The sequence below is a fragment of the Protopterus annectens genome, chromosome 6.part1, assembly GCF_019279795.1.
Source record: "Protopterus annectens isolate FY-2018-M chromosome 6.part1, PAN1.0, whole genome shotgun sequence".
NCBI classification, from domain to species: domain Eukaryota; kingdom Metazoa; phylum Chordata; order Ceratodontiformes; family Protopteridae; genus Protopterus; species Protopterus annectens.
This window is the reverse complement of record NC_056738.1, coordinates 308,384,131-308,528,309: the sequence shown is the minus strand read 5'-3', so window position 1 is coordinate 308,528,309 and position 144,179 is coordinate 308,384,131.

The following is a 144,179-nucleotide window of genomic DNA, read 5'->3' as shown; positions in this document are numbered from 1 at the left end:
ACATCTAGGGAGCATATCACCATACAAGTGGTGTGTGTGTGTGTGTGTGTGTGTGTGTGTGTGTGTGTGTGTGTGTGTGTGTGTGTGTGTGTGTGTGTGTGTTTTATGCTAGACCTGGATGGTCAGGAGCAGTGTCAGTGTGTGTATACCACCAGTTTTATCTGTGGATACACACTATTGGCAAGCACATATATAATTCTTATGGTCAGCGGTAAAAACAGTTAAAATAATTATCCTTCAAAAATAAGGCAGAAAAGGCATTACAGAGCTGCTAGGCCTTTAAATCTGGGGACCCCCATACCTCCTGCTAAGAGGATTTTGATAAAGACTTAGTATGGGGGCCTCATCATCAACCTCTGCTCCAAGCATCAGATAGTCTAAAACCATCCCTGCAAGAAGGTGTGCACAGGTTGCTATAGTTTATATGGGGGCTATGGACAGCTTGGTCACCATTTCTTTAACTTTCCTCACAATCAGACCTCAGAAGTTTGCAGGGAATGCCACTAGAGCTTTTCAGGTGGCAGTGTACTGTCTACAAGCAATATGACGGATTACATTACTGTGATCAGTATATTTTTTTCACTTTACTTGCATTCAGACCTCAGACTGTCTTTTGTTAATACGGGAAAGGAGGCATACTGTGCATATACATCTGACAGCATCAGGTTTAAATATGCTGATCAAGCATTTTGTTTATTCACTTTCAACTCAGTCTGACTTTACAGGGGTACACAGAAGTTGTCTGTCTTTTAGAGATAACATTGAGGAGGGATGGTGTGTACATGTATGACAGCAACAACTTGAACTACATAATTTTAATAATTTGTCCTTTTATTTTAATCTCAATCTAATACCAGACGGGTGCAAGGGAAATTCAGTGTAATTTTTGGGGAGTACAGAGGCAGCCACTATTTCCATGAGTGCTTTATTTATCTTTGTAAACATATGTCTTCTCAGTTTACTGGGAAATACTATTTCTTTCAACTTTCAACATTCAGCCTTGGACACAACTTATTTCTTCAGTGAAAGAAAATAATCTTGAATTTCTTCCTCAGTTAAGATCTTTGTTTAAACCATCATAGGTTTAAAGAGTTTTGGGGGATACTTCAAAATGTACCTCAGAATATCTAGAACCTCCTGGCATAGGGCTCTAGACCCCCAGCTTGTTATATAAAAACACTCTTTGTCATTGTCTTACTGTTCAGCTTAAGTCAAGGTATAGAGCTACAAGAAAAAAGTAATCTTGAAGTTGTGGAGAAGCTGACGAGGGGAGGAAGACAAGCAAGAATTACTACTCTGGGAAAATATAATTGTATTATGGAGTCCTCTTATGCCTTTAACGTCCTTGTTTACTTGTTATCTGCAGTGCAGTTTTTACAATTTTATGTGTACAGTTCTAAGTATGCAGAACATGAAACGCAAATGAAGGGCAATTTTACCAAGAAGTGGGACTATCTAGTTCTGAATAAGTATTTTTTTTTTAATTCGCGCTAATTTCCCCTTTCCTACTTTCCTAAACTACATTTATACATCTTATCTTATCTGCTATGCCTTCTTATTCTTAACTAATCTCTCACTATAATATTCTCATACACCTTATTTGATATCTATGACATTAACCTCCCTACCTAATCCCTCTCCTTAAAATGTTCCTGTACCTCGTAGAATATCTATTCACATTAACCTCCCTGTCATTACTTCAGCTCTCTCGATTATCTCCCATTTCTACTATCTTTATAAAATCACACTCTCTTCCCTATATCCTACCCTTACTGAACTTGTATCCGTATATATACATACATAGCAAAACTGCTATATTATATCTTTCTATGACCTAATCTGCTCTGATAGCACTGTACAACTCTAACTAGAACCTACTATAAACTGTCATCTAGCCACAAGAAAAAAAATTTTAATGTGTAAAAATGCATGTATGCTTAGATATAACTGTAAAATCTATGCATATCTTTAATTTGTTCTAGAAATGTATGCATTGCTTAGTCATAACTGTAAAATGTTTTATGTCTGTATCTCACTTGGGGCTTTTCTCCCCAGGCCTCCGCTGAAAACAGTTCATGACCCAGTCAGACTTTCCTGGTCACTAAATGCCAATAAATAAATAAATAAATAAATAAATATTCATGGTCAGCAGTAGCTCACCCATATCTGTCACTGGTTTCAGTTATGATGTTAGGTGTCGTTAAGGGAAATACAGCACTTCACATCCCCTTCAAATGGATAGTCAGATCATTTCAGATCAAATCAGATGTTTTCTCACAGATCTTTATCCCATTATCACTGTCTGTTGGGATAACTATTATATGCATAAATATGACAGGTGTGTGTGTGTGTGTGTGTGTGTGTGTGTGTGTGTGTGTGTGTGTGTGTGTGTGTGTGTGTGTGTGTGTGTGTGTGTGTTTGTATGGCGCATAATAAGTCTATATCAACATTTATACAAACACACACATTTTATATATATATATATATATATATATATATATATATATATATATATATATATATATATATATATATATATATATATATATATATATATATATATATATATATATATATATATATATATATATATATATATATATATCCCTGACAGGTTGGGCATAGGGAACAAAACAAGCTATAAAAATAAGAGGGGACATCATTCTTTTACAGGAAACCAAGTGAAAATTTAGACATGGTAAAAAATATTAAGCAATGAATTCCTGAAGGACAGAATGGCTGTAAGGCAAGACACGGAAAAGAAGGGTAAAAGAAGGGTAGCAAAAGTATTTTGAAGGGGCCTCCAAGCAACTATGACGAATGTGGTTAAGAGTGAAAGCATCATATGTCAAAATAGCTTATAAGATACACAACAGACAATAAGAATTATAGCCCCAAACAGGGGCATGGAAGTATTTTTCAGTAACTTCTTCTCCATATGGTAAGACTAAAAGAAAGTGGAGGCCATGTGGGGTACTACAACATCAGTATAGAGCCAGGTAAGGACAGATTGTATGAAACATAGGACTTTAATGAATAAATGAAGCAGGAACAAATCATATATATATTTATAGATTTACTATCAAAATGTGGAACGGCACTTACACAAAATTGGGATGGTCGAATGCATGTTTTCCAGTTTCTGTAATGCCATTCTGAAAATGTTTGAATGCACATTAGGAATGTTACTGTATATTTGCTAATGAGATTGACATTCTGATTGGAGATCACACTACAATGGGGATCGGGAAGTTTACTCTTTTCCTCACTGTAGTGCAATCTTGGAGTTGGAATATATAGTTTGCAGGACATGAGGAGTACAGGGGGGCTTGAAATGTAAAAAAATGTATATGTTTGCAACATTAACTTCACCAGAATAGCCTGAGGGTCTGATGACACCTTGTCATAGGTGAAGATATTTCAAATTATTTCGAATGTAGACCTTCACAGTGGTGATTTCCAACATGTTGAACTATCTGCATGTACAAATTTGGCACAACGATTTGACCACGTGAGTAAAAATTGTTGTACCTTTCAGCATTTTGATAGTAAACCAGATATATATATATGTATAAGCGCTACAGAATCCTGAAAGCCCAAAATCCTGAAGCCCAAAATCCTGAGAACAAAGTCTCGAAAGTTCAAAATACTGAAAACACAAAATACTGAAAACCCACAGGATACCAACATTTACTATATTCCTGCACAAGTACATACAGAAACATACTACCGTTCAACTATACGCAGGGGGGCAAGCCTCCCTGTACCCCCCCATGTGGGGGGCTGCACCCCACACACGCCCTGCTACTTAAATATATCAACTTTTAGATTGTACTTCACTACACTAAGTGCAGTCTTGAAGTTGATATATTTAAGTAGCAGGGGGTGGATGGGGGTTGCAGGGGGGCTTGCCCCCCTGCTTATACTTTGAGAAGAGTAATATTGTTTGTCTTTTATTTGTTTCTGTATGTATTTGTGCTGAAATACAGTAAGTGCTGGTATCCTGTGTGTTTTCAGTATTTTGAGTTTTCAGTATTTTGAACTTTTGGGATTTTGGTCTCAGGATTTTGTTCTTCAGGATTTTGGGCTTTCAGGATCCAGTAGCGCTTCCATATATATATATGTATCTCTCTCTCTCTCTATATATATATATATATATATATACACACACACACACACACACACACACACACACACACACACACACACACACACACACACACACACACACACACACACACACACACACACACACACACACACACACACACACACACTACATTTTAGTACAAGCCAGCAGACCACAAAGGTTCATAGGGAGAAGCAAGGTGACAGAAATGTTGAAAGTTGTCAGGACACAATAAAGATTTATCCTGGGTCATGTGGTGGGAAGTCTGAGCCTTAGACTACTACAGCAGGAGCAAGCTCAAGGAGGATGGAACTATAAATGGAAGGAGAAGTAAGACAAAAGAGAGCTTCTCCAGAGCAGCGCCGGTGCTAGGTTATTTTGCACCTTAGGCAAAACTTATTAGTGCACCCCTTGTTTTACAAATAAAGTTACTTTCTTTTATACTTGTCATATTTGTTCCTCAAACTGTTTCTCTTAAGCTCCAGGATCTGTCCATGCCAGGACCCTACCCAACCAATTTCCATCCGTTTCAACCTCACCTCATTGTTTTCATCTCATCTCTCTATCTCTACTATCAACTTCACAACCCATCTTTCTCTTTCTCATACTCCCTTCATATAGTTGCCTTCTCTACTCAGGTTATCTCACTTCTCAGTATCCACTGCAGATACTTCTTCCAAAACAGTGTAATAGGTGTAGGTTTGCATCTGAATTCTTTGCACTGTAGCATATTTTTTATTATCATCACTGAGATATGTATGCTGCTGTCATAATCAATTTTGTCACTACCTTTCAGCTGTTAAACTTGTTGCTCATGTAAATATTCATCGTTGTACTACTGCACACTAATTACTTTGTATATAGTCTCTCTTACTGTGAATTTTGTGTAATTACATTGGGGCTTTTCTCCTCGGGTCTCCACTGAAAATGGGTTTCTAGCTCAGTTGGACTAACCCGGTTAACAAATGTCAGATAAATAAATAATTGAAATTAAAATTATAGAAAAAGGAAACAATGATTCAAACTGCCATATTTATTGACATATTTATCACACAAAAAATTCGACATAGATTACATAATCAAAATGTAATTTTTCAGCAACAAAAAGACAACACTGTCATTAATTAAATATATATTTTTTTTCACACAAACAATACTTAAGAGTTCAGAGCTTGTGGTCAATCATACTTCACTAAAATGCACATTACTCTTGCAAAGTAAGATAGAACTGCAGTCATTTATTTGCACATAGGCATTGTCCCCATTCCAACTGCCTACCCAGAGAATATGCTTTGAGCCTACAATATTTAAAGTAATGAAATAAAAGGCCACGGTTACATTACTGTATTTCTTTCACATCACATAGCCAAGAACTTGCACGTGATCTTACTTCAGTTCACCAATACACACTGTACTCATGCCAAGAGTACAGCTTGTTTCAACAACAACACATTGACAAACAGTCCTGTTTATCTTGACTACCCCTACAAAATGATATTAGGTTAGAAAAACATGTCATCCTTAAATGGCTCCCTAGAACCCTGCTAGGTTATTAAATAAAAAAAAAAAATATATATATATATATATATATATATATAATAACAATAATAATAATAGTAAAGAAAGTCATCAACAGCCCCCAATCTGGTTGACCATGCCAGACAGTGTATTACAGTATAAAAAAATACACAACAGTCCTCAAAAAAACTGCATCGCCAGTATCTGGTCAACCTTGCCAGCATAGTATAGAAACAGAAAGTCATCAACAGCTCCCAAAACACAGAGACCTCTAGTATCTGGTTGACTATGCCAGTGTATTACAAAAAAAAAAATCAACAGTCCCTACAACACATTGCATCCTTAATATCTGGTCAAACCTGCCAGGATCATTTATTAAAAAAAAAAGAAAGTCATCAACAGCCCCCAAAACACACACTGTACCTAACCTTACCTACTACTAGTATCGGTTTGACCACGCCAGGAAAGTTAGAAAATCACAGACTGTCCCCAAAACAGCCAGCCCACTGCAGATTTCTTCTTCTACTATGATCTGGTTGACCTTGCCAAACTCTAGGCCCAGGATGTTAGAAACAATGAACAAATATGTTACCAGTCCACCTTTTCATTTTAAAACAGTATCTGGTCAATCCTGCCAAAAATAATAAATAATTAAATACATAACTTATATGGTTGACCCTCCCAGGAAAAAAAAATACAGAAAATATCTGGTTGACCCTGCCAGGAAAAAAATGCAATATGTAGCATCTGAATGGCCCTGCGAGGAAAAAAAATGCAATATGTATATCTGGTTGGCCCTAAAAAAAAAAAAAAAAAAAAACAGAAGAACCCATTATTTTTTTTCACATTTACCTGAAATAAAACTATCTGCCTGTCACTGTGGATTAGGTTTCAATTAGTAGTAATAAAATTCATGCTTGCTTAGGAAGAAGACTCCATTGCTGCACTCTCACTCTTGCTCATTGCTTTACCCAATGCAAACATCAGGAAGAGAGCAAAAGAGCAATAGGACTAATCAGCAGCCACATCACATACTTGGCTGCAGACTAAACAGTCCAATTGGAGTAGGATCCCTGCAATCTCTCTAGTTAATCCAGACTGTAAGCTGTGTTTGTTTGTTGTTGTTGTTAAAGCGGAACTCGAGCATGCATGCGCGCTGCTCCGAGTTCTGCGAATACTCACTACACTAAATTAGAGAGGTATTATGGGCTGCCTGGCTGAGCCCATTCATGATCTGCGCCCTTGCGAATGCCTAATTCACCTTAATGGTGGGGCCGGCCCTGCTCCAGAGGATGGCAAAGGAGACACTTTGGAATTACCAGATGGCTCAGACAGGATGGGGTAAACCTGATGGGACAGAATTAAAGCCATAATGAGGTCAAATCTGATGTTGACAGAAGGAAGGAAAAATGGTGGATAGTAAGTAGATTCAGGAACTGGAGAGAAGACTGGGAAATTGTAGAGACAGGTAGGGAGGAAATGAGGGAAAGGGCAGGAGCTGCACAGAAGAAATAAAGTACTAAGCCTAGAATTGGAGGGTAGGATCACAACAGAGCAGGAAATTAGGCAGTGGTACTGGAGAGACTGTTGATAGACAGCAGGAGAGACACTTGGAAAACAGCTGACAAAAAGTGCAAGAGGAGATGAGTTTAAAAGGGAAAGAAAAATAAAAAGGGAGGGTGCAAAGTGCATAGAGGAAGTCAAGGAAATCAGACTAACATTTAGGGAACATTGTTGGGAAATTACCAATCAGAAAGGAAGTAGGAAGGCCACAGAGTGGTACTGGGAAACAATGAAAAGCAAAGAAGGAGGGCAAATTCAGGCATAACAAGAGAGGAGATAAAAAGAGCAATATATAAGACAAAAGAGAGGAAACCAGGAGAACTGGATAAATTCCCCTTGGAATTCTACAAGAGAGGGGGAGAAGAGGTTTGGAAGGTACTGGAGAAAAAATATGGAAGAATAAAAAATTTGGGAAAATATTCAACAGATATGATCCCAAAAGAGGGAGGGTAGACAGAGGAAATTGGAAATTACAAGCCTATAGTGCTAATCAGTACAAATATAAACATACTAGCAAAAGTACCGACAGCAAGAACAGATGAGATCCTGCCAAAATAACAGAGGAGGCTAAATGGAATGAAAAAGGGCAGAAAAGTGGAGCAAAACTGAAGAAAATTAACGAAATCCGTGCACAGACAGGAACAGAAGAATGAAGGGAAGGGGCCATAACATTTATTGAGGTGAGAAAAGCCATTGATACAAGAAGAAGGAAAATATGAAAGTCAACAAAGATAATAAGTGAAAGTCAAAGCTAAACCTCAGACCCTAATGTGTAATGGAACAAAATTAACCACAGTGCCAACATCCCACCCTGTATGTCGCGTGCTGAGAAAATAATGTGAAAACTTCAGTGGTAATGGCGACTGCACCATCATCATCATCATTCATCTTCACAGAGCATTGCGTAATATATTGTACCATTAGTGTTGCCACTTGTTACTGTTACTACAACACATTTTGTGGTTCCTTCCCAGTTCAGCCATATATGGGATATTCTCTGCCTTTCTTTGCAGAAGCCTTTGACATGTCCTTTGCTCCTTCCTACTGATGATTTTCCATACCTCTGTTCATCTCATCATTAGCAGATTTTGTTGGTACATCTTTATGATTATAATCGAATACCTTTACCCCACAGTAGCAAGCAGACCCATTAGAAATGCATTGCTTATTGCCAGAGTCAGGATTCTGGGCATGCACCACAGTTACAAAAAACGTTATCATTGTAGTAGAATGAGATCAAGGGCAAAGCTTTTTACCCTTATACCACTCTCTGCCCTGCTGTTGTCTATCTCCTAGGACTAATGGTCCTTCTAAGGAGAGCAAATGGCTGCAGCTAGGATCTACTGCCAGCTGCAACTTATTTCATTCCCCAGTGCACTCAAGTAAGTCTTAAAATAAAATATTTGGCAGTACCACATAATTCACATAGATCAACTTCCTGAGAAGTTAGAGGTGAGTACCCTGTTACTCATGAAAACATGAGATGCACATTTCAGCTTCATATGTCCACAAGGGATGGTGTCTGCATAGCTTCTGGTTGCAAACAACTTGATTTACTTCTCAAATGATGGCTTTTGCTTCTTTTTTCGTAATTGTTTGCTTTGCTTCTACCATTTATGCTTCTAATCACAAAACAACAACTGCCATTCAATCTCAGAGTCTAAAAAGAAAAATGAATGTCTCAGGAATGAAAGGGCAACGTGTAACCATTTTTTTCTAAACACATACACAGTATTACAGAAATAATAAAACAGCAGAGAAACTTTAAAATGTAAATAACATCAACTAATAAAGAAGGAAGTAACATATATGCTTACAATCAAAATGCCTACATAAAACATCTCCATTACCTTTTATTTATATTTGACATCAAATGTAACGTTAGTGAATTATAACCATTAAAGACATGTTCCATACATGCAACCATCCTGACCTACTATCAGATATTGTAGAGAAGAGAATTGTTCTTGTCCACTCTCCAAAGATTCTCAAGGGATCACTCAAACATAAAAAAAACATGGATGTAATCACCTTTCGTTGTAATGTAAGTTAAGAACATGAGTGGTCTTTCATACAAATAACATTTTGATGTTGTATCATTCATTTTTTATGTTTCCTTTTGGTTTTGCCAGTATTAGAAAAGGTAGGGAAAATGGGCTATAAAGTCACTTTAGAGATCAAAGTTACATGGAAAAAAGATATTGTAGCTTACTTACAAATGTCAGCAACAGACAAAGAAGTTATTTCTGTAGGCATTATGAAACTGAGAGATGTGGAGCTCCCCTCTCAAGCAAATTAGCAGTTTAAATGAAAAATGTTCAGACCCCAGGGATTCCACAATAGCTTAGACTTTTGTAACATTGGTAAACAGCTGTGTTTTAGCAAGAAGTGGACAGTGTCTGTCCCTTTTTTAGCCATGACCCAGACCAGACATGCAAAACAAATATATTAAATCAGCTATGTATACATAGAATTTCATCAATCATAGGAACACATACAAATAAATTGTACATCTAAATGGTTTTGTTTAAAAGTTGCAGCTGTTATGGGGAGGCCATATCCTAGATGAGTCAGAAGGATTCCTTTCCCTAGTGCCACCCTTCTTTAGGGAGACAGGAAGTGGGATATCCTTTTTTCCTTTAATAAACGTGAGTTAATTTTAGATTTAGTTTTGTTGCTGTGCTACTGGAAGTTTACATTTTGGTCGAACCAAACACCAAGGTAACAAAGTTTGTAACCATTTCCAGGGGTTCAGAGTGTTTTCTGTACATGGACCAATTAAACAGAACAGAACAGCTGATTATTTCATTTGTGTCCCATACAGCATACTTTTTCTTAAGTTGAGCATAAGCTTCTTGAGGTCCTATCGTAAGTGTTGTAATTGTTTTTTTTTTGTTGTTTTTCTTTGATTTTTACCCCTGCAGAAACCACCACAGACCCTCTCTTCATTTATTAGCTTATTTGTTCCCATATTTGAGCAACAGCCAGTAGAGAAAGGTCATCACTGAGGCATCCATTGAGGTAGTTCAAAATGTTTTTATTATTCTTCCAGGCCCTATATGGACATGCACCTGTTAAGGTGCTAGAGACAGGCATGCAATGAATTGACTGCAGACTGCATTCCCTTACTTCTACAAGAGGTATTTTCTTCGAGCAGTCTTGCCTCTCCTCCCATGACATGACTGGTATTCTCTACAGTCACTACTGAGAAGATCGCACCATCCTGTCTGACTTCAAGAACAGGCAATCCACTAAACTCTCCACAAAATGAGAAGGCCATGCTCCCTTACTATGCCACACCCCCCCCCCAAGCTGGCTACTCCATTGCTGGACCTCCAAATAAAACCCCAGGAGTCACAGACAGGGTTCTATCCTTCTACAGTACATCACCTGTTTTACGTGTTTTCTAACAACTGACCAGACTGATTTGAGCAGCATATTGCCAAGAGATAAATCATCAGGGAGCTTGTTGATAAAAAGGAGAAAAGAATTAGGGGAAAGTACCAAACCTTGGGGGAAGACCCTTGTTGGATACAGCTAGTGATTATGTGGAAGATCCCACTTATGGGTTAAAGTTCTTGGACAAAATATTTTTAAAACAATTACTGGGGCTGTCACTAAATCCAACACTGATTAAGGATTTAAACAGGAGGTAGTGATCAACCATTTTAATTGATTTGACTCAGGGGGCCTGTACTCACATTTTGTCGAATGTGATCAGTAGGTGTAGAAAGCCATCAATGTACCTCTGCCTAATCAGAACCCACATTGGTGCCTACACTGATCAATTCATTTATGAGCTTGGGAGAACATTATTATTTTTTGAGGCTCTTTCCTACATTAAGGAGAAATTAAATGTGTCTGAAATCCATAAGCAGATTGGGGTTTGTTATTCTGGGGATGGGCATCTTAACAGCCTGTTTCTAAATGATAGCTATGATGGAGATGGTAGTGCACAAGTTGCACACAGGAAGAAGGAGTTCTGCTACATCTTCGTTACAGAGTCAAATAAACCATGGGTAGTGGCCATTATCCCTGACAAGACATATGCTGAACTTTTATCTAATAATGTTTGAAGTGCTTTTTTCCTTATAGCTCTGAAGTTATGTCTTCAAAGTACAAAGGTACAGAGAGATGGATGGAGCCCCTGGGAGTTGGGGGAATTATACAACACACCTTAGCAGTCCTTTAGCTTACTGGCTGAAGCTATGAAGTCAGTCTTGGGGCTGAACCTATAAAAGTAGTCTTAGTTGCCCCCTCATTCACTGAGGGCAACTGGACTGTAGTAGCTGATTTCTGTTCTGCATTGTCCTCCAGCACTCTTGCACTGGCACTGTTAAGTGCACCAATTTTCTTAGTCAAGTTGTCATGTTAGTCCTCAAGGTCACCACATGGCCTCTGCATATGCGATACTCATAATACCATGCAGAGGAACTTAAGCCTTCCACTTGGCAATGGTTAATAAAGTAAAACATATTTAAAATAGGTGCAAGAAATAAAATAATAAAATAATATGTTTATTACAACAGCTGCGGCTGAAGATTGAAAACTCAGATGCCATTCCTGCACCCCCTTCACAAATGGCTGGGTAGAGGAAATAAGCAGTGGTCTCTCATGAATGTCATACTGCAGGAGAATGGCTGAAGGTATACAGGAAAGAGAATAAATCCATTGCAAAATGGTCAGGATAGATGGCGGCAATAACGTTTTTGATTCAGAGTTAAGGGTCAAGGATGGATTCATGCACTGATACACTGTTTTTTGGACTGCTATTGGCAGAGGTCTGAGAACTCCACCTTCATCAAGAATGTATGTGTTCACACATAAGACAGTCCCTTTTTCTGCATATGTTTAAAGATATTTATTGCTGCCATAATGTAGCTGTAGTAGACAAGGCATATCTACATTTTCCTGGTGCATCTTCATGTGAACAACTTTTTCTCAATTTCCTTTTAACACAGTTTCTTGAAATTACAAGGTCTTGCATTGCATGACGTAGTGGTGCACTTCAGAGGGTGTTTCACTTCTCCCCACTCCCACTATGGTGCAGCCATGGTGTTGGCATATATAAGTTAGGGTATGTAGTTATTTTATGTTTTTATTGTTTTTTTTTTTAAATTGCACTTTATGAAGGAGAAAAGTTGATAAAGTGCAACTTGTTTTAGCAGTTCTTTACCAAACAAACATGGAAAATGAGGAGAATTTATAAATTTCAATCATCCACGTTTTTCTCCATGCCTTATAGGGGAATACCTAACAGATTCATGAATATTACCTATAGATCTTCATTACAGGAATCATAAATATGATTTACACTCAACCTGTTCTCTGTTAATAATCCTCAAGTATACAAATATTCATTCATACAAGAAAAAAAAAACAATCATACCTGCCTCTCAAATTTAAGTGGTGGTATAACCGTGGCTCATGTACAAAACTGAGAAAAAGAAGTTGTGGATGGATGGATAAACACACACACACACGCACGCATATATATATATATATATATATATATATATATATATATATATATATATATATATATATATATATATATATATATACATACATATACATGCACTTCATTTGGTAAAACAAAACAAATAAAGTTTAAGATGAAACTTGCAACTCTGGAAACATCTTAATTCAGGAATGAGAAACAAAGATGAAAATAAACCAAGGCCTAATTGCATGGATACATTTAAGCCAGTTGTATTATTAATTCATGAAGTTAATAAGTTATATTGATGGCTTTTTTGAATAATAATGTATAAAACTAATTCTAGTATAAGACAGAGTTGAAGTGCTCAGAATTTGGAAAAAAAAAAAACGGGGGTAATTCAATAATGCTTACACGGAACTAATCTCCATGTAAGCATAGTGGCATGGCTCGAACACGGAGTTTGGAGGCTGTGCTATCCAGGAAACAGTGCTGGGGATGTGCACGAGCCTCGCAGCACTGTTCAACCATGGAGGTGATCGCGGAATGTAAATCACCTTATTTGCTGGTGAAATCCATGCAGACAGGCATCCATGTAGGAACCATGTCTGCATTACAAATGTATGTGAGAACTGTTCTTGTACAAGACTGTAAAATAAAAAACTGAGCTATGACAATTCAAAGTAAAACATGTACTAGTAGCATCAGGCATGCCAATGAACAAAACTATGGTCATTGGCATGTAAAACTCATGCAAAATATTAAAAAATCAAAACTTAATTTTACATGCACATATGCTATGTTCAAGTGGAGTGCAGCAGAGCCCAAGAATGGGATCTGACAAAATATAAATTTAAAATATAAATAGGGGATTATTTAAGATAAAAGTAAATTCCCCATTATACTGGCCAGCATGCAGACTCATTCAATGGCAGGTAACAGTGGTTGCTAAGGACATAGGCTCTCGTGTAGTACTGTAACTATGCTATAGGTAATTAGGTGTATGCAAATGAGCTAAGTTTACTGAATAGTAAAATGGGCCACCGTGTCTGCAGGTACCTAACCGTGTAGGGGCTATAATGCGGTGGTGTAGGCGGAAGAGGCAGCTGACATGAAAAGGGGGTGTGTCATGCTTCGTGTAAACACACTGCAGCTTACAAACCCTTCAGTGTCCACGGACACTGAAAAGAGTATCTGTGAATGGAATGGAATGCAGGGGGCATATGACAGGAACTGTAAAACACCCCCTGCATTGTGAAAGTGCTGTACAACACTTTACATTAAAATTGTGTCCTCGGACACACACCTCTGAACCTCTTAGTGCAAGAAGTCTGGACAAAGGCAATGTCTGTAATGAATCTAATCCAGAAACAGATTTGCTGTATCCAGGACTGTTTGTAAGTCCCTGAGGCCCCCAAGACTTTCTATCTTGGAGGGAAGTCTGCTAGCTTATCAGTGGGAGTGGTAAGCACTAAGTAACCTATCGACTACATAAGGAGTGCTTTCTGGCCCAGAAATTATAGTTATTGGCCATTTGGGCAATTTTTCCATCTCTTCCAACTTTCTGATTTAAAAGCCCGCATTTGCACTTGTTCCTTTCCTGTAACTAGTTCAGTTCAGATACAGATTTGTAGTTTTAGCACTTGAATTTGCTTATTCGTGCTCAGCACTTGTTCAGAACTTGTTGTAAGCACTAAATAAGCTACAAATGACTACAGCACTCAACCTTCCTCATTACCTAGAGGAAAACAGTTTTTGTACTTACTTTCTTCACTTGCTTAGAGAAAAACAGCTCTTGTACTCACTTTCCTCACTTGTCTAGAAGAAAATAGTTTTTTATTCAGGCATGTCAAAGGGTCAGCCCCCAGTGTTCTCTCCTGTCTATCTGATAAATCTGGGCATCTTGGGGCAATGTAGCAATTGCTCCATGTACACAGACAACCCTCTCCTCCTACCACTCAACACTACAATCTGTGAGAGAAGTACTTATCTAGCCAAACTGGAGGTAAAGCTCCCATAAACCAAGACTGAACTTGATAGTCAAGAGGAGAAGATGAACACTTGCACCACACCACACTCATCACATAGTCCCATTAAACCTACACCACCAAAATCCACACATAGAAACACAAAAACATTTGTGGAGGCTCTCAATAATAATCTACTCAAGCAACAGAGCCCTCCAAAGGAGAAATGCAAGCAACCTCCACTCCCCCAACACAACCCAAATGACACATAGCCCACAGACTCAGTGTGCCACTCAACCACAGCCCATAAGGCAAAACAATGTACCCAACACACAAGTCATAGGTAACTCTATAGTCAGTCACATGGATGTCCCACTCACCAGGCTAAACAAGGAGAAGGTTACTGTCGGCTGCCTGTTGGTTGCCAGGATCCACCACATAACCCACACAGTCAGGTCACTCCACTAGAAGTACAAATATGACTCTGTCATTGTCCATGTTGGTGTGAATGACCTAAGATGTATCTCCCTGGACTACATGAAAAGAGACATGGAAGAGCTCTCCAGTCTTGTAGCCCAGTCAGGTATGACCATAGCCCTGAGTAGCATCCTGCCATCACCCAGAATGATACTGCAGTACAAAGACAAAATGATTGACTTCAACAATTGGCTAAGCTTCTGGTGTCATTCTAAGGGGATCCAGTATCTGTCTGCCTGGGACGACATGGTCGACAGACCACGATGCTTTGCCAGAGATGGCCTGTACCTGTCACCCCTGGGATTCCGAATACTGGCTAAGGCTCTTCCCGCCCCTAAAGTGACTTTTTTAGGCAAGATTCAAATGACAAATTCACCACTGCAACAGGAACAGGCAAGCAAAAACTGAGGGTAATCCTACTCAATGCTAGAAGTCTAAATCTCAAAATTCACTCCCTCGAGGCACTCCTTAAAATGGAGAATATCGATATCTGTGCAGTGACTGAGACCTGGCTCAAGGCTCCAGAGAGCACCCCTGCATTACCAGGCTATAACTCACACCACACTTTTTGGCCACCTAACCTGGACCGGAACACCAAAGGCAGAGGTGTGTCCATATTCATTAAGGATATCCACACCACCAGGCTAGTTGCTCAGCATAATACATCCGAGGTTATCCAAGTGCAACTAACTCAGGGCAAAACTGCAATCCAAATTGTAGCTTGCTACAGATCCCCCACCATGCCCCAGGATTCCAACTCCTCTTTTCTTGATATACTGGAAAATATTAGGGTCCAACCAAACACCCTAACAATGGGTGATTTCAACTACCTCACCATTAACTGGGAAAACTACTCATGTACCAACTCCTTCACTCAACGCTTCCTGGAATTCATAAATTTCAATGCCCTGAATCAACTTATCCACACTCCCACCAGGGGCAACAATATGCTAGACCTAGTCATTACCAACATGAGTGACTGGTGTTCCATACCTGAAGTCAGCTCCTCGTTGGTCAGATCCGACCATAAGCTAATCACCCTAGATATCCACAACCCGCCCCCACACCCCATTAAGGAAACCATGGTAAAACATTTCTCCAAAGCCAACTTCATGGTTCTTAAAACAGAAGTGGTGAACTTCATGACACCCATGCAGATGGACAATATAGTAACGACTGCTGAATCCTACATAAATGCACTCTATAAACACTTACACGAGTGCATGGCTCATGCTATCCCAAACAAAACCAAGATGCTAGCCTTCAAAAAAAGGAAGCCAATCTGGTGGTCCCCTGCCATAAACAAATTCTACAACAGAAGCAAGAAACTGTTGCAAAAGAGAGTAAAACCCCATGAGTGGAGGAGCTCCCTGGTCAGTCTCAGTAAGAAGGTGAGATCCCTTATAAAAGCTTCCAAAGCTAGCTACAAAAACAAAATTGCCACTTATTCTAGGGACAACCACAAAGCATTCTATAGCTATGTCAAGAATCTCAATGGCAACACCCAGATCTGCTCTGTGTTACAGCACAATGGCACTAAATATACAGAACCAACTGAGATTGCCAACATCTTGGCAGATAGGTTCAATGATAACTTTATTCCCTCTCACTCCCTAAAGGGCCCATCTCTATACTGGAAGAATGCAAAGTTCCTGTAATCACATCTATGCAGATAAAAGCTGCACTCTCTAAAGACAAAAACACAGCATCCATGGGACCAAACAACATCCCAGGCTGCATTTTACATGAACGTCAGAATAAACTGGCTCCCCACCTAAGCACCATGTTCAATCATAGCCTCACATCAGGCTTTGTGCCCACTGAATGGCGCACAGCAAAAGTTATCCCACTCCATAAAGGGGGAGCCACCACTGATCCCGGGAACTATCACCCTATTACCCTGATTATCCTGATTTGTAAGGCCATGGAACGTGTCATCATGGAACTCATAAACAAAGACATTGGTAACCTCCAAACTCTGGACCCCACCCAGTTCGGGTTTGTGAAAGGCAGATCATGCCTCCTGAACCTGATTGACTTCTTTGAGGCAGTCATCAAAGCCGTAGACATTGGTAAGGTGGTTCACACAGCCTATCTTGACCTTGCCAATGCTTTCGACACCATCCCCCGTTCTGGAATTATAGCTAAACTCACCAAACTAGGTATAAATCCCTACGTCACAAGATGGGTTGCCATCTGGCTCACTGACAGAACCCACACTGTAAAAGTTGCAGACTCCAAATCTGACTTCAAACCAGTAACAAGTGGAGTACCACAGGGTTCAGTCCTGGAACCTCTCCTGTTTGATATCTACTTCTCTGAAGTACAGGCCAACACCGAAGGCCTTTGGCTAATGATGTTCACAGATGACTGCAAACTAGGAGCCATAGTCAAGTCCCCAAATGATGTGGAAATCGTACAAAAGGGCCTCACTAAGACAGATGCCTGGTGTCAGAGTCATGGCCTCAAGCTCAATGCCAAAAAGTGCATTGTCATCCCCTTTGGTAAAAACTCTTTTTACCCATGAACTACCACATAGGCAGCAGTCTACTTAACACCAAATGTGTGATACGAGACCTTGGGACCCAGGTGGACAGTAGTCTCTCCTTTGATAATCACAGCGCCACAGTAGTGAGGAAATCCTTCTACATGGCACACCTCATCACAAAAGGGATCTCATCAAGGAAAAAAGAGGTAATTGTTCCCCTCTACTCAACACTCGACCCATTATAGAGTACAATGCCCCTTTTGGAATGTACCTCACAAGACATTTGCAGCAGCTGGAAAGGCCACAGAAGTACCTCACAAAGAGGATTAGTGGCCTCAAACAGATGCCCTACACTGACCATCTCAAAAAACTCCAGCTTTACTCTGTAGCATATCACCTACTCCGAGGTGATCTCTGCCTAACATATAAAGCTATGTCAAACCCAGAGCTGTTGGACATGCTACACCTAAAGAAATCCTAATCCCTCTGAGCTACACGCTCTAGGGACCTAAACCTTGTCACTACAATAAACAGGACATGCTGGAGGGATAGATTCCTGTCCCAAAGACTTCCCATACTCTGGAACAAGCTATTCATCTATGTCAAGCAAAGTTCCTCATTAGCACTCTTCAAGAAAAATCTTGATGAGTGGATGAGAAATAGGAAATACACCCCGGGGATCACTTCTGTGGCTCTGCTCGACAGGGGCATAGGAAAATAACTTTCTTGGGTGGCGTAAGCCAGGGAACCTTGTTGGCTAGGCTTACTTAGGCCCTTGGGCCAGTAGCCTAATACCTACCTATGAACCTATGAACCAGTACTAAAAGTGGAGCAAAAGGCCAGAAATAGGGACAGTTTTTAAATATTGCTCTTACAAACTTAGAAAGTTGATAGAATTACAGGTTTTTCATTACCATGGATTTCATGAAGAGTATGTGGCCTGCAACTGACATGCTAATATTTGATAAAGTGAGATATATACATATATATATATATATATATATATATATATATATATATATATATATATATATATCATCTTTCGGCTGTTCCCATTAGGGGTCGCCACAGCAGATCACCTGTTTCCATTTCTTCCTGTCCTCTGCATCTTGCTCTGTCACACCAACCACCTGCATGTCCTCTCTTACCACATCCATAAACCTTATCTTAGGCCTTCCTCTTTTCCTGTTACCTGGTAGCTTCATCCTTAGCATCTTTTTCTCAATATACTCAGCATCCCTCCTCAGCACATGTCCAAACCAACATAATCTTGCCTCTCTGGCTTTGTCTCCAAACCTTCCAACCTGGGCTGACCCACTAATATACTTATTCCTAATCCTGTCCAACCTCGTCACACCCAGTGCAAATCTTAACATCTTTAACTCTGCAACATCCAGCTCAAACTCCTGCCTTTTTGTCAATGCCACTGTCTCCAACCCATATAACATAGCTGGTCTCACTACCCTCTTGTAGACCTTCCCTTTCACTTTTACAGGTACTCGTCTGTCACAAATTACTCCTGACATTCTTCTCCACCCACTCCATCCTGCCTGTACTCTCTTCTTCACCTCTCTTCCACACTTACCGTTACTCTGAACTATTGACCCCAAGTATTTAAACTCATCCACCTCTGCCACCTCTACTCCTTGCATCCTCACCATTCCTCTATCCTCCCTCTCATTCACACACATATATTCTGTCACAGTCCTGCTGACCTTCATTCCTCTTCTCTCTAGAGCATATCTCCATCTCTCCAGGGTCTCCTCCACCTGTTCCCTACTCTCACTACAGATCACAATGTCATCTGCAAACAGCATAGTCCACGGGGGCTCCTGTCTGATCTCGTCTGTCAACCTGTCCATCACCATTGCAAATAAGAAAGGGCTCAGAGATGATCCTTGATGTAACCCCACCTCCACCTTAAACACATCCGTCACTCCCACCACAGACCTCACCACTGTCACACTACCCTCGTACATATCCTGTACCACTCTTACATACTTCTCTGACACTCCTGACTTCCTCATACAATACCACAACTCCTCTCTAGGCACCCTGTCATATGCTTTCTCTAAGTCTACAAAAACACAATGCAACTTCTTCTGACATTCTATGTACTTCTCCATCAACACTCTCAGAGCAAACATTGCATCTGTAGTGCTCTTTCCTGGCATGAAACCATACTGCTGATCACTAATCATCACGTCCCTTCTTAACCTAGCTTCCACTACTCTTTCCCATAACTTCATGCTGTAACTGATCAATTTAATCCCTCTGTAGTTACTACAGCTCTGCACATCACCCTTATTCTTAAAAATCAGTACCAAAACACTTTTTCTCCATTCCTCAGGCATCCTCTCACTTTCTAAGATCTCATTAAACAATCTGGTTAAAAACTCCACTGCCATTTCACCTAAACACCTCCATGCTTCCACAGATATGTCATCTGGGCCAACAGCCTTTCCATTCTTCATTCTCTTCATAGCTATCCTTACTTCCTCCTTGCTAATCCATTGTACTTCATGATTCACTATCCCCACATCATCGAACCTTCTCTCCCTCTCATTCTCTTCATTCATCAACCCCTCAAAGTACTCTTTCCATCTGCTCAACACACTCTCCTCGCTTGTGAGTATGTTTCCCTCATTATCCTTTATCACCTTTACCTGCTGCACATCTTTACTAGCTTGGTCCCTCTGTCTAGCCAATCGGTACAGGTCATTTTCTCCCTCCTTAGTGTCCAACCTTTCATACAACTCTTCATATGCCTTATCCTTAGCCTTCACCACCTCTCTCTTTGCCATGCACATCATACATTATTATTAAGTGTATATATTTTACTTAAGCAATAACTGATGACAGTGTGGTATGTTAAGATTTACCCAAGGTTGCTGTGGTTTAATCACAAGGGCAAAGCGCGAGTGATTAAATAAAGCCAACCGTGGGTAAATCTTAATATACCATAACCACAGGGTCGGTTATTGCTATTATACAATGACATTATTTAAGAGAAAATATTTACTTTTCTTAAATAAATTGTCTTTATATACCAGCACAGTTTTGATATACAACGTTTTTCCAGTATCCTGTGGCTTTTTCTGATGTACTGCATATGCATATGGGACTTGCTTTCCACACATACCTAGTACATCAGTGCTTTGTAATGGAAGCAATGCAGAAAAGAAGGTCTCCGTTGTTCCATTTTTGGTTCCTATTTTTTATATATATATATATATATATATATATATATATATATATATATATATATACAAAATAAATTTCGGACAGTTTAGGGGTAGGAGAGAGAGAATGGAATGGAGGAACTACATGGAAAATCAGGCACATGTCTTTAGTTTTGAATAATGTACCTGATTTTCCTAGTATTTTTTCTGTCCTGTCTCCCTGCTATGTCCAGAGTTCAGACTATGTTTGTTTTTTATTTTTGTTAAAAAAAATAAATAAAATTACAGTATATAGCAATGGAATAAAGTCAGGGCAACACTGATTTGGCTGAACAATCAGCATGCTCATTTTGGAATATCAATGACCAGTCATTGTATAATTTACATGACCTCCCCTATGTCTTTTCATTGCATTACCTTGGGGTGTGACTGCACTGTATGGGACACTTGTGTTTAAATGGGGGGGTTTCAGCTTATATCTCCACTGACATTGGGAATTTGGATCAGCTACACTGTCCTGGTTAACAAATATTAATTACTACATCATTAAATAAAATAAAAAAATATATAAAACTGCTTTCCCATGTAAAAGCTGAATGGACTGTCTTGGTATTTGAATCATGCACTTACTACATGCCAAGCCATGATTCTCTCCACTAAGCTAACTAAACTGTGCAAAATTCAGCTATACATTTGTATATAGCTTCTTGATAAGTTTAAGCACTGCTGAGCAAGGCGCCACCCCCTCCATACCCACTCAGCTATGCTTAAACTTTTAGGAAAAATAAGAAAGAAAAATTAAACATTAATTTCAATTTAAACTGTTAACCTTCACATTATTAGACAAATGTCTGGAGACACTTTTGTTTCTTGTTTTAGCCTGTAAAGCACTTTTACAATGCAGGGTGTGTGTTACAGATGCTGTGACACACCCCCTATATGATGTGACTTGGTTCCCTATTAGAACCGCGAAGGTCCACTTGCGCGAATACGGAAACGTCGACACATATTCAGCGAACCGCAAAAACACCGAACTTCCTGAAGTGCGAAATTTGAAATGTCGAATTCTCATAGTTGGCCATTCTGCGGTATAGCTCCTTAAGGTAAGTGTGCGATATAACAGACCTTAGGGTTAGGGTGCGGGTTAAGATAAGTGCATACATGGTAGTATATGCAAACTTTACTTTAGGGTTAGAAGTAGGGTTTTGTTTAGTGTATGTATGTGGTTTATTTATTTTGTTTGGGTAGGTAGTATGTAGCGGGCGGTGGGGTTGGCCAACTATGACGATTCGAGATTTTGAATTTCGCGGTTTAGGGCGTTTGGTGTTTTCGCGGTTTACGCAATGTGCGTCACTGTTTTTGTATTCAATGAAAATGACTTTCATGCTTATAATATAGACTCACGTGACTTTACATTCCTAAGCCTCTCAACTGTACAGATTTTCACATGATGTCCAGATTTGTGCCTCATATTCTTGGTTCATTTGTCCTGGGATTATGTTTCCCTGGCAAATCAGTGACAAATCATTAAAGACTGCAGTTAGAAAATATTGACGGACATTTGAGTTTTACACATCATTCTCTTTAGAAAATCCATGATAATGCAAGACCTGTCATTCTATCAACTTTATAAGTTTGTAAGGGCAATATCTAAAAACTAGTCCCTATTTTTGGGCTTTTGTCCCACTATTGGCTTTTGTATGAAGTGTCTGAGGCCACTTTCTTTATTGTAAAGTGCTGTATGGCACTTCCACAATGCAGGGGGGATGTCCCCGTACCTGTCAGACACCCACTGACCTGCATTTAGTTGCCATTCATAATTTCAGTGTCTGTGGATACTGTTTTCTAATGTAAAGTGTCATACAGAATGTTGTCAGTGCAGGGGGTGTGTTACAGATCTGCGGACACTGTAACACACTCCCTAGCACTCATTCAGTATCCATGTCTGTGGCTTTGTCTCAATAGCGCGCCTTCATTAATATGTAAAGCATGCTGCTGAAAGGGGGATGCGGACATGGACACATTCACTCGGTGTAGCTATTCCTACATGGAGTTTGTTGAATCTTGGGGACAGTCTGCATGAGACAAAGCAAAATTTTAACCTAAATAAAGGACATGTGAAATGCACATTTAGTAGCACATACTCAAACTACAGTTTGCAGACTAGATATGATTAGCATCATCAAACTGCCAAATTGATGTCATCAGGTCAGAGCTGAGAAGCTGCTTTTAGAAAACACTAGTTATTGCCAGGGACTGTGGCATGCATGTAACTATAGTCACAGCCTCTTGGGAAGTTGAACAATTGGTGAATTCATACACTTAAAACTTTAATGTAGCTCGATATATATTGACTTGTATTGATCTTAAAATTATATTATCCTTCTATACTAGAGGAAATGAATGTCTTTATGCTAACTAGTGGTGATATGGTGCATGAGTAAATGCTATAACCTAGAAGCAACAATAGCAAAACACAGCTTTTTGTTTTCTTCAAGTTAACAAAATGCTTGATTTTTTTAACTTGCTTTGTAATCAATGCTTGACTGGTAAACAACCAGTAATGGACAATTATGATCTGGCTTTAGCTTGTTTTTTTTTTTTTTTTTTGTGTGTGGTTTCTTGTTTCATCTCATTTCCCCTCAAACTTGTGCAACATGAAACTGATTTGGCACTTTATGCCCAATTCTTATGGACCTAGGTTTCGGTTCCCCGTTGTGACCCTGAATATGATAAAGAATTCCCATACGATAAACATGATAAGAATTTTAATAATATATATTAATACTGAAATCTTAATTTTAATAATATCAGAATACAATAATACTCCCTGGCCACATAAAAAAGTTAATCTCTGTCCATATTCAAGTACAAAGGAAAAAGTAATAACCCAGAAGTCAGAATTCGCAAGAAACACACTATTTTAAAACACACCTTTTAAAACTTTATTCCATTAAGCTTTTTCAGACAGAAAATATCAGCCTTCTTCAGGCATTCAAAAATCATGTGACAAACTCTTATAGCCCAACCCAACCACTTGATCTTAAAGACATAGCATTATAAAACAACAACATATTAAAATGAAATACTTTTAACAATACATTTTTTAAAACATTTTTATATAGATATAAAGAGATTTTTTTTAATTATTCCTTTCAATAGGTTTTCTACTGGAGATCTCAACATGAGCAACTTGAAGAACTCACATGAGGAGAGTGCAGTGAAGAAAGAACTACATCTTATAATAACAAACATCCAAGAACTGTCACTAAAAATGGTCAAACTTGAAAACAAAATGGATATTATCAAACAAGAATGCAGTAAACAACTGGAACTTCTAAATGGAATAGTAAAAAAACAATCTGAACAGATTCTTACCTTAGAGGAAACAGTAACTGACCTAGATACTAGAGTGACAGAAAATTAACATCACAATGAATTTCAAAACAAAACACCAGGCTGATTGAGAAACTGGAAGACCTTGAAAGTAGATCAAGCAGGAATAACATAAGAATATATGGAATTCTTGAGAAAGAAGAGGGTGCTAACATAATTCATTTCCTCAATAAGTGGTTTGCATCAGCACTAAACATGCCTGAATCCCTCTCTTATGGAACTGAGAGGGCTCATCAGTCCCTGGCAAATCCAGCTTCATCTCTGAGTTCAACTAACCCCAGGTCTATAACAGTTAGATTTCTTTCCTCATAAGACAAGGACCTAGTGTTGAAATCAGCTTAGACTAATTCCTCTATCAAGATGGGTGAAAATGTTATTTGTTTTGACAATGACTACACCTCTACAGTCATATCCAGAAGAAAGGAGTGTATTCCTCTAATTAAGTCCTTGAAAAAAGCCAATATTAAAGCTCAAATTCTTTTTCCTGCAATAATAAAAATCACCTTGCCAGAAGGAGTGGAGATCTTTGATTCCCTACAAGAAGCAGTAGAATTTATCCAAAAGAAGAAAATACTGCCAGACATAGAAGAAATGGAATGGTCATCCTAGAGTTTGAAGAGACAGGCAACAAAAAAAACGGATGGTCTGTGAAGGAAAGAGCAAACAAAACTAAGAAACTAAAGGACAGATGAATAAATTCCTTCTAATTTTAAATGTTTTGTTTTATGAATCATAATATATTTGATTCTGGAAAGTGTCTGTGCTGTAAGATAATGTGAATCATTTTTATTATCAACTTTCTCTTTTCCTTTCTATATCTGTTTCTTCTAATTACATATAGTACTAAGTATTTAAATAACATTTTCTCTCTCTCTCTCTTCTTTCTTCCTATTCTTTTTTATTACCAATGTTTCTTTTCTCTCTTCTCCCCATTATAAGTACTTTACATATGTTCCTCTTTTAAATAACTACAAATGATGGATGTCTTCTAATTCTTCAGTAATAGTATAATTTGACGTAATATCAAAGTGCATTTTTTCTAATAGGTTGGTAGTGGGGTAACAAGGTGTTTCTGATTAGTGTTTCTAACTAGATGTTTTAGACTTTTGTTTAGATACATTTAAACATTAATACAGTACATTAATGGTGTTTATAGATAATTGAATATAAGTTTCATACATATATATATATATATATATATATATGTGTGTGTGTGTGTGTGTGTGTGTGTATATACTAGGTTCTTTTTTTTCTTTTTCTTTTTTTTTTCTCTCTCTGGCCTGGTTAACTGGTGGGTAAATGACTGAAATGTTATAATATGATTTCTGATTTGAGGCAGCTGTTGTTACTTCTAAATAGCTGTTTTTATATGAAAGAGTTATTTTTTTTCATGATGGTGTTTTGTGAGGAAACTGGTGGTCTGTGTGACTGTTTTGATTGTGGAGATTCATGACATGCACTGACAAGGCAGCTTAAGTGTTTTCTCTAAACTCGAAAGCTTCAAGATCTGAATTTCCCATTTCCCACCAAAAATGTTTTTTTCTTCACTAGAGACAACTTCTGTTGTGCATGAGCCTATTTAGATACTTTTTAACATGTTTATGAAGCTGCAGCTTGAGGAAACAACAGTGTTGACATAATTTGACCTTTTGAACTTGTTAAATGGTTGTACTTAGAATTCTTTTCTCTTGAAATGTTGTTATCCTTCACTAGATACTTTAAATGGTAAATAAGTAGTTCTGATAAAAGTGTTTAACTTTTTGAAAATGCCTATGTTCTCTTATAGATGAATACATTCTGCAGAATCAATGACACTGACATATTATATATATATATATATATATATATATATATATATATATATATATAAAATGCAGTGGTGGTGCTGCGGTATCGTTGCCGCCTCACAGTAAGACATTGTCCTGCTTGATTCTCAGCTTCTTTGTCAGGGCTGGCAACTTGGCACGTAAAAATCTACTGCCAATCATTAGCAGACTGGAGTTCCACTGTGGCGACCCCTAACTGGGAAAAGCCAAAAGATAACAGTTCCTTACATGAAAAATGTTAGATAGATGACTGACAAAATGGTTAAATTATCTGATGTTTTTGGAAAAGTCTTAAAAATAATGACAATCTTCTTAACCTTCAGCTTTTAATGTTTATACATACTTTGATCTGATGTGTATTTCTGGAATATGTACGTATTAGAGGTGCTATTATCATATGTGACATATTCATATAGCTTCAGATACATTGGACACTCTCATTCTAATGTATATTTCATGGATTCAGATTTCTTTAGTTGCTTTCATAATGCTTTTCTTTTTTATTTTATACTATATTTAAGCAGAGATGGAAAATTTGTGTCATTTGGTATTGGAGAGGTGGTGGATAGATGGTTTAGTTAAGTTTTTAACTAAACCAGAAACTGTATGTTTCATTTATGTGTTTGTAAATAGTTTTGGGTTTTTGAAAGTAGTGCTTAATACACATTATGCATCCATGATAAGTAAGTTTTCAGTAGATGTCATGTCAACACGGAAGAAAAATCTTTCAGTTAGTAATAACATACACAGTATAGTCAATGGTTATAAATGTTTATCATTAAATATTAATGGTTTGAACAATAACATCAAAAGAGCTGGTTTACTTAAATATATCAAAATGCATAAAGCCCAGATCATCTTTTTACAGGAAACCCATCTAGTAAAAAAGATCTACAGAAATACTCATTTAATGGCTATACCATTCTGGCTGATTCATGTTTTCAGACTAAGAGAAGGGGCACTCTTATTCTATGGAAATATACTTATACTATGCCAAGAATTATAGATACAATTTCAGATAAAGATGGGATGCTAAGCATGGTTATTTTGGAAATCAATAGGAAGTGTTATACTTTGATTAATACATACTGGATATCAGGACTGAGTACTAAATATGTTAACAACTATCTGGACTTTATTACTTTAAATGCAAAGGGGGAAATTATAGCAACAGGTGATTTTAACTGCCTATTATCAGGCAATGATACTTCTAAAAATGGTAAAATAAAACTAACATCTCAAGCCAAAAAGTTAAATGACTTTACAAACCAGATGAACCTTATAGCTATACATGGTCTAAGACAACATTATTCCTTATTCTATACTCACTATTCATAATGGTTTGTGCACAAAGAAACACTGATAAGGTCTTTGTATCAAATAGTATATACTCTAAAATAAGTGATGTATCTATAATGACTTGTCCACTTTTGGACCATAATGCTATAAACTTTACATTAACTACACATACAGATGATTTAAGATTTCTACAGAGAATTCCTGCTTACATAACTAAGTTAAATGACGTTAAGGAATGGATAATGAAAGAAATAGACATGTTTATGGAAATAAATGATAATGGTGAAGGAGCATACTATACTATGGGACATCTTTAAAGTTTATATATATGGTAGAATAAAATCTTGGTACCTTAAAAAAGGAGAGAGTGGGACAAAGAACTTTTAGACTTACAAAAAAACATAGAAAAGATAAAAATGGATACAAAAACAAAAAGTTAAATCAAAAATACCTAGTTCTGAATCATAAGGTAGCCATAAACCTGGAAAAATTTTAAATTACAATCTTATGCTGTAAATCCCAAATATCTACATAAAATATCGATAAGATCCAAAAATATAAACAATCAAAATCTTATTAATGAGATTAAATATAAAAGTGATGGTTCAGTTAATAGTACATCTAACTTAATGGGCATATCAGAAGTGTTCACAAACTACTATAAAGATATAAATAATAACACACCACTTTTGGAGACAGATAATGTAATAAATACTTTTATTCAAGAAAATATAACTACTAAGGTGTCAATGTAACAAAATAACAAATTAAGTAAACAAATAACACTAACAGAAGTGAAAGAGCAAATAAAAATTTTAAAAGATAATAAAGCTCCAGGTCTGGATGGAATAATTCCTGAACTATTTGAGATTTTTCCTGAATATATAATAAAGAAAATGATGAGTGCCTTTACTATGGTTAAGCAAAAATGTATAACACTCCCATTGTGGAAATACTCAGTTATCTCCCTCATATTAAAACAAAGTAAGGACCCCAAATCTTGTAATTCATATAGGCCAATTTCATTACTAAACACCAATTATAAAATTTTCATGACCATATTAGTTAATAGGATAAAGGAAATATTACCTAATCTAATACATAACGATCATACAGGGTTCATTCTTCATAGAAAAGTGCAAGATAACATTATTAAATTATTATCATTAATAGACACAGCATGCAAATACAAAAAACAGCTAACTATTATCAGCCTAGACATAGAACAGGCTTTTGATTCTATTAGTTGGTCTTATCTACAAAGAATTCTGGTTGGTTTTGAATTCTCCTCAGATTTTATCAACTTATTAATGAAAATTTCTAGCGGGGCACAAGCTTATGTGAAAATTGGATCACGTCTATCCTCACCACTAGAAATCCTCAAGGGGAACTAGACAAGGTTGTCCTTTGTCACCATTATTGTTTGCTCTTTCAATGGAACCTTTTGCTACATATATGAGAAACAAGCAAAATATAAAAGGATTTCAAATTAATAAGTACTATTGTCCTAAGATACAATTATTTGCTGATGATATGTTGTTAACTTTGTGTGATATTGATGTTTCTTTGCATGATGTTATAAATACCTTAAGCAAGTTTGAAAGAATTTCTGCGCTTAAATTTAATCATAATAAATCCAAAACATTATTAATTAACAAAAACATCAACAAATACCTAAGAGAGAATAGTCTGTTTAATTGTGAGAATGATGTATTAGATAGAATATTTGGGTGTCAGTATAAAGAGTACATGGAAAGAGTCTGTTAAACTTAACTATAATAATTTAATAACCACCATTAGTGAACTAATCAAAAGATGCAATAAAATGTTCTTCACAATGGTGGATGGGCTCTCTTTAATTAAAATGATAATTTTACCTAAAATTGTGTTTTATATACAGTCATTGATACTACCCCCTCCCAAAAACTTATTAAAAAATTAGATTTTATGCTACTTAAATTTGTATGCTTCCCCTTAAAACCTATGATTCCATATAAATGGCACATTAGAGCTTGGAACAGTAATGGGACAGAAGCCTAGCTTAGATCTTTATTCCAAATCAGTTATAATTAATGTAATATTACATTGGATCACACCTATCTATATATCTGGCTGGAAAACAATACATGAGATTCATATAACTGATGTCAGAACTATAGAAAACCATTTTAAGAAACAATATGGAATAAGAAGAGTTCATTGGCTTTTGCATGAATTTTGTTTATTTAATAAGAAGTTTGATAATTTTTCTTATAGCATTAATCAAATATTTAATAACTTTAAAAATATAATTGACTGTAATTGCAACATTAAACAATTTATATTTCTTATATTCCCTATAGCATACTCCCCTGATTGCCTAGATTTTTTCAACATCAATGCAATGCAAAAATTAAAGGAAAATAACTTGATATTCTGGTCTCAGTGTATTGAAAATAAGAGCATTAAACCACTAAACTCTCTTTTGTGTAGTTTTGATAATAGTCAAGAAGGTTGTTTATACACTTATTACAGCAGTTTATAGAAAACAAAATTAGAGTATCAATCAACCTAGAGACTGAATCTATACCTAGTATTATTTAGCTTTTTATTAGGTGTCTTGAAAAGACAGATGATCAAAAATTAAGTATCTCACCTATCTATAAGATACTAAGAGAAGACACTCTAAAGTTTGACTCAGATTTTTGGAATTACCATGTAAACATTAATGGAGAACAAATATCTGATGAATCTAAAAAATTGTTATTGAATTCTATGTATGGTACCTCTTCTTTATTATATTGGAGACTGTATACATGAAAATTTATGAATAGGAGTTTCTATACGCCACATAAAATAACCCATACTCAAAAACAGCGAAAGGAAATGTTGGAAATGTGATAAATTACTAGAGGCCAACTGGGTTCACATGTTCATTGAATGTAGAAATGTTGTTCAATACTGGAAAGACTTCAGGTATTTTGTAAATGCTTTATGGTCTGATAACTGTTATATTTCTAACTCATTAATCCTATTTGATGTTCCTATACCTAATGTAATACCTAAATCTCAGATTCAGTAACTCTGGTCAATCCTTGCAATTGCCAGAAAAGTTATTACTTTGAACTGGAAAAGTAAACAAGATTTGATGTTTAAAGATTTTATTAATTTAGCAAAAGTTGTTTGTAAAAAAGAACTGCAAACCATTTGTTATATAACTCATAACATACTCCAAAAAATAGCATGGCAAAAAGTGGAAAACCTTTTGAACAAACACTAATAACGTCTCATGGATAAAATGATTGTTTATAATGGATGAATGTAAATATTGTAAATAGTTTTTTATTATTTTATTGTATTTATTATATGTACATTTGCATATGTTTATAATGAAAACAAAATAAAAATGTCTTTGAAAAAAAGTATCTATGGTATGGTTCCAATTATTCTCATTACAGGTAATATATAATTATTGACCATTAGGTCAGACCAGTTATTTTAAGCAGTAGGGCAGCTAGCCAAGAATTTACATATGACCCTATTTACCTCTAAGACGATATTGGATATGGACATTTCAGGCCAGTACTGGTGAGTATTGATTTGTTTTTAAAAATGTAAAATATACAATAAGACTGCAATAGCAAACTATCCGAGATCGCTGCATATGCACTGACTCCAGGACAACTAAAGTTAGTATCAATTTTCTAGAAACTTTTATATTTGCTAAAATTATTTGGAATACATTCTTCAAGGTGAGAAAGACATAGGTCAAAAACATTTGAAAAAGGCAATCACTGAAGTGTGTCAGCCTTTACATTCAAAATAGGGAAACCCACTTAGTTTGTCTCCTCATTGGGTCAGGAAGCCTAAATCAATGATGGGCCCAAATCGACTTGTCAGCAACCAAAAGTGTGGTGCTGCCCCTAACACTGCTGCAAATTAAATGCCACAATCCAGAGCTATTATGGACAGTGTCAGACATTATTGTTGTACTATATCATTCACTGAGAAATGCACTTTAATGAAGCAAAGAGGGGAACCAAGTAATACTTCTCAGGTTATAAACGGTATCATGACAGCAATTCTAGAATCATATATAGACTGTTTTTGGCAAAATGACAGTCTACATACATACATATATACATACATACATACATACAAATATTTCAGGCATGGGCAATAATGCCCTTCTAGCCTGCCAATATACCACACAGTCAATCCCAAAATACAACTACAAGTTCTGGGTCTATATCAGAACATCAAAGTTTTAAAACTGCGAATGTTCTAATATCGAACCGTTTTGAGTGAACGATAAAAATAGCAAAGCTGCAGAACACCGGATTCTTTCCTAGGGAAGGAATTCAGTTGGCCGGTTCTGTGGCTTCGCTATTTTCAGCGCTGTGGTGGAAATGTACGGGTCGGGTTCAGGTAAGTGTGCGATTGTGCAGTTGTTAGAATTAGGGCACGGGTTAGGTAAGTTAGGGTTAGGGCGTGGGTTAGGGGCAGGTTAAGTGAGTTAGGGTTAGGGCGCGGGTTAGGTGAGTGTGCAATAGTGATGGATCTTAGGGTTAGGGTTTGGGTTAAGTGGATAGTGTACGGTTAGTTGTAGGATTATAAGTGTATGTGTGTATATTGATGTTTTTTAGGTGTGCTTGTGTTTTGTGTATGTGTTTCGGAATAGCGAATTTTTTCCCCAAGGGAAAAATTTGCTGTTCTGAATGTTCGATATTATGTGGTTTAGATATTTTAGGTTTGATGAAATAGCATTCACTATGTTCATCTTTCGATAAAGTGATATAAATGCCAAGTTCTTCTTAAAGATGTCTAAATTAGTGTTTGCTTTAATATAATTTGATAGTGTGTTCCATGCATGAACTAGTCTCTCAGAAAAACAGTTAGTGCATTTCTCTTTCCTATATAATCTTCTACATAGATTGTTTGATGATTCTCCACTACTTTATCATAATCCCAATCATTCCCAGAAGTAATTGTCTGTAAACATCTTATATACCTGAATAAGGTCTATTCTTAAATATCTACATGACACACTGTACAAGTTTAGATATTTTAGTAATTCATAATATATTATTTCTGTCATTAAACAATTGGTTGGTATGATTAGAAAAGATGGAAAGCTAGCCCTACCCATATACCAAGATCCTTAAATGAATCTACAGTTTCAATCACTGTGTGCTATATTAAATATTTACCTTTCAATTTATGTCTCCCAAAACTCATATGACTAGAGTCATATGACGAGAGTTTGATGTCAATGTTTGATGTAAATGGTCAATTTAGTCAAGTTCTTTTTGCAGGCATGCCCTGTTTGTAACACATAATCAATATATCTATGTTCAAGTCATCTGTATATTGACTGTAGAACACCTCAGATGAAAAATATCTGAAAGATACAACCTAAACACGTATGGACCTAGGACAGATCCCTGTAGGACACCCTGAGGGTAACCTAGAATTTCACCTGTTCACTTGCTGTATGATACTTGTCATGTCCTACTTGTAAGCCATGCAGCTATCCATCTTGTGAAGATTACAATGATTAGTTGTTCTATCTATTATTTATCAGTTTTCTGTGTGTGACCCTTTCAAAGAGTGAAGTTAAGGCTATATAAATTAAATCACATCAGACGTTTTCATTTGTAGCTGTTATAGAATATCATGTTATAGGTAGAACTATATGATTGTGAGTTTATCTTATCCCCTTCCCTTAAAATAGGTTTAACAAGCACGTCTCCAATCTTAAGGAATCTCAACATAATTAACCCAGTGAATAACATATAATGATACTTTAAGTTCATGCTGAAATGTTCTCAGGTCATTATTACTAATTCTCACTCATCCATGTGTGCTGTTTGGGTTGAGTTTGCATAGTTCTTTTCCAATATAACGTAATTTAATTTCAGTATCTGAAGTTACCTAGCCATTGCTAGGACAATTAATCACCCCTTTTGTGAAGCCAGACTGTTGTGCATTATAAAAATATCTAAAATCTGGTGTGTTTGGGAATAAATTTCAGAATCTGCACAAAATTGATGAAGTTATATTCTTTACTCCTACCACGTCTTGCGCATCTAAAATGGTTTCCTATCATGCTCAAAATGTTCATATACATTTCCTTCAATTTTTTCTTGATCTTGTCTCGCACTATTTTTCATTCATATGTCCAGCTTGCTTATTTCACTTTTCAAACTTATATTTTGACCATTTCCATTTCTTATATTTTTGTCTTTCATCTTAACTCATTCACTCCAATGGAGCTCAGAAAGTTTGCACTGTAACTTCCAATGGGTGGAACCTAAACTTTTTTACAGAATCAAATTATCTCCTCACATTTCAAGAAAATATTCATATCTCTAGAACCATGAGGATTATGAAAGAAGTATAAATGGCAAACTCTTCAGCACAATTTTTATAGTGGTAGTATTCTTTAGGTTCTGGGTCTTAAAATGAATTTTATAAGACACAGTAAACACAGTGGGGAGAATTTAATAAAGCCTATATGGACTTACATGCCATGTAGGCATAGTGGCATGATGCTTACAAGGAAGTAAGCAGATATGCGATCCAGTAAATGGAGCTGAGGAACATGCATGAACTTGCGAACATGAAAGAGTCCATGTCGTGCAAATCACCTCATAAGCAGGTGAAATGCATGCAAATGAACCAGGTAGAGTGATCCAATAAGCAGATAGGCAGTCATGCAGACCCCATGTTGGTGTCAGTAATGTACATGGAAAAATTCCATGTACAGGATGTAAAAATGACACCAGGAGCTGTAAAAGTGCAGTTACAATGGCAGAAATAGTATGACGGACACAGATATGTGCAAAAGTAACCACTGTGTGTCCAAAGCTATATGGAAAATAATGTAAAATAATTTTATTTCTTTAATATCCTGGGTATGTTTGCTTGGCATGGCTCAGTGTGCAAACATGCTGTTATGGAAAAAAAATATAAAAAAGATTGTAATAACTAGAATTTGTGAGTATGTAATAGTAATGCATTATATAGGGGCTATGTCTGCAAATATTTCTGCTCATTGGAGCTCAGCAGCACCTGTTTGCACTAAGCACCACTCTGTTCAGTGGGAGGGAGGTGTCCAGTGACTGCTAAGCTTTGTTTACCTTAGAGGTGCATGTTTTAGCAGGTTTGAGCATGTTTGCATGGCATGCAGCCATGCTGAGTGTGACCTTCCATGGGGGCATGTCTGCTCACTGCTAAGCCTTGTTTATCTGTATGGTGCGGATTTGCATGGTGAGCCACAGTGCTCAGCAAGGAAGGCTGTCAAAAAAAAATTGGCTGAGAAAGCCAATGATATATTAATTACTGATGAGCCCTTTTTCACTTAAACTAGGGCCATTAAACTCCTCAATGCTGTACTTGGCAGGTGGAATGCATCATAGATAGCCAGTCACACAGGCTACACCTACAGTAGAGTACTATGCATACAACCTGCAATCTGATTTTCCCCCATACTCTGCACCACTGGAGTACACACTTGGGAATTTTAACCTAGAGAATGCTAGCAGCTGCTGCAGGTCTGCTCCATATATATGTGCTAGATGCTGAGGTCAATGTAGCTGCTGATGCTGACCACAGGCATAGAATGAAAAGGAGAAGAGTGTTCAGACCCAGGGTAACCTACCAGAAGCTACATGAGCTGGAGATTGTAGAGCCCTACAGGGTGGACAGCAACATACTACAAGAACTCACTGAGAGCTGCTGACCTCAACTCAGACCCATAGCCAACAGAGTGGAACCCATCCCAGTGGAAGCAAAGGTATGTGTAGCCCTTAGGATACTAGTTACAACTACTTTCCAAAGAACAACTGGGGACATGATGGGGGTCTCACAGGCATCTGCTTCCAGGGTATTCCACCAGTTCCTGGATGCCATGCTACCACATGCCAGTGAGGACATTTATTTTCCCCACACCCCTGAGGAGAGAGCCAGAAGTATTCGACTCTTGTACCATGTAGCACACTACCCTAAGGTACTGGGTGCCATAGACTGCACTCATGTACACATCAAGGCACTACCCGCTGAAGAAGGTAAGATCTACTTCAACCACAATGGGTACCACTCTGTCAACTGCCAGGCTGTGTGAAATGCCCAGGGCATTATCACGAATGTGTGTGCTGGCAGCCCTTGCAGATATCATGACTCCCATATCTGGCATGCATCACAGCTGTACCAGATGTTTGTGGGGGGGGGGCATCCCACATGGCCATTTACTTGGGAAAGCTTGCTACACACTGGAACCATGGATGATGACACCCATCAGAAATACACACCCACCCACCGATGAATGCCATAATGTGGCACATGCACAAACTAGGAGCATCATAGGGCATGTGTTTGGGCTGCTGAAGTCATGGTTCCAGTGCCTCAATATATCTGGTGGAGCTTTGCAGTACTTTCCAGCCACATGTGCACAGATGTCCATAGTATGTGCCATGCTGCACATACTATGATCCTGTGGAAACAGCTGCAGTAGGATCAGCAAAGGGAAGGGATACATAGCCCCCCACCAGTGCCTAGGTCACCACAAATGCACTCACAGGAGAACTCAGAGGAACCCCCTAAAGTTGTCCCTGTAGACAGAAGTAGGTGTGTCCAATATGCCTTGGCCAAGAGACAATGCCTAGCACATGCACTGACAACCTAGGGCCATAGGGGCTGACACATTACTCCAACTTGCATACATATTAGTAATAATTATGCCAGCCAGAGCACAGAATCTGTACCTCATCATGTATAGGCTGTGGACTGCGTGCATCACAGGCAGCCATTTACTACAGGTCTGCCAACTGTTATATTCGCAAGGTAAGTTACTCATCTGTACACCAATTGTAAGGGGTACTACAATATGATAGCATATGTATGGACCTGCCACATGTATGCAAGGGAATATAGTGAGCTATATATAGTGTGCTACTGGGCTACTTGCAGAGATCTATAGTGGGTTACTGGGCTACTTGTACAGATATAACAGACACTTGGGAGAACAGGTGCTCAGTTCACCAGTATGTGCCCCATAATATCCACTAGACCACATGGCAGGAAACTCCACAGCATTATTCCAGGAAGATGCCAAACAGTAGGGTCACAGGACAGTTGCACGACTGTCTATCCCAGCAGAGCATAGGCTGGTTGTCCACCACCCCAAACACATCAGTGTTCCCATACAACTGCTGTAACAGTAAGTCTGCAATGATATACCAGCAAACCAGACAATTCATCTATCTTGTTGATAGTGTAAGGAATGACACCTCTCTGTCTGGTGGCTGGTGTGGCTCGCTGGGCCAGGGACAGTAGCATGTGTGATGGTGCTGATGGTTCAAATCTGGCAGCATCCAACATCTTTTGCATGTGAGGTACTCATATGGTGGTAGTCCCACAGACTGTCATAACCCCTCAATCTGTTACTGCAAGAAATCTGGACAAAGCCAGAATGAATAGGGGCACAAAGGGCCATATCTACATACAGGCATTATACATGCTCTGAATAACCTAGCAGGTGGCTAGTATAACAGTAGACTGCAACAGGTCAGATTAGCTGCAGGATGTAAAGGCCATCACTTAAATGTGTCAGTAGGTAGATCAAGTCAGTGACCACTGTTTACAGTATAGCACTGGGAATCCACAAATGTATGAGGAACACAGCAGACATATTGGGTGGAATGAGAGGTATGCAGACTGTCACCCTGTGTGTGGTGTTTCACCATGTACTCTAGTCACATCATACCTCTTAACCTCTTAGAGCAGGAAGTCTGGCCAAATATAGAGAATAAAAGTGGGACCAAGGCCCATAAATTGGGATGGGTTTTAAATATTTGCTCCTACAAATGTACAATGTCAATAGAATAACAGGTCCTGCATTAGTGTGACTCTCCTGATGTGCATGGAGTCTGAAAGTCAGATGTCTGTCATTATTTATTTATTTCAATTTTCACTGATTTGCCATTAATTTGCCAGAAATCCACAATGTTATGTGAAACGGGCCAAAAATATGAGGCAAAAGTCTGGACAGTCTGTGAAGCTCTGTACAGTTCGGCAGTCTGAGTTACATATTAAGGTCAGCAAACAGCCAGGGAATGCCTTTGACAATATCAGGGAACTGCAGTACTGTGGTAACAGGTGCAGCAGCCAATGGCCTGCAGGACACAATAATCCCGGACTGGAGTAAATGTAGCTCTAGCCTGGAGTCACCTTGTAAGTACTGGCAATCACACTGGACATGCTCCTACACTTTGCTAACTTGAGCCCGAGTCTGTTGCCTCTACTGCCCAAAGACCTGCTATGAGGAAGTATGTCTGCACATACATACAGTTATGTATACATATCCGTCTCTCCCTATCCCCCTTATGCTTGATTAGTGTCTCTATCAGTATGTGCCACACATATATAAGATGTATATATAGTTTTATAAAGTATAATGATACATAGACTCCCTACATACATCTACAGAACACATTTACATTACTTACGTACACAACTATACTTAAGGAGACATTCGTGTTAGACATATTTATACAGATATGGGCAGGGATGTATGAATGTCTCCACATACCCCTGAATGCTGGGGTGTTCTGCACAATACACATTACAACAGCTATCTGATAGCATCTAACCAAGCCCACAACAGTACATAATCCACTCACCCACAAACCCCTGTGCCTGCAGACTGTCACCCTGTAGACAGACATAGGTATGCAGGTGGTGTAATGTACAATGGGTGCAATGCATGCCTTGGACAGGCCATATTGTCCTTGGCCACATGTCTGCCTATCAAACTACAAACAGCCACATATGGCCAGACTGGTAAATGTACACACATAGCAGGGATATTACCATGTATCCTACCTCTAGGACACTAGATACAATAACAGCACCAAGCAGTATTACTCTGCAGGCCACACATGCTGTCTAACACAAGGCCACTTTGTGTACTCCACAAGTACTGTGCCTGCATCAACATATACAACAGACCTAACATGTGGCACATGCAATTTGAACTACTGTGGGCTGTAGTGTGTAATAATAGATAGGTAGTAGAGCTAATCTCATATCATCCAACTTGATGTGTATCAATATATCCCCTCACAGCACTATGGACATGCCCATATGGGCTGTCTCTGTGCAATGATATGCATTTTATGGCCCTGTGGCTATATGTTGCCCTCTAAATTCCCTCCTCTACAAGGCCTGCAGATGTCATCCACCTTAAGAGCACTGGCTGACAATGCAATATCAGATAAACAGTGTGGTGGATGTGATAAGTACTGCAAGCTATAGTATGTATGACTTGATAGGTAGGAGTTCTAATCTGACATCATCCAACTCATCCAATGTGTGTAAGTATATCCCCATGCAGCACTTCAGACTCTATGCATTGGTTATGCAGTTTATGCCCAGTAACTAGCTGCTGGCCTCAACATTGGCATCCTTTACAAGGCCTGCTGATATCACCCACCTTAAGAACACTTGCTGACAATATAATATCATATAATTAGTGTGGAGCAAGTGCTAAGTATTGCAAGCTATAGATGGATAGGTAGGAGTTTTAATCTCACATCATCCAACTCTGTCTATGTAAATATATCCCCATGCAGCACTTCAGACAAGTCCATATGGGCTATCTCTGTGCAACGGTTATGCATTTTATGCCCTGTGACTAGCTGCTGGTCTCAACATTGGCCTCCTTTACAAGGCCTGCTAATGTCATCCACCTTAGCAGCACTGGCTGACAGTGCAATATAAGATAAACAAACAGTGTGGTGCATGTTATAAGTACTGTGAACTATAGTGTGTACTACTAGATAGGTAGGGGTTCTAATCTCACAGCATCCAATGTGTGTGTGTGTGTGTGTGTGTGTGTGTGTGTGTGTGTGTGTGTGTGTGTGTGTGTGTGTGTGTGTGTGTGTGTAAATATGTCCCCTCGCAGCACTAGATATATGCCCATGTGGCCTATCCCTGTGTATTGGTTATGCATTTTATGGCCCTGTGACTAGCTGCTGGCCCTAAATTGCCCTCCTCTACATAAGAATAATTGATGTCCCCCACCATCTAGAGTTCTATGTGCAAAATACCCAGGTGCCATGTATCAGGGGTAGTAGAGTGTGTCACAGGGTATGAAACCATGATGCTGACTGTCCCCATTGTCACTGACACACTGTTCTACACATATGCACCTAGTGAGCCATGCATGTATACTGGCATACCTTGCTGACATCATATCTCTGCTGTGCTGCCTTGCCATCCTGTGCTGCTGTATTGCTACTATGTGTCCATAGTTGAACTGCTCAGACTCCTGGGACAAAAACATAGGTCCATAACACACTTGTCATTCTGTAACACTACCACCAGTGTACCATCAGGCAACAAAGACACACAACGTTTGATGTGTAGTCATGACACATGCCAGCATACAGTACCTGTCATGGCCCACAAAAACTGACATGGCATAATAATACTGCACTAGACAAACACATGTAAAGTTGTATAGTCACACCTGTGCATCAGGCACATATATGCAGATCCCCGCACTGATGACACAGATGGCAGGGATGAGGCACAGGATGTGGTGTGGGGGGTGCCAGAGGCCTAGGCTGTGCCAAACAGTTGACAGCATGTGTCTGAGTCAGGAACGGGTGCTGGTTAGATGGGTCATGGAGAGGTGATGTGTGTGTCTGTAGGTGACCTGCATGTGACAATGGTGTTGGACTGTGTATGTGTACAAAGTCAAACCCAGTGCTAGCCCTACACTTGTGTATGGTGGACAGCTGTGGACCATATATGGCAGAGTAGACAGTTCACAAGACAAAAATGGACCAGCAAACAAGGCACATTGAAATAATGAAAAATACTTTAATAAAAGTATTAGGTTCTATTAGACTTGTCTAATAGAGCCTAATAATTTTATTAAAGTATTTTTCATTATTTCAACGTGCCTTGTTTGCTGGTCCATTTTTGTCTTGTGTACTTTCCCTTTTGGTCCCTGCAGCTGCCGTACTCACAGAGGCTGCTTCATTTTCGATTTAGAGTAGACAGTTCACCATCTCCAGCCATGAACAAGGGAACTGGCTTCACCAGGAGTAGCATGAGCAGCACCATGCCCAAGGTCAGATGTGGTTCTAGTACTGCTGTCTGTCGGGCCTGTGTCCCCCACAGAACACCAACTGCCACTTGCCTATGGCCTGTCACATCATGGTGTGGACAGCACACTTCTCTCTGTAGCACTGGAGGTACTGCCACTACAGGAGCGTGAGTGTGCATGGCCACGTGGACTTTCAGCAGATGGTGTTGCTGGCCTATGTCTACATGGCTGAAGCCCAACTCCAGCCACATGCTCCAGCACAATGTGCACTTAAAGACAGACACTGTGTCAGCCCAATGTCTGTCCACTACATCAGTGAAATGTTCCAGGGTGTCACCAATGCAGTGGAGGTAGTCATGGATGCCAGATGGTGCTGCATCCATAACCCTAAGCATCCATCTGATGTGTGCAGATCATGCCTGTGCCTTCACAACAGCCCAAAACACATGGTGAGTGACCCGGGATGTCACACCTGCAACAGGAGGTGGATTGGCAGCACTCCTCCATCAAGCACCCCTGTCAATCTGCCTGTGTGGGACCCCACCAGAGTCTACACTCACTGATGCCATAGTTCACATGCTCTCTTGTTCTATGTTGCCACCCTCTGATCGTCCAATATCTGTGGCCTCTGGTGACTAGGCATATGTGTGGGCATACTTACTGTGTGCAGGCACAATGGAGGCAGAAGAGGGATGTCAACTTCTGGGACAGATTCAGCCACCAGTGATGGTGCAACCATCAACCACACTGATGAAGGGCTGAACCTGAAAGCTCTGTGATTTTTTTTTTCCTGTTTGGAATAAATGCTGCATTTTACCTCAACATTTCCAGGCTTTGAATTTTTTTACAATTGTTTTGCATTTTGTATCATGCCTGGTTTATCTACATGCTGTCTCTGTTTCTTTGGATTACAGATTCAGCCATCAACAACCCCACTTGTGCCTCACTATGGCCACCATCATCATCAGAGTCTGATGAGACTCTGACATCAGGTTGTGAGGGGGACAAGACTCCACCTCCATTCACCTGTGAGAAGTAAGACAAAAGCAGTACATTATCACCTGCACTATTATGTATGGTAATCCATACAGCTTCATACAGATGAGAAGCCACAACAGCATTACAAGTCCCACATCTTCTCATCTCTGATCCCATGCCCAGCACACAAACTCACAAAATACACAGCAACCCAGGCCCTGTATAACATGCACGTCACCTACATCTGGGTAACACTGCCAGTACAATACACCTGTGAGGGATGCAATATGATAGTGTATGTGATAGAACTACACATAAAACTCAGTACACCTATCTTGAGAATGATATGCCAGTTGTAGTATCACTGCCTCAGGTCTGTATCCTCTCCCTACTGTGTTTGAATGGGCATCTTGGAGTAACTGCCTCATGTATAGCAGGCTGCATAGTTGCCCATAACTATAAATGCAAACATGTTAATGTTTGTAGAAATACACACCTGTAATTCCCTAGGCTATGCAGTGTAGTTAGCTGCTCTAAGATGGAACATACAACTCTTCTACTCTGGCTAAGTACAACAGTTGTGCATGAGGCAAAATTGCAGCCCTTAACTTTCATAGGGTATATATGATCTGTAAAGCAACAGTATCACACTTACCAGGTACAGGACCATGGATTATGGCCACACCTGACAGACCTATGAAAAGGTGAGAGAGAGAGGTATTGTCAGCTGCAAAAATGTTGCAGTGTTACAAGGTAATATATGTGTATATCCACATATATAGTAGCTAATGGGGTACTGGCTATATTGCTGACATTTTCAGTATGTGTGCACAACTGTGGGTAAATGCCAACCCCCCCACCCAATGCAGATAGACCTGACATCCATGTACTGGTCTGTAGAGCCTGCCACAATGACTGCTAATGTATTATACTGGTGAAAACAGTAAGCTTACCTGGCATCCACCTCCAGGATGTATGGCATGATGGATGCCTGGGAGCTGTCCGTTGATCCTAGGTTCACCAGGAATTCCACTGTGGCTGAGAGTGGTTGTTCTGTTGCAGACTCTCCATCGGTGGCAGCATGATCCCTGGCAACAGCAGCTTCCCTTTGACATATGGCATTGAATGTATATGTGGCCCGGTGTTGGACCTGCTCATAGGTCCTGTCCTGTTGGACAATCTGATTAACAGTCCTCACAAGGTTATCCCACAATGCTGCCCACTGTACATGATTGTGGCGACCCCTTGAAAGCAAGATGTGATGGTTGAGTCTGAGGGCATCCAATATAGCATCATTCTCTGCAGATGAAAATGGTGGATGTCTCCATCAGTACATCATTCCTGCAAGACAACAAGAGGGCAACACATTACAGGACCAAGTACGTGGATGCCCACTGTGTATAGACCCTACACACCCATAATGGCTTGCACTATCCACTGCTCCCTCACACATCATACCCCACAGTTTGGCAACACACTACATGTATGGCTATCACCAATATAGTAGTAATACTGGGTATTGTCCCTGTGTGCTGTGACAGATTCTGCTGTATGTCTCTACACCCATCACTGCAGTGTACTGTGGTGTGTCCCCTATGGGCATATCCCCACTAATATGTCATATGGCCACTGTCAGACAAATAGCAGTGTACTATTACAACAACTATATGGGGACAGTCCAGCAACACCAGTGTGCCACAATGACAGACAGCAATGCAAACCTGCTATAGTACATGTTCCCTGTAGGCATCATACCTCTCAACAATGTAGATGTTTGCAGAATGTCACCATGTTTGCCTCATAGATGTGATCGTTTTTGCACAATCCTATGGATATCTGACAAATGGTTGTCCAAGCATTGATGGTTGCTGTCAGAAAATTAACACAGAATCTGTCACCCATCAGACCCCTCATAAAACACTTATGCTACAGTAATATCTGTTAGTCTATTCACATTCTTACTTTGTATGGCCAATATGTATACTCTGTCACTGAGTTTGGGCCTTTGCCCCACACTAATTATGGCTTTGTCCTGATTTCTTACTGTAGGAGGTTGAGAGGTATGTTAGGCATAACTCTCAACCAGACAGGGATGAATGTCCACAAAACAGGAACTTAGCAAGAGTACATCAGGGACATTCAGGGACACTTTTACAATGTTAGTACTATTTATGTGTGACACTGACAGACTGAGATAAGGTGAATTACAGTACATCATTTGATGTTACAGGAGTGTACACCCTTACTTGGTGTCACTATGTCTAATGTGTAATTCACTATCTTTACTACAAGAGCCAACCATTGTAGGAGAGATTGACAGGGACAGAGCATAGATGGGATTCAAAGCAGGGACAGTTGAGAGGCATGCCTGTAGGTGTTGGAAAGCAGAGTATCACTGACATGTCAATATCACAGATCTAATACAAGCCTACTGTTTTAATCCCTTTATCCCATACCTCCATCCTCCCATCTGCATCCCGTTTTATGGGGAAATGTCGTACATACCTGGCAGACCGATGTATTCCTTTTTTTAAGCATTTCTCTGCAAATGCTTTGCACATACATTGTCTGTGTGAGTAATTCCCCATAAGTAGTTGCTTGCATTTTGTAGGTAATCCTCATTAACAGGTAATTGTCTCTGCACCAGTCTGTGGCTCAGAATTGCTAACTGCATCCAGAATAGCTGAACTGCACTATCATTAGCCAATAACATGGCACCACAGTGCAATATATAAGGCCTTCATGTAGGCCTTGGCCCCTTTCTTAGTTTTTGAGATGGACACTACTGAGGTGTGGAGACTACAGCATCATAGAGGGTAAGTATAAATACTGTCCATTGTAGAGAGATATATGAAGTATGTCCATAGTTTTGCCTCATATGTTTGGTCAGTGTCCCATGACAGTGTGGTCATCTGGCAGTTCACTGGCAAACTGTGGGTTGAAGTCAGTAAGGGGAGAGAGACATGAGTGTCACCCTTTTTACCCATCAGAATATGTATGCTAATGCAGTAGCTGGTATTCTATCAACTTACTATCTTTGTAAGGGTAAACTGTGAAACATGTACCTATCTCTGGGCCCTTGCCCCCCCCTTATGTATAGTTGTATCCGGATCTCTTGTTAAAGGAGGTTGGGAGGTATGGTCAGTCTGTAGCAGATACCTTAACATACAGCCATGTATGCTCCAGGGTGCAGCTGCTGCTGCAACCTAGGATACATAGGGGAGGGGGAGTGTGAACACTTTGGAGGCCAGCAAGCTGTATGTGTAACTGTGGCAGCTGTGTCATCCTTGTCATTACAGCAGAGCCAGGTTAAGGGTATCCATTACGAGTCCAATCGAGGCATGTGCTTAAGGTACATCTGTTATGCAACACTGCCAATAGCAGAGTAGTAGGTGACATATAGTTATTCTCTATGAATATGTGCAGTGTGTCCCTACCTGCAGGCCTTTGACTTGCAAAACTGGGTAGCAGATAATTCAGTACTAGTAACTTATGGGGATTAAAATTGCATGACTCAGTCATTACTTGCTGTGTTCACAACATTGTCATTGAAGTGCAACACACTGGATTCGAACCCAAGAAAGTGTGTGGCAAAATGTTCTGTATGCGAGGCATTTAACAGACTGAGCTACTAAGTCAGTGCTGGAGGAGGTGGATTTGCCAGATATATGCCCAGACATACAGGCTGTGACACACGTCTGCATCCAACAGTATGTGCATGGCTTTCAAAGCAGTTGTTCTGCAGCGGGGTCCCATTTGAACATATGTACTGTGCCACTGATGCCTTAGCAGGTGTGTTTAAAGATGTTGCAGATACAATGGAACATTTACCTGCTATCCCCAGGCCTCGTGTACTGTCATTATTATTTATTTGGCTGTCTACTGGTGTATTTTTGCATCAGAGTCCCAGGTACACTCCCATTTTCCACATTAAGTTTGATTTCAGTTGGTTAGTGGCAATCAGTATGTATTGCTGGAAACACTTGTTTTAATTAAGATCTGTGTGGCCTAGTAGGTTAGTGCAGTAGGCTGTAGTTAACAGGGGCCCAGGTTTGAAACGTGACAGGGGTGATTATTTTGTACATGTGCCTAACACTGTGAGTAACACATAAGATCATTAAAGTACATTAAAGCTAATTTAAGCAGGTTTGCATGGTGCTGCATGTTATGCCACATTGTGGTGCTTCGCTTACCTCCACACAAACCCGCTCTAAAAATTAAAAAGAAAAGAAAAAGGGGGTGGTAGGATACTGATGAAATAGGAGTAAGCAGGGGGAAAATACAGTGAAAGGCAAGTAGGGATGTGCAGGAAAGGTTCCATTTCTTGTACAGCAACAGCTGTGCATTTTGACAGATTTTTTGGATGAATTTGGACTCTCAAACCCCAGAGAGAGGGGTGAGGACAAAATAAATGGGTTGACAAGCCAAATGGACCAAATTACTTGTGTCCAGTGGACATGTGTGAAAAATGGAGAGCTATGTATGGGGAGATTTTGTTTTTGTGGGACAGGTGCCTATTTTTTTTTTTTTTTGGTAAGGACAGAGTGGAATGTTGGGGACAGGATATAGGTGCAAATAGGGAGGTAAGCTGGGTAGGAGAGGATACAATTGCAGACAGACAAGATAGACAAGACTGCAGACAGGGGTGGTGTGTGGCACATGAGGTTGTTAAACACCTTGGATGGGGATGGTGTTGTGGAATCCAAAGTGCATGTGCCCCCAGATAGCAACAGCATGACTGACATCCCCACCCATGGGCAGTCAACACTGCTCCTTCTCTGCCGCAAAGGTGGCTGTGGTGGAAGCTGGGCACCAGGGCCAGACGGCTCTACTGAGTTGTCCAGTCTGCCCTCACTCCAGTGCAAGCGATGTTCATAGCTCCTATGAACAATCCAGTGCACCATGGCTGGTAGCTGATCTGGGTGACTATCCCCCAATGCCACCGCTCCCATGGGGGGACGGGCCCTATCCCTAAGGCAGTTTCACCCGAAGGTAGTGCAGGGCTAGCAGAGGGGGGCACTACTGGCTTGGGCCCCAGATGTGCTAGGACCTGGTGCCACGGCCAGCTGAGGTAGGGTAGGCAGATCAGCAGGAACTGGCCTACACTGACATGCTGTGGTTATGGAGGTAAAGCAATACATATAGGGTAGGTCTGAACAAAACCATTGTTAGTAATAACAGCATGCCAGAATATTGGAAATAACCCCAGTACATTTCAATGCATATTATGTGAAACATAACAATAAATAACAGAACAGTCAGTTTATTAACAGCATACCAGTAACACTTATGGCATAAGGCCAACAAAATAGGTAAGTCAACAAGATATGTTAATATGCAACTATTGTAATACATAGCAATAATAAAATGCATGTCCCAAAATACAGTTTATGGAACAACGTATGTTAACAGTAAACCATAACCAATGAATAACAATAATAAATATATGAAGACAGGGGGTGGGGAGAGAGAAATACAGTCCACTGATACCATTATAGGCTAAATAGTTGACAATAGTACTGCTATCTGCTCTACAGGTCTGTCCTTTCTTTATGTGTAAAAGTGTCCTATAGCTGGTGTAGCATGTACATATCTCTCAAGCTATCTGCATGGGACAGTATAGGCCAAGCAGTAGCAACTGCAGGTACACAATTACACAGAACAATTGCACATCAGGTTGACCGAAATAACCACCAAGGTGTACTGTGGGCTGATGTGGTGTTACTCTTCTATTTACATAAACATGTCAATGATACATCTGTGACAGAGTAGCTACGCAAACAGTAATTACATTCTGTGACAAAGTGACACTTGAGAGACATGTATGTGTATAGTACAGAGAGTAAACAACTATCATGCCTTGCTTGGCAGACATGGGGATAGAACCCAATAGTAGTGACTGCAGAGGACATCTGCATCAAATGTATTAACTGACTTCAGCAACCTTTAACAGACACTCCAGGCATGCAGCCATACCAAAGTTTACACATTTTATTTCTTTTATTTTATTTTATTATTATTATTATTATTATACTTATTTTCTTTACTTTATGCTGTATTTCCACATTCCCTTGTAATAATTGTAACAGTCTGTGACATCTAAGCACACAATAATTTACTCATAATATGGGATACCTCAGCCATTTACCTGTAGTTCCTGTGCAGAGCATGTCTATAAACATAACGTGACTGATACTGTAATATTTAGATCTACATAGCACTGGATATGAACCCTGGTATGTATGTGGCAAAAATATACTTTATACAGAGCGTGCAGCAAACTGAGCTACAGAGTCACTGCTGATTACTGACTGACTGACTGACTTGATATTTGCCTAGAGCTCACCTGGCACCAAAATATGACCTTGTAATAGTGGTACAGTTTTATACTTGACTGCAGTGGCAGTTGAACACACATGCATGACAGAGATACTAAGTAAACTATACATTACTACAGAGAATGCTGGTGTACACAACACATTGTTAGTGTGTTGAAATATCTGTGAAGTCAACAAACAATATCTGATTATGGGTTATTTGCAGTCTACAACAAGTACACTGTTATACTTGACTGCAGCACCGTACCTCACAGCATGAATGCTTGTAGCTGACATGCAATGGTGAAAAACAATGCAATCCTGATGTACACAATTTACCTTGGTGTTATTGCTATTGGTCCATGTGTCATAGCAGACCAGCTGTCATAATTCATTCCTTACAAAACAACTATGAACCTACACTTATTGCACAACAGACTTTATTAGATATACCTACATGCAGGTACTGATATTATTTTGTGCTTTCATTGCAGAACAGTTGTTACAATTGATTTCTTGCAAAACAGCCCTACTTCCACAGACATTGCACAACAGACTTTATTAGAGAAATCTTCAAACAGTTACTGGTATAACTTCAAGTTTTTATTTCACAACAGCTGTCATTATGGAGGTGTTGCAATACAGCTGCAATTCCATAGTTACTGCAATACAAACTATATTGCATATACAGTACTTTACTATGGTTAATGCTTTAGTCTCCTCTGGGTATGACGCTACAGTTGGCAGTATGCACTTTTTGCAGTACAGGTGTAAGTCCACATTCATTGCAATACAATCTTTAATGTATATACCTAATCACAGTTAATGCTTTACTCTTTCTTGCTTATTTGACTACAGATAGCTAAATACATCTGTGCTCACCACACTCATGGCCCAACCTGGCCAAGTGCCTGGCATGCACCTTGATGTTGCGTGCCCTCTCCTCTGCAGCTGTTGTGAGAGAAGCACACCCTTATGCATATTAGTTTAGCAGACATTCAAGATCAGATAGTGGTGAAACACATGTAACAGTACTTACATACATGCTGGACATTGCCTGCCCAAAATTATTGGACGCAAGTGCCCAAGAGAGCCTCCTTCCATCTTTTCAGGTCATCATGGTGGTGATGACACTGCTCACCTGTGCAAGGATACTAGTTGCTCTGGTGAAGTCCCTTGCCATCCCATCCCAGGCCTACTTTTTGCACTCTGAGCCCTGGTAACCACCCTGCATCAGCCCGTCATCATGGTTATTGACAAGAAGTTTGACCATGACACTGGACTCCTGAATGCAAACTCATTACATCCGACTGACAACTCCAGGTGCATCTGCAGTTAACTCCTGCTGATGCCTCTAGGTGTCAAATATTGCTTGCTCATATTTGCATCAATAATTCCAAAACCATGCTATGTACAAGGTTTTAAAAATATTTCAGCTTAAAGCTTACACAATGGCAAACTCAACTGCATTCATATTTGATCTCTGTCTAATGCATGTAAATATATATTCACTGTTGTTTTTATGACATTAATTTATATAGATATAATTTTCACATTTTTCTAAATAGCTCACCAACCAAGTAAGACAGGTATAACTCCTTATCCTCATATGAAAGCTCAGCTAGACTAATAAAATGCTGCTTTTGAGTAAGTGTGTGACTTGAGTGGTTGCTGAGATACTGTAAGTTGTTTACTAAATATTACAAATGTAATAGTTACTGTGTTTATTGTGACTTATAAAATTTACGCCAACGATATCAAAGGGTCCAACAGTGAAGGCAATAGTCAGCACAAATGTCCCAAAGATGTAGCCACGATCCAAACAATTTTCCTTTTTAAACTGCTTTTATTACACCAAGAACAAACGCACAAAGCTGGTTAAGCGCTTTCATGTATGTCCATACACTTCATCAGAACAAAGATAAAGTCAAACAAAACCATTTAAATACTTAAAAAAACGCCAAAATTTCACCCTAATTAAATAGTTGCACCTTTGCACTTAAAGCAACAACATCATTTCTCCTAAATGTACATTTACACAAATTTTAAAACCTGTCATGAATCAATGCTTTTTACTACATCATACTCATTAAAATGTAGTTTTCTTAAAGAAAATAGTCTTTAAAAAATATATACGATATATCAGTGCATCAATAATAATAAATCATTCATCCCGTGAAACATTACATATTCAATTTCATATTTATATTCAAGTGTGAGTTGCCATTCCCTTGAATATAACTATCAAATCCTATACTTGAATATGTTAATACTCAATGTATAAATATATAAAAGTGTATGTATATAAATGTAAATATATATAAGCATAAAAAGTAGTAATGTTAAAAAATACTAAAAAATGTTAAAGTTGACAAAAAATAAAAAGTAAAAAAAGTAAAAAATACAATCAACCACATAAACCCAGTCAACTTTTTATAAGGGGCTTAGTAGGAATCATTTCGTTAAGACCCGGAGCACATGCTGCATTTAATTTAATTTGCCATTTGATTTCCCTTTCTCCCACAATACTTTTGATGTCACCACCTCTTGGAATGGGCTTCACAATTTCCAAAATAGCAAATTTAAAATTACAACAAATATTGTTACCAGTCACATGACGAAATAAAGCATTGTTCTCATCTTTTTTCTTAATGCAGTACATGTGGTCATAAATTCTGTTCTTAAACTGCCTGTCGGTTTTCCCGACATAAAAACAAGGACAAGAACAACACATGGCTAAATAAATCAAGTGTCGAGATTGACAATTGCCATTGACAAACCAAACTTTACTCTTGTTGACATTGTTTAGTGTACAACTTTCTTCCTCAAATATGTAAGAACACTGCGAACAGCGTCCACATTTCTTAGTTCCCTTTTTGTTATTATAATTTTTTAAAAATTGCCTATTAGATTTCTGTTCAATAATCTTTTTTATATTAAACCCTGTTTTGTACACAAACATAGACTTGTCACTAATATGTTTTTTAATAGCCTCGTCACTGGTAATAATGTTCCAATTAGTACTAATTATTTCTTTTACCTTACCCACGTGTTTCCCATATTTCAAAATACAAGATTTTGAATATTGTCCTTCGTTGTTGTTATTTTTATTTTTACCAAGAGAATTACTTGTCTCATTTGTATTAGTGTTCAAAAAGGATAAGGTAAATCCCTTCCCTAATAATGGTGGGTATTTTTTCCCCATTCTTGGACAACATATTGCGTTACATCCTTAATCATATGATCTGGGTACCCTTTTTCCTTAAACATTTTCCGATGAATTCCATTTCTTGTTTCATTTTCTCTTCCAAAGATGTCATCCTGGCAGCTCTAATACATTGCCCCTTCATATACTACGTTTCTGAGAATACGGATGTGTACTACTGAAATCTAAATACCCATTACTAAAAGTGTCCTTTCTATGTATATGAGATTGGAAGGACGTACTGTCATTGTAAATAAATACATCCAAATAACTAATCACCACCCTGTTCGATTGGTATACAAATTGTAGGCATGTGGTGGTGTTGTTTATATAATCAATAAAACCTTTAAGTTGCATTTCATCACCCTTCCATAGAATGAATAAATCATCCAAATATCGAACATAACAGGTAATATATTTCATCCAATCTGTATTAAATACAAACTCCTCTTCCCAATCTAGGAGTACAAGGTTTGCATAAATGGGGGCACAAGCTGCCCCCATTGCCACACCTGAAATTTGCCTGTAGTACTCACCTTCATAATAGATGAAATTATTCTCGAGTATGATATCAATGAATTCTGTTAAAAGTTGTATTTTATCCCAACTAAACCCACTATGCTTACACAAACTACTGGTAAATCTTTGAACCCCTTCCTCCTTAGGGATACAAGAAAAAATATCTTTTATATCCACTGTAGCAAAAATCATATTGGCACTCCAAAGGTCCTGGGTAAAAATACCCCAAAATTCCTATGAGTCCTTCATAATGTGTTTAGTCCCACCTGTAATATGTTTGAGCCAACAGTCAACAACTCTTCCAAAAGGAAAAGTCTTGCTGTGGCTCCCAGAAATAATAGGTCTAAAAGGTGGGTCCAATACATTTTTGTGGACCTTCAGAATTCCAAAAATAGTGGCCAGTTCCGGAAAATCAACCTTCAAAAACTTGTACAAGTCCTTATCAATTCTCTCATTGAATAAAAATTCTTCTAAATAAAGATCAATCCTATGGTGTGCTATATTAATTTGGTTAAGAGAAGAAACCTCATATTGAGTAGAATTGTTTAGTATATCAAATATTTTCGTTGTATATTCATTCTGATCATATAGCACAATACCACCCCCTTTGTCTGCTGACATAATCCTGATGTTCTGCTCACACAAGGTGTCCAGTATTTTCTCCATCTCCCTATTCTTCACATCACTTGTTTTATTATTTCTCATTTGGTTGTGTAAGGCATATAATTGCTTATTGACAACATTCTCGAAGGATACTAATGTTTTATGCATGGGTGGTGTAAAGGTGTTTCTTCTCTTAAGGGTGTTGATAGCAGTAGTTTTAAAAGAACTGTCTTGAAAAAAATATACCAAGGTTGAGTTTCCTAAGAAATAGCTTAAATTCAACCAAGGTGTCAACCAAGTCAAGGGATTTACTTGGAATGTACTTCATCCCATTAGAAAAAAGAGAAAAATGTTCTTTATTAACTGGGAAGGAGGTGTAGTTGTACACTTTCAAATCACCTTTAACATTTACTACATTATTGATTAAACCCTCTGGGTTACAATTAGAAATGTCAATGGAAACATCCCTACTTATTATTCCCTGTGTTTGTACCAATATTTCTTCGTTCCCTGTTTCATTCCTGATTCTTGCCATCTGTTGTACCTCCTTTCCTCCAGTGATAAAAAATCTACACGGTCTACATAGTTGTTAAAACCTTCACCATCTACACCCTTGTGATTATCATTGTAATTCCCTCTGTTGTTCTTATTCCATTTATATGCAGTCCCATTTTCATATTGTTTCAAATCTCTAGAGAATTTCTTGCATTTTCTCTCAAAACTCTTTTTTCCATTATTTTCAGCATATTGAAATTGCTTGACAAAAAGTTTTTCCCACTGGGGAAATAACAAATCCCTAGTAATAGATTGACTGATGTTGTCTGCCTCTTCTAACAGTACACTAAGCTTATGGTCATTACAAGTTATAAGAAACTCCATAAATTGCTTCCCAAAACTGTCAAACGATTACATTTCTTAATATTTTCAGCACTCAGTTCAATCCCAATAGGTTGCTTGAAAAACCGAAGCCCCATGGGAACTATATTACATTCTAAACATTTACGAAAATACATATTGTCCACTTGCAAGTTCTTAATTTTGTTAAGCTTGTTGCCAAAATTGAAAACCATGTCCTTCAAAGTCGGGTTAAACCTTTCGTTTTTACTGTGATCATCCTGGTCTGTATCCCCAGAACCAAAATCATAGGGTACACGTAAAAACTTATCAAAATTGGTTTTAAAATTGTAACTGTTCCCCTCCCTGGAATTGGGCAAAGGGAATTTTTGGGTATTTTTACCCAGGACCTTTGGAGTGCCAATATGATTTTTGCTACAGTGGATATAAAAGATCTTTTTTCTTGTATCCCTAAGGAGGAAGGGGTTCAAAGATTTACCAGTAGTTTGTGTAAGCATAGTGGGTTTAGTTGGGATAAAATACAACTTTTAACAGAATTCATTGATATCATACTCGAGAATAATTTCATCTATTATGAAGGTGAGTACTACAGGCAAATTTCAGGTGTGGCAATGGGGGCAGCTTGTGCCCCCATTTATGCAAACCTTGTACTCCTAGATTGGGAAGAGGAGTTTGTATTTAATACAGATTGGATGAAATATATTACCTGTTATGTTCGATATTTGGATGATTTATTCATTCTATGGAAGGGTGATGAAATGCAACTTAAAAGTTTTATTGATTATATAAACAACATCACCACATACCTACAATTTGTATACCAATCTAACAGGGTTGTGATTAGTTATTTGGATGTATTTATTTACAATGACGGTACGTCCTTCCAATCTCATATACATAGAAAGGACACTTTTAGTAATGGTTATTTAGATTTTAGTAGTACACATCCGTATTCTCAGAAACGTAGTATACTGAAGGGGCAATGTATTAGAGCTGCCAGGATGACATCTTTGGAAGAGAAAATGAAACAAGAAATGGAATTCATCGGTAAAATGTTTAAGGAAAAAGGGTACCCAGATCATATGATTAAGGATGTAACGCAATATGTTGTCGAAGATTGGGGAAAAAAATACCCACCATTATTAGGGAAGGGATTTACCTCATCCTTTTTGAACACTAATACAAATGAGACAAGTAATTCTCTTGGTAAAAATAAAAATAACAACAACGAAGGACAATATTCAAAATCTTGTATTTTGAAATATGGAAAACACGTGGGTAAGGTAAAAGAAATAATTAGTACTAATTGGAACATTATTACCAGTGACGAGGCTATTAAAAAACATATTAGTGACAAGCCTATGTTTGTGTACAAAACAGGGTTTAATATAAAAAAGATTATTTTACAGAAATCTAATAGGCAATTTTTTAAAAATTATAACAAAAAGGGAACTAAGAAATGTGGACGCTGTTCGCAGTGTTCTTACATATTTGAGGAAGAAAGTTGTACACTAAACAATGTCAACAAGAGTAAAGTTTGATTTGTCAATGGCAATTGTCAATCTCAACACTTGATTTATTTAGCCATGCGTTGTTCTTGTCCTTGTTTTTACGTCGGGAAAACCGACAGGCAGTTTAAGAACAGAATTTATGACCACATGTACTGCATTAAGAAAAAAGATGAGAACAATGCTTTATTTCGTCATGTGACTAGTAACAATATTTGTTGTAATTTTAAATTTGCTATTTTGGAAATTGTGAAGCCCAATCCAAGAGGTGGTGACATCAAAAGTATTGTGGGAGAAAGGGAAACCAAATGGCAAATTAAATTAAATGCAGCATGTGCTCCGGGTCTTAACGAAATGATTCCTACTAAGCCCCTTATAAAAAGTTGACTGGGTTTATGTGGCTGATTGTATTTTTTTACTTTTTTTACTTTTTATTTTTTGTCAACTTTAACATTTTTTAGTATTTTTTAACATTAGTACTTTTTATGCTTATATATATTTACATTTATATACATACACTTTTATATATTTATACATTGAGTATTAACATATTCAAGTATAGGATTTGATAGTTATATTCAAGGCAATGGCAACTCACACTTGAATATAAATATGAAATTGAATATGTAATGTTTCACGGGATGAATGATTTATTATTATTGATGCACTGATATATCGTATATATTTTTTAAAGACTATTTTCTTTAAGAAAACTACATTTTAATGAGTATGATGCAGTAAAAAGCATTGATTCATGACAGGTTTTAAAATTTGTGTAAATGTACACTTAGGAGAAATGATGCTGTTGCTTTAAGTGCAAAGGTGCAACTATTTAATTAGGGTGAAATTTTGGCGTTTTTTTAAGTATTTAAATGGTTTTGTTTGACTTTATCTTTGTTCTGATGAAGTGTATGGACATACATGAAAGCGCTTAACCAGCTTTGCGCGTTTGTTCTTGGCGTAATAAAAGCAGTTTAAAAAGGAAAATTGTTTGGATCGTGGCTACATCTTTGGGACATTTGTGCTGACTTGTAAAATTTGGTTTAAGACCTAGAACCTAAAGACTACTACCACTATAAAAATAATTTGTGTAAAAGAGTTTGGCATTTATACTTCTTTCATAACCCCTATGGTTCCAGTGATATGAACATTTATTTGAAATGTAAAGACATAATTTGATTCTATCAAAAGGCTTAGGATTTCCCATTGGAAGTTACAGTGCAAACTTCATGAGCTCCAATAGACTGAATGAGTTAATCATCTTGTTCTTAATGAAATACATCCTCTTGACCATGTGTGTCTAGATGCTGTTAAACATTTCTTAGATGTTTTCATTGAAACAATTTTCCATTAAAATTTTACCAAATTTCTTCAGCATTTTTTCCATTGAGTGCATCACTCCAATTAGTTTTACACAGGGACTGTTTTGCTTCCATATAGTCTGTTACTGCACAGTGAATGTAAGGACATCTGAAGTTCTGCTGTATAGAGAAATACGATGTCCTTACATTCACTGCTGCAGTAGTCCTAACATATGGGATTCCCATGGAAGCCCAACGTCCAGCCAGTCTACCAAAGTCTACTGTCGCTTTAAGGTATGTCAAATGTCACCCAAATGCTCCTCACATAGCATAAGGCATAAAGGTGACGTTCAAGCATACCATCCTCAGAATTCTTTTGTCGCCAGTTCGAATGCTTCTTCTGATCATCAGTCTGCTTGCCTACATCTGTTTTTCACCAGTTGAACACATTTTCATTCTACAGTGACCACCTATGTCTTGTTGCTGAAGTCCGAGCTGTTGCAGATAAGTACCGCATTGGGGTTTTGTTTTTTCTCATCTTTTTTGTTGCTGTTTGGGTTAATATCATCCAGAAAGGATAAATGCCAGTGCAGGAGACAGACTCCCCAAAAAGACATACATCTTGCTCAATTTGTCAATCATTCTTCCTGAAAACCCTTCATAATAGGCTTTCTTCCCTTTTCTTGCATCTTAAGAACCAGTGACTTAAGCTTCTCGCTAAAGATACAATGGAAGGAACTTCCTGCCCTGAGGGTCAGCTGTTAGAGAAAAAAGGTGAAAAAGGTAAAACTGTAATCTTCTGCTGTTCAGTCACTGCCGGGTATTTCTCCCAAGAATGTTGCAAACCTAGAGGTTTGCCTGGCTGTGTTGTCAGTTTCCTCTGCCATGACTGGGTTGGAGGCCAGCAAGGATCTGGATGGCAGCACATTTGATGAGGCTTTGCACGTTTTGGAGGTTCAGAGGGAACCATGGTTTATTATTTTTAAAGGGCCTAGGACAGTTCTGCAGATTCTAGTTAGGGAAGAAGGTCCTACTACAGTTATAGAATGCTGTCCTGGATCAGAGCCTTGTAAGTTTTATAGGGAAGACATTCCCTTAAAAAAGAAACAAAAAAACTAAACGTTTATTCTGCTCCTAGGGATCCACAAAGTGAGTGGCAGGCCTTTGCTCAGGGGCTATTTAATGCTTTAATGTCATTAAAGCCTACTTAGGGAGTGTCTGTTCCTGTTCCTCCTTGGTCCTCTACCCCCCTTAACAGGCCTAGAGAGCAGGATTCTTCAAAGAGTCAGATTCTGATGAAGACTATGTGATTTATTCTACTCAACTTCCTTCTCCTTTGGACTATGAGTCAGAAGAGAAGGAATCTAATAGTCTTGATACTCCTTTTGAAGAAATTTCCTTTGGGGACACAATCTCTAGGATGATGGAATGTTTTAAGTGGGATTGTGCTCAGGTCTCTGATATCCATTGGAGGTACTATGAGTTGTTGCAGATGGATTCCCCTAAACCTGCTGCTCTCTCTCCTGTTTTGGCTGCTTTGCCGGATGCTTTTTCCAATGTCTCTAAGGTGCCTGATTCTCTGTCCCCTGCTTCCAAGAAGCCTGATAGGTCTTATAGGGTGCCTGAGGACTTTCTGTATAAATGTCCTGCTGCTGACCCCTCTGTGGTGTCTGTAGCATCTGACAAGCCATCTCATTTGTTGCCTTAACCTAAGTTGCTGCCTTCTGACAAAGACAGCAGAACCATGGAGAAATTGGGTAATAAGTTTTATACTTTGCCTACCCTAGCTTTCAGGGGTTCCTATCAGATGACCAAAGACACATTTTGTTGAATGTGTCTTGGTCGAACTTGAAATGTTGAAAAGGAAAAATGACGAAGCAGCATATAAGCGTTCTTTCCCTGGGAAAGAAGTCGCTTGGCCGCTTCAGTCACTTTGCCATTTTCAGCACTATAGTGCGATCTCAGAGTTGGTCTATTTAAGTAGGGGGGTGTGGGGATGAAGTCCCCCACATTATGCAATGTTTTAATGTGTTTTTTTTTTGGGAACACCGATTTTCTTCCCTGGGAAAAAAAATTGCTGTCCTGGTTGTTCGATGTTTTGTGAATTCAAACTTTACAGTTTGATATAACAACGTTCGATCATTTGATCGTTCATGGTTATAATACAAACCCGTTTTTAGAGCTATTAATTAGCAGACCCATATATCTAGGTATGCATTGGCTCTCCTTTCTCAGGCCTGTCAGCGTATTTCTGCTCTTTCAGACTCTAAGAGTAAAACTTCTGCTCTTTGCTTGCTAGGGACTTCCTCGCAAGTGGTTTGTCATTCTTTCAAATATAGTTATGATGCACCAGATGGCTCTTCTAGGGCTGCTGTTTTTGATTCAGTGATGAGAAGGTATTCTTGGCTTAGGCTTCAACCTTTACCTGATGACATTAAGGCTAAGTTGTTGGATGCTCCTCTGGATAGTAAACTTTTGTTTGGAGAAGCAGCTGCTGGTTTGTTTAAGTCCCTTCAGGATAAGCGGAAGACCTTACAGGAGCTGAAACATGTGTTTCTTTCTCCTGTGTCTAAATTTCAGAGAAACTACCCCAATAAGCCAGCCTTTGTTCATAGACAATTTCGCCCTCCTACTAAAGGTAAAAGGAATGGCAAATGGGCTCTTCCTGCTAAGGCCACTCAGGCATCAGGGATTCAGAAGCCTTCCTTTCCTGACAAACCAGATACTGCATGACTATCCGTCTCTTCCCAGCTACATTTCTCTTTCTCTTCGTCTTTCTCTTCTCTTTGTGTTTGGCTTCAGATTACTCAGGATTCTTGGGTTCTATCAATCATTCAACCGGGGTACTTCATAGGGTGGAAATCCTGTCCTCCTCTTATGGGCATTCCTCAGCCTCCTCAGGAACAATTTATTTTCTTCCCAGAGGTTCTTTGAGATCTCTTGTCTCAGGGTACTAATTCAAGAGGTGCTTGTGTCCCAAAGGGGGAAGGGGTTTTTACTCAAGAATGTCTCTAGTGCCCAGAAAAGAGGGCCTTTGGAGACCAATTCTAGACCTCTTTCATCTAAACATTTTTCTGAATGTGCCTTCCTTTTGCATGTTGTCCCTTTAGACTGTTTCCTCTCTTGCTCCCTCAGGCCTACGTGGTATTGCTGGATCTTAAAGATGCTTATCTCCATATTCTGATCCATCCTCTTAGGTTTTGGGGTCTGTCTGTTACTTCCTGCCATTTTCAGTTCTCTACTTTTCCTTTTGGCCTTTCAACTGTCCCAAAGGTATTCACCAAATGTCTTGTTCTTGTGGTTTTTTGCAGGCTTCAAGGGATCCAAATATTTCCTTACTTGTTTGACCTGCTGATTCAGACATCTTCTCCAGAGATCCTTTTGCAAAATCTTCATTTTGTCATTTCCCTTCTTCAGAGCTTGGGGTTTGCAATAAACTTCAAAAAGTCTTCTCTGACTCCTTCTCAGGATCATGTCATTCTGGGTTGCAGGATTCAGATGGTGCCAATGGTAGCATCCCTGCCTCCTCCAAAGGCCTTAACTCTCATTTTTTACTTTCAAACTCTTCTTCCCTTGGCTTCCATTACAGCCAGGATGTTTATAAGACTTTTGGTTTCATGGCATCCACCATTCTAATGCTCCCTCTGGCCAAACAACACATGAGAAAGTTTCAGTGTTTCTGAAGTCAGTGTGGCTTCAACATGCACATCCTCTAGACTTTGTAGTTCCTCTTCTTCCTTGTCTCAAAAAGGAACTTCACTGGTGGATTCAGCAGTTGTCTCTAAATCCAGGACTCCCTTTTCATAACCCTCTTCTGTCTCAGGAAGTGTTCACAGATGCTTCAGATGTGGGAAGGGGAGCAACATTTGTCTCCCTAAAGGTACAAGGAGTGTGGTCGCCTCATCAGCATAAGGATCACATCAATGTCAAAGTGATGAGAGCTCTTATACTGGCTCTTCAGACCTTTCATCCTTTTTTCTCTACAGGGCCTCTCAAGTTATTCACAATAATACCACAGTGATATAGCATATCAGCCAACAGGGAAGAAGAATATCTTATCTTCTTTGTCAGTTGGCACTTCTGGTATGGGATCTTGCTGTCATGTATCAAGTGATTCTTCAGTTTATATTCCTTCTGATCAGAACATTGTGGCAGACACTCTGAGTGGGTCCTTAACTCACTCCCACAAATGGGTGTTTCACAGGGATGTGTTTCTGGACATTGTCCACCAATGAGGTACTCCTCAAGTAGATCTATTTGCTTCCCCTCTGAACAGGCAACTCCCTCTGTTTTGTGCCAGAGTCCCGGGTCCTCTGGTATGGAAGGTGGACGCCCCTCTTATTTTCTTGGAAAGGGATGTTTCTTTAAACATTCCTTCCACTTCCTCTCATTCCAAAAGTCCAGTTCAAGACTCAACAGGATGCTCCCAGACTCCTGTTGGTGACTCCCTTTCAGCTATGACAGCACTGGTTCCCTCTACTTCTGCATCTAACCAAGGGCAATCATCCACAGGGTGGATCTACTCACAAAAGACAAGGGATCTTCCATCCACCCTCACCTGTCCACACTTCAACTGACATTGTGGGTGATAGGATTTTGATTCCTCATAGACACCTTTTTTTCTGAGAACATGCTGAAGGTCCTGCAAGAGGCCAGGCAATGTACTACTAGAAAATCCTAGTTATCCAAATGAAAGAGGTTTTCTATTTGGTTTCTCTGCCGTAACCTGTACTCACTTACTGTAGGTGTTTCTTTGGTTCTCTCTTATTTGTGCTTGTTGTTCAATGCTGGTTTGGCCTATTCTTCTACTAAGGCCCACTTATCAGCTATCCCTGCTTATCTGCCTTTAACTCTTCCTTTAGCTTCTAGATTTGAGGCTAAACAATTTCTTAAAGGCATCCTTAATAATAGACCTCCCAGGAAACCTGTTCCTCCTCCCTGGAATCTTACTTTTGTTTTGGAGAACTTGACTCAGGCTCTTTTCAGCCTGCTGTTTCAGCTTCCTTGCAACATTGTTCTTGGAAGACTGTTCTTTTGTTAGCTCTTACTTCTAACAGATGGGTGTCTGAGTTGCAAGCCCTTATGGCTTGTCCTGCTTTTTTTGATGTTTCATGAGGACAAGGTGTCCTTGCGTACTAATCCTTCTTTTATGCCTAAAATGGTTAATGACTTATCACTTAGTCTATTAATTTGCCTACTTTTTTCCCCTCTCTGCAAATACAGTGAGAGGGTGCTGCATACTTTGAACTTGCATAGACAGCTCAGATTTTTATTTGGATAAGACTAAGGCTATTAGAAAATCTGATCAGTTGTTTGTTTCTTTTCATCCTAGGTCTTTATGATTAGCTGTAGCCAAACAAACTATTTCTTCTTGGATTTCAAAGGCTATTTCTTTTTATTACATTTTTCATGCAACAGCCTTCCTTCTTCTATAAAGGCTCATTCTACTAGAGCTGTGGCTTTTTCTGGTGCTTTTCTCAAGGACAGATTCTAATTCTATTCTTGAAGCAGCTACCTGGGCTTCTGTGCATACTTTTCCCAAACACTACAAGTTGGATGGTATTTCTACAGCTCGTCTGGTTTTGCTAGAGCCATTCTTCATGGCTTTTTAGAGAGCTCTTCTGTGCCTTCCTCCTCCCAGGTTACCTCTTGAGCTTTGGCACTCTCCTATATGTTAGGAATACTGCAGCAGTGAATCTAAGGACATAGTACAGTTGTGTAAAATCTTACCATAACAGTAGATGTCCTTGCCTTCACTGCTGTAGTATTCAGTTCCTCCCTCCAGCCCCCTCATCCTTTGCCTTTCTGGATGTACAGGTTACCCCTTGGAGTTCCTTAGACTCGTGTGCCTACTGGGCAATCAGTTCTGAGGATGGTACACCTGAACATCACCTTTACGGTCTACACTACGTGAGGAGTGTTTGGGTGATGTTCAGCGTACCTTCAAGCAACAGTAGGCTTTGATAGACTGACCGGACATCTGACAGCAGGAAATCCCATACGTTAGGAAGGCTGCAGCAGGGAAGGTAAGGACATCTACTGTTATGGTACGATTTTACACAACTGTACTTTATGTTGTCAGCTTCAGCCTTTCTCCTCTTTTTTTGTTGCAATAATGTTCTTCAATGCTTTTAGTTCAGTTTTGATTTCTTCATTTTAGCCTGCCCTCTAAAAGTACTGTCAATCAAGTACCAGGCTAAACTGAATGTCAGACTAACTCTAACTAGACCACGCCAATCTTGAGATAAAATGACCAGATGTGGGGTGCCTTGAATGAAATACTTGTTACATGTATACAAACTATAATAATATATAAGCTGTCATCATCATCAGTAGTGTCAAGTTCCCTGTATTACCTGACTCAGCTATTCATTAGCTTCATAATCGTTATATTGTATCAATCCAGCAAATAATTGCTGGGGGGGAGGGTAGCTCTCAACTTATCAGGGACAAATCTCAACAGAATCAGGGACAAATCAAGAAATGATCATGGAGACTTTTAAAATATTAGTACTTTTAACTTGAGACATTGACACAATAAGAGAATCTAAATTAACATAATGTTCTTAAGTAAAAGAAGTCTATAACTCTATTTATTGTCATTATTTATTAAGTGTAATTCACCACCTTTTCCCCAAAAGTTATCAGTTTTAGGAGGGATAAAGAAGGATAGAGTTAAAATCTGAGTCAAACTCAGGGCAATAGAGAGGTATGCTGGGGGGGGGGGGTGTTAGACAGGGAACCAAGCATTTTGCTATTGAGGCTTTTGCATCAACCGGTGATACAAAGTCCTAAAAAAAAAAAAAAAAGACTATACATTCTGCCGATGGAAGATGGCGGATAGGGAAGCGGCTGAACTGCACTTAATTAAATGCAGAAATAAATAAATAAATAAAATTAAGACTGGGACCACTGACTGCCTTACCCCGCTTAACATATTGAATAAATAGATACGTAGGGTTGCCACCTTTTCAAATGCTCAAAGTGGGACATTTTTGGTACAAATGTCAGATTTTGCAGGGAGAAACATACCCACGGCCAGTACAAAGGACAGAACTTCACTTTTTTGACTAAATAAAAGCTTATACTTGTACTATTTTAGTTGCTTACCACCGTGGTGGTGCTGTGGTAGCGCTGTCACCTCACAGTAAGACGCTGTCCGGTTCGAGTCGACTCTCAGCAAGAGTGTTTTCTGCGTGGAGATATGCGTGAATGGGCATACCTGAAGGTTGTGCATTAGGGCTGGCAACTCAGCATGTAAAAATCAACTGCCAATCATTAGCGGACCGGAGTTCCGCTGTGGCGACTCCTAACCGGGAAAAGCCGAAAGACGCCACAACATTTTGTTTCTTATACTATTTAGGTGTTTCAGATACAGAATAACTGTTCCATGCAGCTATTACATAAAATATAGGTAATAATTGTATCCTAAAATCTCAGGACATTTGCCATTTTTACAATTTTTTTTGCAGGACACAACTGTCCACAGAGGGACTGTCCCTCGCAAAGTGGGATGGGTGGTAACCCTATGTGAGTGTTACATTTCATTTATATGTGATAATACATTAACATTTTGTAGAGTGAGAGAGAGAAAATGCACCCTGTAACAAGGAAAAGTTTTTTAGCATGCCATTACTTGCCCCTTATGCAAAATACATTAACGATGCGCGCTTAGCATTACCTACAATCACATGAAAACAATTTAACCGAACGGGCAGTGTAACCCTCTTACTTACAGCTAGATGGTGCTGTGTAAACTCTAAGCCTGCAACTGACGTCACCAGATGCAAAGATAAATACCAATTATTGCATTAAAATTTATAACCGGGTATGGTGGCGCGTACCTGTAGTCCTAGCGCTTTGGGAGGTTATCTGCTGGTGAATTGCATTGTTCATTTCTTGTTCACGGCTCTCTTAAGGCTTGGAGAGTTATCTCCCTATGTGCAGTAGCAAGTACAATTCGACACCGGTTAAGAATTGTTCCTCTGCGTGATTACGCGCACTCTGCTCCAAACTCAAACCCCCCTTTCATAAGGGATAAAATTTGATAAGGGAGCAAAAAGTGCCATCCTGCACTGTAGTGGAGTCTCATTCACGCTTAAGGACCGGGACAGATTGAACTGCAGCGAGACCCAGCATTTTTATCTATTTAATTTTTAAGAGTAGATTAATTGTATCAGGGCGGAATGATGGGAGTCCCACTCAAGAGTACAGTGTACAAGTTTGAACTGCAGTGGAATTCAAGCTTTTGATTGTAGACTGTTAATGTAAATATTGCTAATGCTTTATATCTGAAATTAACGCCTGTTAATCGCATGAATACTAAGATATCCAAATCAACAATGATCTTCCTTCCGCAGAACTTTCTTTTAAGCCTTGGAAGTGTGAGCCGTACAGAACGACACCCCCATTTGCAGTTCCTGAGAATGTACAGATCCCTTATTAGAACATTTCGTCTGTTTATCTTGCCTGCTGTGATTATTACAGCGCTACAGGTAAAAGGATCTAGGTATGCTGATTTTGAATTGTTACTGTTCTGAGGCTAAGATGGGACTATTACTTCCCTTCTTTTGTTTAAGAATACATTTACAATTACTGGACTTTCGCATACCTCTCAGCTTCTCAGTGCAACAAATCTGAACAACAAAGCCAAAAAATGTGTGTCTGTGTGTGTGTGTGGGGGGGGGGGATGATTGTAAGTATTGCTCCTATAAACTTAGAAAGTTGAAGGAATGACAGATTTTACATTATACTTTTTTTCTGAAGGATTTGAAGTCTGAAACGCAAATGACTTCAATCCTCACTGATTTGCCAGAAAAACACAAACGGACCAAAAATGAAAAAGGCAAAAATCTGGACATTCTGCGAAAATCTGAACAGTTGAAAGGTTCGATGGGCTACTATGCACTTTATCAGTCACCCTGATGCTTTCACAACCCCCCCCCCCCCCCCCACAAGTCATTGACAGCAATTTAAAAAAGGTTAAATTAAATATTCATGCTGTTGACGTGACTGCCACCTACTGGTCTGCTTCGCAAACGTTTAAGATGTAGTAAGTTGTTCTGTGCTCAAACCAACAGGGTTTGCTGTTCTTGTAAAGTGTGCGCAAAAAAATGCCTTATTGTGCGTTTGCCAAGATCACCGAATTTACTCAAAACGTAAATGTTTACGTCTTCCACTTTTTAATCAGATATATTTATTGTTTTTTTTTTTTCTTTAACGACACAAAGACCTAATAACAATGGAATAAATAACGTTCTTCCACTTTTAACGGACGGGAGTCATTCATAACTCTCAATGGAGTCGGAGATAGATCTCAAAAGAATCAGGGGCACTTTTTAAAAAATATTAGTACTACTAACTCGAGGTATTGACAAATAAGATGTGAAGTGATGCCCCTTTCACTGTCCCCTTCCTGCGGTTGCGGGTCCCGCAGAGCTGTGGACTCCCTCCAGGTAGCTGCCCAAATCACCCCTATTATAATCCACCATTGCTTGTAATACCATAAGGTTACCACCTGTCCCACTTTGAGAGGGACAGTCCCTCTTTGGGCAGTTGTGTCCTGCAAAAAAATTGTAAAAATGGCAAATGTCCTGAGATTTTAGGGCAAAATTATTTCCTGTATTTTATGTAACAGTTACATAAAACAGTTATTCTGTATCTGAACCACATACAAGTTATACGAAACAGAATAAGCAGCTAAAATGCTACAAGAATAAGCTTTTATTTAGGCAAAAAAGGGAAATTCTGTCCTTTGTACTGGCCATGAGTATGTTTTGGCCTGCAAAATCTGACGTTTGTACCAAAAATGTCCCACTTTGGGCATTTGAAAAGGTGGCAACCCTATATACCAGTTTTAACTATAACTCTAATTATTGTTATTATTTATTCATATAAAATAAAAAAGAATGCTTAAAAACAGAATTTGTCTTTAATATTTGAAACAGTGAGAGCGTTCATCTTCAGGATGTATATAGTATTGCCAATAATTTTTCACACATGCATTGCATTCTGTTTTATTTTTTAATGTTGTCACTTGTACTTCATGATAGTCTCTGCAAGGTTGTATATACACTACGCCCATTACTAGCTTTGTAAAAAATCTTCACTGTACTCATAGCCTGAGTGTATCTTGGTGACATGTAAACCACAGGGAACTCTTCCTGCTTGTTTTCTGTATTGAAAACAAAACAGAATATCCCACTGCAGCCTATTCATTTTGATAAGTATTCCCTCTAGCTTTTTCATAATTTTATCGGAGTCTAATAAAATACGTGTAATAGTAGTCATGGTGGCATTAATTTTTTTGACATATCCAGATATGTTTGCCAGAAGTTCCACAGAGGCTTTTAAACACGGAATATTATTATGTCCCATTTCTCTAGTAACTGGAACTCATAGCCGGCCTTAGGCATAGGCCAACTAGGCGGCCGCCTAGGGCGCTGCTCTAGTAGGGGCACTTTTCTAGTATTTATTTGGTGTAGATAGACTAGGGTGGGGGCATGGGGTGGTGTGGTGGGGGGCACTGTGGAGCCCTTTTGCCTAGGGTACCAGTTGGCCTAAGGCCACTCCTGCGTTGAACTTGTAACTTCGCAACTGAATGGGCAATATCTTGTCCTGCATTACAACTTTTCAGTACTTATGAGTTCTTGCACTGATTCAGTAAACAGCATAATAGAAGTCTTTGGTTGTTTATTATTGGCATTTTGACATGTATCAACAACTTCAAGCTACATCTCGCTGCTGTAGTTAACACCAAAAAATGCACTCTTAGGACTACTCAATAGCAAAACAAACAAGGAATAATAAAATAATAAAAGAATGATTAAAATCAGACACAACAACCCCTTTTGTCTTCAGGATGTATATAGTATTGCTAATAGTAGTCTTACGGATGAAGAGACTGCAGTGGGATACTATGTTTTCTCAATATGGCCAAAAAGCAGGAAGAGATCCCTGTGGTTTACATGACACTAAGTTACTCTCGCACCATGAATATAGTGAAGATTTTTTACAGACCTGGAAATGCTTGACCCCTAAGATGGTTTAATGTATATGGAATTGTTGATAGACTATCAGGAACTACAAGTGATGGCATTAAAAAAATAAAATAGAATTCACGTGTGCAAAATTACTATTGGCTATACTACACATGTCCTAAAGACAAAAGCATTTCTGATTTTAAGTGACTTTTTTATTACACCTTGTGCCCTTTTATGCCTTTGAATATCCCTAATAGTGTGATTATTTATTAAGTGTAAACCACCACCTTTCCTTCCAAATTGCCAGTTTTAGGGGGGACAGAACAAACTTGTCAGCAAAAATTTCACAACCTTTCTCTCAGATTGCAAGTTTTGGTAGGGACAGAGTACATTTTTCAGCTAAAATCAGGGACATTTGAGAGGTATGCTGGTATTACTCAAGAATGACCCAGTCCAGATTCAAGGCATTGTGCCTGCACTGACGTAACATCTTCATTTGAGTAATCAGATAGAAATTTATTCTAGTTTCTTTTAATCTGAAACTTAAAAAAAGTATATTCAGTCCAAGCAGCATCTAACTAACAGCTTTCATGCGTCTTCTACTTTTTGTGATTTTTTAAATTGGAGTGTTACTCGTGCTGAAATCCCAACCAAAAAAACATTGCAGCTTACACCTCCCCACCCTCTTCACCCAACACCGTAATCAGCAGGCTGCCCTCTGTTTTAGGGCAGTGCTTGAGGCTCATACCTTACATAAAACATAAGGATGAGAAAATATTTTATTTTTACTGAGCCAAAGAGGGGCAAGGAGGAGTGAGGCACAAGTAAAATTGATGATGTTTTAACAAGTGCAGTTCAACCTAAAAAAAATATAAAAAAATAACATAATGATTTCACAAGCCTGTACCCTGGAGTGACTGCCCCTTTTAATGTCCCCTTCCTATAGCTGTGGGCTCCGCAGAGCTGTGGACCCCAAGTAGCTGCTCAAATCACCCCTATTATAATCCACCACTGCTTGTGATACCAGTTTTAAATAATTTGCCAAAGGAACACAGTGCAGTGCAACAATATTTATTTGTTTAGTAACATAGTGATGTTACTTTAATCATGGGTGAGCATGCATACTGGAAAGACATTAATGCTCATTTTTACAAATTATATAGACATTAAATGTCTCATGCATTTCATGTATCAAAATGTACAGTTGTTAATTTTTTGAATAATAGCATCATTTGTTGCAGGAATTCATAGAACGGCTGGGATTAGTCATTAGTAGAGGTTGGTGACCAAGTGTTGTCTTGCTAAACAGACATCCTTAGGAGTATGTGGCTGCAGTCTCATGCTTGGTCATTAAAGTAAAGGCTGTCTGTAAAGATAGCGCTGTGTTGTTTGGTGTCCAGGAAATGGCAAATAAGGTTAGTATACCAACAAGTATATTAAATAATTAGAAATAGCGATCACACTCTATCAAAACTCAAACCAACTAACGTTTTGGTGCAAAAAAATAGTGCACACAATATGTAATAAACACACATGCACAAAAGCATACATAAAAAGATATAAAATTCATTAATCTTGCATATGGTACAGCACTAACTATATACAAACCACAAAATCCAACAAATGTGCAATACCCATCTGATATTATGGTGCACAGTTTGGCACTACCTCTAGGCTTAAGTCCTGCCCTGCTGAGCTTGCAGCAAAGGATTGTGCAGATTTGTGTAACTAAACCCTTATATATCCCCTACTAGAGCTCCCAATTTTCATAGAAATACATTTTATGTTTTCTTTCAGACCAACCCAAGACATGGATACTTCTAAATCTTCAACCGCACATGGATTTCTTTCTCTGTTTAATGATTGTATTAATGGTGACTGGAACACCACCTCTGTGCAAAAAACAGGTTAATGGTTACCTATTTGTCATACTTGACCATTTCATATTGAAATGACAGAAAAAGGAGAGAGTGGTGAAAGATCATTGTAGGATCATAATCCAGTTTAGTGACTTGATACAAATGGTCTTTAGTTACTAATATTTTATCAGTCCTGGAGATGGAAACCAATGTGTACAAATGCTGGGGAAGTAATAATGCCCTATGAGCATCCTCAGTCCCAGTGTTGCTCAGAAACCTTTAAATATATTAGTTAAATGATGGGACTCAAAGAGAACTTGCTTCAGTGCTGACCTCTTCTAATTTAAATACTGTATTTCAGTCCCCTGCCCACAGTACAAATCCTTCCTGAAATACTACCCAGTTCCTCATGTCATCACAAGTATCCTACCACAATGAGGATGGAGAGAGATACAAATTTAAAATAGACATAAGGTACCTGTCAAGAAAGCCTTTAGCTCCAATATATCTCCCCTCTTTATCTACAAGTAGGTTTATTGTCTGCCAGCTGACACCCCCCTGCCTAATCAGGGAAATCACACCTCTCTGTCTTCCCCTGAGTAAGATGCATGTGCAACCAATGTAAAACCTCTTCTGCTGAGTTTCAGGTGCTGCTGGGCTGTTAAATGTGTCTCCTGTAAGAGATTGCTACTCTGGGACCAATGCTTTAACATGGCAAAGTCTTAGCTCACTTAATTGGATTTACCAGTCCATTAACATAACATTCCAAGTTAAGCAAGTATACACTGACCTATAACTTAGGAGAATAATCCTTACTAATAGCAAGTATACGTTGACCTGTAATTGAGGAGAGACTTATCCTTACTAATGCCTGCAATTTCTTATGAGGAAAGGCAGTCCTTAGGACCATTCCCATTCCTCCCCGTGCCTTACTTATTGCCGTTAATTGACATCAGTGGAATTTCTAGAGTGCCAAGCCACTGAACCTGTTTGCATCCCTTGTTATATGTAAGTCTTCCATCTGCTCCCTAGGGAAAAAAAAAACTTAAATGATTGCCCCTCTGCTTCATAAAGGGGAGACCCTCAGTCAAAATTAAAATGAAGAATGAGTTCGCACAGCCATAACAAGCCCTGTATGGATGCATTTTTTTAAATATTGCCTGTATATATGTCATCATTCCCCTCCATCTCACTCTTCCCCAGTTTGTATCTGGAGAGTTATTTATTATATTAAACAAGTCACTCTATCCTCTTGTAAGGAAAAAAGGTGAGAAGACATCTGTTTAATATGAGATTGGAAACTCCTACAAATCAAACATTTTAAAACAGGTACTTGTCTCTTCTTCAGACTGTAAAAAAAATAAATAAACAAAAATACACACCTCCTATGTTGAGCAGTCACCTTGGATTACCAGGACACCTACTATCCAGCTAGATGATATACACTCACACTCAAATGTGCACTAAGGGAAACATTCCATTCATAAAAGTTATGAGTTTACTGTTACAAAAGAAAGTATGTTCTCCCAACAGTATAACCATTACTAAATGTTTGTGTCCCAAAGGAGAACCAGAATCAGTTTTACTGCATGCCAATGAGTGAATTAACTGCGGAGAGGCAGGTGCTTGATTCAAGTTGCTGTATCCAGCTGTCTTTAGACTAGTTAATCCTGGAGTATCAAAGACATGTTTTGGTGCAGAACAGGTTAAGGAGGAAATACAACAGCTTATTCAACAAAAAGTGAGCCATCAAACAGAAGGGGGCTCTGCTTCTCATTCTTCTGATAATAAAGCTCATACAGAGATTTTACCAGCAAAACCATTTCCAAAGTTCCAAAGGAAAGTGCTTGAGAGACAGAAATAAAGTGGACTTGAACCAGAGTCTGGCGTTGGGAAATGGAGTTGAACAGAAATAAGCCCATCAACACTGAAACCAGTGAAAAAATGTGAGATTATAATGTATCGATCATGTTTGAGAAATATAGCTTTCCAAGCAATTTACAAGGGAGCAATGGAAGGAAATCAATATAGTTCCTAAGTGTGCTACAAAATGTAGAAGATTTAGGATTGTTGCTTGGAAGTGTTTGCATACATATTTTTATACCCCAAGCAGAGTCCAAATAATTTTTCCTCGGGTAGATGGCAAATTTTTTACCTTATCAGAAAAAGACCCCTACATATTCCAACAGGGGAAGATCGCACAGCCGGGACTCACGGAAGAGAAAATATTCATCGGAGACATTTACTCACAACAGAAGGAAGAAAATGTGACTTCAGATTTATTGTTTAACCTTTCTGACTTTGTTTTGGATGATAATACAGCACAGGTTCTAAATAGAGGTCTTAGTTTTATACCGGCCATTTCGGCCACACTAACTGAGACATTGTTTGACTTAAGGATGTTTTGCAGGAATTTATGTCTGAAATTAACATTTAATAATACAATCACTAAAGAATGGGGACATGATTTAATAAGAACGAAAAGTGTATATATTCCAGATATGCCTTTGCATGTAGAATGTTTTCTTAGGGCATGTGAGAATCAATTTTATTCAATGTTAAGCGACATTGACAAGAAAGGCAGATTTTATAATCTGACCACAGATGAGTATCGTTCTCTTAATGAACTCAAACGTAATGCCCAAATAATAGTCAAACCAGCTGACAAGGGGGGGGGGTAGTCCTTTTAAATTCTAAGGACTATATTATTGGCATGACTCAAATGTTACAGCAAGCAGACACCTACCTCTTAATATCTCATGACATAGTGACCAAAATTATTAAAAATGTCAAAGACGTCTTTTACGATCTTCTCATGTGTCGGCAGATTAGCCAAGAAGTATATGAGTTTCTATACATTGAACATCCTGTTACTCCTACGATAAAAGGCATACCGAAGGTACATAAGGATATAATTCCTGTACCCTTTAGACCTATTGTATCGGGTGATAGGTGGGTAACAGCACATGCTTCACAACTGGTTGAAAATATATTAAGACCAGTAGTCAATCAGTCACCCACAATATTAAAAGATACATATAATATTTTGAATGACATCAAAGAGTTATATTTAGATAGACATCAATCCTATCTCTTAATTACCTTAGATGTCAAAGATTTATTCACCTCGATACCTAATGATATAGGTATGCAATATATAAATGAATTGCTAATTAAGGAAACTAACTTCTCAAAGGACAGGATTATATTGGTAGATCAACTTTTAGAATTAGTACTATTCAATAATGCCTTCATGTTTGGTGGCAGTGTTTATTTACAGAAGTGGGGGGTTGCCATGGGCACCCCCTGCGCCAATACCTACGCCAACCTGGTAGTCTTATGGTGGGAGAAGCTCTATCTCTTTACACATGAGAATTTTAAGTCCATAAAACTTTCTAGACGTTTTGTTGATGATGTAATAATAATTTGGGAAGGCAATCAAGAATCATTTGAAAGTTTTTTTCAATATTTAAACAATACTAGCACGTTATTGCGTTTTACGCAGGAAGTTTCAAACAAAGAGATACATTTCTTGGAAGCCACCATTAGATTTACTAATGAGGGCAGATTGGAATCCACTCTATACAGGAAACCAACTTGGAAGAATTCCATGCTATGTTTCGACAGTATGCATCCGCGCCACACATTTCAAGCTATAGTTGAGTCAATATACTAGAATTAAGAGACTGTGCAGTAATAAAGATGACTTGTACAAAGAAGCACAGTTCCTAGAGAAGTTATTTATAGACAGAGGGTACAATTCTAAGATGGTTAATAATATAAAGTATAATGTTCTAGGTGACATTATACCCATTCAGAAGGAAAATAAAGCTGAGAAAAGTAAAAGTAACAAAACAAGATTTTATAGGAAAGAAGAAGTCAGAAATAACCAAATAGCTTATATAGTCACTTATACTAGTGACATCAGTAAGATACAGCAAGTTATTAATACTAATTGGCATATCTTAATATTAGATCCTTGTACTAAGAAGTTCGTAGGTAAGAGCCCCTCTTTCACATATAAAAACAGCAAGAATTTAAAAAGAATTTTATGTGGAGATATGAACATTACAAAGGAAGAAGAGAATATCCTGACTCATAATATCAAAACAAAGGCTTTTGGTACTTATCCATGTTATAGCTGCAACAGATGTAGATATATAACTAGGACACAATGCTTTATACATCCTAGTATCAATTATGTTTTTAATCCACGGTTTAGAGCAAATTGTAATACTAGGAACTTAATATATTTGGCCACCTGTGATAAATGCGAGGCCTTCTATGTGGGACTGACAAAAAGAAGGCTGCAGGAGCGTATATATAATCATCTTTATGATATACGCAAAGCCGTAGATAATAATGCGTTGGCCAAACATGTTATGGAGTTTTCCACACACTCTTTTTCATTTAGGGTTCTACAAATAGTGAACCAGCATGAAAGAGGTGGGGACAAAGAGAATCAGTTGGCTTTAATGGAGCTTGAATGGATTTTTCGCTTGGGAGCACACATTGAGCCGGGACTCAACACCCAGGTGTCCATTAAACCACTATTAATATCTAGGAAATGAATGTCAGGTCTTTACACCTTTGACAGAGTTTAAATAAATACTTTTTAATATCTTATTTTTAATTTTTATCAGATATATATATACATATTTAGTTATTATTTATATACTGGATTTATAAAAGTGCATTGATAGGTTAAATTAAAATCAAATATATATATTTTTTGTGCATTTTTTAATAATTTTTTAATTCTTTGTTTTGTATAATGTATACACAACAATTGTTATATTATATGTGCAGCTATGGAAGTATAATATTATCATAAATAATTACATATATATATATATAGGTCTTAAATTTATATAGAACATTTACATCTTATATAATGATTTCGTTTCCACACACGGTTAACGCTGAGGGAACTGAATAAATGTATAGTTATTAATGTTAAGACTATAGACACTTTTGATATGCTTTAGCTAGCACAATCATATCAAGTATATACATATTACAAATTTGTAAATTTATGAATGTTACGAATTATATATATAAATTAAGATAATATCTGTATGCACACATTTATAGATTTATTATATATTTTTAATTGTGTACATATAACAGTATAAATGTGCTTATAGTAACACAACTGCATATAATAGCTTGAGTTGTGATTTCATAAGTGCACTTAAATGGTTAAAAAATTCTTTACTGCTAGGTTTTAAAGGTTTTAATGAGATTAAATGTTGATTAATTGATTAATTGATTAATGAGCAAACTTTCCCGCCTTGCGGTTGTGTATATAACCTTCACACAAGTTAAAATAATTTATCTGAAGAAGCGTGGATAGACCACGCAAAAGCGCTCATTTTTATTTCCAATAAACTGTTTGCCTCACCTTAAGGATTGTTTTGTGGAATTTGTTCCTGTGACAGCAGCTCTTTGAATACTGGTTGTTCCATATGTGTCTTGGTATTATACTTCTTCTACACGTAGATGGCAAATGTTGCAGATGTGATGAGGAAGAAAGAGGTTCCTGGGAACATATGTTTTCAGAGTATAATGAGTTGGCAGACTTTAAAAAATCCTCACAGTGTACTCTGCCAGAAATATACGGTAAGCAAATATGTCTAACTAAGGAAATAATTATTTTGAACTGATTCACAGGATATGAATTGTCTAGCCACAGTAAGATATTAAGTTTAATTCTGGTGGCTGCCAAAAAAACAATTACTAGAAAACAGAAATCAAAGTCTAATCCAACTGTACTTGAAGTACTGAATGCTGTAACAGCGATAAAATAACTGAAAGTGGGATTTTTAGAAAGGATAGCAGCAAATTACATAGAAATAAGTGGAAATTGTGGGAACAATACATGCAGAATAATGTTCCGGAGGAAGAGTAAGGTTTAAGGGAAGGCAGGAAATGAGTAACTTATGTAATGTTAGACTGACGAAAGTTATACAAAAGAATATATATGATGTATAATGCATGCAACTAGGAACATGTTAATATAATTTGTTTTCTTGTATATAAATGTATGTTTGTCAACGTTTTAAGTGATTATTCAGTAAAGTTGTTAAAAAAACAAAAACATTTTCACAAGTAAGATAGTTTTGCTAAAGGAACAGTCTTCCTTTCCTGTTTCGTTTCGTGCTACACTCATAAAATGAATTAAAATCAATCCACTGACTTCTCCAAATGTGCTTGGGGCTTTTTATCCCAGAATTTCAAATCTGCCATTAACCTAACTGTTGCAGACATTCCCAACAGAAACTCCCAGGCCAAGATCCTATACCATCTAGAACTGAAGTGTTCATATGATCAGATACATTTGTGGTGCAGCCTAAATCTGTCAAGAACTGTTTCATGTCTTCTCTAGTGAATCCTCTCTTCACATTATGTGGCCAAAAGATTTGAGTTGTTTTATTATCAGGCCTTCCAATGAACAGTCTGGATTTATTTCTTGAATAATTCACTGATTTGATCTCCTTGAATTTCACAGAATTCTCATTAGTTTTCTCCCGCACCACATTTCAAAACCATTGATTTTTTTCCAAAACATATTCTTACATCTAGTCCAGCTTCCACAGCCATATGTTATTACTGGACATGTTATTACTTTGACTATATGGACTTTTGTTGACAGTGTGATGTCATTGCGCTTTGAAATCTTATTTGAGTCCACCACACTTTCTTTCCAAAAAGCAAGCATCTTTTAATTTCATAGCTGTAGTCACCATCTGTAGAGATCTTTGAGCCCAGGAAAATAAAATCTGTAACTGCTTCGACTTCTTTTCTATCTATTTGCAATTAAGTCCCATTGGTACTCCCAAATAATCTCTCCCCTGTCCATGGAGGGTGGGAAGCTAGGCCTGGGGTAAGGTTCTGATTTCCCATCCGTTTATCTGAGTCAGATTTGAAGATAGTGAAGGATGTGATTTACTTTACATTAAAATGGAGCTTGTTCCAGAGGTGGGGAATTGCTTGGGAGAGATATCTGTCTTACCAACTTGTCCTTTATTATGTAGCAATATAGAATTAAGTTCCTTCCTGAGATGTACCTCCCTGGACTACATGAAAAGAGACATGGAGGAGCTGTCCGATCTTGTAGCCCAGGCAGATATGACCCTAGCCCTGAGTAGCATCCTGCCATCACCTGGAATGATACCACAGTACAAGGACAAAATGATTGACTTCAACAATTGGCTAAGCTTCTGGTGTAATTCTAAGGGGATCCAGTATCTTTCTGCCGGGGATGACATGATCGACAAACCACGATGCTTTGCCAGAGATGGCCTGCACCTGCCGCCCTTGGGATTCCGGATACTGGCTAAGGCTCTTGTCACCTCTATAGTGCCTTTTTTAAGCAAGATTCAAATGACAAATTCACCACCGTAACAGGTACAAGCAAGCAAAATCTGAGGGTAATGCTACTTAATGCTAGAAGTCTAAACCTCAAAATGCACTCACTCGAGGCACTCCTTAAAATGGACATCTGTGCAGTTACAGAGACCTGGTTCAAGGCTCCAGAGAGCACCCCTGCATTACCAGGCTATAATTCATACCACACCTTTCGGCCACTTAACCTGGACCGAAGCACTAAAGGCAGAGGCGTGTCCATATTCATTAAGGATATCCACACCTCCAGGCTTGTTGCTCAGCATAATGCATCCAAGATTATCCAAGTGCAACTAACTCTGGGCAAGACCACAATCCAAATTGTATTTTGCTACAGATGCCCCACCATGACCCAGGATTCCCACTCCTCATTTCTTGATACACTGGAAAATATTAGGGTACAACCTAACACCCTAATAATGGGCGATTTCAACTACCCCACCATTAACTGGGAAAACTACTCATGTACCTACGCTTGTGCTCAACGTTTTCTGGAATTCATAAATTCCAATGCCTTGAATCAACTTATTCACACCCCCACCAGAGGTAGCAATATTCTAGACCTGATCATTACCAACATGGGCAACCGGTGCTCCACACCATAGGTCAATTCCTCTGACCACAAGAAAATCACCCTAGACATCCACATCCCACCCTCACCCTCCATTAGGGAAGCCACCGTAAAAAAATTTCTCCAAAGCCAACTTCACACTTCTTAAGACAGAAGTGGCAAATTCATGACACCCATGCTGACGGACAATAGAGGTACGACTGCTGAATCCTATACAATTGCACTTTATAAGCACTTACATGAGTGCATGGATCGTGCAATCCCTAACAGAACCAAGATGTTATCCTCCAAAAAAAGGAAGCCAATCTGGTGGTCCCCTGCTATAAACAAGCTCTTCAACAGAAGAAAGAAACTGTTGCAAAAAGAGTAAAATCCCATGATTGGAGGAACTCCATGGTTAGCCTCAGTAAGAAGCTGAGATCCCTCATAAAATCCTCCAAAGCTAGTTATGAAAACAAAATCGCCACTGATTCTAAAGACAACCACAAAGCATTCTATAGCTATGTCAAGAATCTCAATGGCAACACTCAGATCTGCTCTGAGTTACAGCACAATGGCACTAAATATACAGAACCAATTGATATTGCCAACATCCTGGCAGATATGTTCAGTGCTAACTTTACCCGTCTCTCATCCCCTAAAGGGCCCATCTCTATACCAGAAGAATGCAAAGTTCCTGTAATCACGGCTGCAAAGGTAAAAAACACACTCTCCAAAGCCAAGAACACAGCATCCATGGGACATGACAACACCCTAGACTGCATTCTACATGAACTACAGAATGAACTGGCACCCCACCTAAGTACCATGTTTAATCACAGCCTCACCTCAGGCTTTGTGCCCACTGAATGGTGTACAGCAACGGTTATCCCACTCCACAAATGGGGAGCCACCATGGACCCTGGGAACTACCACCCCATTAGCCTGATGAGCCTGGTCTGCAAGGCTATGGAACTTATAAACAATGACATTGGTAATCTCCAAACTCTGGACCCTACCCAGTTCGGGTTTGTAAAAGGCAGATCATGTCTCCTAAACCTGATAGACTTCTTTGAAGTGGTCACCAAAGCTGTAGATGAGGGGAAGGTGGTTCACACAGCCTATCTAGATCTCACCAAGGCTTTCAATACCATCCCCCACTCTGGAATTATAGATAAACTCATTAAACTAGGTATGAATCCCTATGTCACAAGATGGATTGCCAACTGGCTCACTGACAGAACCCACACTGTGAAAGTAGCAGACTCTAAATCCAACTTCAGACCAGTGACAAGTGGAGTACCACAGGGTTCAGTCCTGGGTCCTCTCCTGTTTGGTATCTACTTCTCTGAAGTACAGGCTAACATAGAAGGTCTTTGGCTAACAAAGTTCACATATGACTGCAAACTACGAGCCATAATCAAAACTCCTAACGATGTGGACATCCTACAGAAGGGCCTCACTGAGACAGATGCCTGGTGTTAGAGCCATGGCCTCAAGCTCGATGCCATAAAGTGCATTGTCATCCCCTTTGGTAAAGACTCTGTACCCGTGAGCTACCACATAGATGGCAGTCTACTTAACACCGAATGTGTAATGAGACCTTAGGACCCAGGTGAACAGTAGTCTCTCCTTTGATAATCACATCGCCACAGTAGTCAGGAAGTCCTTCTACATGGCACACCTCATCACAAAAGGGTTCTCATCCAGGAAAAAAAGAGGTCATTGTTTCCCTTTACTTGACACTCATTAGACCCATTATAGAGTACAACGTCCCTTTTGGAATGTACTTCACAAGACATTTGCAGCAGCTGGAAAGGCCGCAGAAGTACCTCACAAAGAGGATTACCAGCCTCAAACAGATGCCCTACACTGGCCATCTAAAAAAACTCCAGCTTTACTCCATAGCATATCGCCTTCTCCGAGGTGATTTCTGCCTAACATATAAAGCTATGTCAAACCTAGAGCTGTTGGACATGCTACACCTAAAGAAATCCCTCTGAGCTACACACTCTAGGGACCTAAACCTTGTCACCACAATAAACAGGACATGCTGGAGAGATAGATTCCTGTCCCAGAGACTTCCCATACTCTGGAACAAGCTACCCATCTATGTCAAGCAAAGTTCCTCATTAGCACTTTTCAAGAAAAGTCTTTTGAGTGGATGGGAGATAGGAAAATATACCCCGGGAATCACTTCTGTGGCTCTGCTTGACAGTGGCACAGGAAAATAGCTTTCTCGGGTAGCATAAGCCAGGGAAACTTGTTGGCTAGGCTTACTTAGGCCCTTAGGCCGATAGCCTAGTACCTACCTATGAACCTATTAGACTAAATACAATATTATGTAGCATTGAAATGTGCTGACATAAGGGTGACAGTTCATTATTTACCCATAAAGCAAATGTCAGAGTGGAAAAGTTGAAATAGTGGATAAAGACGAGGAGGGGAAGAGAAGAAAGAGTGAGAAAAAGTATTTGTTAGAAGTAATAATTAGGGTAGATATGGGAGGCAGGAGAAAAAATGAGTAAAAGCAACATTACAAGTAAGAGAAACGAAACCAAGGAAAAGAAGAAATAACATGGACAACAAGATTTACTGTGTGTGTGTGTGTGTGTGTGTGTGTGTGTGCGCGTGTGTGTGTGTGTGTGTGTGTGTGTGTGTGTGTGTGTGTGTGTGTGTGTGTGTGTGTGTGTGTGTGTGTGTGTGTGTGGTGTAAAAGAACTATAAAGCAAATCTTGACTGATACCTGCTTGCTGCCCTGCTGAGGGGGACACTTGTGCAAGTGCAGTGGACTGGCTCCAGTAGGAAGGGATGGCAGCATAACTCTCAACATTATGGAACAAGAAATCTGGACAAGACCATAAATAATAGGGGACAAAGGCCCCATAATGGGAAAATTTATAAATATTGCACTTGCAAACTTAGAAAGTTGATAAACAGGTTTTGCATTAGAGTGAATTCTCTTAAGGATATGAAGTCTGAAAATCAAATGCCTGTCAACTTTCTGACTTCAGTGTTCAATGATTTGCCAGTGATTTGACAGAAAACTGCACTTTTATGAAAAACAGACAAAAAAATCTGGACTTTCTGCCAAAATCTGTACTGTTGAGAGATATGGATGGGAGTCTTGAACCAACTCCCATCAATCATTTTCATTTATTTGTCAAAGCTATTACAGCAGTGTTTTGCAGAGAGGTGGGAAAAGCCTTAAATTTGACTGGTATGTTGTGTGGGTGTGGGTAGCTGTGTTTGTGGAAGGTGGAGGTGTGCTTTTGTAAGTGTGGTGTGAATGTTATGGATTACGAAATGGAGAGATAAAGAGTAAAATTGTGCTCAGTGAAGTCCCTAGCAATTTCATCACTGCTTGATTCAGACATATACACCCCCCCCCGTGTTTGTCAGTACTATGTTTGAGTGCATTGTTTTGGAGTGTAGTTTCACTGCTACAGCTGCTGCTACTCTTTCAGTACAAGTATCTGCTTTGGAAGTTTTCTCCAGGAGTCTGTTGCTGAGAGGATGAGAGACATGCTACAGGTATACAACTAAGACAAACTAGATAAAGCAACAGTAAGAAAAAGTACTAGGTCACATCAGAGGCTTGGGAGGTAATTGTTAAGAAACTGAGAACTGTTGTAAAATTTATCATTAAATACCATAAGTTCAGGTTATACTATAAGAGAATAAGTATGTAAAGATAACCATGTCAGCAGCCAAAATGCATTATAACGTGAATATTTTACTGTGCACTTTTTAAATGGATAGACTGGCCTAAACTCGACTGATGCGTTTGCTTTTTTTTTTTTTTTTTTTTGTATTCCTGGAAAATCCTATTCAGATGTGAAGAGGCATAGAGACATACAAGGGAACAGATCTAGTGGCACACCAGGCTGCGATTTTTTTTAATGTCTATTGTCATGCAAAGCTGACTAAATAGTTGAATCTAGTAAAGCTGGAAATGTGAGACTGTAGCCCACTGAAGGAGGGGAGATGGGAGGAGTAACCTGGGCAGGAACTGAAACTTGCAAAACTGCTCCTTGTGAAAAGTCTTTTTTATCTCAGTAATTTGTTGACACTTTTGCAAGTTTCTTTCAGAGAATGTGTAGTACGTCAGTAGGAACAACATTTGTAAAACTCAGCGCATACCAGTCAATGACACAAGAACTGCAGACTCTCAAACTTGGCAGTTTTTTTCAGGTGCTCCATTCTAAGTGAATGGAAGTCTAGTCTGACAACAAATAGTAGGGCTATTTGTTCTCAGTCTGTGCATTATGGGGCAGATTTAGCTTTCCAAACGAATCACGACGTCTGACCCCATGAGGGCAGACAAGAGTAAAAACAAAATAAAATTAGGAATGAGTATTTATTTTGCTGCAGGCAGCTTTGGGAGGTGTAGTAAATCATGGCAAGATAAAAAATATATGTTTTCTTCATCATTTGCCCGTGGTGGTCCTTTAAGTGCTGTCTGGTTTTGTCTTATGTTTATAGCTCTCTCAGCTGGGAAACACTTGTATGCTTTCAGAAAACATTTTTTCCAAGCCATTTGTCTTTATCAGATTGTCTCCTAGAGGCATGAGAACTAGACACAAAACTATTTACTAGAAAAAAGCCATATAATATTCAATATATTTTCATTTACTTAGTTCTCTTAAAATGTGTTACTAGATTAAGCTATGGTCTTAATTCAGTCAACCCCCATGCAAGAATGAGAAAAAGCACAGTATTTTTTCTTTTGTTATGCCTTGTAACCAGATTTTTTTACACTGCAGTGCCTACATTTCTTAAAACTGAACAAGGAGGAAGACAGAGGAAGGGAGAAAGAAAAGAAAAAAAAACAGAAGCACTTATTTACATTAGTATCCACATTACACATAAAAATAACTAAAAAAAGTTTATAACATATAAAGAAAATCATGCACCATTAAAATAGTAATAGTAAGAAAAAAATGTTTTACTTACATTTAACTTTCTGTCTCCTCTTCCCCTCCCCTGAGTATTTTTCTGAGCATTAATGGCATGAAGTAGGGCATATGCTTTAGAGTCTCCTACGTATTTAACAAAGTCAAAGAAGGTCCAATATTTCCATATTTTCTTGTTCTATTCCTGTTCACCTCCTTCTCCCAATCCCTGTCTCTGCTTCATTTCCAATATACTCTCAGTTCTTCTAGTCATGTCTTGTGCTTTTTTCCCCTCTCTCGAGCATTTTCTGTTGAAACACTGAAAAGGGTTTCACTGGTACAGTCTCTCTGTGGTCTTTATTACCTAAAGAACAAGAAGCAGAATCTTCTTTTTATTCACAGCTCACTTTTTGTTGGACCAATTTTATGTATTTATTCCTTAGCATGTACCTCCTCAAAAATTATTTTGTTCCTCCAAGGAAAAATATTTTGAAGATAGCTGAGTACAGCAGTTTGAATCTCATGCCTGCTTCTTGACATCCCCTGAATAATGGGCTAAATGTATTCCTCTTCTGCTCTGGTGTACAATGAGTAGTCATTTTTCACAAACACTCTGCTGTCTTTTTTTTTTTTTTTTGCAGTCTCTCACTTTTAATATTTTGTCCTTCTGCCACAGTTTTGTCAGAATCAAATCTTTCTATTGGTAAGATTGCATCTTTATAGATCCAGGTTTACTCATAGCCAGGTTTGGAGCATACACATGATATGCCCTTTCAATTAACAATTCCTGTTGTGGAATACCGGTCCAGTTGCTTATTTGTACTTTCATAAAATTATTACAGTCTGTCCCTTCGAGCTTCTAGGGAACAGCAGAAAGTCTCAGGTTTTCCCTATATGGTCTGTTCCATAATTATATTATTTTTTGAAACATCTCTTCTTATGTAGTCTCACATTCAGTCAGCCTTATTCTTCATTTTGATCCCTGAGTTTTGCAGTTTTATCACCTTATCTGAAAATCTGTTTAAAGCTGCTTCCATTTTTCCAGCCTTTTAATGTTTGAGTTGATATACTCCATCAGTGTTTCATTTATTTTAGCCAGGTCTGTGTGCAGTTGTCTTATACTTTCCTCTAGGTTTCTGGAAGTCATGTCTGGAGCTTGCACTGCTTGTTGCTGACCAGCTACTGTACATTTCCCAATCAGTGTTTTTTCATCTCCTTTTGTGGCTGATTTTCCTTTAGGTCCTCTATATTTCTTTTTTCCTGGCATCCAAGCAGTGCACTTAGTAGCCAGTCAGTGGAATTTACCCAAAATTCTAGGTCCACTGGCTTTCTCTGCCGAGTTCTGTTTTCACACTGGGAGAACAAGAATTAAGCTGTTATTCAATGTGCAGCCATCTTGGAAGTCCCCAGACTTAACATGATGCTTTATACTTTGCAAAAAGTTTGCAACTTGTAGTTCAGCTATATGCCTGTTAACTTCCATATGTGTCTATTACACTTATGTGCCTCATTTATGTGAATTACAGTCTATGAATTTTCTTTGTTTATTCAATATACAATCCCTTACCTCTACTGGTTTCTACCAAAAGACTGTATTATATTCAAATGTCTTTGACACCATTGAATCTGAATACTGTTCTGCATACTTGTTTTATAGCTGCAAATTCTTTTATACAGTTAAATTCCAGTTACAGCTACCCTGCAACCATATAATATAAGCAAGTGGTACATTTAAGCAAATCAAAATCTGTAGGATCTAATACAAAATATAGGATCATAAATAAGTAAATAAATTAATGTTAAGGATTCTAAAACTAGACACAGTAGCCACCCTTTGATCCATGTAAACCCTACTAAAATATGGTATTTTAAGTATTTCCTGAAAGATTGCTCAGAATTGCTCACCCAAATGAAGGAAGGTGGCTGGATTGACAGAAATGGGGTGAGGCAGACAAAGGACAACTTCTTCAAGGACTCTGAGTCCATGGAAATGCTAGCAACCCCCTCAGTTGAGGATCTGAGGTGTCCTAGTAGGATATAGGGTCTCAGAAACTGCTTTAGTCAGACAAGTCCCTGGCTGTGAAGGATATAGTAGATAAGAATCAAAATGTTAATATACATCTACCTGCAACTGGTGGCCAGCGCAGATTCTGCAAGACCAGTGTCACATGATTAGTTCTAAAATGCAATCCGTAATCTTGTGAATTCTGCACTTGTTGTAGATGAACCAGGTCACTACTGGTAGCCCAAGGGAAATGGTATTTCAAATATCCAATGAAAATGCCAGCAGGGGTGCTTGATTTTTGGTATAGTACTAAAACAGATTAAGATGTCCTGACAACAACTGAAACCTACTCCTTGAGCATTAACCCCCATCAACAAATACAACTGGCTGGCAAATGAAAGTTACAAATTCCATATGATTTCTCTATAGGTGGTCAAAGGCGAGAGCAGAGGAAGTGATGATACAGGGATTGTGATTTTTATCAACAAAGCTTCAGTTTTTGCTGAGTAAAGCTGAATTTCATAGTATATAATTCATAATAAACATGTCTCCCCATAATGGCTTCTTTCAACAGCAGCATGTATAGAGTAAACAATAACTGAGGAGAGAAATGAGCCTTGAGGCACCCAACATTCCCAACAGAAGCGACAGAAGAATTAACTCCTGACATTATCCTATGAGAGTGACCTGGAGAGGAAACCCACTCAAGTAAAGCTTGTGTGAAACTAAAGTAAATTTATAGGTATTCCTAGGATCCCATGGGCCATTGTGTTATAAGCCACCAAAAGATTTAGGAGGAAGGTTCCTAGAATTTATAAACTCAAATGCTATCAAACAACTTGTTGCCACTCCCACAAGAGGGGAAAACATACTGGACCTGATCATCACCAACATGGGGACTCTATGCTCCAGACCAGAAGTGTATCCCTCACTGGTAAGATCAGACCATAAACTAATCTCACTAGATATTCACATCCCGACCCCAGCCTCTGCCCAGAAAACCACAGTGAAAAACTTCTCTAAAGCAAATTTCACACTCCTCAAACCGAGGTGGAATCCTTCAAAGCTCCCGGGCCTGTGGAAAATACTGCCCAGACCGTAGAATCCTTTATAAATGCATTCTATGAACACCTTCAGGAATGCATGGATCATGCAATCCCAAATAAAACCAAGACCCAATCCTCCAAAGTTAGGCGTCCTGTCTGGTGGACCCCAGCCATAAACAAACTATACAATAGAAGGAGGAAGCTACTACATGATAGAGCAAAATCCCAAAAAGGGAAGGCATCTCTGATCAGTATTAGCAAAAAACTACGGGCACTCATAAAATCGTCTAAGGCCAGCTTCAAGAGAAATATTGCACAGGACACTAAGGATAATCACAAGGCTTTCTTTAGTTATGTTAGGAACCTGGGTGGGAATTCCCAGATATGCTCAGAATTAGTCCAAAATGACAAAAAATACACCGAACCCACAGACATTGCCAACATCCTAGCTGACAGGTTCAGCGCAAACGTCTCCCACCCCTCCCCACCAAAAGGTCAAATATCTATCCCAGCAGAGTGCTGCCCCCCTGACATCTCAGATGCTCAGGTAAGAGCTGCCCTCTCCAAAGCAAAAAACACAGCATCAATGGGACCAGACAGTGTCCCGGGCTGCGTCCTACATAAACTCCAAGAAGAACTAAACCCAGACATAAAACTACTGTTCAATCTCAGCCTTACTACAGGATACATACCCAAAGAGTGGCCTACAGCAACAGTGGTCCCTCTCCACAAAGGTGGTGCCTCAACGGATCCTGGAAACTATCGCCCCATAAGCCTGACTAGCTTGGTCTGCAAAGCTATGGAAAGGATCATCATGGACCTCATAAATAAAGATATTGGGGACCTACAGACACTGGATCCTACCCAGTTCGGCTTTGTTAAAGGCAGATCCTGCCTCTTAAACCTGGTTGATTTCTTTGAAACAGTCACCAAGGCCATTGACGAGGGGAAGGTGGTCCACACAGCCTACCTGGACCTTGCAAAAGCCTTCAATACAATACCCCACTCGGGCATTATAGATAAGCTCACCAGCTTAAATATAAACCCCTATGTCACTAGATGGGTTGCAAACTAGCTCAAGGACAGAACCCACATGGTTAGAATTGCTGGAGCCATGTCAGACTCCAAACCAGTTACAAGTGGCATCCCACAAATCTCAGTCCTGGGACCTCTCTTGTTTGGCATATATTTCTCGGAGGTACAGGCTTACACGGAAGGACTGTGGCTGACCAAGTCCGCAGATGGCTGCAAACTGGGCGCCATAATCGACTCTCCAGCCGACACAAGCATCCTCCAAAAGGGCCTCATAGAAACAGACAACTGGTGCCAGAGCCATGGCCTCAAGCTAAACACCAAAAAGTGTATAGTCATCCCCCCCATGCCCACAAATTATCACATAGGTGGTAATCCATTAAGTACGGAAGAAGTAATTAGGGACCTGGGGACCCAAGTTGATAGCAATCTCTCATTTGACAACCACGTGGCCAAAGTGGTTAGAAAAACATTTTATATAGCCCACCTAATCATGAAGGGATTAACATCTAGATCAGGGGAGGTCATCATGCCTCTTTACTCATCCCTCATCAGGCCCATAATTGAGTACAATGCCCCTCTTGGGATGTACCTTACCAGACACCTGCAGCAACTGGAAAGACCCCAAAAGTACCTCACCAAGAGGATCAAAGGGCTCAAACAGATGCCATATGCTGCCGGTTAAAGAAACTCCAGCTCTACTCAGTGGCATACCGCCTGCTCAGAGGCGATCTCTGCCTGACATATAAAGCCATGTCCAACCCGGAATTAATGGACATACTGCACCTCAGAAAATCCAAATCCCATCCAGCTACGCACTCGAGAGACTTGAACCTCAGCACTGAAATAAATAGGACATGCTGGAGGGACAGATTCATAACCCAGAGGCTCCCTTCACTCTGGAATAAAATCCCAGTCCAGGTTAGGCAGAGTCCCTCATTGACTCTCTTCAAGAGGAATCTTGATGAGTGGATGGGAGATAGTAGGTTTACCCCAGGTATCACTTCTGTGTCACTGTTAGAGGCATAATATACTAACCTCGAAAAATGGCATAGCAAAATTCATTTAAAATGGGTGGCGAAAGCCAAACACACTCTGGCTAGGCTTATAAATGCCCTAGGGCAGATAGCCTAGTATGAACCTATGAACCTATGACAAGCACAGAATAGAACCTTTGATTCCTTACCATCAGAAGGTCACTGGCCACTCAAATAAGGCTTGTCTCAGTGCTGTGTTCATGTCTAAAAATTACACTGCTCTGGGACTGAGGCCACTAGGCATATATTACAAGTACATTCGTGAATAAACTATCTTTTCTATAAATTTTACCATTAACTGGATGTTAGAAAAGGGCAGTAATTTCCTACATTAGACACACTGTTCTTTGTTTATGATTTGTGGTATGACCTTTGATTATGTTGCTCTTTTTATTGTGTTGTAGTTCACTATTCATAATTATTGTGTTTTATATGAATTGACTGTATTGTGCCCTTTGGCTCTGGTCATGGCTGAAAAGGATCCACTGGCTAGTCTACCTACCCATTTAACAAGCAAACAAACACATGATCATTAGGAAAAGAAGATATTTCTGCTTTAACCTTCCCAAGCTCCAAATTTCCTCTCATCTCTCCCAGTTTTTATTTGTTGCACTTAGTCTGTTCTGACAGTTACAGTGATCACATACCCACTCTTTATTTTTGTTTAGCCAGGCAATCTCCATCCCTTAAAGAACTATTTTTTATTTATTTAATTATTTATTTACTCTAATGGCCATGTACTCCTCTTAGTCAAGTGACTCTGAAAAAATATTTACCATTTTTGGATGAAATCAAGAATGTTTGTCATGTGTCTTTCATTTTGTCTTCTGCTTCATTCCTCTTCTTTAGAAGCTTCACATTTGGTTCGCCACTACAGTGCCATTTCTGCATTTATACAGAGTACCATAGCAGCTTGTAATTACAGTCTCCAGAAATGTTCTGTTTCTACTGTCCTTTTCATTACTGGCTGTAATGCTACAGACCCATCAGAAGTCTTATTTCTTTTTGCAGTCATAGCTGTAAAGGGAAGGCTAAATACAGGTTCATATATATACAGGTTCATACATTAGTACTAAGTTAACTACCCTTATGGGCCATTTTAAGCCTAGCCAATTACCTCATGTAAGAATCAAACCCTGCACCTTGTGTCTATAAGGTAAATACCTTAACCATTATGCCAACCTCCCACCCTAGAATACCTCTTAACCTGCAGGCAATGAAGACAGGAATATAAGCCCTTGAAAAATGGGAAAATCCAGCTAAAATTCTGGACATCTAGATGTTGTGGGGTTACATAACTGTATGTCAGTTAAAAGAGATGTGATTATTCAAAGTGGACTCAGCCATCACCTACATAAAACATTCTCTAAACTAATATAGTGCCAGTAAAGTGAATAAATTGATCAACTAATGACTAATTATATCTTTCTAATTAGGTAAAGGATAACTCTAAAGTAGCTCAGAACTGAAATTTACACTGGACCTGGCACCCATGTCCCTTATACACAGAGGTAGCTTATAAATGCCTGACCCTCAATGTCCTATTTGGATACAAGACATCATTATCCTTTTGGGAAAAACTTGGCTAAACTTAGAAAGGCAGGTTGTTAGCCTAGTAATAATCTATGAAGCTTAGCAGTAAATAACTTTCACTAGTACAAAGCTGTTATGTAGAAACTCTCCCAGATGTATGCATAATTATAAAATAAACAGGACTGCACAACGGGTGTATAGTGTACCGTTGCACACTGAGTATATGAAACAAGTTAAAATCCATAAATCAATTGATACATGCTCCAAGAAAGCTCCAAGACAAACATGAGGGCTAATATTGCTAATAACTGTACTACAAACTTCAGAGACAGCCTCGCTACAAAAAAATAGCAGGCAATAAAATGCATAAAACTACACCGCTGTTTAGTTTGCTCATACAGAATACTGCTAAACTGAGTCCTGGGGATGAACTATTAATCTGCAACAGTATATTGATTACAGGTATCCAAACTGGTGCAATCATCCTATTAGCCAAGCAAACTTAGTGCTGTTCTGCCATTACAATTGGTTCCTCCTTTTTTTCTCCCTTGGGGCTTTTTCTCACCATTGTATTAATTTTATATATCAAAAAAGCAGAATTGTCTCATAATGTTCCACAACACTGAAATGTCCATTTCTGGTTCCATATGGTACAAAATAATATCATCTGCAATTAAGGTCAACTTTTCTTGAAAATCACATCAATTATAACCTTGAATTTCTGACAGTCTTTATTCTCTTTGCCAATGCCTCTAAAAATAACACAAATAACACAAATAAAGGGGAACCTGCCTGGTTTCTCTGTTCAGACATAACTTAGGGAGGAATCCCCCCATTTTGATATTTACCTCTGTTCCCTCATATATCCTTCTAATGAAGCATATTATTGTATCAGGGAATGCAAATGTGTCCCTCATAAAATTTCAGCTTACTCTGTCGAATGCTTTCTCTGTATCACGTTCCACCAACAACAGCAGTATTTTCTTACATGCTGCTTCCCTCTGGATCATCATTGTTCTATTAATGTTGACAAATGTTTGCCTTCCCTCCACAAAACCACATCGGTCCATATCTATCAATTTTGGCATCATCTTTGCCATTCCTTTACCCATTATATACATAAACACTATATAATCATGGTATAGTATTGAAATCAATTGAATATAGTATGAAGCTGAATCTGATGGTACTTTACCATCTTTATGTATTACAGCCACCACAGCTTTCTTCCAGGATGATGATACTTCTCCTTTTAAAATACTGTTAAACAAAACCTTCCAGATCTTCAACACTTTTTTCTCCCCCTAACTTTCAAACTTCCACTGGAATACCATCAATTCCTGGAGACTTTCCTGTAGATTGATTATACATCACCATTTTTATCTCATCTCCTCCTATCTTAACTGTTAATTGTTGAGCCTCATCTACCTGTAACCTTGGCTTATTTAAGACTTCCCTAAAAGTTTCCATTTCTGTTTTTCCTTATTTATCTGCTTTATACAAATTTTCATAAAATGTCCAAATCTCTCTAATACCTCTTCAGGATCACTGGTTATTTTTGTTGTTATAGGCTCCCCAAGTTTGGCAACAACCCATTTATATTTTCTGTTCAATATGTCATTCTGCCAAAAGTTTTTGTGCCTGGAGCTATTATCAAAAGAATTGCTTAACAGAGCAGTCTTTCTAAACTCATGGATATTATCCAGGTCCTCCCTTATTTTCTCATTAGCACTCTGCAATTGTGCCTCTTCTTGTTCTGTGAGATTCACCTTATTTTGTAATACTTTAACCTTTGTCAGCCCATCTAAATAATTCTTATTACTTCTTAACCAGATAACATTTTCTTTTATTTTTACCCTGTTTTTTAAACTCCACTTTCATTTTATCCCACTCACAGCTATAACTTCTGGAGTACTTTCTAGCTTTCCTAATAATGCCTGGATAATTTCCACTACTTACTCCTTAATCTTTACTTCATTACCCTGCATTTTTATCTTAGTAATTATTGCCACATTACTTGAAATAGTTGTTGGATGTGTATCAAAGTTCTCAATTAAAAGGACATGTTCCTGTGAAATATAATTTCCATCAAGTCTAGCCCAGGTATTGTACCTTGGGGCATAATATGTAAATTCTGTCTTGAGTTTTTTTCTACTGAAGTCCCATCTTTTATACCAAATATTTGCATACATTTCTTTGGAAATCTACCCTGTTTTTTTTTATATGTTCCCTTCTAGGCTCCCCAGATACATCCTCATTGCTACAACTCAAACTCTAGTCCCTAATTATAAGTAATATTCCCTGCAGAATGCTGATTATTTCTCCCAGAATTTTTAAAGTTCCAAAATAGCAGTTTTAGGTAGAATATAATTACATGCCAGCATAATCCACATCATTTGCTAGTAGCCCCTTACTACTGCAAGTCTACCATTATTATTTTTCCCCTCTTCTATCATTACTGGAGCTACTCTAGCAATTAATACAAGTATTCTTCTTTTCCTTTGTCCTTGATAGTCTGCAAAATATCTATCCTGACATCCTTTCTTTATCAAATTCAAATACTCAGTTCTTTCCAAATGTGTTTCCTGTAGCATTGCTATTTGCACTCTGCATTTCTTAATATAATCAAGTATTCTTTCCTTTTGTCTATACCTGAGAGACCATTCACATTCTGAGGTAATATGGAAAGTGGCACCATTATGGTAAGAAGTCATTATTTCCACCCATTAGATATCATAGCTTAGCTGCTTTTATCAGGTTGTTGCTTTTGTGCACACATGACCACAATCAGCCACACCAATGTGGCTACATGCTTGATGTTCACCTGCTGTGCTCATCAGATTAGACAGCCTCCATTGTGGTTGACTCTTCCTCAGTGTACAACCTGCTCTGACCATGAATAGTATTACTAGGTAGCTGTTGTTTGGGCTTGGGATGTTCACTTTCTTAATTGTTAATGAGGTCAGAGATGTATCACACACAAAAGGTAAACAGGGGCCAGCTCACACTGATTGTGGTGTGTATATTTATGACCCCAAGGCATGTAGTTATTCAGTTAAAATTCAAATCAATGTTACATAGTAATACGACAAACAAAGAAACACAAGACGGACTTCAGCATTAACTGCCTAGCACATACCTCATCACTGTTAGCGATTAAGAGAATAATTCTTATTTCACTTGCAAAAATTGCCTATAGAAAGAAAATACTCCCCTCTAATAAGGACACAAATATTTACTGACAGCCACAGATAAAGAATGAGCTCCTTGTGGGTTTTCTGCAGCTCTCTGAAGGACCAAGGAAACCCAGAATTTCCAACGTTTGCATATTAAAAACTGCTTGCAGGGAACTTGCAGTCACAATAATTGCATATTTAAAACTGCACTAACACCTACTGAAATTTTAAGGAGCTGCACAGACTCCATTCTAAGCAGAACATCACTAACATACTTTCCAGTTTGATTGTTATAAGCATGTTTTTAAAAATGGAAGGCTGCATTCATGGTAAAAAAATCACATTTTAATAAGTACTAAACCATATTAAAGTTATGTTCAGATAATATATTTCAGTCAATATCCAAGGAGTCCTCAACATGTAAACATTTAAAGCATGAAGAGGTTCCCATTAATGTTTACTCAAGAAGGGTTACTGAGGTGCAGCCAGTTTAGCAAAACAGTAGTCATGTTTCAGTAGAACAATGCGCTTTTAGAAATGCAGCATACATATATCTGAAAAACAAAACAGCAGTAGGAGAGAGGGCCAAGGAACCACAGAAATGTACTCAGGATGCCCATCTCAGCACAACTGTAAATGTTTATTATATGTACAACTGGACTTATATCCCATCCATAGTGGAGGCATGGGGTAAAATGTTCCAGTTTATAACAGAATTATATTAATCTTAAGATTATTCAATTGCATATTAATAAAACAGTATCATGGACGTAAAAATGTTATACAAAAGAGACAAATGCTGGGGTAATTAGTAGAAAATATTTAACTACGAAAATAACATCAGTAAATACCTATGCTGAGAGGAGCATATCCCTTAAAGGAGAATATTTTGAGAAAATCAAGGTTTGAAAAGTTTAACGGATGGCACCGTGGTGCAGCGATAGCATTGTTGCATCACAGCAAGTTCGATTCTCTTCTGGAGTGCCTTCTGTGTGGAGTTTGCATGTCTTCCCTGTGCTCCTGTGGGTTTCCTCTGGGTGCTCCAGTTTCCTCCCATGTTACAAAGACATGCGTATGGAGCACTTCTCCCTGGGTCTCCACTGAAAATTGGCTTTGTTGCAAGTCAGACTTTCCCAGTAAACAAATGTTAAGTAAATAAATAAAATAAATGAAGTGAAATTGCAAAAAATACCAAATGAAAAATGTATAGTAGTTGATGCAGTGTTAAACATATTAGGTGCAGGTACTTTGATCTGAGGTTTGAGTCCCTCATCTTTCATTGCCTACTGTGTAGCCTTGAGCAACTCACTTAACCTAACAGTGCTTGAGGGCATACTGCAGTTTGAACTTGGCTCTTTAATAGTCCCCTGGACTGCAAAACTAGTAACTAGCTTTGAACCTGAAATTTGCAGTTTTTCTACCTGAAGAAGTCTTAGGAAATAATGATGAAAACCATAACTGCGATACCAGAAATGGTACAAACATAGTGAATTAAACATAAAAGCACACTAGTTTACATACTTGTAAATGTCACTGTAGAAATATATAGATATATTCTGAGGATAGAAACAACTAAAAGCTCTAGATTTCCTTAGGTGAAGTCACAAAACACTTAATATGAACTTTGTCTGCCACCTACTGGTTAATCTATGAAACTTCATGATCCTTTCAGATTGTATTTACACCTCACTGAACTTTTTGTTTGTCACTGCCATCAGCTAGTGCTGCACATTTTTTCATTTATTTTTTAATCATATATCTTTTTTTGAAATGGAGTTGTTTTCAGTTTTCAGCACTTACTAAAAAGTCTTGTAATGCAGGTGAAAGTCAAAATAATTATCAACAGCTGAAGATCTGACAGGAAGGAAACGATTTTTGATCCACAACATTGATTGTCATGTTGTTATTCATCTCAGCATTCACCCACTCACAAACAAGCTACATTTGCTAAATGGTACATACCGTTTATACTCACTAAACTTTTGCTGGCCTTTTCAGAATGCATTCTGGCATAACCAAAGAACCTCATTAAATCTAAATAGCTTTATTAGCTCTTATTTTACCTATATAGGACAAAGGCCAGGCCATGTAGCTGCTCGAGTTAGACTTCCATAATGCATAACATGGTATAATCATTAAATAATATTAAACTTGGCCAGAAAAGTAACATTTTAACAGTATACTTTCTATGTTTGCCTCTTATATTCCAGCTGAGCTGGAACACCCACAGAGTACTACAAATGTGAAATGGTCCCATGTTATTTTCTCTTTGGAGTACAGTGAATGCTTTTTTTTCAGTGAGTACTGTTCATTTCATATATTGTTTTCTTTTATTTCTGGTTGCCTACCCCACCAATGTGATCTCCCTTCATATACTTATGTTATCAAACTCTTTTTTTATACACAGGATACTATAATAGGGGACATAAAGAGGTGCAGAGACCTTGTAGCAATTCGGATATCAGTGGTCTGACAGATGGGCAGATGCACAGGCAAGTTTTCTGCACTTTCTCAAATGTACTTCTATTCATGGAAAGATACTCTGTGCTTTCGATCACTTGCTGTGGTTAATGTTTGCATCGCTGTTATGGGAATGTCCATTCACAGTGAGTATGCTAAAAACTGTTGGAGTTGTTCCAAAAAAATCCAGTTCATTTGTAAAAGATATTTATTTTAATTTAGATACTGAATGTTAGGTAACATTATGCCATCTTTTCATCACAGAGATTTATAGTAGGAAAGAATATATACAAAAAGCATTCAACATTTTGTAGCAAACTTCTGACTTCCTGTATTCACTGTCTGGCTATCTTTTTATGGCAGTTTTACTCGGTGTTAAGGCTATGTATGACTAACAACTTCTTGTCCTGGAATTTGACTCTTGAGTTTCTCCTTGGCTGTTTTGCAGACTGCATTATTCTAAGCAAGCCAACTCACCAGACAGTATATCAAAATTGCACCCGATGACAGACATTTCTGTCTAGTGAACTTACTTGGCTAACAAGTAAAAACAGTTTTAAAACATGTTCACTGCATCTTCTTCTTCTTCTTTTGGCTTTTCCCAGTTAGGGGTCACCATAGCGGATGATTGGCAGTGGAGTTTTACGGTGTCGAGTTGCCAGCCCGGCGCCCAACCTTCCACAGAACGCACACACATGCACATACTCACACCTAGGGCCAATTTAGAGTGTCCAATCCACCTACTGCATGTGTTTGGGATGTGGGAGGAAGCTGGAGCACCTGGAGGAAACCCACACGACCACAGGGAGGACATGCAGACTCTGCACAGAAGGCACCCCAGCCGAGAATCGAACTGGAGAACCTCTTGCTGTAAAAATCATATTCCTTGGTGAATGCTGTCTAAAGCTGTCATATGTGTGAAACGAAGTATCTTGCACTGTAGATTTAAGGAATACTATTTGTGATCAGTGGTGAAGTCACCTCTGGGATTCAAAAGATCCTCACTGCTTACAATAGTTGCTTATCATAGCTCAAGTTATGCAATGGTGAGAAAATGTGATCCAGTGTCAGCTATGGCTACAATGAGAAAAACCTCATTACTGTCTTATTATCAGATATCTAGATCACCCTAATTTAACACATACACCACACACATGCATCCAGACCCTAAGTTCACTATCTAACCCCCTCCTCATGTAACCCCCACACACACACACACACACACACACACACACACACACACACACACACACATTCATATAGCTTCAAGCATGTCTTTACAGATAGGAATGCACATGCACGCACCTTAACCCCACCCCCACATTTTGAACTTACCTGAATTATGACTTCTCCCATAGTGGTGAAGGGATCACAACCATCTCTTGACAATATTCACTTTTTCTACTAAAAGTGACATTTACTCTGCCAAGTGATTCTGTGAATCATTTGGCAGCATATATCAGGAGCCCATGGTATACTCCCCAGGACTGGCATATTAGTATGTCATTCTATCAGCCATTGTGTGTGTGTGTATGTGTGTGTGTGTGTGTGTGTGTGTGTGTGTGTGTGTGTGTGTGTGTGTGTGTGTGTGTATGTATGTGAGTGTTAGTTTGTGCTTGCGTATGGGTACCTGAATGTCTGTGTTTGTGTGAGTGTAGAGGGGTGTCTTTGCTAACACAATGCATAGGTCACCTGGGAAAACACTACCATCATCATTTCTGACAGCACTAGTGTTAAATTAGGGTGATCCAGATATCTGATAATAAGACAGTAATGAGGTTTTTCTCATTGTAGCCATAGCTGACTCTGGATCACATTTTCTCACCATTGCATAACTTGAGCTATGATAAGCAACTATTGTAAGCAGTGAGGATCTTTTGAATCCCAGAGGTGACTGTGTGTGTGTTGAATAGTTTACTGGATCTGAGCCAACTATACAGCTCCTAAACATTCTTCTAAAGTTGTGTTTCAATAGCTTTGTGAGAAGAAGCAGATCTATGAAAGATTGTATCATCACTATACAGAAGTAGTGGAAGATGCTACAGGTCTAGAAGTTTGTTGATGAAAACTGAGAACAGAATATGGTAAGAATGGTGCCTTATCGGACTCCTGAGTGAGCAAAGGCTGAACTAGATAGAGTACATCATATCTTTACCCCTGAATGATCTGTTGGACTGGAACACTTTGAACCACCTGGTGGATTTAGATGGAGAAATAGAAATGAGTGGTCAACCATGTCAAAGGGATGAACATAGCTCTAGGTTAGATTTCCTTTATCCATATTAACAAAAATGTTCTCCATCAGATTTCAAAGAGCAGTAATTGTGCTTCTCTCGGCCCAGAAGCCATGCTATTTGCTGGACAGCAAATTATACTTTTGTAGGTAAGAGGTAAGATGTTTACAGATTTCTAGAGTTTTGCCCAAGGTAGGTAAGATGGAGTTGTGGGTTCTTTAGGTGTGGGTCTGATGAAGAAGGATTTCCAAATAGGAGGAATTATGTTAGTGGTGAGGCAGATGTTACAGATGAGCTTTAGGAGCACTGATGAAATGTCTGCTATGGTAAACAAACCAGGGGCAGATATTGTCGGGCACAGGTGAAGAGTTACATGGAAACTGTTCAGGTATGAGTAAAACCTGCTTAGCAGTGATTTTAGAGACATAGAGGGTTGGAATGAATTCAGGGGATTGGGTTCTCTTTGAATTATGGCTGCTATATGAGTGAGTGAGTGAGGTAGGATGAAGGTTAGAGAGTTCTCTGAGGAAGCCAGATGACATAAGGTTAGCAGAAGGGCAGAATATGTAGCCTAGACTGGATACTTCCTTGGGAGGAACTTCTTGTTACACTGTAAACCTCCTTTCAGAATTGCTTATACAAGTGAAAGAGGTTTGTGTTGATTGTAGGTGTTTGGCGTTGAGTCCACAGAAATCCTGTTTAGCGATGTTCCTTAGGTTTGTGTAATGGTCACAGTTGTGGGACTGAAGTCTTGTTTCCAAGTTTCCCAGGCTTCATCTCACAGTTTCATTACTGATTTAAATTCTTTAGTAAGACACACTACTTTAAGAGTTCTTAAGTGGCCTTGAAACTACAGGAAGGTGAGTGCCCTGACATGAAAGAAGAAATGAGTATTTACTGGAAGCAGTATTACCATCAGAAAGGGAAATTACTGGGGACCAATGAATACAGGAAAGATGAGTGAGGAATGGAGATTTTGTACGGGGATTAGGCCTGAAAGATATGATTCTGGGGGAGTATTATTTTTATGTTTTGTAGGGTAAAGGTGGTAAGACAATGGTTACTTAAGGTGGGAGGGTGAATGGAGATAGAGTACATATTGGTTGAATACAAAGTAATAATGAAGTCCAGGCATGAATGGTGATTAGATCTGAGGTTGGGTCAAGTGTGGTTGCCTACCAGCTGGAGCAGTCTGATCAGCAAAAATTCAGTTAAATTATGCTTAACTGGACTTAGTAGGTTTAGATCCAAGTCACCCAGGATGATAAAGTGTTTATTTCATTTGATGTGAGAAAGTGTGGTCAATAAGTTTCTTTTTTAATTTTTAGAGTGATGCCGTAGGTATCAGATAGGCAATAGACAGTTATAGATACCGTGAGGCTTTAAATGGAAGTTTAGTTAAAAGCTAGGTAGGATCTGAATCAAGGGAGGAAATGGTTTGGGAAACATGTGAGATGTTGAGTGTGACCTGTATAGTAGAATAACATCAACAACCTGTCTATTGCTTGGTCTGTCATCAAAGTTACAGGTATACCTAGGAAAGATTTTGCATATGGTGATGAGCAGTTTTACATCAGAACTTGGTTATGGCAAGCAGGTCAGATAAGTGGAAATTCAGAAGTGTCTGAATGTTGTCAGTCTTGTTCCTGATGCTTTTAGCACTGATAAGAGCACATGATAGAGTTTGACATAAGACTGTGTGTGGCGTCCTCTTGAGGAATGTTATACAAAGAAGATGCTACTGCAATGGGAGAGAAGGAGACTGGAGAGTGGAATTGCTGATTTAGAATATTTGGCCATATTATGATGGTAGTAATAAGTAATAGCAGAGGAAGTACTCATTTTGATGTGGTGTGGTTACCAATACGTTATAATAGAGGAAATATAAATTTTGATACAGTGTGGTTAGTGGTTAGGGAGGTGAAAAAGATAGATGTGTTATGTTGGATTGAGTATTTCGGATTTTTTGTTACTCAGGATCGCTTGCTGTGACAAATAAAGGCTTGTTGCCTTGGAACAATACCTGGGTTTCATGATTTTTGAAAATTATTGTGACCGAGCTCATCAATGAAATTTTAAGACTACTAGTTTCTGTTTGTTTGTTTTTGTTTTTCTCAACACTTGTGGTGGGGAGGTTGGAACTAGACAGATTCCTATGCTTGTTGATTTTTTTTTTTAATTTTTTTATTTTTTAGGGTGGAATATTTAGAAACAAAGAATTCTGGTAAAGAAAAAGGTAGTAGGTGTTGTTGTAGTAGGTGAGGCAGAAGAGGATCAGTAATCTAAGCACGTGACTGAAAATGCAGTCATGCATCTAGAGTGGAGAGTCGAGTATTAGTAAGTATCCCTGAGCTATAGACTAATAACAGTCTTTAGACAATGGGCTTACTGTACATCAGCACCCTGAATGGAGAACAAGCGTTCTACAGCAGGGTATTAATGTACATGTAATGCTGCTGAAAAATTATCAAGCTGCCGTGGAGCTCGGACTGAGAAAACAGAATGGCTGCCATTATTTTAAGCTCGCTAAGCAGCACTTTTGCTGTTTAGCAAGTGTACAATATAAAAAAAAAAAATATGACAACAAAAAGGTGTGTGTGTGTGTGTGTGTGTGTGTGTGTGTGTGTGTGTGTGTGTGTGTGTGTGTGTGTGTGCGTGTGTGTGTGTGCGTGTGTGTGTATGTGTCTGTGTTTATGTCTGTATTTTGAGTGTATGCGTGCATGTCAGTGAAAGTGAGAGCGAGCTACCCATTATTTTACACTTGCTAAGCAGCATTTTTGTAATTTGTAATTAACACCCTTCCAGGGGTGTAGAGGCCCTCCGCCTGTGGCATTGAACCTCATAACACCCCTGGGTGGGGATTAATTACAGATTAACACACACCCTGTCAGACATTATTGTTTGTTTAATGTAGAGCTTAGGGATGTGATTATATATAAAATGTGACCTTAAGTGGATGGGCTAAGAGTCTTATTGTAGGTTTGATACAGGTGGTGGCAAGGGAATTGATGGCTGGAGGGAAGTGAAGCAGTTAGTTAGCTGGGTTCATATACATTTTTTTTTTATTTAAGTTGTGTAATTTTAATAAATGTTAAATTTTCTTTTATTGCCTTTAAATGTAAATAGCATGAAATATCTTCATTGATGCAACGAGTTGTGATAAATGTTTGATGGTGGTTTCACTGCTGTTTATCATATTATGTTTTGATATTGCATGAAATATAGTAAATGTTCTTTTTATAATGTCAACATGTGTACACATCAGATGTTTCACTGTCTCAGAGGATGTTGTACATTGTGTTACATTACATGACTTTAAAAAAATGAGAAACTCCCCTCTTCTATCTTTTCTATCATCTTCCTTTTGTCCCGGTTTGTGTGACCTTGGCTGTAACATATATAAAGATAAGAGTGTGCAGGGAATGATCTCCTCTAAAGACTTTTGTTTTAGAGTGCTTTGTGATTTATCATTCTACGATGCCGTAAAGTGCCATTTTCAAATTGTTTACACGTTTTACAGTAGCAGATTTACTTGGGGTGCTAGGTGAACTCAAGTTTCCTCATCAACGGCAGCCTCAAGTGCACGGCTTTTGGCAGTACATTATGTTTTTTTTATTTTTTATTTTATGTATTCATTTTGTTTGCTTGTTAGCTGGCCCTTTTAACAAGCAACTTACATGTTTTGTTAATCTTGGCAGCCCGGTTCCTAGAACACAGTTGGACTGTGAGGACCAGTTCCTTGTCAACTGGTCCCCCTAGTCCCATCAAGTTCTGGAATAAAGCTTTGAAGTCTGGACTAGAAGTTCTTGTACACTGCATAGTAAACTTTGCAGTTATTCAACCCTCCTGACCTTGAAGTTTAGCATTCTTTTATGACCGCCATTGCTTAAGTGTCCTCTTTTAACAAGCATCTTATACTTTTGGTCAGCTTAGCTCATAAAACACAATTGGAGTTTGAGATTCAGCTTCTTGTCAACTGATGCTCACAGTCCAATCAAGTTCTGGATTCATGCTTCCAATTCTGGATCAGAAGTCACAGACCACATGGTAAAATCTGTGGTTACTCGGTCTTCCTTAAAGTTCAAAATGCTTTCATGCTTGGCATTGCTGCTGTCAGAGGAATTACAGGCTGTAATTTAGACTTAAAGCATACATAACATTTGGAGGGAGGTTAACTTGTCGTTAGTTATTTTTATTTATTTTTGTGTGTGTGCACTTCTCAGCTGTCCCCGAGTTTTCAAAATGTCCCTGACTGTTGCCTTATATTTTTGGTCTGCTCCTAGTATTTGTGGTTTTCTGGCATATCAGTAAACATTACAGTTACTTGGAAAATGTTTGAGCATCATACTTCATATCCTTCAGAAATTACTTGAACATCTGACCCTGTTTTAAGGCATTTTTTTCCCCCAATTCATTTTTAGCTTTATCCCTAATTATTGGGCTAAGGGGCTGCACGTGGTTGCACTATATTGTTTTGAAAGCATTGATCTGGAATACATATTTGGCCATTGTGCATTTATTCATTAGTATCTGTAATTGTTGCTCACATCTGTGTGTGTGTGTGTGTGTGTGTGTGTGTGTGTGTGTGTGTGTGTGTGTGTGTGTGTGTGTGTGTGTGTGTGTGTGTGTGTGTGTGTGCATATTTTATGCTAGACCTGGTTGGCCAGGAGCAGTGTCAGTGTGTGCCTCCTGCTAAGGGGATTTTGATACAGATGTAGTATGGGGGCCTCATCAACCTCTGCTCCAGGCTTCACATAGTCTAAAACCAACCCTGCAAGGAGGTGTCTACAGAAGGTTGCTATAGCTTATTTGGAGGCTAGTGACAGCTTGGTCACTATTTCTTCACATTTCCTCACAATCAGATGACATTTGCAGAGAAGGTCGCTAGAGCTTTTCAGGAGGCAGTGTACTGTCTAGAAGCAATATGATGGACTACATTACTGTGATCAGTATACATTTTTTCACTTTGCATACATTCAGATGCCAGACATGTATATACTGTAGGTACCTGTCCTTTGGTAATAGGGGAAAGGAGGCATACTGACAGCATCAAGTTTAAATGTGCTACTTAGACATTTATTCACTTTCAACCCAGTCTGACTTTGCAGGGGTACACAGAAGGTGTCTGTCTTTTAGAGGAAATTTTGAAGAGGCATGTTGTGTACATGTATGACAGCAACAATTTGAACTATGTGACTGTGATCATTTGTTCTTTTATTTGAATCTCAATCTAATACCAGAGGGGTGCAAGGGAACTGAGTGTCATTTGGGGGGAGTACAGAGGCAGCCACTGTTTCCAGGAGTGCTTTATTTATCTTTCTAAACATTCATCTTCTCAGTTTATTAGAAAATACAATTTGTTCAGCCTTGAACATTCAGCCTTAGACACAACTTATTTCTTCAGTGAAAGAAAATAATCCTGAATTACTTGCTCAGTTAAGATTTTTGTTTAAACCATCATTGGTTCAAAGGGTTGGAGGAAAAGCTTCAAAATGTACCTCAGAATAACTAGAATCTCATGGCATAGGCACCCAGACCCCCAGCTTGTTATTTAGTACAGTCTTTGCCATGGTCTTACTGTTCAGCTTAAATCAACGTATAGAACCATAGCTGGCTTTAGGCACCCTGACCTCTGTGCTCGCTGGGGGCCCCGTGTTCCTGGGGGGGCACCATTAGCAGGTTGCCTAATCCTGATATTTTGCAACAGGTCTGTCAAACCAACAAAAACTAGTAAAACAATCTTGTATACTTAATAAACCAGATGGGTAATACCTCGTATTTGTATCTCCTTTAAAATTCAAAGATAGCAGTGTTTTATTAAACAACAAGCTTCACAATTTCATTAAATGCTTTACCACTGACATAGTACCCTTGGCTTAGTTAAACTCTGCTAGTGGAGATTCACTCCACTAAAACTAACTTAGCCAACTTTAGGTACTTGCAATACCCGTGGCTGCAAGGGGGAACCCTTAGTCATCCTTGACTGTGTGGGGGGCCCCACAAAAACTGTTGCTGGTTGGGGAAAATGAGGACAAAAATGTATTAATTTCCTAATTATGCTCTTTAACATGAACAGGTCTGTGATATGACCCCATTAGGATAAAGCTTATAATGAACATAAGCAAGGTAACCACTAGAGAGATCAGCAGTCCAGAGTGACTGTTCTCAGTGCAAACCTTGGATTTTAAGAAAAGCCGATGCTTCTGATCTTCAGGGATGGTTTTCTTTTTCAGAGAGTTTTATAAACGCTGGCAGAAAACCAGCTACTGCAACTTTCAAGTTCTTTGCAGAAGAATTCATTGCAATACCTATAATAGCAAAATAAAGGCTCAAAATCATGAACATGTTCCAGATATTACAGTAATTCAATTTAAAAGTTAATAGTATAACACCTTTTTCATCAGCTTTCATTTTTTGGACAAATAAGTATAAAACTCTGATGTCTGGATTTATTGACTGTTTGTAATCCTGAATGATTTACAAGCAAATCAAACTTTTTACAAAGGATAGAGTGAAACTATGAGAAAAATCAGGGAAGGTAAATAAAAGTGACTTAGCCCTGCTGCTGTTTGACAATTGCTAAACGGCAGTGACTGATCTGGAGTGGCAATACCACTGTTGCACAGTGTATTGCTATTTGCTGAAATAAGTACAAAAGTAGAGCTGCTATTGCTTATGCTTGTGTGTGTGTGTGTGTGTGTGTGTGTGTGTGTGTGTGTGTGTGTGTGTGTGTGTGTGTGTGTGTAAAAAATATCAGTGATTTTTATCTGTGCACATACCCAGTAATGCCAGGACACAGACATTATTCTTCTGGGTATCAGTTAAAAAGTAATTATATTTCAAAAGTAATGAATAAAATATATCACAGAACATTCAGACACTTAGATCATCTAAGAGTATGACAGATCCCATTCCCCAGACTGTATAAATGGAAACATGGGGCTCCCTTAATCATCTTTGACTGTGTGGGGGCCCCACAAAAGCTGTTGCTGGTTTGGAAAAAATGAGGACAAAAAATAGATTAATTTTCTGATTGTGCTCTTTAACCTGAACAGAGGTTTGATATGACCCTGTTAAAATAAACTGGATAATGGCCTCTGCTCCCAAGCGCATGTGCATGCGTGTGTGTGTGTGTGTGTGTAGGCAGGGGGTGGATTGTGTGGTTATTACTTCTTTAATTGTCATCACAGTCAAACCTTAGAGGTGTGCACATGAGGTTATAATAGCTTGTGTTTGGGCTGAGGACAGTGTGTTCATTCTTTTCTTTAAATTTTCTGACAGACCTCAGAGGTGTACAAAGAAGATTACTATAGTTTGTGCAGGGGCAGTGTACTGTCTAGGAGCAACAAAGTTGTTATTTTTTTTTCACTTTCCTCACAATCACACTTCAGGCATGTATGCAGGTAGCTGCCTTTGACAGTTTGGGTTGAGGAATGAGGAGGCATACTATGTTTATGTATGTCAACAGTCACTTGAAATACAGGACTGTAGAAATTTGAACCTCTGCTTTCATTCCAGTCTAACACCAGAGGGATGCATTGGCAGCCTTTTTGGGGATGTTAGGGAGGAAGACAGTTCCAAGATAGGACCTGTGTATCCTGACAACAATTGGCCTGTTAGTTTATTGTGAGTTACTATTTTGTCATCTTTGAACATTAAGCCTATGGTACAACCCGGATTCAAAAGTTGGGAAAATGCTGTAAATGTATTTCAGAACATGCAAAACCCAATAGCTTCTGGTGTCTCTGGCTTAACTGAGTTATTCCCTAAATGGTTATTACTGTGCTTACTTGGTCAGGAAAGGTCAGAAAAGTGTTGAAAGGATCCAAGGAAAACTGAAGCTGAACAGAAACACAATTTCTTTCCTTAATCAAAATGAATGGATGAAAAGGCTGTATAAAAAGAAAAAAATACTTTAAAATGCACTTAAGAGCATATAGGAAGATATGGCTTCTTGAAAAAGCTGAAGAGTACAGCTAAACTTGAGAAAATAAAGTGCACAGCATGGGAAGCCCAAGATGGGGGGGGGGGGCAATCGGGGGAAGATTGTAGGGTATGGTGAGTGAGTGTGTGTGTGTGTGTGTGTGTGTGTGTGTGTGTGTGTGTGTGTGTGTTGGCTGAAACAGTAGGCCTAGGGTGCCATTTCACCAAAGTCCAAACCTGTACATACAGTTCCTGCAATGTAAATGTCCCTTTGTGAGATGGGCCAACACAGTGTGGTACACAGGCCTGCTGTAATTAAGAGCATTGTAGCTACAGGTCTGTTGGTTTGCAGCATGAACTAAAAGGTTGCTTAGGAGGGGTATCAGCGATAGGGTGATACATAGGCTGGAAGTGTCTAGGGGCCCCCAAATTGACATCTGCTAGGGGACCCCCAAAATGCTAACACCGGCCCTGTATAGAACTACAAGAAAAAAGTAATCTTGAAGCTGTGGGGAAGCTGACGAGGGGAGGAAAACAAGCAAGCATTATTACCCTGGGAAAATATAACTGTATTATCAAGTCTTTTTATGCCTTTAACATATGTATTTACTCACTATCTGCAGCACAGATTTCACATTTTCATGTGTACAGTTCTAAATATGCAGAATATGAAAAGCAAATGAAAGGAAATTTTACCAAGAAGTGGGACTATCTAGTTTTGAATGACTATTGATATTCATGGTCAGCAGTAGCTCACCCATCTGTATCTACTATTAGTTTCAGTTATGATGTTAGATGTCATTAAGAGAAATACAGCACTTCACATTCCCTTGAAATGGATAGTCAGATCAGACCAGATTTTCTGTCACAGATCTTTATCTCATTATCACTGTCAGTTAGGATAACTATTATATGCATAAATATGACAGGTGTGTGTGTGTGTGGGGGGGGCAGATAATAAGTCTATATTTACATACATAATATATGTATAGTAATCCCTGACAGTTTGAGCATAATGAACTAAACAAACTATAAAAAATGACACAAGGGCTTCATGCTTTTATAGGAACCAAGTGAAAAGTCAGATAGGGTAAATAAATATTAAAGTATGACTTCCTGAAGGACAGAATGGCTGTAAGGCAGGACATGGAAAAGAAGGGTAACAATAGTATTTTGAAGGGGCCTCCAAGCAACTATGTTGAAAGTGGTTAAGAGTAAAATTGGTAGGTGGATCATATGTCAAAATAGGGTAGAAGATACACAGTAGACAATAAGAAATATAGCCCCGAATAGGGGCACGGAATAATTTTTCAGTAACTTCTTTACCATATGGGAAGACTAAAAAGAAAGCAGAGGCCATGCGGGGGGAATACAACATCAGTGTTGAGCCAGATAAGGACAGGTTGTATGAAACGTAGGACTCTAATGAATGAAGCAGGACCAACAACAAGGAAGGAGGAAATGTATACAAACATATACCCCCACACACACACACACACACACACACACACACACACACACACGCACGCACGCACGCACACACACACACACACCTGGGAAAGGCTGGCAAAGGGTTTACTAGCTTAGCCCCGTTCTGCCAAGACTATAGCATAGTTTTCACTGCCACCAGCCAGCTCCTTATCAGCTACTTTAAGGCCCTTAACAAAGGGTGTACAATCTTAGTGTATAATGCTACTATCAATACAAAAGGTAGCTGGACCAAGAGCAAGGCTATTATGAGTGGCCTACACAGTGTCACCAAATAAATATGCAAGTACTCACAGAACTTAAATACCCCTCACAAATATTAGCCACAATGAAAGGTTTAAATATATTTAATAATACATAGTAAAAAAACAAGAAAATACTCGGTATATAATTACTGTAACATCAGAGTTCAAAATCACAGGAAATATTTAAAACAACATTGCAGGACAGTCTCAAATAAATACAGAAAAACATTTAAATTAAGCTTTGTTATATTCCTGACTGTAGCTAGGAGAAATTACTGTACCCTAACAACTTACTTACAGAGCAAGCAAGGCAGATGTGGTGAATGGGTCTTCCAGCTCATGCTATCAGGTCAAAGGCAAAATACAAAAACACTCAAGTCTCTCTTAGAGACTTCTTAAATTAATATGTCAAATATTACTGCTGGGATAGCTTGCAAAATTACATCACTACTTGTCATCTGACTCTGTTCCAGGTGAATACCCCCACTGAAGCAGCTGGTAGCATTTAGCATCTACCTGTGAAAATACATAGACTTCATATCTTTAGCAAATGGAAGTCATAAAACAACAGAACACTTCCAAGCTAATACAGAAAACGTCTTGTTCTATACATTGTGCCTGTTACTGCACTGAAACTGAAAGATAACATCCTTTTATTACTTGACCATAAAGTAATTTAATTTCAGCTATTTTTATGAAGTTAACCTCTTGTGTCCCAGCTTCCAGTGTTAAAATATATACATTTAAACAGTTACAATAGTCTATGTACATTTCTGTTCTTTTCCAGTAGGGTACACTGTGGATACATTTTTAAGCTCAGTACTTTACAAACCTTTTTCAGCGTACACTTCTGTGTCAGCAGTTTGATATCCACATAACATACAGTTCTAATACATCTGTAACACAAGCATCTTACATGAAGCATGTTGACATTCACAAATGGCAAATAACCGATTACAAAATTCCAGACAGCTGTGCTGGCAGTATCTTCTTTTGTTACACTTCTATATTAATCATGCTAATATTCACAAATGACATATAATTATTTACAAAATTCCAGATAGCTGGACTGGCAGTATCTTCTTTCGTGACAGCTACCATGTGGCTTCTGTACCTGTGCTATTCTGTTTTACGCAGATAAGTAAGCAGGTCCAATTACCACGCAGAGGAACTTAAGCCTTACACTGAGCAATGGTTAACAAAGTAAAATATATTTAAAATAGGTGCAAGAAATAAAATAATAAAGTAATGTTTATTACAACAGCTGCAGCTGAAGGTTGCAAACTCAGATGCAATCCCTGACTAAGAAGTTTCATTCCTCCCCTTCATAAATGGTTGAGTAGAATGTATGTGTTTACTCATAACACATTCCCCTCTTCTGCATATGTTTAAAGATATTTATCACCACCATAGTGTAGCTGTAGTAGAGAAGATGCATCTACACTTCCCTGGTGCATCTTCTTGTGAACAACTTTTTCTCAATTTCCTTTTAACACAGTTTGCTGAAATTGCAAGGTCTTCCATGGCATGAGGTAGTGGTGTACTTCAGAGGGTGTTTCACTTTTTCCCACTTTGGTGCAGAAATGGTGTTGGCATATATTAGGGTATGCAGTTTTTTTTAAGATTTTTTTTTTTAAATTACATTGCTTGAAGATGTAAATTTGATAAAGTGTGACTTGTTTTAGGAGTTCTTTATCAAACAAACAGGGAAAATGCGGAGAATTTATGAATTTCAATCATCCACATTTTTCTTTGTGCCTTATAGGGGCTTACCTAACAGATTCATGAGTTATACCTATACATCATCATTACAGAAATCATAAATTTGATTTACACACAACCTACACTCTGTTAATAATTCTCAAACCTACAAATATTCATTCATACAAGAAAAAAACATTCATACCTTCCTCTAAAATTTAAGTGGCAGTATAAACATGGCTCTAGATGATTGTTACTCTTCATGTGACACCCCAACCCATGTGCAAAAATGAGAAAAAGAGTTGTAGATGGATGGATAAACATGTATATTTTTTTACATTACTAAGCACTACATTTGGTAAAACAAAACTAATAAAGTTTAAGGCTAAATTCTCAGCTCTCCAAACATCTTAATTCAAGAATGAGAAACAAAGCTGAAACTAAAGCAAGGCCTTTTATTGGATGCATTTAAGCCAGTTGAATTATTAATTCATGAAGTTAATAGGTTATATGGATGATTTTTTTTGAATAATAAAGTATAAAACTAATTCTAGTGTAAGATGGAGTTGAAGTGCTCAGAATTTGGCAAAAAAGAAAAAAAAACACAGTCTACGAGACAAAGAAACAATTTAACCTAAATAAAGGACATGTGAAATGCACATTTAGCAGCATGTAATCTAAGCTACAGTTTGCAGACTATATATAATCAGCATCATCTAACTGACAGATTGCTGTCATCAGGTCAGAGCTGAGAAGCTGCTTTTAGAAAACAGTAGTTATTGCCGGGGACTGTGGCATGCATGTACCTATAATCATAGGGTCTATATTAGAATCTCGACTGCTTAGCTTGTCGAATGCCGAAATGTCGACAGCTAAACTGCGAAAGGTTAAAAGTGTGAACGGCCATTTACTCAAATTTTTTCACTGGGAAAGAATTCGCTTGGCCGTCGCAAATTAAAATAAACTTCCAAACCATAACAAAGTGGGGGGCTTTGCCCCCACACCCCCCCCCTAACTAAATATACCAACTCCATGATTGCTCTACATTGGGGAAAGGGCAAATAGCCGATAACGGCCAAGTGAATTATTTCCCAAGTGAATTCTTTCCAGATGAAAAAATATGCGGAAGTGGCCATTCGCAATTTTAAGCTTTCGCCATTTAGCTGTCGACGTTTCGGTGTGCGGCAAGCTAAGCGGTTGAGCATATAATATAGACCCTACGCATAGCCTCTTGGGAAGTTGAACAATTGGTAAATTCATAAAGTGTGAAACTTTTATGTACCTCTATATATATCTTGACTTTTATTGGTGCTAAAATTATATTATCCTTCTCTAGTAGAGTAGATGAATGTCTTTATGCTAACTAGTGGTGATACGCTGCATGAATAAATGCTATAACCTAGCAGCAACAATAGCTAAACCTAGCTTTTTGTTTCCTTCAAGTAAACAAAATGCTTGACTTTTTTTTTTTTTAACTTGCTTCATAATAAATGCTTGACTTGTAAGCAACCAGTAATGGATGATTATTATCTTGTTTTAGCTTGTTTTTTGTGTGTCTGTGGTTTCTTGTTTCATTGCATTTCCCCTCAAACTTGTACAACATGCAAGTGATTTGGCGCTTTATGCCCACTTGTTGTGGACCTAGGTTTCAGTTCCCCTTGTGACCCTGAATATGATAAAAAATTCCATATGATGAACATGATAAGAATTGTAATAATATATATTAATATTGAAATCTTAATTTTAATAATATTAGAATACAATAATACTGTCCACCCATATAAACAAAGTTCACTCCTGTCCATATTCAAGCAAATACACCCCGGGGATCACTTCTGTGTCTCTGCTGGACACTGGCACAGGAAAATAACTTTCTTGGGTGGCGTAAGCTATGGAACTTGCTGGCTAGGCTTACGTAGGCCCTTGGGCCGATAGCCTAGTACCTACCTATGAACAACTTAAGCTCAATGGATGGGAAACAGAAATTTTATCCCAAGACTGCCCCCTGTACTACCAATGGACAGAGGCAGCTCCTACATGCTTTACCCCAAGCATGGGTCCCTTCAAATTATCCATATTATGATTCCAGTTATTCTCATTACGGGTAATATCAATCATAGTCCACAAAACCAAGTACAAATGAAGAATAGGAGTCAGGAATCCACACCACAGTACTTTAATTAAGCGCTTTTGTCTCGTAGTAAAAACTTCATCAGAATACATGATACTGAAACCCCACCTGTTATAAATCCCCATAAATGATTACATCATTTCCTTTCATTTAATATTAAAGCCGTATTCCTACATTAAAACCTTATTCTTACTAATTAATATGCTGTATATGTTGATCTTTTTGTACATGATGAAACTTCTCTTTTTGCTCAGGAACCAAAGCCTATTTTTTAACATCACACATCTACATAAATACAATAATTTACTACTATAATGTACAATATGCAAGCGTACAAATATAATGGTACATTATAAAATAATAAAATTAGAATACAGATAAGGATTAAATATAGAATGTAAAAATAGAGTATAAGGGTTTCAGAAAGAGCAATATTTACATAAAATATTGTGCTTTTAACCTTAAAATTGAACTAATCAAGATGGCACTATTTAACTCGGGGGGGGGGGGGGGGGGGATCTGAAGCATTGGTTCTCAGTTGCCATCTCAATTCTTTTTGTTCTAAAAAATCACTGTAGAACACCCTGGCTGTAACCTAGAATTTCATCTGTCTGCTTGCTGTATGATACTTGCCATGTCCTATTTGTAAGCCAGTAAGCCATGCAGATATCCATCTTGTCAAAATTACAACAATTATTAGTTGTTCAAATTTATTGATCAGTGTTCTATGTGTGACCATTTCAAAGGGTGACATTAAGTCTATATAAATTAAATCACATCACAATTTTTCATTTGTAGCTTTTACAGAACACCATGTTATAGGTAGTTATATATTTATTTTCAACATATTCATGCTGATATATGTTTCAGGTCCCACACTTTCCAATCCTGACAATAATTTCTCCAAAATAACCTTCTCCATTATTTTTCCACAAGAAGAAAGTAAACTTATGGGTCTGTATGAATGTGATTTATCCAATACCCCCCTTCCCTTAATATATGTTTAACAAGTGCATGTCTCCAATCTTGAATAATCTCCCCATACTTATATAACCCAGTGAATAACAAATATAATGGTACTTTAAGTTCATGGTGAAGTGTTCTCAGGTCATTATTACTAATTCTGTCTCCTCCATTTGTGCTGTTTGGGTCCAGGTCGCAAATTTCTTTTCAGGAGAAGTTAGAAAGCAAAACATTGTGGCTCCCCACCTGACTCTCCTTAACTGTATCTGATTTTGCAGCACAGCGCTGCTTTAACCAATGTTGTCTTGTAAATCATTAAAGATTAAAGTAAATCTGAAATTGCCACATACTACAGTTTGAATAACTTCCTACTGATGAACAGCTTATTGCAGTTAGTGTTGACTCTGCCCCCCATCTTCTCTCTTTCTCTGTCCTCACATGTAAATGCACACACATACTCTGAGGACTAAAGTCAATAATGCCATGCTTAAAGGCCTTTGTTTACTACTTTTTGCAACAGCTATGGAGCTCTGTTTCTGTCCTTCTGTCTCTGTCCCCCTCTCACTCTTATGTTCTTAGTGTCTCTCCCACATGCACACACACAAATGCACACAAACACACACATACACTTTTTCATTTTCATTTTTTTAATTTACTTTTTAGCTTAATTTTACACATGCTAAATAGCAAGGTCCTGCTTAAGAAAGTAAAAAAATGGCAGCTATTTATTTTGCTAACTTTCTGGGGTTCAGGGCAGCTTAATTTCCTGCCATGAAGCTGTGGACTCCTTTTTTTAGTGGACATTACCTGTACTTTTGCACCCTGCTGGAGAACATTCATTCTCCGATCACAGTGGCTTTGTACAGGTTGCCCATCCTCTGAAAAAGAATAAGCTTCATCATGATTAGTCATGTTAATCTCACTGTTTACATTGCTTATTTCATTTTCAAGAATGTAATTCTCATCCAGCTGCCTTTGCACTTCCACAGCCTGAGATGTCCTTATATTCACTGCTGCAGTATTCCTAATGTATGGGATTCCCTGCCATGAAAGCCCGACATCCAGCCAGTCTACCAAAGCCTACTGTTGCTTTACGGTACTCTGAATGTCTCCCAAAAGCTCCTCATGTACCATAAGGCATAAAGGTGATGTTCAGGTTTACCACCCTCAGAACTTCTTTGCCGCCAGTCTGAATGCTTCTGATCATTGGTCTGTATACCAAGATACATTTTTTGCCAGTTGAATGCATTTTCATTCTCCAGTGACCACCTAAGTCTTGTTGCTGAAGTCTGAACTGTTGCAGATAAATACCCCATTAAGGTTTTGTTTTCTTCTTGTCTGTTTTGTAGCTGTTAGGGTTAATGTCATCCAGGACGGGTAAATGCCAGTGCGGAAGATAGACTCCCCATAAAGACTGCCAGAATAAGTGTCTTTTTTTCCCTAGGAGCATCTCACAGTCATACATCTTTTTCAGTTTGTCAGGTATTCGTCCTGAAAAACCTTAGTAATAGGCTTTCTTCCCATTCCTTGTATCTTGAGAACCAGGGAATTAAGCTTCTCAATAAAGATATAATGGAAGGAACTTGCCGCCCCACGGGTCAGTAATTAGGAAAGAAGAAGGTAAAAAAGGTAAGACTGGAATCATCCACTGTCCAGCTCCTGCCAGGTGTTTCCCAAGGTCGTTATGAACCCAGAGGCTCGCCCAGCTGTGTTGTCTCCTTCCTCTGCCATGACAAGGTTGGAGGCGTCAAGGATCCAGCTGACAGCACATCTGACAAGGCTTTTCGGGCGTCCATTTTAGAGGTTCAATGGGAACCACGGCTAATTATTTCTGAGGGGCCTAGAGTGGGTTCTGCAGATTCTAGTTAGGGAAGAAGTTCCTACTACAGTTATTGAATGCTGTCCTGGGTCACAGTCTTCTCAGTTTTATAGGGCGGATGTTCCCTTAAAAAAGAAACAAAAAAACTAAACCTGTTTCTTCTGCTCGTAGGGATACACAAAGTGAGTGGTAGGCCTTTACTCAGGGGTTATTTAATGCTTTGAGGTCATTAAAGCCTCCTCAGGGGATTTCTGTTCCTGCTCGTCCCTGTTCCTCTACTTCCCTTAAAAGGTCTAGAGAACATGATTCTTCTGAGGAAGAGTCAGATTCTGATGAAGAATCCCTGACTTATTCTACTCAAATTCCTTCTCCTTTGGACGATGAGTCATAGGAGGAGGAATCTAATAGTCCTGATACTCCTTTTGAAGAAATTTCCTTTGGGGACACACCCTCTAGGATGATGGAATTTTTTTTAAGTGGGATTGTGCTCAGGTCTCTGATATCCAAGGGCGGTACTATGAGTTTTTGCAGATGGAATCTCCTAAACTTGCTGCTATCCCTCCTGTTTTGGCTGCCTTGCTGATTGCTTTTTCTAGTGCCCTAACATTTTGTATAAATGTCTCACTGCTGACCCCTCTGCGGTGTCAGTAGCTTCTGACAAGCCATCTTATTTGCTTTCTTCACGTAAGTTGCTGCCTTCTGACAAGGACAACAAATTCAGGGAGAGATTGGGTAAGAAGGTTTACACTTCGGCTACCCTAGCTTTTAGGGATGTTAATTATCAGACCCATATGTCTAGGTATGTGTTGGCTCTACTTTCTCATGCCTGTCAGCTTATTTCTGATCATCCAGACTCTGAGGGTAAAACTTCTGCTCTTTCCTTGATAGGGACTTCCTCTCAAGTGGTTCATCATTCTATCAAATGTGGTTATAATACAGCAGATGCCTCTTCTAGGGCTGCTGCTTTTGGTACAGTGATGAGGAGGCATTCTTGGCTTAGGTTTCAACCTTTACCTGGACATATTAAGGCTAAGTTGATGGATGCTCCTCTGGATAATAAACTTTTGTTTAGGGAAGCAGTTGCTTGTAGTCCAGCAAAGATGGCACTTGGAGACCAATTCTAGCTCTTTCATCTAAACACTTTTCTGAAGGTGCCTTCCTTTTGGATGTTGTCCTTTCAGACTCCGTTTCCTCTCTTGCTCCCCCAAAGGGGGCCTGTATGGTGTCTCTGGATCTCAAGGATGCTTATCTCCATATTCTGATCCATCATCCTTTCAGAAAGTTTTGGAATTTCTCTGTTGCTTCTTGGCATTTTTAGTTCTCTGCTTTGCCCATTGACCTTTCTACTGCCCCAAAGGCCTGACTCCTGTGATTGCTTTTTGCAGGCTTCAAGGGATGCAAATATTTCCTTACTTGGATGACCTAATGAGTCAGACATCCTCTCCAGAGATCTTTTTCAAAATCTTCATTTTGCAATTTCCCTTCTTTAGTGCCTAGGGTTCACAACTTCAAAAAAGTCTTCTCTGACTTCTTAGGATTATGACTTTCTGGGTTGCAGGATTCAGACGGTGACAATGCTAGCATTCCTGCCTCCTTCAAAGCCCTTAACTCGCATTTCTTACTTTCAAAATCTTCTTCCCCTGGCCTCCATTACAGCCAGTGAGTTTCTGAAAGCTCTGGGTTTCATGGCATCCATCATTCCAATACTCTCTCTGCCAAACTTCACATGAGAAAGTTTCAGTGTTTCTGAAGTCAGTGTGGCTTCAACATGCACATCCTCTAGACTTTATAGTTCCTCTTCTTCCTTGTCTCAAAAAGGAACTTCACTGATGGGTTCAGAAGTTGTCTCTAAATACAGAGCTCCCTTTTCATTCTCCTCTTCCCTCTCAGGAACTGTTCACAGATGCCTCAGACATGGGATGGGTAGCAATATTTGGCTCCCTAAAGGTAGGCCTCGTCAACAGAAGGAGAACATCCGTGACAAAGAGATAAGAGCTCCTAAGCTGGCTCTTCAGACCTTTCATCTTCTTTTCTCTCCAGGGCCTCTCAAGATATTAACAGACAATACCACAGTGATGTGGTATATCAACAAACATGGAGGAACAAGATCTTATCTTCTTTGCTGGTTGGCACTTCTGGAATGGGATCTGGCTGTCATATATCAACTGACTCTTCAGGCAGTTTATATTCCTTCAGATCAGAACATTGTAGCAGACAGTCTGAGCAGGTCCTTAACTCAATCCTATGAATGAATACTTCATAGGGATGTGTTTCTGGATATTATCCACCAGTGGGGTACTCATCAAGTAGACCTATTTGCATCCCCTCTGAAAAGACAACTTGTTCTGATTTGTGCCAGAGTCTCGGGTCCTCTGGTATGGAAGGTGAATGCCCTCTCATTTTCTTGGAAGGGGATGTTTCATTAAACATCACCTCCCCTTCCTCTCATTCCGAAAGTCCCATTCAAGACTAAACAGGATGCTCCCAAAATCTTGTTAGTGAGCCCCTTTTGGCCGTGACAGGACTGGTTCCCTCTACTTCTGCATCTAGCCAAGGGCAATCATCACAAGTTGCCTCACAGGTTGGCTCTACTCACACAAGACAAGGGATCTCTCCACCATCCCCACCTGTCCATGCTTCAACTGACACTATGGGTGATAGGATTTTGATTCCTCATAGACACCTTTTTTCTGAGGACGTGCTGAAGGTCCTGCAGAAGACCAGGAAACTACTATTAGGAAATCCTACTTATAAAAATGGAAGAGGTTTCCTATTTGGTAACTATATTGAAAGCTGAACCTGCTTACTGTGCATGTTCCTTTGGTTCTCTCTTATTTGTGTGAGTTGCTCAATGCTAGTTTGACCTATTCTTCTATTAATGTGGACTTATCAGCTATCTCTGTTTATCTGCCTTCACCTCCTCCTTTAGCTTCTAGATTTGAGCCTAAACAATTTTTTAAATGATTCCTTAATATTAGACCTGCCAGGAAGCCTGTTCTTCCTCCCTGGAATCTTAATTTTGTTTTGGAGAAGTTGACTCAGGCTCTTTTGAGCGTGCTGTTTCAGCTTCCTTGCAACATTGTTCTTGGAAGACTGTTCTTTTGTTAGCTCTTACTTCTGCCAGATGAGTGCCTGAGTTGCAAGCCCTTATGGCTTGTCCTCCTTTTTTGATATTTTATGAGGACAGGGTGCCGTTGTGTACTAATCCTTCTTTTATGCCTAAAGTGGTTAATGAGTTTTCACTTAATTAGTCTATTAATTTGCCTACTTTTTTCCCCTCTCCAACATCTGAGAGTGAGAGGGTGCTGCATACTTTGGACGTGCATCGACAACTCAGATTTTATTTGGGTAAGACTAAGGCTATTATAAAATCTGATCGGTTGTTTGTTTCTTTTCATCCTAGGTCTTTAGGATTAGCTGTATCCAAACAAACTATTTATTCTTTGATTTCAAAGGCTATTTCTTTTTGTTACATTTTTCATAGCAACAGCCTTCATTCTTCTGTAAAGGCTCATTCTGCTAGAGCTGTGGCTTCTTCTGGTGCTTTTTCAAGGGTTTAGATACTAATTCTATTCTTGAAGCAGCTACCTGGATTTCTGTGCATACTTTTACCAAACACTACAAGTTGGATTGTATTTCTACAGCTAGGGCTGGTTTTGCTAGAGCTGTTCTTCATGGCTTTTTAGAGGGCTCTTCTGCGCCTTCCTCCTTCAAAGTTTCCTCTTGAGCTTTGGCACTCTCCCATATGTTAGGAATACTGCGGAAGTAAATGTAAGGACATAGTACAGTTGTATAAATCTTACCATAACAGTAGGTGTCCTTGCCTTCACTGCTGCAGTATTCACTCCCTCCCTCCCTCCCTCCACCCCCCTAGTCCTTTGCCTTCCTGGATGTACAGGTTATCTCTTGGATTTCTTTAGACAGGTGCTCCTACTGGGGCAATTAGTTCTGAGGATGGTATGCCTGAATGTCACCTTTATGCCATATGGTAAGCGAGGAGCATTTGGGTGATGTTCAGCATACCTTAAAGCAACAATAGGCTTTGGTCGACTGGCTGGACATCAGGCTTTCATGGCAGGGAATCCCATACATTAGGAATACTGCAGCAGTGAAGGCAAGGACATCTTCTGTTATGGTAAGATTTTACACAACTGTACTATATGTTGTAAACTTCTGCATTCTCCTCTTTTTTTTGTTGCAATAATGTTCTTCAATCCTTTTAGCTCAGTTTTGATTTCTTTCTTTTAGCCTGCCTCTAAAAGTACTGCCATTCAAGTAATAGGCTAAACTGAATGTCTGACTAACTAGACCACATTCATCTTGACATAAAATGACCAGATGTGGGTGACTTGGATGAAATACTTGGCACATATACATAAGCCTATAATAAAGTACAGTTGTGTAAAATCTTACCATAATGGTAGATGTCCTTGCCTTCACTGCTGCAGTATTTGTAACATTCGGGGATTCCCTGCCATGGAAGCCCATTATCCAGCCAGTATACCAAAGACTTCCTGTTGCATTTAAAGGTACGCCTGAATGTCACTCAAACGCTCCTTGTGTACCGTATGGCATAAAGGTGACGTTCAGGCTTACCATAAACAGAAATGATTTCTCCAGTAGGAACACCAGTCCAAGGAACCCAAGAGGTAACCTGTACATTCAAGAAGGAAAGGACTAGGGGGAAGGAGGGAGGGAGCGAATACTGCAGCAATGAAGGCAAGGACATTTTTACTGTTATGGCAAGATTTTACACAAATGTACTATGTCCCTACATTCACTGCTGCAGTATTCGTAACATTTGGGAGACTGCCAAAGCTCAAGAGGAACTTGGGAGGGAGAAGGAGAAGAAGAAGAGTCCACTAAGAAGCCACGGAGAATGGCACTAGCACAATTGGCCCTAGCTCTAAAGATACCATCCAACTTGTAGTCTTTAGTAAAGGTATGCACAGAAGACCAGGTAGCTGCTGTATCTAAACCCTTGAAAAAAGCACCAGAACTAGCCACCATTCTAGTAGAATGAGCCTTGACTGAAGAAGGAAAGCTCTTGCCATGAAAGCTGTAACAAAAGGAAATAGCCTTAGAAATCCAAGAAGAAATAGTTTGCTTGGATACAGCTACTCCGAAAGATATAGGATGAAAAGAAACAAAGAACTGATCAGATTTACGAATAGCCTTAGTCTGATCCACATAAATTCTGAGTTGCCTCTGCACATCTGAAGCATGCAGCACCCTCTCACTGTCAGACTGTGGAGAGGGAAAAAACGTAGGCAGATTAATAGATTGATTAAGGGAAAGCTCAATAACCAGCTTAGGCATAAAGGAGGGATTAGTATGTAAGGACATCCAGTCCTCATGAAAAATCAAACATGGAGGACAAGTCATAACAGCCTGCAACTCAGACACCCATCTGGCAGAATTAAATCTCGCAACAGAACAGTTTTCCAAGAATGATGTTTCAAGGAAGCTGAAACAGCAAGTTCAAAAGGAGCCTAAATCAACTTCTCCAAAACAAAATTAAGATCTCGGGGAGGTGGAAAATGCTTCCTGGGAGGTCTAATATTAAGGATGCCTTTGAGAAATTGTTTAACCTTGCATCTCGAAGCGAAAGGTGGAAATAAAGGCAGACAAGCAGAGATGGCTGATAACTGGGCCTTAATAAAAGAATAGGCCAAACCAGCATTGAGCAACTCACACAAATAAGAGAAAATCAAAAGAACATCCACAGTAAGCGGGTTCAGCTTTCAATACAGTTACCAAATAGGAAACCTCTTCCATTTATATAAGTAGGATTTCCTAGTAGTAGGTTTTCTGGCCTCCTATAGGACTTGCAGCACGTCCTCAGAAAAAAAAGGTGTCTATGAGGGATCAAAACCCTATCACCCACAATGTCATTTGAAGCATGGACAGATGGGGATGGATTAGAGATCCCTTGTCTTGTGTGATTACATTCACCCTGTGAGGTAACTTGTGATGATTGCCTCTGGCTAGATGCAGAAGTAGAGGGAACCAGTGCTGTCATGGACAAAAGGGAGTCACTAACAAGATTTTGGGAGCATCCTGTTTAATCCTGAACAGGACTTTTGGAATGAGAGGAAGGGGAGGGAATGCATAAAGAAGTATCCCCATCCAAGAAAATGAGAGGGTGTCCTCCTTCCATACCAGAGGACATGGGAATCTGACACAAAACAGAGGATGTTGTCTGTTCAGAGGGGAGGTAAAAAGATCCACTTGGGAGTATCATCACTTGTGAATAATGTCCAGAAACACATCCCTGTGAAGAATCTATTTGTGGGACTGAGTTAAGGACCTGCTCAGATTGTCTGCCATAATGTTCTGAATGGAAGGGATATAAACTGCCTGAAGAGTCACTTGATACTTGACAACAAGATCCCATACCAAAAGTGCCAGCCAGCAAAGAAGGTAGGATCTCCTTTCTTCCTGTTTGTTGATATACCACATCACTGTGGTATTGTCTGTGAAGGCCTTCAGAGACCCTGGAGAGAAAGGAGGATGAAAGGCCTGAAGGGCCAACAGAAAAGCTCTCATCTCTTTGACATTGATGTGCTCCCTCTGCTGGTGAGGTAACCACACCCCCTGAACTTTTAGAGAGCCAAAGGTTTCCCCCAATCCATGTCTGAAGCATTTGTGAACAATTCTTGAGAGTGAAGAGGGAGATGAAACAGGATCCCTGGGTTCACAGACAACTGCCAAATCCACCAGTGAAGTTCCTGTCTGAGACAAGGAAGGAGAGGAACTACAAAGTCCAGAGGATGTGCATGCTAAAGCCACACTGACTTCAGAAACACAAACTTTCTCATGTGAAATTTGGCCAGATGGAGCATCGGAATGGTGGATGCCATGAAACCCAGAGTTCTCAGATATTTCCTGGAGGTAATGGAAGCCAGAGGAAGAAGAGTATGAAAGAAAGAAATGAGAGTTAAGGCCTTCGGAGAGGGCAGGGATGCTATCATAGGCACCAACTGAATCCTGCAACCCAGAAAAACAAGATCCTGAGAAGGACTCAGAGAAGACTTTGTGAAATTTATTGTGGACCCCAGACTCTGAAGAAGGGAAAAAGCAACATGAACAGTTTGCAAAAGGGTCTCTGGAGGGGACATCTGACTCAATAGATCTTCTAAGTAAGGAAATATTTGGATCCTTTAAGTCTGCAAAAAGCAATCACAGGAGCAAAATATTTGGTGAACACCCTTGGGACAGTAGAAAGGCCAAAGGGCAAAGCAGAGATCTGAAAATCCCATCAGGAAACAAAGAAATGTAAAAACTTCCTGAAAAGAGGATGGACTGAAATATGGAGGTAAACATCTTTGAGGTCCAGAGACACCATATAGATCGGAGGAAGCAGTAGAGGAAACAATCTGAAGAGACAACATCTGAAAGGAAGGCACTTTTAAAAAAGTGTTTAGAGGAGAGAGGTCTAGAATAGGTCTCCAAGTACCTTCTTTTCTTGGCACTAGAAACAGCCTGGAGTAGAATCCTTCCCCCTTTTGGGACACAGGTACATCATGAATAGCACCCTGAGTCAGGAGAGTTTGAAGAGCCTCTAGGAAAAAGGGAAGCTGTTCCTGAGGAGGTTGAGGAATACCCATAAAAGAAGGGCAGGATCTCCACACCATAAAGTACCCCTGACAAAGGATTGACAGAACTCAAGAATGTTGAGCGATCTGAAGCCAAGTAGGAAGAGAAAAGAAAAGGCAAAGAGAAAGGGGGAATGTAGTCTGGAGGGGACAGATAGTCATAGGACACCTGGTTTGTCTGGAAAGGAAGGCTTTGGAAACCCTGAAAGCAGAGTAGCGTAAGCAGAAGGAGCCCATTTGCCACTCGTCTTGCCTTTAGTAGAAGGGCAAGAATGTCAACGAACAAAGGCAGGCTTAGCGGGATGGTTCCTCTGAAATTTAGGCACAGGAGAAACAAAAACATGTTTAAGCTCCTGTAAAGCCTTATCCTTATCCTGAAAGGACTTCAACAAACCAGCAGCAGCTTCTGCAAACAAAAGTTTAGAATCCAGGGGAGCATCCATCAACTTAGCTTTAATATCATCGGGCTGGAGGCTAAGCCAAGAATATCTCCTCATAACTGAACCAAAACAGCTGCCCTAGAAGAGGCATCTGCCCCATCATAACTACATTTAATAAAATGTTGAATGACTTAAGAGGAAGTCCATAGCAAGGAAAGAACAGAAGTTTTACCCTCAAACTCAGGAAAACCAGAAATAAGTTGACATGCCTGACATGCCTGAGAAAGAAGAGCCAACACATGCCTAGATGGCAAAAATAAAACAAAGTACCCAAAAAGGATAAAGCTAGTAAAAAATGAACAAAACGGATGAGAAATCCACTAGATAAATTTAATCAAATGCTCTTACAAGAACTAAGCACTTTCACCATATGTGCATGGCTTCTTCAGAGTTAATTTTGTGGAGGGGTAGTGAACATGAAGCAGAACAGTTTGTAAGTTATTTGAACACCACTACATCTTTTCTTAAATTTACCAGTAAATTGAGAAAAGAGATGATAGATTTTTTGGATATCAAGCTTATTAAAACTACTGATGGTATACAAAGTAGTATATTTAGAAAGGAAACATACAGTAATTCGCTACTTCATTACCAAAGCTGCCACCCATTCCACCAATGAAAAAGTATAATTAAAGGTCAAATGGTGAGGTTGTCACGTCTAATTAGTGACAATGATACCTACCAGCAGGAGATATTTACTTTGGTGGGTATGTTTTTGGATAGAGGCTACCCCTTGAAGTTGCTCATTAAGGTACGTAATGAAGTGTCAAGGAAAGGGAACACTTAATTTTCCCCTGTCTTGTGGGAGAGTAATAAATACCCCCAGAACAATGTAAAATCTCAAAATTCTAAGGCTTTGGTTTTGAGATATAACCATCAAACACCAGAAATAATAGATATTGTCAGGAGGACATGGGACACAGTTTTTGATAGTGAAATGAAGAACAAATTGGAACAGATGCCAGGAGTTGTTTATTGTAAAGGAAAAAAACATTGTGTTTTTTGGAAATGTCAAACTTTAAATTTACATGTTCAAAAATGTATAAATGTGGAGCATGTAGATATTGTAAGCTCATAAACGATGGCCCTTCTGTTACAGTACCTGCTTACAATAGAGTGACATCATGCCCAGGGAGATGTAGTTGTAACACCAACATGCTAGTATATTTAGCCACTTGCACAACCTGCCTGGGTTTCTACGTAGGAAAAACGATACGTAAATTAAAAGATAGAATAGCAGAGCACCTTAGAGCCATTAAGAATAAAGATACACACAATGCTCTATATATGCACAGTACTACGTGCACAAACTTCAAGAAATTAATTTTCGTTGTGATTAATATGGTAATTCCTACTGAAAGAGGGGGTGATGATAAATTAAGGGCGGAAATACTGGAATACAAATGGCAAATATTAAGCGCTACCTGTTCACCCGGCTTGAACCACAATATGTTTTTAATGCCGGTGTTCAAACAATGGGCTAAGGCAGTGTAATGTAATATATGGTACATTACTGATTACATATATTATCAATGTCTTGACATTTTTTATTTTTTATTATTGTATTTTGGTCCTACATTATCGTGGAAAACACATTTATTGTGATATATTTTTTAACATGTTGTGATTCAATTTGTTATTTGTGTTTAACAAATTTAATAATGTGCTTGAATTTGCATAAGTAATTTGTTTATACTGCATAGACTTGTATTATACAGCATACATTATACATTGTTTTTAAAAATTAGATGGCCAGTATTAGGAAATAATTAATTATTCATGAGTAGGAACACGTGATTGGTTCAGTGTTATGTCTGAGTTGTATAAAAGTACTAATGGTATATGGCTCTTTTTAACTCTGAAGAAACCATGCAAATATGGTGAAAGCGCTTAGTTGTTGTAAGAGCATTTGATTAAATTTGTGTAGTGGATTTCTCGTCCGTTTTGTTCATTTTTTACATGCCTAGATGGGTCTATATTATATGTTCAAAGAGACTTTTCTTCAAAGACATAATCATCGACACCTAAAGAGCAAATGCTCTAAAGCGTGAATGGCCACGTTCGCAAATTTTTTCCTTGAGAAAAAATTCAGTTGGCCGTTATCAGGAACTGTCCTTTTCCCCAACGTAGAGTGATGTCGGAGCTGGTATATTTAGTTGGAGGGTGTGCCCCCCACGTCAGGGGGTGTAGGGGTGAAGCCCCCCACTTGATTAGGGTTTTGAAGTTTGTGTATTTTGTGTACAGCCCCGCAAATTTTTTCCCGAGGAAAACTTCACGGACATGGCCGTTCGCTCTTTAGGTGTCGATGATTATATGTTCAAAGAAAAGTCTCTTCGGGAATATAATATAGACCTGCCTAGATATATGGGTCTTTAATATTAATAGCCCTAAAACCTGGGATAACAGAAGTGTAAACCTTCTTACCCAGCCGTTCCATAGTTTTGCTATCTTTGTCAGAGGGCAATAACTTGGGAGAAGGAAGCAACTGAGATGGCTTATCAGAAGCTACAGAGACCACAGAAGGGTCAGCAGCAGGACATTTATGCAAAAAGAAGCAATCCTCAGGCACCCTATAAAACCTATCAGGCTTCTTGGGAGCAGGGGGTAAAGAATCAGGAACATGAGAGGCATTGGAAAAAACATCCAGCAAAGCAGCTAAAACAGGAGGAATAGCCGCCAGTTTAGAAGGCTCCAACTGTAGCAACTCACAGTACCTCCTATGGATGTGAGGGAACCTGAGCACAATTCCACTTTAAAAAAAAAACATCATTCTAGAGAGTGTATCCCCAAAAACATCATCCTAGAGAGTGTATCCCTAAAGGAAATTTCCTCAAAAGGAGCATCAGGAATAATAGATTCTTCCTTCTCAGATCCATAGTCCAAAGGAGAAGGAATCTGAGTAGAAAAGGTCAGGGATTCATCACCAGAATCTGACTCAGTCTCAGAAGGATCCTGTTCTCTAGGTCTTTTAAGGGGAGTAGAGGACCAGGAACTGAAACCCCGTGCGGAGGCTTTAAAGTCATTAAAGCAGAAAACAGCCCCTGGGTGAAAGCCTGCCATTCACTTTGAGGTTCCCTAGGAGCAGAAGAAACATGTTTAAGTTTTAGTTGCTTTTTTTAATGGAACATTTCCCTCCAAAAACTGAGAAGACTCAGAGCCAGGACAGCAGTCAAAAACCACAGTAGGAACTTCTTCCCCAACTAAAATCTGAGAAATTCCCCTAAGTCTCTCAGAAAAAAATCAACCGTGGTTCACCCTGAGCACCCGAGACAGATGCCTGCAAAGGCTCATCAGTTGTGCTGTCAGTCAGAACCACACTGGCCTCCAACACAGTCGCGATAAAGGAATCCAACAACACAGCCTGGCGAGCCTCCGGTTTTGTAACAATCTCAGGAGAAACACCTGGCAGAGGCTGGACAGCAGGAGATTCTGGTCGCACCTTTTTCACCTTCTTCTAATATAATGGCTGACCCTCAGGCTGGGAGATGCCATTCATTGTATCTTTAGCAAGAATCTTAAGATGCTGGTTCTCAAGATACAAGGAAAGGGAAGAAAGTCTACTGCAAAGGATTTTCAGAACAAAAGCCTGGCAAATAGAACAAGACGTATGGTCATGAGACACTCCTATCATGGTGGTTTTATGGGGAATCTGTCTCCCACACTGGCATTTACCCTTCCTGGATGACATTAATCACAAGGAGAACACAAAAAAAAAAAAAAAAATGGGGCACTTATCTGCACAACAAACAGGCGTAGGTAATCACTGGAGAATAAAATGCATTCAACTGGCAAAATGGACACAGGTAAACAGACCAACGGTGAAAAAATCGCATTCAGACTTGTGGCAAAGAAGTTCTGTTTATGGTAAGGCTGATCATCACCTTTATGCCCTATGGTATGCAATGAGCATTTGAGTTACGTTCAGGCGTACGTTTAAATGCAACAGGAAGTCTTTGGTATACTGGACAGACTACGGGCTTCCACGGCAGGGAATCAACGAATGTTACGAATACTGCAGCAGTGAATGTAAGGACATTATCTGATATTAGCTGTCATCATCCAGTAGCATCAAGTTCCCTGTATTATCTGACTCAGCTATTCACAAAACCATGGCATTCACTAGCTTTGTAATCGATATATTGCATCAGTCCAGCAAATAATTGCTGGGTGGTGTAGCTCTCAGCTAATCAAGGGAAAATCTCAACCGTATCAGAGACAAATCCAGTGGCAGCTGGTGACTTCAAATCAAAGGGGGGCTGCAGTAGACAGCTGAGTGGGTGGGGCCAATTGGAAGGGGTGTGGTCAACTAGAAGGGGTGGAGCTATGCTAAAAACCACAAAAACTGGGACTTTAATATAATACGCTGCCCTGGGTGTCACTGCCAAACAGTCATTATGACAGTCCAATCAAAACAAATGAAGTGTAGAAGAAAAAAATATTTCAATACGTTGGCTACATGACAGCTTACTTAATATCTAGATGGAAACAAAAAGGCTGCAAGGCATGAAAAAATAAATTATTTTTAAATACATTACTGGAATGCCAGTCAAAATCAAGTATAAAAAACAAAATGTTTTTTTATCAAAAAAGACCCGCTGCCTGACAGTAACTATCTACTTGTTTCATGGGGAAAATATGATCAAAGTAAAAAATGAACAACAAACAAACAAGCTCAAGATAAATTGCTTAAAGGATTGGATTACTGCACAGGTTATAGACTGCACATGATAGATTGGCCTTCTATTTAGTTTACAGGTAAAGCCTGCAAAGATGGTTGCAAGTCTCCAAGAAATGTAATGAGCTTCTGAAAATACTGTAATCCTGTCCTTTATTATAAATACTGTCATATGCATGTTAATACCCAAGGTTTATACGCTATCTAGTTATGTAAATATTCTCTGCATGGCAACAACAAAAAGGCTTTCAATGTTGGTAATTCTTTAACATTATGCCTATTAAAGCTTACTTGCATCTTGCAGTCTCAGACAAGCTTATCTGATAGTCATTAAAGCATTGCTACTTAAACACAGATCAACAGGCATTGCAATGATGTGCATTTTCTGAGTAAGAAGAAGCATAAATCAACAGTATAAAAATATGACAGAAAACCAGAACATTCTGCAAAATCAAGGACAGATGAAAAGCCACTGAAGTACTTGTGTCTACCTTGGATGGGGGGGATACTCTGCACACTTACACTGCATAAATGCTCCTTGCCTTGCTTGGACACATCCAGAGTCACTGCGTGGGAGAGTGGGGTGAAACAAGTATGTCACAATTTGAAATGTCTCTGGCTGACGGTGATGGTCCTGACACATTTGTCATACCTCTCAACCTCAGAGCAAGAAATATGGACAAAGGCATAAACATAAGTGGGCAAAGGCCCCCAAATAAGGACAATTTTTAAATATCGCTCTTATGAACTTAAAAAAGTTAATAGAATAGTGTGTCTTCCATTAGTATGAATTTTTTGAAGGGTATGAAGTCTGAAACTCAATGTATGTCATTATGTAGTGACTTCATTCCTAAATGATTTGCCAGAAAACCACAAATTTTATGAGGAACAAACCAAAAATAAGAAACAAAAATCTATTAATTCTGCAAAAATATGGACAGTTGAGTGGTATAATTCAGCCAGGGCTGTCTAAGTTTGCTGCCCTTCCCACCTCACAAAATCAAGGTGGAATGGGGCCTCCACCCTGCAGCTATTCCAATGTCCCATTACTTGGCTATTTCACCCCATTTGCCATAAACACTATAATGTGCATACTGCTTTACTTATATGTTGATTTGGATTTCATTTAAAAGTTTTATTTTACATTTTACAACACGAACACTAACATTAATAGACATCTGCTAAACAAAGCAATGCAGTCTCACAATGAAAATAGACTTCGCATTAAAACGTCTCTGCCCTTGAAACTCACATTCATTGAAACAGCATTGAAACCCACATTCAAAGAAAATACATCTGGCCAATGGTAGATAAAGATTAACTTTGGGCTGTTTTCAAATCATAGGTCCCTTGCACAGGAAAGATATATGTGTTCTTTGATACACCTTCCCGATTGTATTAAATTATATTCCTTGTATAATACAGTGCAGTTGGTACAGGGCTTTTAAATCTATTGTTTTGAACATTTTTTCCAGTAAACAATGAAACAAAATGCATGCACCATTAATGACAAAACTGCCCAATTGATAACATTTCTATCATAAAAGTCTACTCAAACCTCTACAATCCACCAGTGTCAGTAAGTATACACAGTTTCTGCAGAAGTAAAAGTCATTTAAATAATTCCACATTAAAGAGATCTATAACTAAATGAAGAGGTTGCTGCCAGCAAACAACTTTACATTTCATTGTTTTATCTACAAATAAAGTGCCTGTTGCCCTTGAGGAATAAATTGCCTAGGTTACAATAAAAAAATAAGCTAGTAATATTGCAATATGGAATGGATGGCAAACTAATAACAGGTTCATAGTTACTAGGTATCTCCACCAAAGAGAACATTCTCAGGACTGCAGCATCTACCCCTTTTAAAAGTACAACACAGTAGAATATCAGCAATGCATCTATATATTGTGGAAGTAGACCCCACAGCCTTCTAAATCAAAAGCAAGTACACTACCTGTTGTGCTATTAACAATGCAAGCAGATTTAGCATAAGCAGCACTAAACTTATCTTCAAGCTCTCAGCTCCTTATAAAATCCACTCAACACTCAACTGTATCTGTCAACTTTGAAGCACAAGAAATCTGGAAAAAGCCAAAATTTATTAGAGGGGGGAACAAAAGCCCAAAAACTAGGGACGTATTTTAAACATTGCTTGTATAATCTTGGAAAGTTGCTAGAATAAAATGCTGCATTACTACCATGCATTTCACTGCCAAACCTTGAACCCAGGTGTCAGGACCCTGTGCACTACAGTCAGAGCAACATACCACTATACCAGATCAGCTGTTTCTTGAAAGACAGACTGAAACTTAAATGGCTATCATTTAGTGAATTCAGTTCTCACAACAGTTTTTAACCTCTTAGCACAAAACACCTAGACAAAGACAATAATTGGGGGAATACAGTCCCCAAACAAATTCAGTGAATTCAGTTCTCACCATAGCTGTCAACCTCTTAGCACAAAAAAATGGACAAAGCCACTATACAGCCACAAAAATAGGGGCAATTTTCAAATATTGATCATATAAACAGAAAATTGCTAGAATAAAGGGTTTTGTATTACCATGTACTTTCTAAAGAATATGAAGTCTGAAATTCAAATGCCTGTCATTATTTAGTGAATTCAAAATCCTGAAAACCCATAGACATTATAAGGAACAGAACACAATTTCACAAGTGGTGGTGGGTAGGGAAGCTAAGTTGTAGCTACCTGCATTTCAAAGCTCAAGGTTTGAGTCTAGCTCCTGAGTTCTCTCTAGCCACCAGCTATATGTAACTGGGGCATTACACACACACACACACACACACACACGTATTCATGGTGGGTAGCTTAGTGCCTACAGAATGGCACTATGTGATTCAGCATTTTTCACTGTGATATCATACAGCAAACTCTCTGTTCCCCTTTCTTGTATATTTCAACATAATTTACAATGGCTAGTCTGCTATGATGCTCCGACATGTAGGCATTTCAGTTCTAAAAAGATTTTGTGGTAAAAGTGAAAAAAAACTACTGTACAAGCAGAAAAAACACTGATGTAAAGACTATATAAAGAGAAAAAACATAATGCACTGGCTACTACAGTTTGCCAGTTTTTGCATCCTTCTGCAGTTTGCATTTATCTATGATTACAACTTATTCAGCAGTATTGTGCAGACAGCAATAATGTATATCTCTCTTCACTATCCAAACATACTCAGCATAAGACTAATATGCAATGTGCTGCCTGAAATGCACTGTCTTACTGTTTGTACAAAACTACTTTGAACTCAAATCTTTCTCTTGTGCAATTCATTTCTAATTTTCTCTCTGGATGAGGAATGATATGCAGAGAAAAAAAAATCACTGCCAAGGACTGACACCAGAAGATCATTCATTGATTTAAGTTTTTATCAGCAACAGAGAGTAATGTCAATTAAATCATCATGATAACTAGTTAGCACATTGTCTGAGGCATTTTATGTTCAAATTATTGTATTATCAAAACATATTCATACCACACCTTTTGGCCACCTAACCTGGACCAAAACATTAAAGGCGGAGGCGTGTCCATATTCATTAAAGATATCCACACCTCCAGGCTAGTTGCTCAGCATAATGCATCCGAGATTATCCAAGTGCAACTAACTCTGGGCAAGACCACAATCCAAATTGTAGCTTGCTACAGATCCCCCACCATGTCCCAGGATTCCCACATCTCATTTCTTAATACACTGGAAAATATTAGGGTACAACCTAACACCCTAATAATGGGCGATTTCAACTACCCTACCATTAACTGTGAAAACTACTCATGTACCAACTCTTGTGCTCAACGTTTTCTGGAATTCAAAAATTCCAATGCCATGGATCAACTTATCCACACCCCGACCAGGGGCAGCAATATCATAGACCTGGTTATTACCAACATGGGCAACCGATGCTCCACACCAGAGGTCAATTCCTCGTTGGTCAGATCCGACCATAAGCTAATCACCCTAGTCATCCACATCCCTCCCCCACCCCCCATTAGGGAAACCACAGTAAAACATTTCTCCAAAGCCAACTTCACGCTTCTTAAGACAGAAGTGGCAAACTTCACGACACCCATGCTGACGGACAATAGAGGTATGACTGCTGAATCCTACACAAATGCACTTTATAAGCACTTACATGAGTGCATGGATCGTGCAATCCCTAACAGAACCAAGATGCTATCCTCCAAAAAAAGGAAGCCAATCTGGTGGTCCCCTGCCATAAACAAACTCTACAACAGAAGAAAGAAACTGTTGCAAAAGAGTAAAATCCCATGATTGGAGAAACTCCCTGGTCAGCTTCAGTAAGAATCTGAGATCCCTCATAAAATCCTCCAAAGCTAGTTATGAAAACAAAATCGCCACTGACTCTAAAGACAACCACAAAGCATTCTATAGCTATGTCAAGAATCTCAATGGCAACACTCAGATCTGCTCTGAGTTACAGCACAATGGCACTAAATATACAGACCCAATGGATATTGCCAACATCCTGGCAGATAGGTTCAGTGCTAACTTTACCCCTCTGTCATCCTCTAAAGGGCCCATCTGTATACCAGAAGAATGCAAAGTTCCTGTAATCACGGCTGCACAGGTGAAAAACACACTATCCAAAGCCAAGAACACAGCATCCATGGGACCTGACGACATCCCAGGCTGTGTTCTACATGAACTACAGAACGAACTGGCACCCCAACTAAGTACCATGTTCAATCATAGCCTCACTTCAGGCTATGTGCCCACTGAATGGTGCACAGTGACAGTTATCCCACTCCACAAAGGGGGAGCCACCACAGACCCAACTACCATTAGCCTAACGAGCCTGGTCTGCAAGGCTATGGAGTGTATCATCATGGAACTTATAAACAATGACATTGGTAATCTCCAAACTCAGGACCCCACCCAGTTCGGGTTTGTAAAAGGCAGATCATGTCTCCTAAACCTGATAGACTTCTTTGAAGCAGTCACCAAAGCTGTAGATGAGGGTAAGGTTGTTCACACAGCCTATCTAGATCTCGCCAAGGCTTTTGACACCACCCCCCACTCTGGAATTATAGATAAACTCACTAAACTAGGTATAAGTACCTATGTCACAAGATGGGTTACCAACTGGCTCACTGACAGAACCCACACTGTGAAAGTAGCAGACTCCAAATCCAGCTTCAGACCAGTGACAAGTGGAGTACCACAGGGTTCAGTCCTGGGTCCTCTCCTGTTTAGTATCTACTTCTCTGAAGTACAGGCCAACACAGAAGGTCTTTGGCTAATGAGTCACCAAAGCTGTAGATGAGGGTAAGGTTGTTCACACAGCCTATCTAGATCTCGCCAAGGCGTTTGACACCACCCCCCACTCTGGAATTATAGATAAACTCACTAAACTAGGTATAAGTACCTATGTCACAAGATGGGTTACCAACTGGCTCACTGACAGAACCCACACTGTGAAAGTAGCAGACTCCAAATCCAGCTTCAGACCAGTGACAAGTGGAGTACCACAGGGTTCAGTCCTGGGTCTTCTCCTGTTTAGTATCTACTTCTCTGAAGTACAGGCCAACACAGAAGGTCTTTGGCTAATGAGTCACCAAAGCTGTAGATGAGGGTAAGGTTGTTCACACAGCCTATCTAGATCTCGCCAAGGCTTTTGACACCACCCCCCACTCTGGAATTATAGATAAACTCACTAAACTAGGTATAAGTACCTATGTCACAAGATGGGTTACCAACTGGCTCACTGACAGAACCCACACTGTGAAAGTAGCAGACTCCAAATCCAGCTTCAGACCAGTGACAAGTGGAGTACCACAGGGTTCAGTCCTGGGTCCTCTCCTGTTTAGTATCTACTTCTCTGAAGTACAGGCCAACACAGAAGGTCTTTGGCTAATGGAGTTCGCAGATGACTGCAAACTAGGAGCCATAATCAAAACTCCAAAAGATGTGGAAATCCTACAAAAGGGCTTTGCTGAGACAGATGCCTGGTGTCAAAGCCATGGCCTCAAGCTCAATGCCAAAAAGTGCATTGTCATTCCTTTTGGTAAAAACTCAGTACCCATGAACTACCACATAGGTGGTAGTCTACTTAACACCAAAAGTGTGATAAGAGACCTTGGGACACAGGTGGACAGTAGTCTCTCCTTTGATAATCACATCACCACAGTAGTCAGTAAATCCTTCTATGTGGCACACCTCATCACAAACGGTTTCTCATCCAGGAAAAAAGAGATCATTGTTCCCCTCATTAGACCCATTATAAAGTACAATGCCCCTTTTGGTATGTACCTCACAAGACATCCACAACAACTGGAAAGGCCACAGAAATACCTCACAAAGAGGATTACCGGCCTCAAAGAGATGCCCTATGCAGACCGTCTCAAAAAACTGCAGCTTTACTCCATTGCATATCGCCTACTCAGAGGCGATCTCTGCCTAACACACAAAGCTATGTCAAACCCGGAGCTTTTAGACATGCTCCACTTAAAGAAATCCCAATCCCTACGAGCTACACGCCCTAGGGACCTAAACCTCATCACCACAATAAACAGAACATGCTGGAGGGATAGATTCCTGTCCCAGAGACTTCCCATACTCTGGAACAAACTACCTATCTATATCAAACAAAGCTCCTCATTAGCACTCTTCAAGAAAAATCTTGATGATTGGATGGGAGATAGGAAATTCACCCCGGGGATCACTTCTGTGGCTCTGCTCGACAGTGGCACAGGAAAATAATTTCCTTGGGTGGCGAAAGCCAGGGTACCTTCGGCTAGGCTCATATAGGCCCTAGGGCCAATAGCCTAGTACCTACCTATGAACCTACATAAGATCACTGAGACATTCCCCAGCATACAGAAGGTATTCATATCCTTATTCATATCTTTAGGGACTATGGTTCACAGTGTAGATTGAGAGACATTTGCCAAACCCAGGGGCATACTTCATTGAGCTTAAGAAATAATATAATAATCATGATTACAGTCAGTAACTTTGAAAGCTGACAGCTCTGGACTGGTGGAATGTTCGAGCACTATGTCCACAAAAAGTGTATAGACTTGTCTTATTGTTTCTGATGAAGAATATAAGCCATATTTAAAATGAAGTCTGTCATGGATGTCCAGACTGCTGTCAGAGATCCAAATGTTTGTTGCGAAGAATGGAGTTTAAGACTTTAACTACAGCATCCTAGTATGGCAGTTCATTACGGACATAACTGAAAATCTTTGAAGGCTACTTAAGCAAATATGGTTTAATTAATATTTAGTGAGATGTGTTCTCCACACCATCAGATACAAGTATGCTTTTTTTTTAGTGAAAATGGGATTTGGACAGTAACTTACATAAATGCATGGAAAAAGTACATGTTTCATAGAGAGGTTGAGAGAAAGAGGGACAGAGAGAGAAACAGTGTTCGAAGGGTATGCAACATAGTGAAAAGAATGTGTAAATAGTAAAATGTGCAAGGCATAATGGACTGATTATATCATATATGCAACCATACTTTATCTGTGTTTATCTGTCTGTTTACCCATTTATCTATTTATTCATCAGTACAAATATTCATCCATCTTTACAGAGCTGTAACTAGGGGGTGGGTAAGGGGGGCAGCTACACCAGTGGAAATGGTTAGGCAGTGCGATTGTCAGGTGCCAGTAGTGCAGAAATATAGTACTGGTATTGCCTTATGAAGCCATGAAGATAATGTGGCTTCATACCTGAATACAAACAGTGTATTTGCAGTCATTTCTGAAATGCTGAAGTGCTCATAGTTTAACTGCAGCAAGCTGCTCAATACAGATGAACAGAAGCGCTTTTTTTAGATTTTTGAATTAGGCCTTTCTTTCTTTCTTTACTTTTTGCTCATCGACTTTGAGTCAAGGGGGCAGCAGTTTAGGGAATAGATAAGGTTGCCAGGTTGTCTAGCAGCAGTTCTGAATCCATCCATCCGTCCATACATAACACTCAACATATCTAGAGATGGGCCCTAGCTTGTCAAAAAAATAATATAAAGCAGGAATCATTTTGGTAAATGATTCAAGTTCATCTCTCAGACGCATACATGCTCACTCTCTCACTCACTCTACCATATAAGGAGAGTTTTGAACATAAGCACGTTATCTGTGTGAATTTCTGACCACGGCAACACAATATTTATTTACAGACCGAGTCTGATATCATCTATCTAGACACAGTGCAGATTTCATTTTTCACTGCTGTGTTCGAGTACTGCAAAAAAAAAAAAAATACATTGACATCTGTTCTGTACAAAGTCCAGTACCTACCTCAGTTTAATAACTTTTTTTTTACTACACTTACAGGGATTGTGTCCATCTTGAGCGTCTTCTTTCTTCCTCTCTCTCTGTGATTCTGAGCTGCTCGTAAGCAAGCCACCAAGGCAAAGGGCAGAAGCAAGCCAAAAAAAAAACAAAGAAAAGGGAATTTTCTTCGACACTATCTAACTTTAGTTTCACCAACGATAGTCTGACTCCGTAACAGCAGCAGCACAAGTACTGTTCTTAGTTATGCTACAGGCTATTACTGATTGTTTCTTGCTCTCTTTTTTGAGAAGACAGCGAGAACCAATCAGTAGCAATCCAGCCGTTCACGTCACCATACGTGACTGTGGACGTGGCAGTCTGAACCCCCTTCTACTTACTGTGCGATTAAAAACTGCATAGATGTCTGGGCATCACACTGATGCTTTCTCTCATATCTAGACTGCCTGTAAAGCAGTCTGACAGAAACGGTCGTTCTCTAAATTAAATAAATTAATTAATTAAACAAAACCCAGAACTTGATGAGCATGTGCAGTTCGAGTTCCGTGACTTTGCGAGTCGGTCGGACTCAACAAACAAAATATTTTACATGTTTTTTTTTTTTTTTTTTCAAATACAAATGTGAATCTTTTTGCTGGGAGGGCTGCAGTCCGATAGCACAAGCCGCCCCTGGACAAATCAAGAAATACTCAGGGACACTTTTTAAAATATTTGTACTTTTAACGTGAGACATTAACAGAATAAGAGAATATAAATTAACATACATTTTCTTAAGAAAAAGAAGTCTATAACTCTGTTTATTGTCATTGTTTATTAAGTGTAATTCACCACTTTTCACTCAAAAGTCGTCAGTTTTAGGAGGGATTAAGAAGGACAAAGTTAAAATTTGAGTCAAAATCAGGGACAATGGATAGGTATGGATATGTGGGGGGGGGTGTAGGCAGGGCACCAAGCATTTTGCTACAGAGAATTTTCCTGGACCTGGTCTACGCTGATAATGAATGCAACAACCAGTGATACAAAGTACCATACGTCATGCAGATGGAGGTTGCTAAACAGCACTTACATAAATTCATACATACATAACTAAATAAAAGGACTCAGACAACTGACTGCCCTACCCCAGTTAACATATTGATACATACATGGGATAATGAATGCAACAACCATATTGGCTAAGCACATTATACATACATGGGTGTTATAGTTCATTTATATGTGATAATCCATTAACATTTTGTAGACAGAAAAAATACTCCCTATGACGAGGAAATTATTACCTGCAATCACATGAAAACAATTTAACCAAACAACAGTGTAACTTTCATATTTACAGCTAGATGGTGCTGTATAAACTTTAAACCTTCAAACTGACGTCACTAAATGGAAAGATAAATACCAATTATTGCATTAAAATTTATAACCGGGTATAGTGGCGTGTACCTGTAGTCCTAGCGCTTTGGGAGGTTGCATGCTGGTGGATTGCATTGTTCAGGTCTTGGTTACTGCTGTCTTATGCCATGGAGGGTTATCTCACCACTTGCGGTAGCAGGCACAATTCAATACCGGTTAAAATTGTTCCCCTGCGTGATGGGTGGGCCCTCTGCTCCCGGGATCAGAGTTGCGTTCTCATCCCGCACTGTAGTTGAGTCTCACTCCCGCCTAAGGACTGTAGCAAACTGAACTGCAGCGAGACCCAGCATTTTTATTTCTTTCTTTCTAAGAGCAGATTAATTTGGTCGGAAGTTACTGGTTTAATATCAGTGCGGAATGATTGGAGTCTCGCCAAAAATACAGTCTAACGCAGTTTGAACTGCAGTGGAATGCAAGGTTTTTGATTGTAGACTGATGCTGTAAATATTGCTAATGCTTTAATGTAATTTAACGCCAGTTAATACATGAATATCAAGACATTCGAATCAACAATTGTGTTCCTTCGCAGAACTTTCTTTTAACCATTGGAAGTGTGCGCTCACAGAATGAGCCCCCCCAATTTGCAGTACCTGAGACTGATGTATAGATACTTTATTAGAACAGTCTTGCCTAGTGTGATGCGCTGAATGTTTATTACAGTGCTACAGAGAAAAGGAGCTAGCCTAGGTATGCTGATTTTCACTTGTTTCCATTATGAAGGAAGGGGCTACTGTTTTCAGTCTCTGGTTTAAGAATACCTTTACAATTACTGGATCAAAGTGCTGTTGAGCACTTTAGCACCCCGGTGCTTTCATAAATCCCGTAGATTGTTGACAGCAGTTAAAAAAGGGGTAAATATTCGTGCAGTCCGTGACTGTCACCTATTGGTGTGCTTCACAAACGTTTAAGATGTAGTAAGTTGTTTTGGATCAAACCAGCAGGGTTTGCTGTTCAAACAAAGAGTTTGCAAAAATTAGCGCATTGTGTGTTTGCCAAGATGACCGAAATTACAGTATCCCTTACTCAAAGTTTAAATGTTTACGTTCTTCCCATTTTAAAGGGAGAGGAGTCATTCATAACCCTCAACTGAATCGGTGGCAGATCTCAAAAGAATCGGGGACACTTTTTTTTTTTAAATATTAGTACTATTAACTTTACGCATTGACAAATAGAATGTGAATTAACATACTTTTCAACCAGTCAGGAAAAAGCTTCTCCAAAAATAATTAGGAACACTTTTAACTCGAGACATTGACAGAATAGGAGAATGTGAATTGGTATACATTTTACTTAATTTCTGAAGTAAAATAAGTCTATAACTCTTATTATTGTCATTATTTATTGACTTTAATTAATCACATTTTCTCCAAAAACGCTAGTTTTGGGCGGGATTAAGAAAATTGGCTCAATAGGAGGACCAATTGAGGAGTATAGTTCATTATTTAAAGGTGAGGAATACTACCGCTATTAAACCGCTTATTTGTTTCTATACTTTCCAAACACTATGAATGTGAACATGGAAAAGTTGGATTTTTTTAAACTTTGAATTTGAATCTACTTTTCTTAATGTCCATGCTCTTTTGGAGTTGACTGACGTAGTGCCCTACGTCCGAACATTGTAGGAGGATAGGGTTGCCACCATTTCAAATGGCCAAAGTGGGACATTTTCGGAACACACATCAGATTTTACAGGCCGACACATACCCACGGTCAGTACAAAGGATAGAACTTTACTTTTTTGCCTAAATAAAAGCTTATTCTTGTAGTGGTTTAGTTGTTTATTCTGTTTCTTGTAACAGTTAGGTATTTTACATACTGAAATAATTATTTTATGCAACTATTACATAACATATGGGACATAATTATGTCCTACAATCTCAGGACATTTGCCATTTTTAATATTTTTGTCAGGACATAACTGCCCAAAGAGGGACTGTCCCTCGCAAAGTGGGACAGGTGGTAACCCTATAGGAGGAAAAATAGTTATTATTTTCCTAATACATATTGAAAAAAAAACTGATACTAGCTGGCAAACACATAATACGATGTAAAAACCAACTGGAAGTCCATAAAGCAGATTATTTAGTTTGGCAATAATGTCAAGATAAGACATATACTGGATGAAGGTATGAGTTCTCCAAAATATCACATGTCATTAAGAGATACGCCACTTTAGGCACTTGTAAAAAGTGTCAAATTTAGGTATTGCCCAGAATCTAAGGCATTTTAGTTCAGACTCAGTGTACAGTTATTAGACACGCTGTATTATTAGAGTTGCCACCTTTTCATATGCCCAAAGTAGGACATTTTTCTATAAAAACGTGTAATTTTGCAGGACAAAACATACCATTAACAAGTGCAAAATGACTCACTTTTCTAAAACTTGAACTGTTTCTGTTGTTTGATTTCATATTAAGGTGTTTAAGATGTAAAATAATTGTAAGTATTAGTGGAAGCTTAGAAACCATTTATTTTCTCCTAAAAATCTCAAAAACATTTGCCATTTTCATAATTTTTTTCATAGGATGCAACTGGCAAAATAGGGACAGTTGGTAATCCTATGCTACCTTGGCTGTAAAACATACTGCAACAGTGGGCTGATGTATTTCCTGATATCACAGTAATTACTGATAAACAAGCATGGAGGAGTTAAAGGGTTTATTAGAAACAAGTCATGCATTTCAGGTATGCTTCGCTGGGAATCCTAGATGGAATAAAGCAGGTAAGGGAGAATTCTGGAATTAATGCCTTATTACTGGAAATTAAATGTACCTTGGGCTCTTTTTATACTGTAGGCCCTCCCATAAGCCGGTTTGTGGGTTTAAAATTATTATTTTAAATATATAGTTATTTAAACAATTTTTCAAATTAAATTTATTGTTTAATAAAGGAAAATTTGTTTGAGTGGTCTTGATCAGTTTTTAGACAAAAAATTAAACAAAATGTACTTTCTAATAGTAATAAAATTACCAATTTCAGTCATAAAAGAACTGTCGTCCTTATAATCCATCAGTGTTGATACTGATGAGTTGCACCCACTTTATTGACTGTGTACACCTCACATATCTGATTGTGATTAAATAGCAACAGTAAAGTATTCCGACTTGCTCTGCACAAATGAGCAATCCTGTCAGCATAGACTAATGACTGTTTAATATCATCAACTCAATAGGGTCAATCATTTTCATACACAGTCTATAGCAACATTGTTGACTATGTGCACCTCATATGTTTGATTGTGGTAAAAATAATAATGGCCACAGTAGTATATTTCAAGATTTTTCTCATAAACACGCAGTAGCCCAAGTAAAGCATTACACCTTAATCTCCCATATTCAGACTAGTCCTGTAAATCTAGATTAATGACTATTTTAAATGAGCAAATTACAACAGTGTGAGTTAATTTCATCCACATACAGGCCCATACCTATCTAATAGTTATAGCCAGGTGTCTGACAAAAATGGCAAAAGTAATGTATTTCAAGTTTGTTTCACACAAACACATGGCCGAGACAGTAAAATATTCCAATGTAGTTTCACACAAATGCACATTAGTTCTGCAAAGCCATGTTGATAACTGTAAAATGAGCAGATTAGAACTTGAATTTGATATATATATCCTCTTAAAGCAATGAGTTTGGAAGCCAGGTGAAAGAAAGCATAAACGGGACTCTGCTGACACTCATTTAAGAATTATTCTAATTGCATGTGGCAGGCCATATTTATTGTTGGAGCTATGTAAGCTGGTCATCGACATTTAAACATGAAAAAAGAGCATAAATTAAATTGCTAGTATAATTCTTCCATGACCAAAGTCAAGTGATTCCAGCAGTCTTTTTTCTGTCACATCCCATAAAAATCAGAAATAGTACTGCATAGGATAGACTTCTGTGATAAAAAATAATGGTCACAGTAAATGTATTCCAAATTTGTTTCGTGCAAATGGTAACCTGCATAAAGTGATCTGATTTGTTTCACAAAAAACACTTCAGTCATTAAAGTCAGAATAATGACCAGACAATAGTAGTTAGTCATTTTAGTTTACAAACAGTTGCATGCCCAGAAGTATAGTTACTTTGTGCACATCTGAAATGTCTGGCTATAGTAAGATGAAATAATGGGCAAGCAATCAATTTTAAACTCTGTTTTACACAAATACACATCTACTTGCTTGTCCAACAGTCCTTATGTGGTTGCCTACCTGGAGTAATTAAAAAAAAAAAGAAAAACTTGCATCATGCTACCACCACTGTCCACTGCTGCTGTTTTTGCACTGTGACCTTTCCTTTGTTATTTGCAGGCTTTATGCTGTTTGTCACTGCTGCACCATGTGTTTTGGGATGGCATAGGAACAGAAAGCCCATGAAATAATTGGTTAAGTATATTGACCTCTCCCATAGGGCAAGGCAGCTGTAGCTGCTTTAAATAAGAATCCCACTTTTGGCTTGTATATTTATTTTTTTAAGTAAAGAAACTTGGAGTTTCTTTAGTGAAAAATAGTTAAATGACCTGTAGCATCCCTGTTCAATGCAGACATGGCTGCAGTGCCATATTTCTCTGTTGACCTGGTCATGGTTCAGATTGGAAGATGGTCATTTTTTGCCCTAAACAAGGCCCTCAGTTGGCACCTCCTCCCTCCAAGTTTGGGCAAAAAATAACAGCTTTGCCAATAGCAAAGACAGAAGGCATTAGTCAGACAAGCATTCTTGAGAAATCAAATTATTTACATTTTCCTCATTTTTTGATAGTCCCTGTGATGTATTAAGCCATTGTTCTAGATGCAAACACATTGTTTTAACCTATGATAAATAAAGAGTGTGTGCTTTTATTACACTAAATCACAATTTGACTGATGAAGTTAGTGATTTAATATAATGAAAGCACTTACATTCATGTGTTTCATGTGATTTAACATTACTTAGAGCAATTTGTTTGCACCCTGAACAGATGCAACTCAGAGAAAATGGGGAAAAACTGGAGAAAAATCATTTTTCAAATAAATTGAATTGCTTTTGTTCATCCCTTCTGAGAAATGAGGAGAAAGTGTAAAACAGAAAACAATGGATACACTTCCAAAGTGTCAGGGTAGCAATGTTTACACCCTCTGCTTCCTTCACGCTTTCTTCTGGAACCCAATGCATCTCCAGAAATAGTTTTAAAGAGGGTTCCTATTATAGGTTCATAGGTAAGTACCAGGCTATCTGCCTGAGGGCATCTATAAGCCTAGCCAGAATGTGTTGGCTTTCGCCACCCCCTTAGATTAGTTCCTTGTGCCTTGGTCCAGCAGAGCCATTAGTTCCCTGTGCCTCTGTCCAGCAGAGCCACTGCAGTGATCCCCGGGATAAATTTCTGTTTCCCATCCATTTGTCAAGGTTTCTCTTGAAGAGTGCTAGTTAGGGGCTGGGCACTGCCTAATGTAGATTGGAATCCTGTTCCAAAGCATGGGGAGGCTCTGGGACAAGAATCTATCCCTCCAGCACGTCCTATTTATCATTGTGGTGAGGTTTAGATCCCTAGAGCGTGTGGCTCTTGGGGATTTGTTTTTTTTAGGTGGAGCATGTCCATCAGTTCTGGGTTGGACATGGCCTTGTATGTCAGGCAGAGATCACCTCTGAGTAAACAGTATGCAACCGAGTACAGCTGGAGTTTCTTCACTCAGGCTGCATAGAGCATATGTTTGAGGCCAGTAATCCTCTTAGTGAGGTACTTCTGTGGTCTTTCCAGCTGTTTCAGGTGTCTTGTAAGGTACATCCCAAATGGGGCATTGTACTCTATGATGGGTCTGATGAGTGATGAGTAGAGGGGCACAATAACCTCTTTTGTTCTAGATGCAAACCCTTTTGTGATTAGGTGGGCCACATAGAAGGATTTTCTAACCACCTTGGCAATATGATTATCAAAGGAGAGATTACTATCTACTTCAGTCCCCAGATCCCTTATTAAATTTTCTGTATTTAGGGGACTGCCACTTATGTGGTAGTTCGCGGGTACTTTGTTTATTCTAAAGGGGATGACTATGCACTTTTTGGCATTTAGCTTGAGGCCATGATTTTGGCACCAGGTATCCGTCTCAGTGAGACCCTTCTGGAGGATGTCTGTATCAGCTGGAGAGTCAGTTATGGCCCCCAGTTTGCAGTTGTTTGTGAACTTGGTCGGCCATAATCCTCCTGTGCTTGCCTGTACCTCTGAAAAGTATATACTGAACAAGAGGGGTCCCAGAACTGAGCCCTGGGGGATTACACTTGTAACTGGTTTACAGTCAGACCTAGAGCCTGCAACTCACCGTGTGGGTTCTGTCCATGAGCCAATTGGCAATCCATCTCATGACATAGGGGTTTATGTTCAGGCTGGTGAGCTTGTCTATAATACCAGAATGGGGAATGGTGTCCAAAGCCTTTGTGAGGTCTAGGTAGGTTGTGTGGATCTCCTTTCCCTTGTCTAAAACCTTGGTAACTGTCTCAAAGAAGTCCACCAGGTTTAGGAGGCATGATCTGCGCTTAACAAAGCCAAACTGGGTAGGGTCCAATGTTTGAAGGTTCCCAGTGTCTCTGTTAATGAATTTCATGGTGATGCACTCCATAGCCTTGCAGACCAGGCTAGTCAGGCTTATAGGGCAATAGTTCCCGAGGTCCACTGTGGCTCCACCTTTGTGGAGCGGGATAACTGTTTCTGTGCACCACTCTATGGGTACGTAGCCTGTAGAGAGGCTGAGTTTGAACAGTGTGTTTAGGTGATGGGTTAGTTAATTTTGGAGCTCATGTAAGACATAGCCTGGGACACCATCTGGTCCCACTGAAACTGTATTTTTGGCTTTGGATAGGGCTGTTTTAACCTGTGTGTCAGTGACTGCCAGCGCACTACATTATTCTGGTATGGTTATGGGCCATTTAGGGGGTGAGATGGGGTTGACGTTTGCACTAAACCTGTCTGCCAGAATGTTGGCAATATCAGTCAGTTCAGTGTATTTTGTGTCATTTTGCGCTAATTCAAAGGAGATCTGAGAGTTTTCACTTAGGTAATGTTATCGAACTTCAGCAAGTTCGAATCCTATATGGTTGAAACCATATAGTCGAACTTGCTAAAGTTCGAATAGAGAGAAAAAAAAAACAATGCAACAGTAAACTAACTGGTGGGGGTACAGGGGGGCTTGCCCTGCCTGCAACAGTTAGTTTACTGTTGCATTGTTTACTTTTTTTTTTTTGACGTGTTCGAAGCTTCAAAACTTCGATCACCTAATAGGAACAATTTTAAACCTTTCTTCCATTTCACACACACACACACACACACACACACACACACACACACACACACACACACACACACACACACACACACACCAAAAAAAATCAGCAGTATGGTGCTCACCTCATCAAACAGCAGTGTGCAACAATACCTCTTTAATATCTACTTTATATACTGGCATATATAGCTCAATCTTTTACCTCTGAATCAGGGACAAATTCAGAACAAATCAGGAACACTTTTTAAAATATTACTACTATTAATTTGAGAAGCTGGCAGAATAAGAGAATATCAGTCAACATGTATTTTCTGAAATAAAATAAGTCTATAACTCTAATTATTGTCATTATTTATTGATATAAAATAAAAAAGGATGCTTAAAACCAGAATTTGTCTTTGATATATGAAACTGTGAGAGAATTTATCTTCAGGAAGTATATAGTATTGACAATAGTAATTTTTCCCACTTGAATTCTGTTTTATTTTTTAATGTCATCACTTGTACTTCATGTACTTTATGATAGTCTATGCACAGTTCTGTATACACTAAGCCCATCTTATGGTTCAAACATTTCTGGCTTTGTAAAAAATCTTCACTGTACTCACGACCTGATTGTAGCTTGTTGACATGTAAACCACAGGGAACTCTTCCTTCTTTTTTGCTGTATTGAAAACAAAACATTATATCCCACTGCAACCTATTAATTTTATAAGCATTCCATCAAGGTTTTTTCATCATTTTATTGGAGTCTAGTAAAATACATGATAGTGGTCTTCGTGACATTAATTTCTTTGACATATCCAGATAGGTTTTCCAGAAGTTCCATCGAGGATTTTAAACTTGCAGGAATATTATTATGTCTCATTTCTCTAGTAATTGGACCTTGAACCTTGACAACTAAATGGGCAATACCTTGTCCTGCATTAAACTCTTCAGTACCTATCAGTTCTTGCATTGATTCAGTAAACACCATAATAGAAGACACTGGTTATTTATTATTCTCAATATTGGAATTTTGACATGTATCAACAACTTCAAGCTGCATCTTGCTCAGGACTGGCCTTTGGTCAACTGGTGCCCTAGGCAAAAGGTCTCCACAGTGCCCCCCAACACCACCCTGTGCCCCCATCCTGGTCTACCTACACCATACAGATTACTGGAAAAGTGCCCCTGCTAGAGCGGCACCCTATGCGGCTGCCTAGTTGGCCTATGCCTAAGGCCGGCGATGATCTCAAAGTTAAGACCAACAAATGCACTCTTAGAACTAATCAACAGCAAAAAAGTGAACAAGGAATAATAAAATAATACAAAAATGCTTAAAATCAGAATCTATTTTTAATATATGAAACAATAAGTGCTTTTGTCTTCAGGGGAGATATATATAGCACTGCTAATAGTAATTTTACAGATGAAGAGATGTAGTGGGATACTATCCCCAGGATTCATTAAGCTTGCGCCATGTGCCAGAGTAGTGTTGGCAATCTAGTGCCAAATATGGCTGTCGAGCGATTCAGGTAAGAGCTGTTTCCACGTGCACTACCAGCATACGCCAGAGCTGTGCAGCTCCCGGTGCATGTATGCTAATTACCCCATGCGCAGCAGTGTAGCATGCAAATGAAGGTATATAGAAATTCATGAAGTTGTGCATGTAGAAATGTAAACCAAAAAAATGGTTTATATGTTGTCAAACATAAAATCGGAGCCATGAAAGCGGACCAAACTTACATGTTATAATGTTAATATACGCCAATGGTTAAATATATAGCCAATGGCATAAAACAACATGCACAACATATAAAAAATAACATTTAATTTCATGGCCACACCAATGCAAAGTAAAACCGCAGTGCATCGGTGCGCAAATGGGATCATAATGAAAATATGTTTAAAACTGTAATGTAACGCAATTCATAATATCCCCATAATAGTCAATGGCATGCATGCTACACCACAACCATGGCGCAAGGGTTGCTAAGGGTCTGTGACAGTGTTCCGTGCTGTAACTAGGAATTAGCAGTCAATGCCATGCAAATGAGTCAAGTAATACTGAATCGCAAATGTCCTGCCGGCGTATGGATGTACCACACAGCGTAGCATTACAACACCGTGGAGTGGCCTGGAGGTAAACATGACATCAAGAGAGGGCGCCACTGTATCTGTAAGCACATTGGATCATTGCTAATCCATGTTGGGTGTTGCTAAGCAAAGCCACAGGATAGGGGTGTGGAAGTAGCCATAGCTTTGCTTAGCTGAGTGCACAAAAGGTAACCAAAAGTTCATGTGAACGTGGATGAAAACGTGCACGAAACCCGGTAAACGGATGTGAGCGGCACGCACCACAGCTGAAACAGGAAGGATATGGGAAGACAAT